Genomic DNA, 141,929 nt, shown 5'->3' on the forward strand with positions numbered 1-141,929 from the left:
TGGAGTTTATGAAGTTCAGAGAGCTACTTCATGCCCCAAACATTATGAAATGAAAGCAGTTTTACAGCCTTCTTCATAGAAAACAAACTGAGACATCCCTGGGGCAATTTCTAGGTCATTTTTTTAAACATATATGTCAACTTTTCAGTATGTATGTCCAAGAAATGTTTTAGAACATGCTTCCTTTCCATTCCTTTCACAGTCCACAAGATTTAGCTTTACTGACCAAGGTCAAAAAGGCCTTTCTGAACTCTCTCTGCCATGATATGTTGTTATCTCTCCTATCTGACAGAGCTAATGTGGAAACCTTTACAGTGTACAAATACTTGAAGTGCCTTCCTGCAATGAGTTTTATAAAGAAAATAGCACTGATTTTTTTTTTTGTTGCCATTTACCTGTCTGATTCTACAAGAAGTTGCTTTGAGTCTCCTTTCATCTCTACTGACTAAAGCTAAAGCTTTGCCATCAGTGTGTTGTTTGGTCTTCTTGTTCACTTGCTGTTTCTCCAAACAGAAAGAAATGTGGTTTGTTGGGGGCATATTTGGGGAGATGAAGGCTCCTGGCTTAGCTCAGGAAAACAGTTGTGTACATACCTCAAGAGAGCTGGAAACCTGCAATAAGCAGACAAGCACAGTGTTTGGGCAGAAAAAGGACAGACAGCCCAAGTGGGATAAACAGAAGCATCAAAAGTCCTGGAGAAACAAAACAGGGAGCAGACAGCAAACAGGACAAGGATGGAGAGTAAGTGTGGATGGAGAAGACATTAGCAAACCCAAGAATGAAATACAGCCAGGAGAGGTTGCTTGGATAGCAATTTAGCTGACAAGCAGAAGAAAATCCAGAACTAGGAAAAATTAACAACAGAGGGAAAAAACACCCAAAACTCAAAAAACCCAGTAAAAATCCAAGTATTGATGATTCAAACTCCTTTACTGACTCAGTTTTGCATATTTTTTCTCCTAAGACTGTAGTGTTTTCTCTCCAGAGTAAAAGTTGAAGAAAACCACATAAGAAGGAGGTAGCAATGAGCAAGGGGCCCTCAAAATCTACTGAATCATGACATTCATGTGTTGTGGCTTTGATTTCTCACAAGAATGCTCCAAGTCTGCCCAATTGTTAGTCTGAAGCTGTTAGCCATCATTTTAGGCAGTGAGCACAGGAATAGCTGTGGATAATTTGAAGATGGTGTTTGTGCATGGAATTAGTGATGAGTCCAGTTACATTGTGGTTTCCCCATTCAGGAAGCTCTCCTACAGATTGTCTCCCTCCCTATAAAAAGTAGGGCTCAGGAGGCCTTGTGATGCCCTCCCCTGGATGCCTTTATTGCTGCCTATTGAACCAAAGACATGTAAGAAAGACACAGACCATACTTCTGCTTCCTCCTTTCCCCAGCATTGGACAAGATCCAGAGAACAATATAGACTTCTACTTTCCACATGGCTCTTTGAATAATGTTTCTTTTGGGAGGAGGGAAAATCAACCCACATTTATTGTTTTTTTAAATTTTCCTCACATGAGATCATGGATTTCTGACCTATATTGTGCTTGAGCAAAGAGCTCATGGAAGGGGAATTTTGCCTAGAGTAAGGAGTTCCAGTTTAAGTCTATTAATTATGAATTTATCTATTTATTTATTCAAAAGCTCAGGTGAAATGGGAATATCAGCTATTTTCCTTCCTCATGAATGAATTCTTTTGCCTGGGCTCATCTGGCTTTGTATATGTTCTTTCCCAAATAAACATGTCAGAAACTGTGTGTTTGTGGAGGGAGAGTGTCCGACTTTTTGTGAGGCAGGTCAGGGCCCAGTCACATTTACTCTTCTCACACACTGCTTTGTAGAACAAGCTGACAGATAAAATGAAATATTAACTTAGGTTCCTGCAGATCCTTTTTTTTTTTAAGTTAAGGATGGAAGAGACTGAATTTAGAACAACAAACACCAAAGCTACAGAGATTCTGCCAGTCAAAGAAAATCTTTCACTGCAGTGATTTACTAATTTGGAAGATGCTATAGAAGATCCTCTTCCATCATGACAGTTCACCTCGAAGCCTGTTCGTTTGCCAAGGTTTGGAGGATGCATCTGTGCGAATCAGTGACAGTCTTGTGTCTTCCCAGCATATTCTGCCTCTCCTGTGCTTCCAGTTACTTGATAACCCAAACAAGCAGCAGCCCATAACCTTCCCTTTTGTGCTGTCCCTCACATCATCTGCAGCAGGCTGCTGTGTGTCCTACAGCCACTGCAGGGAGGCAAGGCTGGGGCTGGGAAAACAAGCCTGCTCTGTGCTGCAGAGAACAGCCACAGAGAAAGAGCTCAGGTGGGACAGGGAACTTGCACTGTGTGACACCTCTGTGAGCTCAGGGCTCCTGCAGAAAGAGCCTCTGCCGTGCCCCTTGCACTGAACAGAAGAAATGGCTGCTTCTGAGGCAGGGCTTCAGGGACTGTTCCAAGCACAGAAAATAAAATAACACCTGCCAAGCACTCAGGTGGGATGTTCAGATGGAACATATGAATGTTTGATAATTTAGACACTTGAGATCCACAGACATTTCCTGGGATATGAGTAAGTTGTATTCTTGTACTGCTTAGTGTTACCCACCAATGCAGGAAGAGTAAGGAAACCTGTATCTGCCTGAGTGTAACTTGGTTTATTTGTGAGTCAGAATACCCAGCTGCAGACTGCTGGCCTTCTGGGAATTATGAGGTTGCAGACATCAATGTAAATAACTTTCATCTCTTTCCTCCAAATCATTTCTGAAACATCATCTGGCATTTCAGCTCAGCATCACATATACTCTTTTTTTTTGTTCAGGAGGGAAAAATTTAGAGCATAGATTTTATTTAAGTGCACTTGTTTCCCTTCCTGTGAAGGTCTAGATATTGCTGCTGCATAAATACTGCCCCATGGGCTCTTTCTAGCAGCTTCTGGGATTAAGTTAGTTTCTTCTTCATGGGGGTTCCCATACTGAGGAAATAAATATGAGGTTTCTATCCAGAATCCTTTGCTTTTGAAGATGTTGCATTTTGTTCTTGCAGCTCTTAAGAGAGAAGACAAGAAAGTCTCTCTCTCACTGTGCTGCTGACAAAGCCAGCTCCTCTCTCTCCTCTCCCTGCAATGTCCTGCAATGTTCATTGACACCAAGCCCCACCAACTGCTCCATCAATAAGCTCAATGTGTCTCCATGCTAGAAGAAAAAGAAAGAAACACATTCCTACAGCAGGGGACAGTGGAGAGAGCAGCTACCCCCCAGAAAGCAACCTGGCAGCTCGGGCATCACCTCTGATGAGTCTTCTTAGAAAGGATGCAAAGCGTCCCACAAACCTTCCCCCAGTGAATTGGTCCGAACACTGCAGGGCTGGAGGTACAAATGCGGACGGGAAATGGAAAGAGAAATGCAAAGAGGAACAAAGGCTTTTGGAAAGGGAAATGGAATCTTGCGGAACAGAAACAAAAGGCTTACAAACACTCACAAAAGGAGATAGGATTAAAATGAAATACAATGGAAAAAAAAGCAAAAACCCAGAAAAATTGGCCCTTTTACTGACAACAGGAAAAGTCTCTTGGAGGAAATGAAGTGCAGTGCAAAGGACAAAAACAAGCCAAAACTCACCTCAAACGTGCTGTAAAATCACTGGAAAAAAATCAAGGAGGAAGACACAACTTTGATGGGGAAGATATGACTGAGATAGCATGGATGCTGAAGCACAAAAAATAAAACCAAAAAAACCCCCAAAAAAACCCAACCAAAAAAAAAAACCAAAACCAGAAAAAATTCTCCAGCAAACTGAAAGCAGTCAAAAGGCAGGCCATATGCCATCAGGTAATGGGACATGCACGAAAGGTTGCAAAAAAAAAACCAGCATTGCACCGCTGGAAAAAGGAAACATAAACTTACAAACACTCTGGAATGGAGATACCATCAAAGGAATTGCAATTGCAGGAGAAAAAAAAAAATTGGGAAATTAGGTGACTACAAGAAAATGGACCGTGATTATATCAGGTGCAGTGCAAAGGACAAAACAGGCCAAAACTAAGCTTACAGATGCTGAAAAAGCAAGGGCAAATGTCAAGGAGGAAGACACAACTTGGAGGGGAAGATATGAGGGACATGGCAGAGATACGTAAAAAAAAAAGTATTGAGTTTCCAAACTCAAAAATATCCAAAGGCATGGAATGCCATCAAGTGCAAGGACATGCAAGAAACCTTGCCCAAATTGATCCCCATGGAAGGCCAAAACAGAAAAGAAGGACTTACAAACACTCTGGAATGGAGACACCATCAAAGGAATGGCAATTGCAGGAGAAAAAATAATTTGGGAAATTTAGGGACTATAAGAAAATAGACCGAGATTGTATCAGGTGCACTCCAAATGACCAAAACAGGCCAAAACTAAGCTCACAGATGCTGCAAAAGCAAGGGAAAAAGTCAAGGAGAAAGACAAAACTTGGAGGGGAGGATATGAGGGACATGCCATGAATATGCAAAAAAAAAAAAAAAAAAGAAAGAAATCTTTCCCAAAATCTAGGACTTGCAAATCTGAAAAGAAAGGCTTACAAACACCCTGGAAAGGAGATAGGATCAAATGAAATGCAATTAAAAACCCCCAAAAAAACCAAGAAAATCAGGAGGTTTCATGTCTTCTAGAAATAGTCTCTGAGGAAATGAGCTGCATTGCAAAGGACCAAAACATGCCAAAACGAAGCTCACAGATGTTGCAAAAGCAGGGGAAAAAGTCAAGGAGGAAGACACAACTTGGAGGGGAAGATATGAGGGACATGGCAAGGATTTAAAAAAAAAAAAAGAAAAAGAAAAAATGTAATTTCCTTTTGGGAAGGGAAAAGGAATCTTGCGATTTCAAATGGGACCAATAGAGGAATCTTTGGTGCATGTCCCTGCCGTTGGTGGCATGCCATGCCTTTTGATGGCTTTGCCTTAGGGAAAAAGCTCACAGATGTTGCAAAAGTAGGGGAAAAAGTCAAGGAGGGAGACAAAACTTGGAGGGGAAGATATGAGGGACACAGCATGGATACTTAAAAAAAAAAAAGAGAAAAAAAAGAAAAAAATCTGTCCCAAAATCAAGGCCATCAAAAGGCAGGCCATATGCCATCAAGTGCAGGCACTTGCAGCAAAGCTTGCCAAAATTGATGCCCGCTGAAGTCCAAAACAGAAAAGGAGGACTTACAAACATGCTGGAATGGAGATACCATCAAAGGAATTTGAATTGGCGGAAAAAAAAATAAATTTGGGAAATTCAGTGAGTATTACAGCGGCCTGAGTGGGTCGCTGCTGGTGAGAGAGAGACAGTGAATCTTGTATCTTGATCAGAAGGCTGAATTTATTAATATATGATATAATACATTATAATTATACTAAAAAGAATATAGAGAGAGGTTTGCAGAGCTGCTAGCTAAGCTAAGAATAGATAGAAAAGAATCCACAACAAAGTTGTGTCCAGGGACTCAGTCCCCTGGCTTGCACTGATGATTGGCCCTTAATTATAAACATAGAAAATGAGCCAATCAAGGTGAATCCTATTGCATTCCACAGCAGCTGATAATAATTGTTTACCTTCTCTTCGGGGGCCTCTGGCTCCCGAAGACACAGAAATATGAAAGAAAAGGATTTCTGTGGAGAAATGTCTGCGACAAGTGAGTGCAAGAGAATGTACAAGGATTATATCAGGTGCAGTGGAAAGGACGACAAGAGGCCAAAACTAACACAGATGTTGCAAAAGCAAGGGAAAAAGTCAAGGAGGTAGACACAACTTGGAGGGGATGATATGAGGGACATTGAAGGATACTTAATAAAAGAAATAAAAGAAAAAATCTTTCCCAACGTCAACGCCATCCAAAGGCGTGGCATGCCATCAAGTGCACGGACATGCACCAAAAATTCCCCTATTCCCCATTGAATTTGCAAGATTCCATTTCCCTTCCTGAAAGGTACCATCAAGTAGCAGCAAACTCCACATGATCTCCCTTCCGTTTTGAAGAAAAGGTGACTTCCTCCAGGTCTGAGTGCTGCACCTTATGTCTCCTCATCTCAGCAGTCTCCCCATATCTGCCTCTGTAGCAAAATCTCTGACTCTCTGATGAAGCTCCTTCCCCTCCCACCCACCTCCTCCCCACCCCTCTATATCCATGCCTTCTTTCACATCTGCAAACTCAGTTTCTCTCTTGATCAGTGTGATATCTCCATCTACTCAGACATCCCCTTGGAACCCAGAATGCCGTAATCAATGTGATGGAGCCAGCTCCTACCCAGTCACAGAGCACATGGCCTGTAATAAACTGCAAACAGATAAGCACAAGCATGTCATCCATCTGAGTAGGCAAGCCCCCTAGTATCTGATGCAGGTCTGTGCTCCTGTGCTTTAACCCAAAGGCAGATGGCTAGAACATGTGAATACTGGAATGCAGCTCCAGTTCAGACCTATTCTCATTTCTGACACTAACAGCACTATATGTAAGTGTTTGGCTGAATAATTTTCAGCCCATCTTTTCTTTTCATTTTGTTTTTCTTCCACACACTGCTGTTTGTGACTGCAGATATGTAACTGGTCAATAGGCATTTTTTTCCTCTCACTAATTGTGGGCTTGAAATGTTTAAACTAAATAATAATGACAAACAGAAGATGAATATTAAATCTCTTGCCTCTGGTATCATCTTTCAGGCAAGAATTAACTCCTGCTAGATATATTCCCAGAGTTTTTGAATATTTTCACCACATTTTGCTCAAAGATAGTATTGCTTGGGCTTTGGGGATTTTGATGCAGTGTTTTAGTTGTTGGTTTGTTGGGTTTTATTCTGAAGGGTCCATATTTCATTCATTAGGATTTGGAGTGGAAAATGGGTTTGGAGTTTTCCTCACCACATCTAATGGATGCACATCTAATGGAAGGTGCATCCATCCACAAGGTTGAATGCACCTTCCACAAACTAAATATAGAAAGTTTCTGGATGAAAATAAATTTCTTTCATGGCATTTAAAAAACACATTTAAGAGCTGTTCTCCATGTGTATGCATGCTTGTGTGCAAAGAGGCAGGGCAGAGGCCAGCAGGCAGAGCTGTGGCCCATGTCTGCACGCCATGGTCCGTGTGTAACCATGCAGGAAAGCAGACATGGGAGGGCAAGGGAGATCAGTTTGCTGCACATCAAGGGTCATTCCTGGTGGACAGGGGTTTTCAGGATTCAGTGTCAGCTACAGGGAGGGGGTAGCCAAGGAGAGGGGTAGTCTGCCTCTGGAGAACATCAGCAGCCCATGGGAAACTGGGCCCTGACAGGGGCAGGGGGAGGTGCACCCTGGAGCAGAATGGGGCTTCCTCCCTCATGGCACTGGCTCCCAGCTTTGCTTCTGCAGCTTTGCCTTTAAGGAGAAGCTACAGGATTTCCCACAGCAACCTTTTTTAATAACAAGCAAAAAGAGCATCAGCTGCCCCTAAAGACACCAAAAGTAGGTCACATTGCAGGAAGTCTTCACATTTCACCAACGTCCCCTGTAACTTACTTGTGTTCTCACAACAACCATGGCTCAGTTCTGTCTCTTGTCCCAGCTCTCATTGCATCCCCTTACACCACACTCTGTCAGTGCTGCTGCGGGGGGAGTGAGGAGAGCCTCTCACAGCGACCTTGTGCAGCCCCAGCAGTGAGGAGAGCCTCTCACAGTGAACTTCTGCAGCCCCAGCAGTGAGGAGAGCCTCTCACAGTGATCTTCTGCAGCCCCAGCAGTGAGGAGAGCCTCTCACAGCGACCTTGTGCAGCCCCAGCAGTGAGGAGAGCCTCTCACAGTGAACTTCTGCAGCCCCAGCAGTGAGGAGAGCCTCTCACAGTGATCTTCTGCAGCCCCAGCAGTGAGGAGAGCCTCTCATAGTGACCTTGTGCAGCCCCAGCAGTGAGGAGAGCCTCTCACAGTGAACTTCTGCAGCCCCAGCAGTGAGGAGAGCCTCTCACAGCGACCTTGTGCAGCCCCAGCAGTGAGGAGAGCCTGTCACAGTGACCTTGTGCAGCCCCAGCAGTGAGGAGAGCCTCTCACAGTGACCTTGTGCAGCCCCAGCAGTGAGGAGAGCCTATTGCAGTGACCTTCTGCAGCAATGAAGAGGAGCAGCCCTACTGCACCATCACTGCCACACAACATTTATGAAGGCAAGTTTTATTGTCTCTGCCAAGAGGTGATGGCACTTGCCGAGGGAGGACAAATGGCAACCTGTAAGAAGGACAATTGCCCCAACCTCCATCTGCCACCCCCTCACATGTCCACTTCCTTTTCCCCAGGGAAACATTGTACCGACACTGAAAATGCCAGAGTGGATGCAAGACCACACAAACAAGAGGGAGCCTCGTGCAGGGAGGTGTTGTTAGACACAAAGAAGCTTCTTGTGGTGGCTTTAAGAGCTCTTAGATGAATATATAATCACAAGGCTGTCAGGGCTTGATTTATTTTGGTTATGTGCCCAATGCTAAAAACATATACATCTGTGCCTGAAATCTCCACATGGTAAGATGTGATTGCATTCACCTCTGATCTTACGGGAAAACGGATTGACTTCAAAAAAGAAACTCAAGGCAGAGCAGAGACTGTGTCTCACAAACTCCCTCCCTCTAAACTGCAGTGGGAGGCAAGGGACATAAGGGCACTGGCAGGCAGTCCCCTACATGTACCCTGGGCCAATGGGGTTGTCAGCGTGGGTTGGATGACACATTTTTTCCTCAAAGTCCTAGCCTGTGTGAGGCCCTCCTCTGCATTCAGCTCTTGATGGTAGGGCAGGGTAGGACCCCTGAGGTTTAGAGTCCATTATACATATTATATTTAGATCCATTATATTTTATGTGTCGACTGGGAATGGGAAAACCTCCATCTATATTCCCCAGAGGAAACCTATTGCATTGGCATAGAATCTCCTTATGTCAGGGGATGAAAATGAAACAGCCCTAGGAGGCTCCTTCTGGGCGATTTCCCTCAAAAGACAGAGGGAGATTCTTTCTTCCAGCTCTTTTTTTCTGACACTCTTTCAGTTATACTTGAAGTCTGACTTCCCACTTTATCCCTGTGATACCATCTCACAACCACACATCCAGCATCCATATGTTCCTCCCTAAATCTTCCCTGTATTCCCCTGCTTTAATGCTGTCATTCCCAGATGGAGGTTCCCATTCCATTCAGCTGGATGCTCTCCCTCCTCCTCAACCGTCCCATAAGCTGATGGATGCTATACTGGTGCTCAGACATAGCTCACACAAGCATTGTGACTTGGCTTCTCTTCATCTCACCTCATATGTCTGTAAGAGGGAAAGCTGGGAAAGAAATGCTTTGTGGACCAGAGGCTTCTCTCTTAGCCTGTGTGATCTGCTCAGTACCATGGGATCCTGCAGGCACACCACTTCTTGCTCATCACCTAATGCTCACAGCACACATATGCAGTTGCTGTTTTGGGCAGGAGCCCAGAGCCTCCCTGCACTTTGAGGAAAGTGTGTTTCTCCCCATGGGACATTGCCTCTTAATTACCTCTGTAAAAATGACTGAAATGAGCTCTGCAGCTTGTAGAGTCAAGAAGCTCCTAAGGATGCAGCGATGCAGATGTGGTCAGAGAAATATTAAGACAGCAGCAAGAAGAGATGGCACATACCTGCCTGGAAGGCAGAGAAGACGACAAGGAGACAGAGCCCCCAGAGGCAGCTGGGATGCAGAGAGGGCACCGACTGTGGGCACACAGCCACCACTGCAGGCAGGGTCCAGCACCCCTCTGAGGGCACAGCACCTTCAGTCCTGTCAGCCCTGCAGGGCCAGGCGGGGCACACCGACAGCCAGGCTGTCACCTGGCACACCTCCCCACCACTGGCCTCGCTGTCAGATGCTGCTGGGCACAGACTGGATGTGACTCACCGGCACAGGGAGGGAGGTGAAAATGCATCTTTGATGAGTTGGCCCCAAGCACAGCAAAGGGGATGGGGCAGGTACCGCTGCTAGCAGGGCTCCTCCCACAGCACCTACTCACGTGGGCTGCCCACATGGGTTTTTCCTTTTTTGGATGAAACAAGGCCTGAAAATTTCAAACCAGCTTGGGAATTGCAATTGTGTTTCATGCAGCAGGTTTAATGGTATCTGTGTGGATAAATCCCTTGGACCACTTCGAATATCATCAAAATGATCTTGAATAATAGTCAAAGGGCTTATTATATTTCCCACAAGAACTGATTGCCGGACAAGAAATCCAGATCAAGAAACCACGTTTTAATTTCATTTCTTGTATCAGCCACAGGCAAGATCTAACTCCTGCTCTGCTCTGAAGCTCTGTCGAGTATTGTTAGCCAGCCTCTATGATGTGCTCCAGCCACAGAGGATGAAACAATGCCAGTGCTTCTCCTGCTTTCCCTCTGGGACAGCAAGGCTTTGCTCTGGCATGCTTTCCCCGCCGGTGAGCAGACCACTGAAGTCCCTCCTGCCACCTGACTGTGGCAGGGATGCCCGTGAGGCTCAGACCAGCTCAGCAAATGGCTCTGATCCTCTTCAGGCCAAAAACTGTTCAGGAGGGGGTAAAGTGCCTTGCTGCAGGAATTTTTACCAGTTGCTTCCTGCTAGAGCCCCATTCCCCTCTATTAGTCTCCAGACCAATGTCAGCAATAGATGTCTTCCCTTTCTTCTACCTTCTGTAAGAATTTCCCCAGTAGGAGCCAGGTGAAAGTGCTTCTAAATCCCTTTAGTGATCATGAAAGTGGATCAGATCAAAGATAACCTTCCCCTCCATTCCTGAGAAGGAAATGGTATCACTCTGCAGACTGGCTTCTCCTTACAGTTCTTTAAATCCTCAAAGAATGGGCCATTTTGCAACGTTTTCCACACTGTGTTTTGCGCTTTTCCAGCAGTCTTCCAGCAGTCCTGATCTGTGGCCCCTAAATATCTTCAGTTGCTAGGGTGGAGAGTTACATAGAGAATTTAGGCACTTCCTTGGCAGAGTTTACCTTTGCTTTCTTGCAAGAGTCCTACAGGAGCAGACCATGGTTTTCCATATGCCTGCAGACAGAAGTCATTCCAGGGCATAAAAAATGCTCTTTTGTGTCATATATTAGCAAGCTCCTTCTCACAGTATATCCAAGCTTCCCTTTACAGGGAACTGTAAAGACAAAAATTTGTGTCCATTTTAATCCCAGAATATTTCCAGTAGAAAACTGTGGAGCAGAACAGAATGACTTGCTTTACATTAGAGAAAGCTGAATTATTCCAACATCTTCTTTAGGCCTCTTCATCTCTTCCCAAGGTAATAATCATCTGACATTTTTGCCTTACAACAAAATCAGCCACCCAGGACTTTATTGTATTCTCTAGGCTTGGTACTGACAGGAGGAAAAAGCACAGATCCTCTTGCCATTGGAGTGAAAAGAGAATTTTATTTAATTGCTGGAACCTGAGGCTTGTGATGCAGTTGTGCATTTCTGGCTGCCTTGGAGGATGGGCAGTGGCAGGTGCCCACACGTGCAGATATGTGCTCACCCATTAGGAAGGATATTTGTGCAGCCCAAGGCTGGGGACTCAGTTTGATGGGGAAAAAACTTGCTTCAGATTTCCTCTGTGGTTTTGGCCACATCACTTTGTCTGTGTGTGACTCATTCCCCCACCTGCAAAGAGCAGTATTCCATCTGATTAATGCATTACTCTACTCTGTTCTACATGAACAACAATAATTATTGAATATGCTTTACTAAAGAGAAATATTTTTATATCAAGACACCTAAATAGTATTCAAAAGGGTTAAAAAAAAAAAAAACTCTCTGAAGACCTCTCTAAACAGTTAATGTCAATTTTTAATAAATTTTGGGAAAACTGAGATTTGTCTGCAAAATGTAAGGGAGGCATAATTCCATTAGCACTTTTAAATTATAAAAGGGACACAAAGAAGAGAGGGAGATGGAGGAGAGAGAGGCAGAGGAAAGCTGTCTCCAGCTGAGCCCCATGGCCCCTGGCCCACTGTTGGGGAGAGGGGTACAAGGAAGAGGCATGTGAGGCTGGGTTGTTATTGCACAGAGCAGGGTACTTTGTGTCTGGAGACACTTGGATAAAGGAGAATCACAAATGTGCTTTTTTCCTGGGACAGTGCCTGTCACTAAACTGGCTAAATTATACCCATCACTTCTCGCATTGCAGCCCATCTAACTGATAGACTTCAAAGCCTTTTCACCAACCAGGAATGACCAATATGACATCCACTTTCTCAAGGTGCTTCAAGGGAGGTGTGCCCCTGACCTGCTGCTCTCCCATGCCCCAGCAGCAATCCAGAAAGTAATTTAGCATCTACAAAGTTCTCAGCTCTCACTGCCTGAAAGGATGGTAAATAATGATTTACACACATAAGTTCTGGTTAAATTGGCAGAGAAAAGACTGTACTCTGGAAAACAGCATTTGTGGACATCATGGTGAGAGCATGTACAGACACAGCAATGGGCTGCCAGAGCACTGCTATGACCAGCAGAAAGGCTTTGATATACAGGAATGATCCTGCCAAGAGGGTGCCCTTGCTGGGTCATCCTGCACGTGTTTGTGCAAGATAACAGCCAGACCTGCAATTACTGGAAAATGTGGGCTGCTGAAAAGATGGAATTTTTTTGTGCCTGAGCCACTCTTCAAAAGGCTCTCACTCTTTCGAGATGTTGCTGAAGTGAATTTGAAGAAGGCAGATTTCTTTAAGCATTTTATGATATGAGCCAGCAGAAGAAGCAGTCTGTGCCCATGCAAGGATATAGGCATGGTGGCAGCTTGGGATTTTGGGTTTCCATTACCAAGTAAAGCCTAAGTGGTCCATGTCAATGTGCACAGTCCCTGCTGGGAGAGCAGTTTGTGCACAAGCACCTCTGGGATCTGCCAGAAATTTGGTGTCTCATCTTCCTTCAGTATTAAGACTTGCTCTGGTTATTGAGGCTGGCAGTCTCTCAAGCCACTTAGGGGTCCTCGTGCTTCCCTATGATCTTTTTCTTCCAGTTACCTTTATCACACGTATCTGACTTAGCAGATTCCCTCATAAAGTGGAATGTCTGGACCTGGGTCAAGTGATTAAACCGAAGATAAATACAGCTGAACCTATCACCTTCAGTTTCACTGCCTAGCCTGCAGCTTCAGACAGGTGAGATTAACCCTTGCCTACCTCTACTCCACTGCTTGAGTTGAATCTGCACCGACCACCTCCTCTTCTTGCTCAAAGTTTCTGAGGTAGCATATGCCACAGAAAAGGCAGAGTTGTAGACTTAGACATGAAAAAGAAGATAGTCCTCTCCTCATTTTTCCATGATAACAGGAATGGCTACATATAGAGGTACATTAAAACACTTGCACAGAAAAGAGAAAACCTTAAATCTCCTAAGCATTGGGAATGGTGCAAGCAAATCATGTATGTGTGTGTGTGACTGCAAAAAGAAGAGGCATTGCTCTCTTTCATGTATGTGTACACTTACTGTTTCTTTTGATACTTGCTCTTGTCAAGCTCCAAATATAGTTTTTTCCCTTGAATGCAGTTTCCCTGCTCCATCCTAAGAGGAATGACTTATCTACCTGTTACATCAGCTTCTCCAGGTGGAGACATAAACATGAGCCTAGGGAAAAAGCTTTGTCAGCTTTTGACAGAAAGATTAATTGCAAGATGTTGCCGAACTAAAGATGGTGCCATCGCCCAACATATGAATCTCAGTAAACAACACAAATCTCTCCATTTCAGAGGCACCAGCAGCATGAGAAATGTGTCCCACTTAGCTGTGGCAATCGGTGTGATCCCAAAGCTCAGTCAGTCCCAGCACTTCTTACTATTGCCAGCAGTACTGTTTGCACAGTTCCTCCTCTCTCAGCAGTTGAGCAGCACCTCCCCCTTTTTGGGGCTACAGAAAAGCAAACAGTTGGTCAAAGCTATCTCACCCCATGGGGAAGAGCAGTACGAATTCAGAGAGGATTTATGCTGTCATTACAAAAGTTCCATGCCTTCTCAGTGATTTCTTATAGCAACTCCTCACAGCACTGACTCCTTCTGCATAGCCAACAAACTCCAACTCTCCCCTCACCCAGCTAACCCACTCTTTTGTAGCACTCATCTTCTTATTGGACACAGCTGTGGCCTATTAAGGGCAGGCCTGTTCCTAATCTTTGGTGATTGGTACAGCTGCAGCTCCTCAGGTGTGAGACTGCCTTCTGCACTATTTTCTTACGTTCTATCCCTCCACAAATTTACATCTTGCAAAGGGCAGGTTCAGCTTCTCCATCCAAGTTTGAATAGTTTTGATGAAAAAGCATCATAACAGAAAATTTCTCCCCATACGGGAAAAGGGATGGTGTGAAGTGATAACACAGTCAAAACTACAGACCTGTCAGCTCTGCCATTGGCTCAATCCTTCTGCTTTCCACTGCGCAGACTTACAGGGTAGCGTGGATCAGAATTTGTTTACATGTTTACAAACATGATTTGGATACCATAGCTGGGAGTAGAAATGCAGAAGTTTAACAGCCTGGTTCTGCCTTACTCATCAGGTTCTGGGTCAGCCCTCACTCAGCAACACTGCACCAGCAACTCACTATATGGCTTGAGGCTGTACCTTCCCTGCCACACATCCTGGTGCTTCTAACTGCTCAGCAGAAACATGCCTCACCCTTTCACAGTCCCCTTGTCACCCATCACCACTGCACCAGCATCCAGGTTTGAACTATACACCATAAAATCTGTTGTTGAGGGTGCCTCCAGTAAGCATGCCTGCATCCTTGGATTTGGTGATGATTTTTCCCAGCATATGTGTGTCACTGGAGCACTGGAAGGACACAAAGAAAGGAAAATCTGAAACAAACCTCCCATGACATGTTGATCAGAGCAGAAACATTCAGGGCTTTTGCTGTATTCACTGACATCACCCTGAGAAAGACTGAGGCTGCTTTGAGGCTACAAGTTTGCTGCTCGAATGTGAGAGGAAAGATGCCATCTTTCAGTTCCACTGTCTGTGAAATTGTGCTTTCAGATACACACTCACAAAATGGAATGTGTTGTATCCCCACAAGTATTGAGGAAGCCTCTAAATGCATCAACAAACATCAAAAGAAGAATATTTTATTTTCACACATCCTCCAAATCTGATGTTCTTTGACCCAAGAATCATGGGGATAGCATCAGAGAGCAGCCTGCCAGCAGACCTTGAGTATTCATTTCATTCAGTCTTTCTAGGTGGCTCAGGGATACACAGAAACATGCCATCTCTGGACTTGAAGAAATAGTTTTGCCAAGAACCTAGCAAGCCCCATTGAAGTAGCTTCAGGCTTCAGCTAAAGATCTTCCATGCCCCTTGCTGGAGAAACAGTGCCATAACAGAGCTTGGGACAACAAAGATTGAAACTGGTAAAGTGGAGAATTAAAGCCAAGTACATCATGAATCTCTATTTCCATGGATAAAGAAGTTTCCTAAAACTCATTTCCAGTAGTAAAAAGTTAACAAATAAACCATGCAACTCAAACTGCAAAATAGCACAGGCCTGGCATATACTGGCACTATTTGTCTGATGTAGTACAGTGCATGTTTCTAAAACCAGAATGACCACTTCAGAGGCTGTGGTATGTGAGAAAACATAACAAATTTTCATATGGCATAGAGGAAGATGGCATAGAAGTGACTATGTTGTAGAACAAAGGTACTGGAAATAACTAAAATAGTTAGCAAGTGTTAGTCCTGACAGTGGTGGACCGCCATGTAGTGTTCCACTCTGGGATCAGCATTGCCATGGGCTGTTTCCATTGCTCAAGTTAACCAGCTTCAGAACAGCTCAGGAGCCTCCACTTGGCAGCATCTGTAGTGCTATGACTGCATTGTGGAGAGCCCCAAACCTTCTGGGCAGTTCTTGCACACATCCAATTAAAAGCAGACGAAGAGCAGAGAACAAATCAAATGGAACAAAGACAAGTGTAAGGTCTTGCACCTGGGAAGAGATCATTCTGAAGGGCAGCACAGACTGACGTCCGCCTGAGGTCTGTGGGAAGGGACCTGGGTCCTGGTGGACAAGCTCAGTATGGGTGAACAGTGTGATGATGTAACACAGGATCCAATGGGATGCTGGGCTGCATCAACAAGGGCATCGCAAGCAGAGATAAAGAAATCATCCCACTCTACTCAGTCCTTGTGAGGCCACACCTGGAAAAATGGCTTCAGTTTTGGTCCCCGCTACAATAAAAAAAAATATGTGGAGATGCTGGAGAAGGTCCAGAAAAGGGCCATGAGGATGATCAAAGGACTGGGAAGCCTGCCATGAGAGGAAAGGCTGAGAGAATTGGGTTTGGTCAGCCCTGAGAATATAAGGCTTAGGGGAGAGTTTATCACCACATTCCAATATTTAAAGGGTGGGTACAAAAAGGATGGAGACTGCCTTTTTATGAGGAGTCACATTGCAAAGATATGGGGTAATGTGCACAAGTAACTCCTGAGAAAGTTCTGACTGGACACAAGAGGACAAATTTTTAACAATGAAAACAGTCAGCCATTGGAATAATCTCCCCAGGGAAGTGTTGCATTCCCCAATATTGAACAACTTAAAATTCTGGTAGAGCAGGATTCTGGACTGTCTTGTCTAGGTCATGCTTTTGCCAGATTATCTTGTATGATTCTATGATCCTCTGGACTTAAAAAGAGAAGTGATTTTGAATTGCTTCAATTATGTAGAAAAGGTTAATGCTGTATTAACAAGAGCTGTATGCCCATCTAGGCAGTTAAAGCCCTGAGACTGCCACCCAGAAGACTTTGAGGTTGTTTGAGAGATTGGCAGTGCTGGGTGCACAGGGGTTTCACAGCATTCAACATTACTGTGAGATGTGGTATCGGTATTTCCTCACCCCACAGCTTCCTGTCCGGACTTTGCTTTCCCCTCCCCTTCACTCCACATTGCTCTCTTTCTGATACAGGCTGTGCCATCCCAAAATACCTTCCCAACAATTCCATGTCCCTCTGGCTTGGTTTTGATCCTCAGGGAGCTATCTTCCTTAAAAATTATCTTTGGTATGAAAAATATGGAAAATTCCACATTTAGAGGCACAGCTTTATTCAGAAATCAATTTGCACTTACTGATTCATCAAAGGTAAAAGAAACAATGCTGTTCTTTTTGGGCAGAATACTACAATTTGCTTGCTTTACTTACAGATGAAGAAGGAGCTTCATGGAAAGACTTGTAACATTCCCTCTCTTAAGCTTCTGTTCTGCCTGCATAGTTTCCATGAAAGCTGAAGATCAGTTTCAGAAAACCTGAAGAAAATAGTTTTTTAAAAAATATTGGAGTTTTTAAATTATTTGGCAAACATTTAATGTGTTTCTAATGGAGCATAAAGTGAGTGGACTCATCTTCTAACACTTCATTACCTCCTTTATGCTTTGTTTATTGGTAGTGATGGCAACTGAGTGGCCTAGAGGGAATTGGCATTTAAATTTCTGTAGCAGCCCAAAACAAAATTGGTTTTAATCTCGGTCGTGTGCAAATGAATTGCTGATTTTCATAGAAACACGGAATCATAGAATGGCTTGGGTTGGAAGAGACCTTAAAGATCATTTAGTTCCAATACCATGGCCATGGGTGGGACACTTTCCCCTAGACCAGGTTGCTTAGAGTTATATCTAATCTGCCTTTGAACACTTCCAGGGATGGGCCATCCACAGCTTGTCTGAGCAACCTGTTCCAGTGTCTCATCTACCTCACAATGAAGAATTTCTTCCTAAGAACTAATCTAAAGCTGTTCTCTTTTCAGTTTAAAGTCATGCCCCCTCCCTCTGCCACTGCGGGTCCTTCTGAGCAGTCCATGTCCTTGCCCCCAGACATCCGGAGGTGGCGATGGGGCGGGAGCGTCTCTCGCGGCCCGAGGGCGGCCGGGTGGCGGTGTCCCCGCACAGCGCGGGGCCGCCCGGCAGAGGGCGGGGGGCGGCAGGACATCCATCCCACCGGGAAAGGCAGGCTGGGCTGGGGAACAGGCACCAGGGGCAAGGGCCCGGGCAGCCGGGGCGGGCTGCGGCGGAGCTGGAGCTGGAGCTGGAGCCGGAGCTGGAGCTGGAGCTGGAGCCGGAGCTGGAGCTGGAGCTGGAGCTGGAGCTGGAGCTGGAGCTGGAGCCGGAGCTGGAGCTGGAGCTGGAGCCGGAGCCGGAGCTGGAGTCGGAGCCGGAGCCGGAGCTGGAGCCGGAGCTGGAGCCGGAGCTGGAGCCGGAGCTGGAGCTGGAGCCGGAGCCAGAGCCGGAGCCAGAGCCGGAGCCGGAGCCGGAGCCGGAGCTGGAGCTGGAGCTGGAGCCGGAGCTGGAGCTGGAGCTGGAGCCGGAGCCAGAGCTGGAGCCGGAGCTGGAGCTGGAGCTGGAGCTGGAGCCGGAGCCGGAGCCGGAGCTGGAGTCGGAGCCGGAGCCGGAGCTGGAGTCGGAGCCGGAGCCGGAGCTGGAGCTGGAGCTGGAGCTGGAGCCGGAGCTGGAGCCGGAGCTGGAGCTGGAGCCGGAGCCGGAGCTGGAGCTGGAGCCGGAGCTGGAGCCGGAGCTGGAGCCGGAGCTGGAGCTGGAGCCGGAGCCAGAGCCGGAGCCAGAGCTGGAGCCGGAGCTGGAGCTGGAGCTGGAGCTGGAGCTGGAGCCGGAGCCGGAGCTGGAGCCGGAGCTGGAGCTGGAGCTGGAGCCGGAGCTGGAGCCGGAGCTGGAGTCGGAGCCGGAGCCGGAGCTGGAGTCGGAGCCGGAGCCAGAGCTGGAGCCGGAGCCGGAGCTGGAGCCGCACCGGGGCTGCCCCGCCGAGAGAGCGGCCCGGGCGGAGCCGGCCCAAAGCGGCTCCTGCGACGCCGCACGGCCCAAGGAGAGTGCTCCCATTCCTTCCCACCGGACAGCGGGAAAACCTGATCTGATGCCAACAGAGACTTCAAACCTGCTGGGTTTGCGGGGCGGCTTGGGCATTCTCTCAGTTCGCCTCTAAAGCCCCGCACTAACAGGTGAAGGTGCCCATAAAAGCCACCCAAGCAAAGGGAATACACACAATACACCAACTCAGTCACAAAGGAAATTGAGGGGAAAAAACATCCTCCAATTTACTTTTTCCTCCTACTGGAAGAGATCATGACACAAATGATATTCGGACAAGTCTGGAGGAGACTGTTAGTGAAAGTTTAAAATAAAACATTCTTAGTAGGAAAATACATGGAATCTATTCCATGTTTTAAGGTATTCCTTTGCCCCAAAAGTTCTTACAACTGATCAAGATGGGAAAATCCATTCTGGTAAAACTTTTGTGTTGGATCTGTTTTATTCTTCAGACAGTAGAAAAGAAAAATCCAGAGCTCTTACAGTTTCCTTTTCAGCTTGTATGTATTTTATTGAAATTATTCTCTAAAACAATTTTGACACTTTGTATTAACCAAACAGCCTTTTCTTTGATTAGCTTAAGTCATTAACGATGTTACTAAAGCAAAATCACATACAACCTTTGGGGGAAACTAAAGCTTCCACTGGGCAAACACATGATATTTTACCTTTCCTAAAAGATAAAGCTTTCATCATAAAAAGGAAAAGGCAAAGAAAATGAGAAAATAAACTTTTCTCATTAACAAACAAACAAAAAATTAGTTTTAAAATCTCTTACCAATGCAAGTTATACCCACAAAAACATTGTTTTCAGCACAGTGGGGCTTTTTTGATGCTTTTCTTCACTTTGAACACTTTTGGTGTTCATGCTTTTCATAAAGTAATTTGTCTGCTTTGAAACTACCCTGCATCATAGTCATTGTTGTCACTTGTATTAGTCCTTGGTATTAATGGAAGATGTAGAGACTGTTAGATTACCCAAGTGCTAATCAAATGCAGAAGTTTAAAAAAAAAAGTCATTCTTGACTTAAAAACACTGTGATTAGGCAGGAGATCTGGCAGACTGCAAAGTTCAGGAACAACAACAACAACATTAAAAAAAAAAGATAGCTAGCCACTGAACAGCCAGAATTAGCTTTACAATCATGACATTCAAAGCAATAATAAAAATGTGGCTGCCTTTTATTTACTTCTGTCTTAGGTATCTTCAAATATTTTGTCCAGAAGCCCAGGCTTTCTGCAGCCTCTTAGCCAGAGGACAAGAAAGCACTATTTTTAAAATGAAAGTCGAGAAACCCATGTAATCAGAAGCTTTAAAGAAAATACTAAATGTCATGAGAGTAGGCAACACTGTAGTTTCCTACCACAGTTTTCCTTCTGAATCTGTTTTTGATGTAAAACTTAAGGCTCTTCCCCTTTACATTCTTCAATGCTATGGTTAAGTGCAGTATGTTGCCCTTTAAGTGAATGGTCTTTTTATAAAGCAATTTGATTATCTTCAATTATGCTGTTATCAACAGCTGAGATTAAGGAAAAAAAATCAAAGATATACAACTATATCCAGTTTTCTTCTCCTAACAGACCAGAAAGTCTGGATAGTCGTTTTACTTTTTGTTTATTATTAGCTCCCATTCATGATAATTTTTAGACTCTGATGTGTTAGAACAACATGAAATAATTTGGACTGCAACAGAACAAGCAACAAGTTACTTGGTATAAAAATCTCTTTTTTTGCCCTTCAAGTCTTCAAAACCACATGGAAGCATTTATTTGATGTAGATTAATCAGTTACTTTAATTAAAATTTTGATTCAGAGTTAAATTTGATCTACATGTCTCTAATTTGGAAGAGAGAATCCTGAGATTTATAGATCATCTCCTCATGATGCAGAGCCCGTAACATAATATGCCAGTGCAGCAGTGAATGGCGGAGGCTCTGCCTGCGAAAATCTGCTGGAACTACGTGCTTTGGAGCTTCTCTGCTCTGGCTGAGCATTTGTGTTGACTTATTTTACAAAATAGCCTGCTAAGGATAACATCAGCTAGTGGGGAACTGTTGTACAGATTGTCTGTAGCATACCGTGTTAGTGTTTCTGGAAGAGCAACACTCTTGCCCTTCCAATGAAATGAAATAGTAACAAATGATGTGTGCAGGAGGCATTCCATATGGCTGTCCTAAAGTTGAACTGGAAGAGCTGCTTGACAAGGGCCACCCTCTTGCAATGCAGCAAGCATCATGAGAGCCTACCGCGGCCTTCCCAAGAGCAGCAGGGAGCAGCTCCCTGGTAAGAAGAGTGGGTGGAGAGACAATGTAGAGTCAGAGCCAGCTGCAAGGCTTGGGCTGAAGTGACAACAACCTCTCTCAAATAATGTCCCCTGCTCAGGAACTCGGCCTCCAGGTACTGCAATAGATAAACAACTGGCAATAAATGGGCTTTCTAAGTATTTACATCTCACCAATGCAGTATTAAACCAGAAGGTTAAATATAAAACTACAGATGATAAAATTCACAGGTGACATCAAGACTAGAAAATTAGGGAAGAGAAGGTGTTATTCTATCTGATCTGAGAGTGCTTGATGTCAGAAACATGGGTCCATTCCCAGAAATGCATGCATGCATGCCATGCATGGCACTGCGGGCACAGGCCATTCTCAAGGAGGGATGGAACACCCTCTGGGTAACAGCAGCTCTGGAAAGGGTAAAAGGGCAGTTTCATGGGCAACCTGTAGTGTCCTGACACAATGACATACCGTGGTGGTCCTGAAAGAACAGCTGTAAAGACAGTTGTGTATAAATACATACGTGTATTTTTTGGTTAAGTGAATCCTATATTGCCAGGGGCAGTTCAGACAACTGCATTGAAAAATTGAGTGGAGTTCACAGGAAAAACAGGAAAATAATATAGGAACTGAAAAAATATATTTTATTCAGAGACTTAAAGAGAAATTTCATTAACTAACTCAGAAGGAAATATTTTGAATTGACTAGATAACAGCATAGATAATATCTTCCCAGGAAGAAAATATCAAGAATGTATCTAAACAAAAAGAAAAGCATAAAAAGAACCAGTGGCTAGAAGGTAGATGCTACAGAGAATTCAAGCTCATGTTTATAATGTGGAGAGGACAAAGGGAAAGATAAAGTCTTTATCTCTTGATTTCTGAAGATCAGAACTCAGTGTCTTTCTTAAAGACAACTTTAGAGTTAAGTAAAAGTTATTTGGCTCAAGCCAGGGTAGCTGCTTGTGATATATAGAAGTGCACATTCCTATGGACTGCCAAAACATGTGACGGGTGCCTAGAAACAAACCACTGAGTTTTGAAGTGCTTGTGAGCAGAGACATTCCTTGCTTTCCAGTCTTTGGGCCAACTACAGAGAGACCATTTCATATGGAAAAGCAGTTCTGGTTATTCATTAAAAACATACCAGTGCAAATTCTCAGACCCTAGTGTTTGAAAAGGGCTTTGTATGTGCCTCCTATAGTCCAAAATATTTCAGGATTGGTCTTGGGCAAGTGATTTAATTTCTGTGTTTCTGGCTGCAGTTTGACTGCTCATTCCTGATGCCATCCCTGCAGCCCGAGGCATGGGCACCAATCTGGGTAGAAGGCTATCCACATGCATGGACTAATACTACAATAACTAAGCATCTTTCTTCTTTTTTTTGGTGGATTATTTTTAACCCAGTTCAGCTTTCTTCTTCAGCTCATGGCCTATGAACAGCCTTGTCAGCACAGCTAGGACTGGGTGGCCATGGCAGCACCCACTCACCACAGAACAGGAAATCCTAAAGACACCACTGCCTTGGAGGTGGAGATTGCCAAGGCTGATTCCCTGGCTCATTGCTGCCAAGGGAAAGGCCTGGCTTTCCTCCTCTCCTCTGACAGCATGGTCCCACCACCACCTCCTTTTGCTGATGTTGGCAATTGCAGGGTTAGGTAAGCACAAGGGACTGTGACTGCTGGAGCGGCTCTAGCTACCTGCAGAATCATGGCATCTCTACCATCAGACCGTACCCTTAATTGCCTGTACAGCTCTACAGCATTCCCAGGAAGGGCTCCATACACTATTCTAAACCCCAGACAGGATCATCCCTCCCTTCTCACTGTCCCTGACAGTGTTTTTGCCTGCTCTCTTGTTAGCACCAGAGCTGCTGTGGATACAGATGGGCAGGCTCAGCCCTCCAGGCAGTGGCACAACTACCAAGCCTGGAGAAGAGAGTAAAGGGTAGAAGGTTGCACCCAGAAGTTTCTTGCTTACCAGTTGAACTCAGCACTATTCATCAGCCTCCCTGGAGAGTTGTTCATGAGGCTTAACCCAGTGAAACCCATAACTTCAAGGAGAGCACTGCATTGCTAAAGGATTCATATTCTTCTGCCAATAACAGTGGAAGACCCATATAGCATGATGAGGAAAAACACCCAGCACTACAGGGTGAAGGTCATCACCACTTCTGTTGTACAGCAGAAATAAAAACACAAGCTGCAGCTCTGCACAGTTATATGCTCTTCAAAGAGCTCTTCCCCCGCCCCTCATTCAGGGCCTGTCCCACCCTGCTACAGTCATTTGTAACTATGGGCTCCTGGCCGAGTTTCCTTCTCAGTCATGTAATTTCCTTTTCTTTTGTGGGCCATTCCCAGATTTTCAAAGGGAAAAGTTTGTGTTCTGCTTCACTATCCAATAACCTAGGAATGTGGAAATGTCCCTGATTTTGGTGTGGCTTATTAACAGAATTTTTAATGCTAAAAGATGTTTATCAGCTAGCGACACGCTGACTGAGAGCATCAGCACTGTGGTCCTGTAAATTTGTGGTCCTAAAATTTCTGTGTGCTGGAGAAATGTGGCCTGGGTAATAGCAGTAGGATTTTCCTTTCTGCTGGCAACTGAGCGGCCTTTCCTGGAGGAAGATGAAGTTTGGCCCCAAGCAACTAGTTTCTCAGAGCTTGGGAAGCAGTTGCCTCTTGGTACTGATGTGGTTACATATGATGTTGACAATGAGAGAACACAGTAATGTCAAGGCTGCTGTGTGCTCAGCTTGCAGAAGAACCCAAACACTTTCCTACCTTTCCTTAGGCACCCTGTTGAAGACAGCCAGGCATCCCCCACCACTCCACCTCCAGCACAGGTCCTGACTTCCACCCTCTTTGCAGTGTTGTGCCTAAGACACTGGGTGTTTTTAGGTAAGCTCATTTCCACAAAATACATCCAGACTCTCTGGTGCAGGGATCAGATTTTGCAGTTGACAGATGTACCTGCCAACCCCCAGCACCTGGAGCTTTGAAGACCATTTAACTGAAGCTTGATTCAGTTTTACCCACTTTTGCAAGCATTATTTTTTATACCACTGGCTAAAAGTTCAGTGTCAGCAGAAGAAACTTTTTGTCTCTGCAGGAGAATATCCAGCATTTCATGGAGGAATGGATTTGACAGTATAATACTGGAAAGTCAACACCTAATTAGACAGTCATTCTGTCAACACCTAATCAGACAGTCCTTCTGAACTGATGTTGCCATTTGTAAAGTTTTATTCTGAGAGCCTGTTAGACAGAGGAGAATTGCTGTGGGTGGTGGAGTGGGGGCTGAATGTACTTATTAGAAAAAAAAATTAATCCTACGTCTTCTTAATAAGTGAGGAGGCAGCTTGTTGAAGAAGGGAAGCCTTTTCAAGCCCCAAAGGTAATATTTTTGCAGAGAGCACAAATTGCACTCTCTTCATTCCATAATTTGTTGTTATATAGAAAAGATACAAAATCTTCTTTATGGGGATTTTACCTCCTGATGGGATGGGCTGACCTTGGCTGGACACCAGTTGTCCACCAGAGCGGTCCCATCACTCCCCTCCTCAACCACAAAATGGAAAGAAAATAAAACAACTAAAAGCTCATAGGTTGAAATAAGACAAGGAAGGATGACTCACCAATTACCATCCTGGGAAAAACTGACCCAACTTGATAAAATGAGCTTATTACCAATCAAATCAGAGAAGGATAATGGGAAATTAAAACTAAATATTAAAACACCTTGCCTCACCCCTCCCTTCTGGGCTGAATTTTACTCCTGAGTTCTCTAACTTCTCCCCTCCAGCAGTTCAGGGGGACAGGGAAGGGGGGCTGCAGTCAGTTCATCACACATTTTCTCTTCTGCTCCTCCTTCTTAGGGGGAGTACTCCCCACTTTCTTCTCCTGCTGCTGTGTGGGGTCCCTCCCACAGGCTCCAGTTCTTCACAAACTGCTGTCATGCAGGTCTCCTGCAGGGTCTCAAGTCCTGCCCGCATGCCTGCTTCAGTGTGGATTCTTCTCTCCACAGGTCCACAGGTCTTGCCAGGAGCCTGTTTCCAGCATGGGCTTCCCAAAGGGTCACAGCCTGATTTGAGCATCCACCAACTCTGGTGTGGGGTCCTTCAGAGGGCAAAAGTAGACATCTGCTACACCATGGACCACCATGGGCTGAAGGGACACACCTTTGTCTCACCATAGTGTTCTCCTCAGGCTGCCAGGGAATCTCTGCTCTGGCACCTGGAGCACCTCCTCCCCTCCTTCTTCCACTGACTATGGTGTCTGGAGAGCTGTTTCTCCTTCCCTTTTAAATGTGTTATCACAGTGGTGCTTCCACAGTCTCTGATGGGCTTGGCCTTGGCCAGCAGTGAGTTTAGCTTGGATCTGGCTGGAGTTGGCCCTGTCAGACACAGGGGACATTTCTGGTAGCCTCTCACAGAAGACACCCCTGTAGCCTCCCCACTATCCACACCTTGCCACACAAACCCAACACACCTGACTATTAAACATATAAAGGCGACTGCACACATTAAAACAAGGCAACTTCTTCTCAATAAATTAGCATGCCTGTGTTAACAGGAAGACATAATAGCTGTTATTTATATTGCACTTGCATATTTAATTTTCTTTACAAATAAAAGCTTTATGCCTCCCTTTGAGCCTCCCCTTCAGCCTTTCACTACAATAGCTATAACTAAACTATTACTCCAAATTAGCCTGGCATTCAGCGTGCATTTGTATTACTCACATGATTTTTATTGGTTTTTTTAGTAATTATTTTTCCTCTTGGTTCATTCATCAATCATATTTACAAACCCATTGTTGCACTTAATGCCAGTTGAGTGTTCTCACACATTTCAGCACACAGACAGAAACTGCAAACTAGGGCAGCTCTACTAGGATCTCTAATATTTCTGAGGAGTCTGAAGGTGCTGACAGCTTATGGTCTTTCCAAGGCAAGTGCAAGTGCCTCAAAGTCCATCTATCTGCAGTTACTGGAAGGGGTAAAATGACACCGCACGCTTTTCCTCTGAGAATGAATCCTCTCCCCAGAGGTTAGAAATGGGGAACAAAAAGCAAATTAGAGTTGGATATCTGAGGACTGATGCTCATTTGAACTCCTGAATAATCATCTGTGCCACACTGGCTGCTTTTGCAAAGAGCTTATTTTGAAGCTGAGTTGATTACCTTCCTTGTTGTTTTGCCAATTTAAATTAAGTGGTACGTCAAGACCTAACCCTGAAGCTCTGCCACCCCGCAACACCCAGTGAGAGCAGTGGAAGCAGCTCCAGGATGGCAGAAGCAGGCCTCTATTTTGCTTGTGCTATAAACGTTTTTGGGTTTTGTCCTCACTCAATTTTTCTCTTCTTTACAGCAACTTAGTATAGTAGGCACTTCAGAGTGGAGAGTATCAAGAGAGAATTTATTTCTCAGGACCGCAGAAAACGGTGTTTCTCAGGGCTACAGAAAATGGGAAGTAGTTCCAAGAAACCAATCGGGCACATTGTCACCACAACCCTGTTTGCATACGAGTCCATTGTCAACTGAAGGAACTGGAAAATTATGGCTATTTATCCATTCCTCTTTTTACCCCCCGTTGTGCCTCTTTTGGCAAAGCAGCTGAAGAGTTTGCATTGTTTCAAATTTAATGCTTGCAGATGGTTTTTATTTAGATTTTGTTTTATTGGTGAGACACGCTTCCTCTGTTTATTAAATTGTGCCTACTTTTTGTCATCCGTCATGTTGCCCGCAATTTCTGCGCAGAGCTCGAGGATAGGGTTTGTTGTTACTGCTGCTGTTGGGTGGGTTACTTTTTTGGGGGGGTAATCTGAAATATGATCGAGCTCCGAGCGCCGGGGAAACAGCGCGTCTTCTCATTCACTTTTTCCCGCGGAGGCGCATGAGGCTCCCGCCGGGCGGGCAGGGGCGCGGGGTGCTGCCGGGGGAACGGGCGCCCGCCCCGGGGCACCTCCGCCTCCGGCCGCGGCCGGCGGGGGAGCCCCGGGGCACGGCCGCGGGCGGGGGTCACGTCTGGCCGCCGTGCCCCGGAGGTGGGCGGCCCCGAGGGCGCGGGCGGGCGGCCGGGTCCCCCTCCGCGGGGCGCCGCGGCGGCTGCCGGGCGGCGGCAGGTGGTGGCCGCGGCAGCGCCCGGGGGTAGCCCGGCGGCTCCGCCGGGACGGGCCCCCTCGGTCGGCGACTCCCCCCGCGCGGTGCCCGCGGGCCGACCGGGCGGGTTTTGTCCTCCAGAGCCCCCCCGAGCCCCCGGCCGGCCGCGGGCGCTGATCGCCGGCGGCTCCGCGCGGAACTCGCAGGCTCCAGAGCAGGAGGTGGGAACCGCGGGCGGTTTGGGCTTGCTCGGCTTCTTCTGCGTTTGTTTTTTGGTGCTTTTTCCCCCCCAAGCTGTATGCGGCTTTGGGGGTTTGTTTTTTGTTATTTTTTCCCCTCCTCTTTTCCCACCGCGGGTATTTGGAAGGAAAGCGGGAATGCCGCGGCCCCGGGAGAGCCTCGGCGGGCCGGGCCGGGCCGGGCCGGGCGGGCCGGCGGCGCCTCCCCCCGGTTCGGGGGGTCCCCGGGCTCGGCCCCCGAACGCCCCTCTCTTCCGTTCTCCATGTCATTTCCTGTGCTAATAAGATGGTGGTCACGGCCGGGAGGGAGGGAGCCGCCGCTGCCGCCTCCGCCGAGCCCGGCCCGGCCCCGGGACCCGTCCTCGCCTGGGACTAGCCAGCGGGGCCGGCGGGGTGGGAGGGCGCAGCCAGCCGGGCTCCCCCCGCCCCTCCCGGGCGGAGCGGGCCCCCCGACGCCGAGGCGGGCTCCCCGCGCCCGCAGTGCCGAGGTGAGTCAGCCTCGCTGGTAGCCAAGGTGGCCACGAAAATGGCTGCGGAGCGCGGGGGGAAACCCGTCCCAGCCCGGGGGGGGGGGGGGGGTGGAGGTCCGGCCGAGGTGGGGCGGCGGCGAAGACCCGCGGGCACAGGTATCGCCCCCCCCCTTCCCCGCCCGCCCCGCTTTTCCCCCCTCGGGGCGGGCTGCGCGGGGCCCGGCCCGTCCCCGCCGCTCCCGCCGCGCCGCTCCCGCCCGCGCCGCGGCTGCGCCCGCCCGGCCCCCCCGCCCCGCCCGCGGCCGCCAGCGGGGCCGCGACTGACGCAGCCGGCGGCCAATGGGCGGCGGGGGCGGGCGGGCGCGCGCCACATTGGAACGCGGGGGCGGGGCGCTCCCGGGCGGCGGCGGCGGCCGCGGGACACGGGCACCCCAACCCGCGGGGACACGGGCACCCCCACCCCGGGGACACGGGCACCCCAACCCCGGGGACACGGGCACCCCCACCCCGGGGACACGGGCACCCCAACCCCGGGGACACGGGCACCCCCACCCCCGGGGACACGGGCACCCCAACCCGCGGGGACACGGGCACCCCCACCCCCGGGGACACGGGCACCCCAACTCCCGGGGACACGGGCACCCCCACCCCCGGGGACACGGGCACCCCCCCTGCGGGACGCGGGCACACCCCGTGGGACACTGGCACGGCCCTTGTGGCATTGCTCGCGCCCCTTGCGCAGAGCTCGGGCAGAGCTGCCCTTGCACCTCTCAGCCGGGATGCTCTCTTAACTCGCGCTGAAAAACTCCAGATGCACCTTCTTGGGCCTTCTTCCCTCTGTGGGTTTGAGTTTTTTTTTAAAGTTACAGAATTTCTCAAGTTTCTTTGCAAATGGTGCTATAGCGCTTATATTTCAGAGGGAAATGGAAGATGCCTCCAGAGTCCCTTTTTCGGATCATTAAAAAAAAAAGAAAATCTGGCCTGTGGGCAAAACTGTTGGCTCACTGTTGCTTCCTCTTTTTCCTGTGATTAATGCCTCTCATTAGTGGGAGGAGAACTGGCAGAACCAGCTTAAAAAAACTCCAGCCTAACTGTAAGATAGGATTGTTTTCCAGCTCTGCAGGTGTGTGCAGCAGTTTGTTGAGCAGCAGAGGAGCCCCAGCCCGAAATATCCAGCAGCCCCTTGGATCCAGTCCTGCCAGCCTGGTTTAACTCCCTGTGAGACTGGCAGAGCATAGGGTCGCTGCCTGGGTTGGGCTTCACACCCCCTAAATTTCCGTTTGTGTAATGACCCAGATTATAAGCAGTGAAAGTGGAAAGGGAAATAAGTCTCCTGACTTTCTAATTAATTGTGTATAAACTGCTTTTGCTTTTCAAGTGCAAGCTGCAGTCAGAAACAAAAGTATTGAGATGATCGGTGTTTGCTTCTTGCAAGGGGTGCTTTTGGACCAAGGAAGGAATAGTTTAGCACAGAGCTGAGTGGCATGGAGCTCTTGAAATACATGCAGCCTGCAAAGAGCTCAAATGTTGATATGGCCAAGGACTGCCTTGGCAAAGGAGGGGTTGGCTGCTGGAACCACTCATGAGGGGCGATTTGAGGTAGCCATGGGAGATGCCAAAGTTTGGCTCTTGGCTAGATGCTGGATTGACTGATCTCACTGTGGCATGGAGCAGCAGTACTAGGACACGTTGTTTTTCTCTCCTGCCCAGGAGTCATGTCAAAGGCTGCTGCTCCTTCCAGCTGTTTGTGGAGCATGAAGGAGGTCCTGAGGCTCCTGACTCAGTGCTGGCTTTGGTGCAGACTTGGGTCTTGGGATACTGGGCTGTTGTTCCTCTGGCATATTTGTGGACCATGCATGAAGCATGGTGCATTCTAGTGCAGTTTGTGGGGGATTCTTACTGTGAGCCTTATTGCTCACTGATAGCAATTACTTCCATTTTTTTAACAAGTAAAGGTTATTGTGAGGATAGTACCTGATTTTAAATAATGAGGGCAAAAGCAAGGACTTCTTTAAAACCTGGTGTTTTATGAACTGATGCAAGGTCCATCTTACTGGGATGGGCTGGGGGCAGCTTTCTTCTCCTATTGCTTGCTGGAAAGTGATGGGACTGCTTGAAATTGGTAGGAGCGATGTAAAGGTTGTGAACACTGCATGAGGAGCCTGAAGCAGGAGGGCTCCTGCTCTGCAGCTGGCTGGCTTTGTGATCAGGGGGATACAGGCATTGTGGGGAGTGAAGTTGCCACTCTGAGTCAGGAATCAAAGTGTCTATATCAATGAGAAATACAACAAGCCCAGGCAAGAGAGGTGTTTGGTCGTTTTATGGATAGCGCCATGTACACTTTAAGTGTTTTTTTTTAAATATTCTTTTTTGTTTCTCATGCTGGTTAATTCCCAAATGGAGTGTGGGGTTTTAAGGTTGATTTTTTTTTCCCATGTCCATTTATGCAAGAGAAGTATATGCTTTTACCTAACTCTCTATTTTTAAAGTTGCTGTTAGCAGGGCCTGTCCCTTGGTGCTACTAAACCATTCCCAGAGTTCTTAAAATGCTGCCTAATATTTGTGACATTTTGGGGTAGCATATTTAAAATCATTACTGCCAATCCAGTGGTGTTGGGTGTGAAGATTTGCATGGAGAACATCCCAAAGAAAGAATGGTTTGCGTTTGTTTTTTTATTTGATAATGAAATAGTAATGGTATAGGTTAACTTGGGAACTTTCAGAACAAAGAGATAAGGTGCTAAAACTTGATCTGAAGACTGGACCAGTGAGAAGTAGTGACTGTTGTTTCCAGTAGAGTGAGTGCAGGTGGGAACTTCTGATGCTTCCTCTGCACTGGGAATATGTGTAACTGAGATCTGTGAGTTTCCTAAGTAAAGCAAAAACAAGAAAATACCACTTTTATTCTTCAGTTTGCATTGCAGCTTTCTGGCATTTTAAGAAATCTGGAGTCAGCTGGATATGCATCAGGGTTTGCTTGATTGCATCAGTGCTGAGTTGTCTGATCTGTTCTCTCACCTGAGCACAGAGCCTTCAGGCCCCGGGGCTGGGAGCTTGAGGCACAGGCATAGCCAATGAAGGGCAGTCAGCACATGCAGTATCCTCTGGCATTGATTTCCTGCTGGCCTGCAAGTGGGCAGCCCTGCTGTGGGATGCTGGCTTTACTGCTTCACGTTCACCCCTTGTCATGCTCGTGGCGTTTCCCATTGTAAGTGTGGCTGTACAGTGCTCCTGCCTGAGGCTTGCTCGCAGCGGGTGAAGTTTCTTGGAGCTGAGGCTTTAATTTCACAGGGTTTTCTGTTCTCCCTATGACCTCTTCTCTGCTACCAAAGGTGTTTTTAAATAAAGTCTCTAGAGAAATGTTCCTTCTAAACCTACACAGTAAAATGTGGCTTTTCAGGAATTCCTGCTAGTTAAACTTGTCTGTGCAAGTGGATTCCAGTAGCAAGTCCGACCACCCTAAGAAAAGCAGAGGACAAGGTGAGAGGTTCATGCAGTCCTGTATGGCATCTTAGGAAAGAAGATGAGGAAAAAGTGCTTTGGAAGGGGAAGACTTTTGCAGGTACAGGAGGCCAAAGAGCAATGGAAAATAGAGCAATCATGTGGCATATTTGAAAAGTAGAGGTAACCAAGGTGGATGGAAAGGAAACCTGGTGAGGGGAACAGGACAAGTATCCCATTCTGGAGAAGTTTTTCTTTTTAATGCCCACCACATGAGGGACAATACTGATCGAAAAGTCGGGGAGAATTGAGAGTAAAAAAGCAGAGATGAAGGGGAACATTTTGACTTGGCAACTAGAAAGACATTTTCCATTTGGTTTTTTAGATGTCTGGTCACTGTCCTCTGCACCTAGGCTTTGAAGTTCAGCTAGAATTGAAAGTGGTGGTACTAGCACAGGCATTTTTCCAACTTCCATCCCAAGCTCTTCACATAATTGCAAGAACATATGTTTTTGCAGAGACAGTCAAACAATTCAAAATATTGACACTTAAAGCTTTGGCTCCATTTGTGGGGGCAGGATAATTGTATCCTTCAGAGCTGTTGCTGAAAGGGCACTTCTCTCTGCAAGACTGGGAGGCAGTACTCAGGCTCAGGACAGTTCCTCTGCAGTCAGAAGGTAAAAGCATTATAGATATAATTTAGGGTTTAAACTGCAGAAACTGGCAGCCTCCAGCAGTCAATCAGTAATGTGTACTGCAGAACTGTTCAATGCAGTCCCTCGCTCATGGACAGCCATCAGTAAGGGGCCCATCAGAAGGGTCTGTCATAAGCCACGTTGTCCAAATTGAGCATGCTCTGATAAATGGATTCCTTTCTCTAGCCCCTTTCTTCTCCCTTCCTCAGACTTTGGCTTTTCAGCAAGGCTGGTTTTCCTTCGCCTGTAGTGACTTGTCCCAGAGGAGCGGCTGCTGTTCCAAAGCCTTGGCATCAAGCCCTGCTGGGGCTGCCACTCCCAGCACTTGCCTTGCTGCCTGTGCTGCTGTCAACTGGGGCTGGTTTCTGCCCGTGGAAACCTGGCTGTGGGTAGTGGGCGAGATGTATAAGGACAGAGTGGTAAAAGTTCACGGGAGGTGATGTGGGGGATTAACTCACGGAGCAGCTCTAGGGTTGCTGTAATTAGCTTCCCTGAGAGCCAGAAGTGCTCCTGCCTTGCGCAGTGGGAGCTGAAGCACTGAGCATCCTGTGCTGGTCCCCCAGCCAGGTCATCTCTGTGGGCTACAGGCACTGGTTCCAGGCTCCTGACTATGGATCAGGGCGTCTAGGACACACAACTCCAGTGGTCCTCCACTAACACCCTTTCAGAGTGTTTCAGAGTGTTGAAGGCTGCTGATTGGAGCTGGTATTCGTCAGGACGATCAGTCATTTGCAGGCTGATAATCAATATGAAATATTTTCTAGTGCTTTCCTCTTTTAGTACAATGAAGCTTTATTTTGAAAATGTATCATATAAACTGCATCATAGTATTCTGGGTGGAGTTAAATGTGTACCTTCAACTGCAGACTTGAAACTAAGTGTTCACAGCATCTTCCTTGAAAGACATCCTAAGTTTGACCCAGTATGTTCCTCTTTACACCTTTCATTTGTATAAACCTTGATTTCCTCATGTCTGTGTATATCAAGGGGATTTGCTGTTTGGGTTTTTTTAATTTGTTTTCTTCTGATGCTGCTGGAGTACTTCATGTGGTCTGCTCTTTCTTTGACTTGGAGATTCCTTGTTTGGAAATGCTAATGAGAACGCTAAATACACCACAGTTTGCAGAGTACAGTCCTCTTATCAATTCAGGGGAAATTATTGAAAACACTTGGAAAACTGACTGAGGAAAAAATCCATACTGATGACACAGAAGCATGCTTTTATGAGCAATAAAATATATTCTGTAGTTGTCATGTTTCACACCTAGGCTTGCCGATTATCTTTTCCAAGATCAAATTAGTTCAATCAGCTTTTGAAGACTAGAAGCTTTTAAATTACTACTTTTCTCTTCCCTTTGTGATTGTAAAGACAACATTATTATGAATGGTATGTTTGTAAGTTGCTTTTTTCCTAGAAAATTCTACCACATGTCACCAGCGGGGCCGGCTGCTGTGTGGGTGTAGAGGTGCCTGACCCTCACCGCAAAGTCCCAGCAGCTAATGCTGCATTGCTTTCTAAAGGTGGTAGCTCCAGAACAGAGACAGATGCCAGTGTGTCCTCTCTAGCTGTGGTGGAGTTAACTAGTGATTGGCTGGGTGTTTTTATTATCCAGCTCTCATTACTAGTCAGGTGTTGAGATGTTTCTTTTGAATTCTTCTAGGATAGTTGGTGAATGTTTGTAGTCCCTTAGTGACTTGCACATGGGAAGTCATTCTGACATGCTCCCTCTGCTTTTTGGACTGGATTTGAATGAGTTCTTGGGCTCTTTCTGTGCTTCTGCTGATCAGTGTTTTAAAAATGTCTGTAGTGTAAAGGACCAGATATTTCTGTGCAACCCAGTACCTTTATGTAGAAGACTGCACGTATAGACCAGAAGTGCTTGGCCCCTGCTGAAATGTTTTTCTGGTTAGCTGTGTTAGGATATACACGGTCTGAACACCCCTCTCTCTGTATGGAAGGGAATGTGCAGATCAAATTGTGGTGGTGGTGAATTCAGCACACGGATATCTGGTTTCTTGGCAGATCTGACACTGGGAGTATCTGGCCTGCTGCCTGCCCCAAGGAAAAGGGGGTCGGTGTGACCCATGCTCAACCACTGCTCATCCAAGCCATGTAACATGAGTCCCTAACCTGTAGACAGATTTACCAGCTCTGAATAATGTCTGTTGTGCTGTGAGATCTTATCTTCCTAATGGCCTGCAAGAGGGTACAAATGAGGAGAAATAAATACTGCTCTTGCTTTTGCTTCCTCTGCATTTTGTGGAACAGTTGATGTGTTCTCATTTTGCCTGCTGTGTTTGTTAGTGCTTTTAAAGGACTGAGCTAGTTGGTCAGAATTTTGGGAACGAGTGAAAGTAAGATCTCCTCCTACCTTTTCATTTTCTCCCACATACTCTTTCCCTGTTTGCTGAACAAGTAAAAAGAAAGGAGCTGCCTGTTGTGTCCTGAAGTCTAAATAGAGTGAAACCACTGTAACAAGCAGAGAGGAACTGTCCTGTAACATCCTTTCACAGAAACAGGCACCAACTAGACAAATGGTGCCAAAGCAGCATTTTAGCTTTATTTTACATCTGTACTCATAGGTCCCAATGGAATGGGGATTCCCCTGCACCTGAAGCTGCCTGCCTAGAGGTATTGGTGCTCCAGAAGCTTTACAATTTCACCTTTGATTCCTGAAGCTTTTGAGTTGGGTGGTGAGAGGGGGCATTGTCCAATAACCAGCTGCCTTCTGGAAGTCCAGATGTCTCTTGTAGGAGTGGAAGTTTCTCATCAGCCTTTGGGGTAAAGAGCTTTGTGTTGTGATTTGTAAGTAACAGTATGCTCAAGAAACTTTCTGTCATGTGACTGTATCAAGAGTGAAATCGTGTTTTGTGATTCCTGACAGAGTTTAGCAGCAGTCTTATAAAAAAACACTGGTGTATGTAAAGGCAGACCAGCACTTGGTTGTTGTTGCTGAGTGGGTTGTTGGTTTTGTGCAGGAAAAAGGAGCTCTGGCAAAATGCGCTGAATTTTCTGAGTTGCTGGGGCAGTTCGATTTTAGTGGATAGCTTGGCCATGGCTCATAGACGTGTGCACAAGCCTGTTCATCCATTTGGTCTTCTGACACCACTAAACATTCACCAGTGGAAGAAAGAGACAGCATACTGCAGGCAATCTTTCTTTCTAAAAGAAAGGAAAAGCTGGAACTTCTGGAAAAGTGTTGAGTGAAAGGCCATCTTGTTAGAAGATGGATGTGCTTTCAGAGGGGCTAATTTTGACACTAAGGAAATAGATGTAGAGCTGATTGCTGGCCAGGTGCCAGTGACTGAAGGGCAACAGAGGCTGAAATGCCAGGTAGTGCTGGCACTTCAGCCCATGACGGTTGGGTTGCATGAATTATCCCTCTGCCTTCCAGCTAATTTTATCCTGTTGATTTTTCATGAATCATTTCCCATCTCTGTGGGTTAGAAATTAAAGTGGAAGTTTGCTAGCCAGAATAGCCACATCTGCTATTTAGAAACAAATGTCTGGGGTTTGTTTCCTGCCCACCCCCACACCTTCCCTTTCCCTTTTTACCTCCATCATTGTTGAAATACATGAATCACTACTGTTGCTCATCTACAACAATTTTTAGGCTGACCAGCCTGCACAGGTGCAGGGGTCTTCTGGGTGCATGTAACCTCCCTGTGGGCGATGGGGTGGCAGGCTCAGTGCTATGTGGCAGGGTCCCAGGTGCACAGTGATGCTGGCTGGTCCTCACCAGGGCATTTTGAATTTCCTACATGTGCTTTATAAAACATTAAAGACACTCCAGTGTCTTTTCCTTCTCCCAGCACAGCAGAAGAGCAGGAGTGTGAGAGTGGCCCAGCCTGTTATGTCCCTACCAAACACTTCCTCTCTCCAGCTTTTCTGTCTGTCCGTGAATGGGCAGTAAATTCACATCTCTGCTTCCCTTTGTTGAACTGTGTGCCCTTGAGTGACAGCTGGGCCAGCAGCAAGGGAAGGATAAGTTCATTATTCAGAAGTTGAGGGCTACAAGTCAGAATCCAGGGACCCTCATGGGAGTTGCGTAGCATGGGGTCCTGTTGGTGAGCAGTTTTGCTGGCAGCTGTGCTAAGGATAAAAGCACATTCCCTTGAAGTATAGTGAGTACTAGATGAGTGAGAGGAGGTTTCTAGCTTGCTCATGTTCACTTCTAATCAGTCTTGGTGGATCGCAGCAAATACAGGAGACTGAATGAGTGATTGTGTTGGGACAGTTTTGAAAATTGCCAAGTGGATGGCCTGGGAAAATAAAAGCTGGGTAGCATGACACCAATCCTGGGAAAATATAAAGTTATTCATGCCTGAAAATTGTTGTCGGGGAAAGTGTTTTGTACTTCTTAAAACGGCTTGATTTTGTTCTTGGAGAAGTTTACTGTTGGTTTAAAGACATGTCTCTGTATGTGATATATATAATTACATGTAAAAGGCAGCTAATTCAGTGTGTGAGAACCCAATTAATATCCAATGCCAGAGAATATCAATAAAATATATGTGGCTTAGGAAGTGAAGTTAGTGACTGACAGAGAACCAGCATACAATAAATAAGCTAAAGTGGCAGTATAAAGAGTAAGGGGGATGAAGGATACTATAAGCTGAAGGACAGTACTAGCGCACTAATAAATCAACTGTTTGAGAATTGACTTTAAGATGAATGTAGAAAATACCTTCTCAACATCAAAAGATCGTGGTTCTGGCATTGCCAGCTTAGATGAGGGGAGCAAATAATCCAGCTATTTTAAGCTAGAGCTTGATCATTTTACAGAAGAGTCTCTGCAATATGATATGAGGAGGCTGTGTTTTCAAAGAAGTAGAGTTGATGACCGTTCTCTTCAGATAAGGGGAAGGGAGAAGCCAGTTCTGCCTGACACTTACTCAGTGATGCAGAAGACATGACTCATCACTGGCAAACTGGGTAGATGAAACATGTTTGGTGAATTGTAGCTGTTGATAGGGGCAGGACAGTGTAACACAGTTTGTTTGGTAAATGAGATTATTGAAACCAAGTCATTTTCACACAGACAAGTGGAGATTTATGAACCTGAAAAGGCATGTCCTGAACGTGATCTGTGAAGGGAGGCTGTGTCCTGAGCAGTCCCATGTGAGAGCGTGGGGATCAGAATGGGCAGGCAGCCCTGGGGAGCTTTCTGTGCCAGGTCCTAGCGGGAAAAGACAGCCATGATTTCAGACACAAGCAGGGTTTAAATGAATTAGGGCAAGGAGGTAGTTTTACATCTGTAAACTTTATATTTACTTCAGAATCAGTATTACATCAGCGTGGCTTTCTAGTGCCAGCATCTTGAAGTAATACAGAGAAAATTGGAAGAGTTACACAGAGGAATGATACAAATTGTTGGAAAGCTGAGAAGATACTGCATGGCTACATATCTAGGGCTCAGCTCTGTATGTGGTTTTATTCAGTCCTTATCACTATTGCTATCCAAACACCTTTCAGTAGTGCCTTAAGGAAGAAGGCTCACAGCTGCCACTTAGTTGTACTCTTATTCTGTCCTTAGGGAGAAAAATGGTAAAATAACATCTACTTTTAGTACTGGGGCTTTGTGTCTGTTTGTTTTAACTTTATAAATGTAGGTATATATTTATGTTGAAGCCAGAGGCAAAGAAGTGCGACTGGTGGTTCTGACCAAAGATGGTGAAGTTTATTACAGCCATTAACCTGGGAAGCAATTCTTTCCAGTTGCTCAAAGCAGTGTCCCAGCATGCTGGGTATTTCACCCTTTCCCATCAGGTTCCAGGGCCCTTTGGAAGAACTCTTGCCTGGTGCCCAGAACTAACAAGAATCACATATGACTTGTCTGTGATGAGGATTAAAAACTGAGATAAACTCATGGAACGTTGGCTTCTCTTCCTCTTGCTAGTCTCAGATGGAGATTTTGTCCTTTTTGAGGGCTAAAAGGAAAGGAGTGGGACATAAGGGGTGTCAGTCAGATTGTCGTAATTCTCATTTCTATCCTGAAACTGTGATTCTGTGAGATCCTGAGTACAGGAAAAATGAGGTGTTTCCATGTATTTTAAAAATGCAAGTCACTTATGTATTATTTCAACTGCAGTGACTACCTGCCTTGGTTCTGTGGCGTGTTGCACTGTTTCAGAGGCTTTTAGGCTTCATGGGGGCTTTACATTGTCAGCATCCTGCTTGTTTGAGTCTTTACTCAATACTTAACATGGAGAAGTTGCATCAAGTTATACCTGCTTTGCATAGGCTGTGCTGATCCATGGCAGTGCATGGACCAGCACATGAATCCTTTTCTTACTCTCTCTGAGATCAACAAAGGGCAAATGCTCTGAGACCACAACACAGAATTTTGTGACAAATCTTGTAAAGTATTTATCAGTATGTTCCATCTTCACTAGAAGCCATCATAAAACAAACTTAAGATTGGTTCAGAGGTTATTTCAGAGCTTTTCTGTCTTTTTCCCCCTCTGAAATACGTCTGTCATGAAGCAGATCATGGAAGGTTTTGATAACGTTTTGCCAATGAATCATGTAAGAGTGACAGTGTGAACTCATCTCACATCCATTAGAGACTACAGGAGGAGTTCCAGGTAGGCAAACCAGAATTTCCCTCTTCCCAACTTATCTGCAGCGAGGAGGGCTGTGGGAATTTGGTGTTGTGGCACCCCATTCTGTTTGTCATGTCAGTTGCTGGTCTTGGGCAAGTTAGAACCAGCGGAAACTCTCAGCCATCCCTGCTGTATAACAGGTTTAGGTTTCGTTGTTTTGAAGCTTACTCTCCAACCTTCTTCAGAAAGCTGTAGAAAAACTGGTGGCGTTTGCAGGTATCTATCTTGTAGTCCTGACCTCCTTCAAGTGTTTTCAGAATCTGAAACTCAAACAAAATATTTCATACTTCTGGTAAATTTATGGCTTCTGAGTGTAGTGGAGTAATTGACAATGAGTTAAACAAGTCCTGGTCACAGTCCATGGCTGCTCAAATCCTACATCATGTGTGACCTATAACTTTCACTAATTGGGTGTGAATTTGTGACTGCTTCAGCTTGTTGTCAGATGTGCTGGCTGCATTCAGTCTTGCTCTGTGGCCATCAGAGAAGAGCCCTGGCCTTGCAGCAGGCTGGCGGACAGGTCATGGGGTCTTGCCGTGCTGCCACAAACCTTTGCTGTGCCGGGGCACTGCTCCCCGGCACCCCCGGGTGGAGGACAGCCTCACCCACATAACTGTTATACTTTTGTGGGGAAAGTGCTGTGGCAACCATCTAGGCAAAACCAATTTTCCCAATAGAGCATTGGCTTTTATCTGTCTGTGGACAGTGGTCATCCTCTGAGCAAGCTGGTTGTCCCTCTTGCTTTGTGGGATCTTTGATCTTTCAGTTTGTGCTGGCTGTAAGCATGAACTGCATGGCCAACTGGTACTTCATAAAGTGACCTGAAGTGGTTGGCATGGCCGAGGACCTTGGTAAGGGCATTCACCTCCAGGAGAACGGTCAGCCTGGGTCTTCTGTGGCTGTGCGGGGGGCAGCTCAGAGCCTTGAATGCTGCGCTTTATTCCCTGTTCTCAGCTTGTCAGTAGCTGACTGTTCTGGTTTACTATTTCTGGTAATAATATGCAGCTGTAGAAAAAGCATACAAACTCATGTCCATTTTTCACCGTGGGCCTTTAAAATGTGGTATGAGCTATGCAAGATCTGCCTTAAAAGAAGAGGGGATGACCTCCAGAAGGTCAGCAGTGAGAAGCTGAGTGAAGGAGCTGTGTGCTGAGGAGGGGATGGATTCCTATATGGCTGTTTCACATGAAAGAATGTCCCAGTCTGGGAAACCTGCCAGTAAAATGTAAAATTAAAGCTCTGTTTTGGAGGCTGATCCATGCAGATAAGAGCCTGTGACTGTTAACTAATAACTACAAGAGTGGCAGTGATAAAGGCATCATACTTGAGGACAGGAATTCACAGATTTGTTCATGCTTAACCCCATTTAGAGGTTTTGTCCTGCATTGGAGATTAATAGCTCAGATGTTCTTGTGTTTTCTACTTCCCTGATTTTGAGCAATATGGCAGAGCCACTGGAGATCTTAATGTGTGTCATCCAGAAACGTGCCTGCTTTGTAAAGAAAACAGGAGGGGTTATGTGGCACTGCCTGTGAACCCAGGGATGATCCAGGGATGCCTCTTGGGATTTGTAGCAGTCACAATGGTGTCCTGAATTTGCCAAGAACCACTGTGCACAACTGCCTTTGCTATCCAAAGCACTTGATGTTGTGTGCAGACAGCACCTGGATCATCACAGCATCTCTCTGACCAGGGATTGGCCTTGCTGACGTGCTGCTAGGACGTTGCAGTAGGCTGTGTGCCCACTGAACATTGGCAAGGCTAAATGTCCTGGTAGGCACAGAGACATGCACAGGTGAGGCCAAGTACGCCCTGGGAATACCCTCAGCAGTAACCAAGGAGCTGCTGTTCTTATGCTTACATGGCGCTTCTCCTCATCATCTGAAATCTTCAGAGGCTCTTCATATTTAGGTGCTAGAACAAACACAGTTGTAAAAAATGCCAAGAAAACCGCAAAACAATGAAGTGGAGGGAGTGAAAACTGCAGAATGTGTACTAGACTCTTATAGCTGTAGAAAGCTAAAGGAGGTGGAGAAATGACAATAAAGAGAAACTAATGAGCAGTGAAATTGAGAAAAATTAAACACCACTTTGAATACATCAGAAGCTAAGAGTCCTAAAAGCACGGTCATTTGCTGAGGTCTGGAACTGGAGAAATGTCATATTTTTTTTCCTGGAAGAAAAGCTAGAAGGTGTTACCAGTTACAGCAGCAGTGTAATGCTCTGTGTTGTAGCAGTAGCTTGGGAAATTAGCAAATAGCAGCTACTACAGCAGTACATTTTAAAGTTTGCTATTCTGGCTTGCTTGCGTCCAGGGGTTTTAAAAGGCCTGGCTGAGCAGTGCTCTCTGAGCCATGAATGCTAATTTAAAAATAAATTTAAAAAATAAATAAAAGCATGTATAATGAGTTAGACTTAAAAAAAATGTTGTGTGTTACTCATAAGCAAGTAGGCCAATGTTAAGTTTAACTGGGCAAATTAAACTAGGCTACCTGCAGTCTGATGTTTGCTTCCAGAAAATAACATAACAGCTGATATAGATCAGATTGGTCGTGAGTTAAGGGGCATTAATTATAATAGTCAGTCTGTACAGGTTTTTTTTTTTTTAGTAGTTCTTTTCTAATGTAATATGATCTTCTGGTGTTGCTATAATTTTACTAAAGGTAAAACTGTTAGTAAGTCTGGCATGTTTAATGCACTGAATTGTGCAACAAGTCACGGGAATAAATAGGTGGGATGATTCATTGTGTCACACACGCACTGGAGTGAGTCCAGAGGAGGGAGGGCCATGAAGATGATCAGAGGGCTGGAGCACCTCTCCTGTGAAGACAGGCTTAGAGACGTAGGATTGTTCAGCCTGGAGCAGAGAAGGCTCCAGGGAGACCTGATTGCTGCCTTTCAGTACTTGAAGGAAACTTTTAAGAAAGCTAGGGACAGACTAACTGGGTTTGTGGCAGTAGTACAAGGGGGAATGGAATGGCTTTAAACTGAAAGAGGGTAGATTTAGATTAGATATTAGAAAAAATTTACTTACTGTCAGGGTGTTGTGGCACTGGAACGCAGAGGAGCTGTGGCTGGCCCATCCCTGGAAATGTTCAAGGCCAAATTGGATGATACTTTGAGCAGCTTGGTCTAATGGAGGCTGCCTCTGCAGTGGTATTGGAACTAGATGGTCTTTAAGGTCCCCTTCAACCCAAGCCATTCTGTGATTCAATACGTAAAAGGAAACCTGACTAAATAAAGGGTCACAGTGTGACAACAAAAGGAGCCCCATTGCTGTAGTGTGGTAGTCTCAGCTGAGAATTTTTGGGTTTTTGGCTCAATGCTAATCAAGAGGCAGCAATCAGTCTCTTCTCCCTATTAACAAGTGATAGGAAGAGAGGAGATGCCTCCAGGTTGCACCAGGGTAAGTTTAGATTGGAAATTACAAAAGAGTTATCAAGTGTTAAAACAAATTACCCAGAGAAGTAGTTGAGTCCCCAACTCTTGGAGTTATTTAAAAGACATGTAGCTATGGCACTTAGAGATATGGTTTAGTGGTGGACTTGGCAGTGCTAAGTTTATGGTTGGACTTTATGATTTTAAAGGTCGTTTTCAGCCTAAATGATTCTGTGATTTAGTGGTGGACTTGGCAGAGCTAGATTTATGTTGGACATGATGATCTTAAAGGTCACTTGCAGCCTAAATGATTCTCTTGATTCTAAGATCGTTGGTGTCCTGGGAAAAAAAGCACAAAGTTAATTTGGATTGTGTTTGTGGGCAACATAAAATCTGAGCAAGTTTCAAGTAATGAAAAGAGGTGAGTTAGTAGTGAACTTCGGTTGTGCATATGTGCTGGGTGGGACAACAAGGTGTGGTGTGACACTCTTAAAGCAGTCACCTACACTCAGAGCATGTGGGGGGGCTGGCAGGATGCATGGTGGCCTGGGAGCTCCTGCAGGAGCAAGGGCTCTTGCAGCAGCATGGTGGTTCGCTGAAAACAGAACCCCAGCTGGGCACGGTGACCAGAAAGTAAATGCAGCACTTGGACAAGAACACGGCAATCCTGAGCAGGGGCAGGGAGGGCGTTATCTCAGTGCAAGGTGCTGCTCCTGCCAGTGTGCTGCGCAGGAATGTTGCTGATAAGTAGGAGGGAGTCCAGGGAGGACCAGGAGAGGGGCAGGCTGCATAATGTGCTATACAGTAAAACACAGAGCTTCATGTGTGAAGTAAACACAGTGTTTCTTTCTTCTTTTTTCCCCTTTATTTGGAGCTATGCAGTATTTTAACCAGAGCTGAAGGAAGCAAGGTGACCTTCTTGGCAGGAGGTCAGACTGTATCATCACAGGGTTTTTCTCACTCTGTAAGACTCCATGGGGCAAGAGTGGGAAAGGAAAAGTCATTTTATCTTCAGAAACAAATATACACATCTCTTCCTACGGAATGATTGGGGGATATGGGTGTTTCAACTTGAGGTGTCCTGTCTGCCAGGCTTCCAACACAGGTGGTTGTTCTGACTGAGAGCATCTGCCCCACAGGCAGCATCCACCTTTCCTGTGACAGTGCCAGCCCCACAGCTAACCAGCTCTGAGGCAACACCTATCTCTTCTTGTCTTTTAACGTTTTCCTGCTCCCCAAGATTTCTTCCTCTTCAGCTGCCTTACTGCAGACTTTGCAGAAAAGACTTTTTCTTCTCTGAGAAGGCCAGGTAGGCCCTGATTGCAGCACTTGCTGGTAAATGGGTACAGGATTGCAGAGCTTTCCTCTTGCTCCAGAGAGCGCAGACAAGGGACTCAGCCTGCCAAAATAATGAGCCCTTCTTTGGCGTTACTATCGCTTTCCTTCTGAATGGCTGTGGTAATTCTGAAAGAAAATCTGTCTTGTTTTGGACGTCCTGTAAAGGCTTAAAAGTGCATGTGTTTGCCTGTGTCTAGTTGTACTTATGCTGGGGCTTTGCTTTCAGACCACTGTATGAGTATTAAGTAACACTCCTTGATAAAGGCTTGATAAATGTCTTTCAGGCTGCACATTGGCATGTGAGAAGTTTGATTGGAAAAATGAATCGTTTGTCCCTTGGCGCAAAGCAGAGCCAGAGAGGTTGGGAATGGCATTCCTTCTTGTGGTAAATAGGGCAGAAATGCAGACCAGACTTCTATGGTGTTCAGGCCCATACAAGCATGTGTGGAATAAGAAAAATTCCTGTCTTCAGGGGTTTGTGAACATGAATTTAGAAATTCCCTGAACCAAGCCATGATGGGGGTGGGCTCTTCCACCAGATTCCCTGACGGAAGTGATCTGATGAGCTGTGGAGGCCCCTCTGTCAGCACTGCAAGTATGCAGCATAACAGAGCATGTCATTGGGCAGTGGACATGGAAGGGGCCATCGCAGGGGATTTTTGGGGAGCAACTGTGAAATCTGTCCAATCTGGAGTGGTACCTGAGAGCAGACAGTTTGTGTGCCTTAGAGGAAGTCTTAAGATGAATGCAAATGAAGAGATGAGCAGCACGCTAATTTATTCCTTTTCTCAAACTGAGATGCTCTTATGCTTAGTGGCCCTTCCAAAAATCTAAATCTATTTCAAATTATTATCACTTGGCATATGTATATTTTCTCTTCAGCACCACCCCACAATGGGAGGGGGAGGGGGAGGGAAGTGTTATTGTTTTGGAGCTTGCTGTCCTTAAACATTGTTAAGTGATTGATGATTCTGTGAAGTGTCTCCTGGCTCTTGTGTTGAGCAGAGGGAGAGGCATTTTCACTATGGCAGCCTTGCATGCCAGAAGGGTAGTGGTGGCTCAGCTCTGGCTGTTGTAAAGGAACATCACAAGCATGATTTGTGTAGTCTTGGTGGAGTCCTGAAGGGTGCTGTAGGCACTCTACCTGTTCCTCAGAGGTGTCCCAAGCACATAGAAAGCTCTGTCTGCAGGTGTGTAGTACAGTACATTCTGTTCTCAGAGGGAGACTGGCATATGTCAGGCCTGTAAGCAGATCCTGGTTCAATGCCCCAATCTGCATTCCTCTTTCTTGTCCTTCTGCCCCCAAAGACTTGCTCTGAGGTAGTGGTGCTCCGTGTTCCCATAACATATCACACCCGTCACTCATAAATTCCATGTGTATTGGAAATCCCATGTGTGTTTTTAATGGGCTCTGTGAAGCATACTTCAGATTCTCCATGGCTCATGCTCTTCACCTGACCTGCAGGTGAACTGCTCTTCCCTCCCCAGTGCAGGAAGAGGTTTCCATGTGCATGTGTGGGTGCTGTGGTGTGTGATGGCAACTCTTGGTGCCAGGAGGGAGCCTGATCTACTGGCTGCATCCCGGCCTGGGGGAGAAGGCCGTGGTTCCTGGGGGAGCAAGGTTGTCATTTCTCAGCTGCTCATATTTCTACTCCCTTCCTTCATTCCTTTTCAGAACATGAGTGAGAACTTGAAGGACTGTTTGATCCAGACCCAGGCTTCCTTAGGGGAGATGGTGACGATAAAAACAGAGGCCTGCTCTCCACACCGGGACCAGGAATATGGACAGCCTTGGTATGTGGCCGAGCTTTGGTCTGATGTGCTCTAACCCCTTCTCTCCACCTTCCAGCTTAAAGGTGGTTTTGAGTAATAGACTTGAGCTGCTTGAAGTTATTAAAGCTCTTCCTTATGACGTCTGCCTTTGGGTGTTTGACAGGGGTGGTTGCCTACTCATGTGCACCTACTGTAGCTGAAGCCATTTCCTGCTGTGGGCTTTAGCCTTAAGGATCTGATACAGCAGCTTTTGGCAGATTGGGTGGCAAGTTTAGTTATTTCTTTGCTACAGTGGTGGGACTGAAGGAGTTGGTCAGGCCCCATTGCTTCAGCTTCTCTCTGTTTGCAGTCCCAGTATCTTGCTAGGTTAACATCATCTGTCATTCCCTCCTCAGCTCTGGAAGGCCTGACCCACAGTCCATGGAGATGGAGCCCAAGAAACTGAAAGGGAAACGGGATGTAATCATGACCAAGAGCTTTCAGCAAGTGGATTTCTGGTGTAAGTGTCTTATGAGTGAGGGAAAAGAACCACTGCTGCTTGTGTAGACTTTGGTCTTCCCGTCAGTTAGGGGCAGGAAGCAGGGGGGGAAAAAAGCCAAGGGCAAATTTGCATTCTTTTCTGAAAAGACTGGCATGGTTGGTAGGTAAATTGTTGCACAGAAGCAGCTTATCCCTGAAGGGGCTAGGCAGAAGTAGGGAGGTAGGAGGAAACATGAAAGTTGCAAATGAAAATGCACATTGGAAAACCCTGAGAGTCTGGAAAACACAATGACTTGAATTCAGAAACTTCAGAGGGAGCATTGGGCAGATGACAACTGTTTCCCTCCTATTCTGGAAAGAAAACTGGTACCATTTATGTTGGCATACCTACAGATTATCAACTGGCAGACCTGCGTCTCTGTCTGGGGACGGGACAGTGCCTGGGATGCTGTCTCTCTCCCAAGCGCAGAATGAACGCTATATGATGAGGGTATTTGTTTTCAGGGATGCTTGTTTTAGCTGCCCTCTGGTGTGTGGGGAATCAAACCTTTTGGCTAGAGGACTTGCTGCTAAGCAGGGATGTGCAGGGAGCCCTCAGCCTCTGTCTCTGCAGGTGGTGATGGGCCTTTCCACGTGTGTTCAGCCATCAGTGGCAAATGCATGCAGGGCACCAGGGCTCAGGCAGGTGCAGGTGTTGGTACGGGAGGTGTGGGTTGGGGCAGAGCCCATGTTGAGAGGTGTGGCAGAACAAGGGAGCAGCAGTGAAACATCTGTGTGTGTGTAGGCTGCAGTCTGGGGAGGGGGCTCAGCTGGGCCCAGGAGAGGACAGGGAGCTGTCCTGAGTGCTGTGCATCATGTCTGCCATACCTAACCCCTGTTTCCTTCACATCTGCAGTCTGTGAGTCCTGCCAGGAGTACTTTGTGGATGAATGTCCAAACCATGGCCCCCCGGTGTTCGTGTCTGACACGCCAGTGCCCGTTGGCATTCCGGACCGGGCAGCACTGACCATCCCGCCTGGAATGGAGGTGGTTAAAGAGCCCAGTGGGGAGAACGACGTGCGCTGTATGAACGAGGTGATCCCCAAAGGTCACATCTTTGGGCCCTATGAGGGACAGATCTCTAGCCAGGACAGGTCTGCAGGATTCTTCTCGTGGCTGGTGAGTGACAAGTTTCCCCAACTAAGTGACACCTCAGCCATGCAGTTCAGAGCTAGGGGAGTCACGGGCTTGTGGAGCCAAACCTTAGCTATCTTCCCCCTTCTCTGAAGGTCTTTCGCTGGCCACATGGGCACTACATCAGCATCGGCCTGCCATAAATATTAGCAGCTTAAGGGTATAGATAGATGATCTAGAGATGGCAGAGTTCTCTCATGGGCCCCTAGCACTCCCTCCCAGCCTGCCTGAGCTGAGGAGGTGTCCAAGAAGCCAGAAAAAAGATCCAGTCCATCAGGAACTGATCTACATGCAGATTCGAGCACCAAAACTCTTTTCCCCTCATACTACATGACTTGATTAGCATATGAGATAGAGAGATCACTGGATCAACTCATGTTAAATACGAGACTTGCAATGTAGGACTTAAGTTATTAATGGGAAAAATTGAGACCTGCTGATGTGAAATGCTCCTCACAATTTTCTGTCTGTAAAATAAATGTGTGTCTCAGCCCTGTCCCAAAAGGGAAGTTAGTATTTTTTATCCCAGGATTGTTAATGATTTTGTCAGCCACATCCATAGTTACAGATATTTGTACATAGAAAAATAGCTCTGTCAGTTCAGAGTAGCCTCTATGCACTCAGGTCAGCAGCCTGTAGTACTGGGATAGTGGAGATTCACATAATAAGAGTTTCACACCATGACGCAAGGCTAGAACTGAAGCAGTGATTTGAGATTCATAGACCTTCTCCTGCCTGGACCAGCTCATTGATGTGCTGCATCCATTCTCTTGTTCCACAGATCGTTGATAAGAACAACCACTACAAATCCATTGATGGGACAGATGAAACCAAAGCAAACTGGATGAGGTGAGTCCAGTTCTCTTCTGCGTTCCCTTTTGGGACTCTGTCTTCCAGAGAGAGGTCATCAAATACTCCTTACTGTTTTGTGTGTTGGAATACCAAACCAAAATGTCACCTCATTTTGCAAATGGTATGCTTGTACTGTTTCAGTATTTATTGTAATTAGTATCTTTGACATCAGATTCAAAGAAAGGGTGTGAAAAAAGACAAGAATGTGTATATGGAGGATTGCTATTTTCTGGAATGAGAATAAATGTTAAAGATGATCCTATTTATCCACTCTTACAAGCACTGATAGGTCTCACTCCATTTTTTTTACTCATTTTTTTCTGTTATGTTCAAGTATTTGCAAAATGCTTTGCATTGCCCCCGAGGTAACATTTGATTCTGTTTGGGTTTTTTTTCTTTTTGTCCCTACTCATTTGACAGATACTAAAAGAGGTGCTTTTTTTTTTTGCTTTCTTTCTGGGCCTCATTTGCAGCAGCTGTCGGTGCTGGCTGTGGGTTGGCAGTGCCAGCTGTCCTGTGCAAGGAGAAGGGCGAGCCGGGCGACTGGAGGCAGAGCTGAGGCGTGTGCTTGCGCTCCCTCTGCTGGCCCCGCGCCTCGGCAGAGCAGCCGGCAGCTGCAGCAGGGAGGGACCGTGTGAGGCCGTGGGGCAGCGTTTCTGGGGTCGGCACAAATCTGCACAACGTCGGTCACTGAGGCCTCGTACGTGTGGCGAGTCACCAGAACGGGGCATTGCTGTACGGTGAGGCCCGTCAGACCTGTGCTGCTTCTGTTGGGAGCTTTGGAAGCGGTTATTATCAGGAAGGCATTTCCTGCAAGAGTAAGGCAGCGTGGGATTACCTGGTTTGTTGGCCTGGGTGTCTAGGATGTTGAGTTGTCCCTCGTTTTGGGAATAAAAAGTGTGAAGTATAGGTAAATGCAAGATTGACCTGTCTGGTCCTATCTGGTTGCACCACTTTTGGCCATTTCAGTCTTCACATGGATAGCAGCTTTTCTGATATTTATCTTCATAAAGTTCAGCAAAGGATTTAATTTTTCTGTAAGGATTCTAGCTGTTACAGTTGTTCACTGCTGGGTGAGATAAAATACTAGACCAGGGCTGAGGGTGGAGTCATCACTTCAAAAAGAAGCAGTGATACACTGAAGAGATACATGTATGCAGACATATATCTCGAAGTAAAGTATGCAAAGTTCAAAAATCTGCATAGATTTGGATCTTTGTGATCTGCATGAGGGTGAAGCTGGGGAAAAACAGTCTTGGAAAGCAAAAATTCTATTATTCTATTATTCTTCTTCCTACTGCCATGAACATAAGTTTCATGTCTGGATTTAAATAGGCATTACTTGTGATGCTAACACCAAAGAGCAGGTTATTCTTGCCTAAACTTGTATTTGCTATGGTTCAGTCTCAGTATGAGTGTGGTCTGGGCCATTGTGTACGGCCTTGAAAGACATGGAGGTTATGGCTTTGTGGAAAGGGGATGTTTGTGACCCCTCATGGGAAGAGTGTATCAAAGGGTCTCTGCAGGCTATACCAGTCTTACTGACCTTCTAATTTTACTCTTGAAAGGTGCATATAACCAGTAGTATTATATAGTGTCTGACAGTTCAAGTGGCAATGGGAGTCCTCAAAAAGCCTTGATTTTGTTTGTTAGCACCTTTTAGACTAAGGTGTGCTCAATATTCTGTGCTAGAACATCACCTGACACTGAGATCACATACAGAAACCACACTTGACTTCCAGGACGCTGTAGACAGCGCTCTTTTTGTTTTTCAGATGGTGCTCTTTGCTATCACTCACAGATGGAGTGCTTTGCAAAGCTGATCTACTCACCTGCTGGGTAGGTGGGTATGGCATTGGGAGGGCAGCTTGGGCTGACTCCTCTCTCTTCTTGTAGATCTGGCTATTGTTTCTGTTGTTTGAATACCACACCTGAGTCCATTTTCGTGTTGCCTGAGGACAATATATACACTGCAGCACTTGCTGGTTTAATTTCAAGTGCCTGTTTACCCAAGGCAATGGATGACAGGTAGGAAGGAGTAACAAGTGCAGCAGATGGCATGGCAATGGTAACATCCTCTTGCCCTTTCCCTCATCAGTTAGTTAGTCAAGAGAAACTCCTGACGCTGGGAGTGTGTTCTCCTAAGCTGGCTGCTGGCACATGGCTAATGCACCCTTCATCTGTCCAGAGTAAATCCCTGCTGTTTGCAATACTTCAGGAACCTCCAACATATGCAAACATCTTCCTCTTTTTTTTTTCTGGTGGCTGTTGACTGTGGATTGCAGCAAACAAAATAAATGCTGTCTTGGACACAAACTGTAAATTGCTGCTGATGGCAGTTCTTGGGGATTCTGAAGGTCCTCTCCAGAGGACCATCCATTTTCCTGGTAGCTTCTGAGGAAATTCTCTTAGTTGCCAGTGTCCTCTAAAAATAATGGATCTGACAAAAAACCAGAAGTAATTCAGTGTATGTATCACTTGGCCCAGAGCCAGATGTAGGATAGAAACTGGCAGTGCCTGACTGAACTGTTGAAGTGTAGGACCTCATGTTTGAGGTTTCCAGGATATTTTGAATATTTATAGTCTGTAACCCTTCTTGCATGTGAGTTTGTGAGGTCTTTGGCTTTTGACACAATATAAATTCATCGCTTGCCTTAGCCAATGTGAAAAGGCTGAAGCAAGACTTTCTCGCTGCTTTCTCCTTTGCCTTCTTTTCTGCCCCCTTTCCTCTCCAAACATAGTGACAGAGATCATGGGGAGCCAGACTGTCCTGTAAATCTTCCTGTATTTCCTTATAATGGAGGCATCTCTGATTTGATTTTCATATAATAATATAGCTTGGAAGGGAGCTCTGGTCATGTGCTCCAGTAAACCTGCCCAAAGCAGGACCAGCTTTGACTAGTAGATCTATTTAGTACGGAGCTCCTGTTTCAACTTTGCAGGACCTTTTAAACATAAGCATTTAAAAAACAGGCAGGGTTACTGTGACTGCCCTTGTGTTCAGGGTGAGTAAAAGCCACCAGCCTATGAACATCATTTTGTTGAACATCATAAACTGATTTCTGCTACCTTGCAGCAAGTGGAGCAAATATTCTTACCTATTACAGAGTCAAATTTATGCAGAGTGAAGGAATCCTAAATTACTGTGGGGCTGTGATCCTCACAAAGCCCTGGGAAAAATTACGTGCTTGTTTCTTAGAGGCCAAGAAAAGTGGAGTTGATTGATATATTTGTGGGGTTATCATTAAGTGCCTACTGTTCAGTGTGTCTTGCACTTTCAGATTAACCTGGGCTGAGGTGTGAATTCACAACCTCGCAGCTGGGGCTGCTCTGGAGCTTGCTGAAACCCTCATGGCATCACCAGAGAGGTACTTGTAGATATCAGTGACTGCCTCTAGGGACATATGGCATGCTAGAGGAGAAAAGGATCCCTCTGACAGTAACTCTGTCTGCATTTTTATTAGGAGGAAGTTGATGTGCCTCTTAGGAACCTAAGGTTAATTGAATTTGTGATTAAAACTGGCCAGAGCTCATTACTCGATGTGTGGCAAGTTTGCTATTGGAATATGTAAGTAAGATTGTTTTGACCCAAGTTGTGCCAGAGCATATGAGTGGAAACACTAAATTCTGAATATCCAGGCCTACCATAAGCTGTGCTAAGTGCACTTGGTGAGATATCCTGTCTGGGGAGAGCAGACAGGGCTCTAATTCCCCATTGAGGCAGCTTTGCTGGTGACAGCAGCTGTGAGTTTGGCAGAGAAGAGGGGCTTCAGGTTTTGTGACCCTCGGTCTCCAAAGAGTGCTGTTCTGTTCTGCAAGCTCACCCCTACCCAGAGCACTTTGTAGAATACTCTTACACTTTTTCACCAGAGCAGCTTGTCAGTGGAGGTTTGTTGCCACCTCATGGAGGCACTGATGATACTGTGCAGTCATGCTTACCTGATGAGGGCATACACCAAGCCCAGTTTTGCTGAATGCCATAAAAGTCAAACTGTAAATATCCCCTTATTCAATGTTGCCATAAAAGTCAAACTGTAAATATCCCCTTATTCAATGTTTCATGTAGCCTTTTCCTTTTTTCTTGTGTTCAGCTGGGAGAACTCCTTTTTCCTTTTAAGTTTGGCAAGATTTCTGTTGGGGTTTTTTGAGATTCAGGGTTAACAAGTGCTTTGCTGGCTCTCCATCGTTTCATTACCATCTTCTCTAAACGCTCTTTCTTTCTCTCTATAAACGAAACTTCACCAAGAGAGTATCTCATGCATTCATTTACGTTTGTTACTGTGAAATGCCTCTGTGCACTTAGGTCCCGACTCTCTCCCTGATGTGGCCTGGATTTGAGCAGCTTCTCCCACTGGTTTTCCAGCTTAAACCAAACTGACACTTGCCCTGATGGCAGGCTGCAGTGTCAGTGAGATTGATTAAACAACAATTACGGGAATTAACGACACTAGGAAGGAACTAGAATGCCGTGGGTCAGCACCTTTCTGTAGGTTCAGACAGTCTGTTTTCTGTTTCCTTATTGAATAGATCTACTGCCTTCTTTTTTTTTTTCCCAATAACAAAACATATGTTTTGTTTATTTTGTAGTTTTCTTTGACTGTGGCTGGAGAAATTAACACAAATCTCCTTTGGATAAAACTGCTTGTTCTCAGGATAGCTACCTCTTTTTCTCAATGGGCTGAGGCTACAAGTTGTTCCTCTGAAGCATCAGAAACTGGATGCAGGCTCATGTTGGTGGCAGTGACAGAAAGCCTAGCCAGGAAAATCAAGTGGGTGGCCTCATTCCTTTTGAGAACAATGGGAAATGGCAGCCATTTCTGGGTGAAACAAAAGCTTGCTGTGAAACAGATAAATGCTGGATGTAGAGTACCCCAGTGCTGAAAAAACAGGTTTCTCCTTAGGGAAAGCAAGTTGCAGAAATTGCCCACCAGTCTAGTCAAAAGTCCTATGTACTGTAAAAAAAATCCAAATTTGCTATAGCCTTTTCATGATATCCTGCAAGTTGTAACAGAGAAGATGGTGTAAAAATTTCTATTGCATGTTATGCCAGTTAGAACAATAAGATATGTTTCAGGCCTCTAAATTTTCTCTAAGTTTCAAGCAGTGTCACATTAGAAGCTAATTCACTGCTCTGATTGCAAGTTCTCACATTTTTTTTCTGTGCACAAAATGTGGCAAGTGATGTGAGGCTGAACTGAAAATCTTATGCATAAGTCAGGGCATCAGATGATGTATAAAATTTGATTTTACCTTTAAAGCTGAGAAGGCTCCTTTACACTAGTGTTGCTTGGTATTTTTTTTCTTAAGCTTGAAAATTGCTTTCTAAAAACAAAACAGCTGCCTTTTCCTGGTGAGAGGTTGTTGTGGGTTGGGGGAGCTGGATCCCACCAAACTCCTCTGCCCCAGTACTGCACTGGCCAAGTGGTTGGATGCAGGGGGTTGCTTTGCGCTGATTTCCTTTTACCCAATTGTGCTTTGCGGGATGTTCAACCCAAGGAACATGGCTGAGCGAAAGAGGAAGCCCAAGTTTTCCAAGGAAGAACTGGACATTCTGGTCACTGAGGTGACCCGAAATGAAGCCATGCTGTTTGGGAGAGAGACAATGCGTCTATCCCATGCTGACAGGGACAAGATCTGGGAAGGCATAGCCAGGCAGATCACATCAGTCAGCCAGGTCCCCAGGTCTGTAAAAGACATTAAACACAGATGGGACGACATGAAGAGAAGGACCAAGGACAAACTGGCACTCATGCAGAGGTCCCTCTCCAGCCCCAGCAGTGCGGGGCAGCCCTCAGCCATCGTCCTGACCGCGCATGACAGAGCCATCCAGTCGGCGCTGCATTCCTCCCACCAGAGGCACGGCCGCAGGAAAGTGGATCTGGATGTGGTTGACAGCCTGACAACGAGCTGTAAGTATCACTGCCTTAACACCTCTTTGTCTCATGCTTGCATATCTCAGTTTGACACCAGAAGAGCACTGTGTGTTGTGTGAGATGGCTGGGTTGCCTGTCCTTCTGATGTGGTTGTTTTCTGCTCTGGTGATTGTGGAGTGTTGAGATGGATTGTTTCCAAGTTAAAGTCATCTTTATGTGTTTGTCTAGTTCTTTTCCATACTGTCATCTGAGAGTACATAATAGATTATAAGTATTAATTAATCCTGCAAGTGAGGGAGAATCTGTAGTTGGAGTATGACTGCCTCCAGTCTGCGGAAAAAGTACTTGTAAAGGATTGGAATATCTTCACCCTGATAAAACAGCAATGCTACCAAACTGAAAGACATCTGCCTGTTCCCAATGGATCACTTCCAAGAGAGCTTTGGGGGTCTCAGTGATCACTGGTGTTCATTGCTGAGGCTGGGCCACTAATGATTTCTCAGTAGTGGTCTGAAGGATCAGCATGAACACTGTGAAAAAGGTAGACAATAATGACTCCTTCTTCACTGGTTCTAAAGAAACTGCTGGCCCTGCTTTTGAAGTTAATCTTCTTACACCACAATTCTCAGACACCTTCCAGTGCTAAACCACAAGCTGCTTTGTGCAGGTCCTTTCCATAGTTTTGTACACAGTTTGCTTTTGTGGCGGTGCGGCTTCTTCTTTGTGAGCTTTTAGGGATACAAAGAAGAGAAGGAGATGATAGCTTCTTTGGAAGTGAGTCCACTGACACCTCATGGGTGGCGCTGTCCTACCACACTAGGTCTGATCCTATATCTGAAATTGTTAGTGGGAAAGCAAGAACAAAATCTTCCAGAACTGACAAGGTGGGACTTGGTCATTCTTTGCATCTATCTTGGAAGCCAGTTGCACTATTTCAGGGGTAAAAAGAATACAGGTTATACAAGGAAATAGTGGGCAGCTGCACCAGGTGAAACCTTGTCTCTTCTTACTCTTCACATGCCTGTACCTGTGAACTGGCACATCACTAGATATTTATCAGACTGATTATAGTTTTCCTGTGGCATTTTGCTTTAGTTTTGATTTTGTATCAAGTGTATTTGCCTGATAAACATAGAAAGTGCTTTGTCTGGTTGCCTCATTGTCTTAGTGATGCCAAGTCACGTAGTGGCTTTGCAGAACACGCTTTGAGAGAAGCAAATACAACATCTACAGTCTTCTTAGTGCATAGGATGTAAGAAGTGATGGGGGAGCAGGATTTTTACATGTGAAGTCTGTGTCCCTCCAGAATATTTGTGCTAGCTACCTATGGGTTTGGGGAAGAGAAATCATTGCTACTGTCTGAAATGGATTCATATTCTAGTAATGAACAGTGCGCTGTACAGAATACCACAATAGCTTGGGTTCACCTGCTCTCAGGTTTGTCATGGCTAAGCTTGTCAGATGCTAACATGGCATGTTGAGTTATGCATCAGAAGCTACAGGCTTGTCTGAACTGGCAGGCTGGGGGGAGGGGAAAGCCCTTTTTCCATGTTCATTGAGATATCTTGAAACAGAAGCCTGTGTTGAGAGGGATTTCACATTAATAATTCATGCTTCCTCTTCTGTTTAAGCTGATGAAGATGAAGGGATGCCAGGCACTTCTCAGGAACACCGCTTCTCTTCGCTGCCGAGGGCTGGTGCAGGTGTCAGTCTGTTCTCCAGGCCCTCCTTCCTTCGCTCCTCTTCCTCATCAGAGCCCTCGGAAGCTGCCAGCCAAAGGCAGGACCTGCGCTGTCCATCCCCACGCGCCACCTCGGCCTGCAGACCCCCACACCCCCACACAAGGAGCCCGCCCCTCGCCAGCTTCGACCGCCAGCTTCTCCATTCCCATGCACAGCAAACAGACCTGTTCAGGCAGTTCTGCCAGGAGCTGGTGGCCATTCACAGGGACATGGCACATAGCATGCATGCTGTCAGCCAGAGTGTGGCTGACCTCACCAGCCAGGTCGGCCAGATGTGTCAGACACTGACAGAAATACGTGATGGGGTCCGTGCTTTCCAGAGGATACGAGATCCTAGTGCCATGCCAGGGTCCTCTCTGCAAGCAGCTTGCTCTAAACAGCCCTCCAGGCCCAGTGCAGAGTCTAACCAAAACACTCTAAAACTCACTCCTGCACGGGCCACCAGGTCACGAAAAAGAAAACATCATTTTTAGTCTGTTTCACGTAAAGTAAAGAAGGATGCCCCTTCCTGAGCTGCCGCATGTTCACATGGCTTCCCATGTGTATCAGTATTCTGTGGAGAGGGTCAACAGCTGACCCGAGCCATCCATCCCCCCTGCTGGCTAACAGAGCAGTATGAATATGGCAGCTAATTGTAGGACTGGCCCTCTGCAATGGCAAAGAGGAATCTCAGGTACTATAGAGCTTGGAATGTAGGACATCTTTGGGTTCATAGAGATTAAGAGTTTTCACTGTCTTCCCCATGCTTTAAATGCTGTATAAACTAAGAGATGCAATAGAAGTCATTATCTGGATATCTTCCCATGCCTGTGAAATATTTTTTACTGAAACAGCATGCTACAGAGATCCCTTTGTAATCAACTCACAAATTTATCCTACTACTGCATTTCCATTATCTTCCTCAATATTAATATATGCAGTATGTGCAGAAATACAGACTTATGGCGATAAAAGCTCTTATTGATCATTGCTTTTGTCTTTCATTCAGCAATAGTGGGCTGTCTGGGGCTTACTGTGACTAATACACAGCTTTGGGAAGAGGAGTGTAAAAGCAGAGCTTGTGCAGGGAAGGGAAGAAGGCATGATTCTGAGGACAGATCTGAGCACCATGGGGTTTTAGACTGCTGAAAAGGGTTGCAAAGGCGTAGGCCTTTGCAAGGATCCTGCAGTGCCACATGCACTTGTGTTAAAGAGTTCAACTTTTGTTTGCTCCAGTCTGAAACCCCTACCTTTCACAATTGCAGTTAAAATACAATTATTTCATCATATGACAACATTTAAATATATTTTAAATATAATTGTATCATCTTATTTTCTTGAATGTTGTCAAATCTTCAGTTTTGAATGACCTCACCTCTTCAAAATGTGGGAGACTGAACAGAAACCAGAAAAGATGTAGGGCCTGCTACTTACATCAATGCAGTTTGATTTTGTTTTACTGTAATTCTGTCAGATTCAGTACAGCTACTTTGCAATTAGTTTTATTTAGGGTGGGGTCTGTACTGTGTTTTCCAGTCATGAAGAGTTTACAGTCTAAATTCACAGCTACATAGGTTAAAATCTTAAACATCTTGATTTTATACTGCTTTTTTTCCCATATGCATGCAAGAAAGAACTATGTTATTTGAATTGCTCTAGAGTTGTGTGAGGTTCCCATGTAAAACACTGATTCTGGAACTAGGCTTTAATAGTGTCACTTCAGGTGGTGATCATGTATGTGGCAGCTCTTTTATAATATGTCCGTTTTCTCCTTAATTTTCACCTCTGCATCTAGCATGCTGCCCCGATGTCTGGAAAAACCCAGACCATTATCCTGATAAGCTTCAGCAGGGAAAAGGGTCAAGGTGTTAAACACACAGCACACCGTGCTCTCCAGGCTCTTCTACTGTATTTGGAGGTTGGTTGCAGGACACTATTTCAGTTAAAATGAGTGTGCATCATCATGCCATGGGTGGGCTACAGACTTGGCAAAAAAGTTACGGAAACTTCTGTGGAATTCAACATAGGCAGCGCGGTGTAGCAGAAGGATGGCTCGTTTTGTGTGATCTTCAAGGGCCATCTTTAGCCTGTCTGGCCTCCTTTCAAAGTATAGTGCACTAGCTTCTTTCCTGAAATGTCCATTGTATGCTTTTCCTTTTTTGTTTTTTGGGGTTTTTTTAAGATGTTCCATAATTCTAATTCAAGTAATTTATTTTTAGTGGTGCAATAAAAGATTGCTCAAGGAAGTAGTGGTCTGGCAAGGAAAAAAACCTCATTCCTGAGGAATGACCCAACTGGTTTCATGCAGATGACATTCCCTTTAGTGCTGGTGCCAGACCAGGGCAGAACTTGCTCACCTTCCACTGAGGATGTCCTTTTACTTCTTTTGAAACATTCGTATTTTGCAAAAGTCACGGCCTCTCTTCCGATGAAGGGCAGGTTGGGAAATCTGACAGAAGTGGATCTAATTTATGAATCAGTGAGAGCTGAAAGGGTGATATGTTTTAAAGGCTTTCTGAGTCAATATAGTGCTGCTGCTATATATTAATATTAGTATTTTATATTTTTATAATATTTGGTCCCTACTGATGCTCTCCCATGGGTATAGCGGTAAGATTAGCTCCTTTGATGTTATCCAGGGGGATCACTTGTGGGAACCCTCAGGTCTGCAAAGGAGACTTCTGCAGGTGCTGGGCACTGGAGGGAGTTAACATTATTACTGCCATCAGTTTGACCACACAGATGTATTTAGAGAGAGCATCCTGGTGCAGGATGCACAGCCCTTAACGCAAATCCCCAAAGGCTGGGTACTGGTCAGGAGAAAGGACTTTTTACTATAAACTGCCTGATGTCTCCCCTAGTTTCCTCTGTGGACTATTACAGATTGGCCAGATCTGGGGACATGTCTCCTGCCCTGTGTACACCCCTCGGTGGAGTGGCTTTTCTGTACTGGCTCGCAAAGGATACTTCTTCCTGCACCTGTCATGTTAACTGGCTATTGAAGTAAGTGTCTGTGTCAAAGCAAACTACTGTGCTCAACCCTCGTATCTCCATGTCTTGTACATGCTGAAAAAATTCTCTCTTTAAAAGTATTTTTATTAAGAATGCAATAAATATATAACACTTTTAACACAGCTGCTGTTGAGTCGTTTGTTTCTCTCCACAATTTTTGCCTGAGCTGGTAACTAGCCTGTCACAGGTGTGGCTCTCCTGGAGACACTTGGCATCAGAGCACGGAGGCAGGGTTTACAGGTATGGCATCCCATGGCATCAGCTGGGCTGGTGGCTGCTGTCTTGCATGGGATCTCCTGCCCCGGCTCTGTGCCCAGAGTCGGTTTGGGAAAGGCCAGTGGCTATGGAGTGGCAGCAGAAAGCCATGAGGCAAGTCCAGGGCAATAGTGGTGAGGAAAAGGGGAGAAGCCTGAGCCTTCCTCCAGCTGCAGAGGTCTCCTCCATCCTCACCGTCTCTTTGGATCCTCACCAGAGGCTCTGTTCCCTCCTGGGGAGGAATGATCCCAGCTGCAGAAAAATTAACTTGACTTTTTTTCTGGGTGTGCTTACTTCCCATCCCAGAACTTGGGAATTTGGTGTCCTGAGTGGGCTGGGCCTTAGTAAAAATGAAACAATGATTTTTATTTGCTGCTATCTAGAGAGCCTGTGGGAAAGGTGGTCCTACAGAGCAAGGAGCTGTGCCTCTGACAGCTGTGGGGGTGATGCCAGCCCCAATAGCTGCAGGTGGGTCAGAAGTAGTCTCCATTGGTGCTATGTTTGGTCCTGAGTAGCCTGGTCAGGAACTGTGGTATTCTGGAGGCTGGCCTGTCCCAAGGACTAGCCAGGACATGAAATGATGGATTTGTGACTGGTGGCAATGCCTCTCTGCAGGACCAGGTGCAGCTGAGGATGTCTGGGTCTGCTGAAGGAGCAGTATGACTGCTCCTCCTCTCAGGATCACAGGATTCTCCCTTGGGAAACCTGCTCTGCAAGCAGGGCCTTGCCCATCAGTATGCAGTGCTTGGGTCAGCCTAACCATGCCTGTCCTGGCTGTCCAAACCAAGGTAGCCTCCTTGCTTCAATCCAAATGGAGTATTTGGCATTGGGAAGGGGACTGGACACTGTGCAGCCTTTGCAGGAAGGGCTGGGTTTTTCAGGGTGTGAGCACTTTGGCCTTGGGATGTATGTCAGTGAAGGCTGATCATGCAGTCTCTCCTCAGCAGGTGGTTTGTGCCCCTGGGTCACCAAGCTGGCTGCACTTTTGTGGAATGATTTTCTCCATCCATGGAAAGTATCTGCCTCTTAGCTGTGGTGTGCGGTGGTGGCACTAAGTGTCTCAGACCAACAGCTGGAATGTAGGGTTTATGCAGTCCTTTGTAACCTGTGTCTTTTGTGCCTCTGGAGAAACTGGAGCCTGGGGCTGGGCAGCACTGATTCAAAACTGTCTCTTCTGTGTGAATGATCTCATCCCATTTACCTTACCTCAGGGAAGTATCACAGATGGAAAGCTTCCTCACTAGGAGTGTAAACCACTTGCTAGCTGGGTGCAGTTGAGAAAAAACGTGTTTGTGACTGGATTATCCCAGAAATCTCTGTTGGGGGCTTCTGATGAGAGTGGCTGTGCCAGTGGCTGCAGGAGGCTGGATGAGCAGCCAGGCAGCACTTGCTGCAGTGTTGCAGCAGCGCTGCAGCTCATGCCCTCCTGCCTGCACTCTCCTCCCAGCCCCTTGTTGCTCCAGCAGGTGGCCAGAGCCACAGGATGCGGGCAGCAGAACTGAAGGATACTCCGGCAGAAACATGGAGGGCTGTAGAAGCAGAAGGAGAACAGTGAACAGAAAAGCTCATGCTTAACAAAATACTTCATAATAAAAATGAGCCCTGGTGGGAATAGTTAACTTCCCATTCAAAGTATTTTCTACATCTCACTGTCAAATACAGTTTACTGAAAATGCACTATACCATACTGCCACTGCTGCTTGAATTCCTTGGTGCCACTGGCTGTGGATGTAAAGGTCATGTATGTTATATTAAGGATCTCTGAGTGACTTCAGGTTAGTAAATCTTCACAGGGGCAGCCTGATGTGTTGTGGATGGTGGGATGCAAAGCAGGGTCTCTCCTTAGCTGGTGCTAGGAAGCATCCTAACATTTTGCTTGGACTGGAGAGAGCATCCTCTAGGATCTCCTGTGCTGCAAGGCATCAGCACACTGGTCAGTCTCAAGGGTTGTGGATCTCATGGCTGGCTGAAGGCATGCATACACCTTTTGAATAGTGATAGCTAACACACAAAAGCAATAGCCTGACAGCTGTGTGCTGTTGCAGGACCTCCTTCCCACCCCACTGGTCCAGGTCTCTCTTCCTTCTCAAATACACAAACAAGTTCCTTTGTTTTGTGATCAGAAGTAAATAAAGGTTAAGAAAAGCCAATGTTGGCAGTACCAGTCTGCTGTTTAAATAATTACTGAAGATGGCAAAGAATCCTGGGTAGCAGACATTAGGAAAAATACAACTGCTTGCAGGCACATGCACAGTTTCTTAACATTAAAACCAGAGCCTCGGGCAGTCTGAGACACTGCCACTGCAGACTTCTTTTCTGTGTTTTGTGGGAAGTTTCACCAAGTTTGTGACCTTATATGTGTGGGTTAGTGGGATCACGTGCAGGTGGACTTGTGTCTTTATCTATGCATTGACATGGCTAGAGAAGGTAGAATATTCAAAACATTTGACAGATTTCTTAAGCCAAAGAAATACCTGTATATACATTAGGGAACTTAGGCAAGGACTAATTGCAGCAGATGTCAGAGGAGCCATATGCTCCCCTGCAGGCTCCTTGCCTTTGGTGAGGTTGCTGCAGCAGGGTGTGCTGAGCAACAGAGGCAAATAGCATAAGAGAAAAATAAGTTTTAGCTATGAGCTGTTCATGTCTGATTTGGGGTCTACACATGCTGTGATGGGGCCTCTTTCCTGGGTAGCTGTTGTGAGCTCATGCTGGTGGCAACTGGAACCCGTATTACCAAGCCTTTTTCATGTCCTCTAGCAGGAATATGAGGAGTGTGAGAGCAAGTAATATGACCTTAGTGATAGATCGTTGTCTTAGCAAATTGCACAGAGGGCCAGTTGCTTGGAGTAGGAATAAATACATTTCTGCTGAGCTGACATGAAGCTGTTTTAAATCAGGAAAATAAATCCCATGCCCTGGAAGTGATCTTTTTGTTAGCACTGCCAGGAGATCCCCACAATGTGGTGTTGGGGTTTCCACTTGCAGAGCTGAATTGGTATTTTTTGTCGCACCCGGCTGAACTCTGAAGTGCAAAACCTTCCAATACTGGTATGTCCTTGGACAACCAGCACATACTCCCATGCCCATTAGGTATCCATGTTTCTGTCCTTAGAATCTTAATTCTGCTTGCCTGAAAGGACAGAAGCAAGCAAATCTGTTGCCAACCAAAAAAGGAAGGCAGTGTTTTTGGGAAGCAGGCAGGCAGAGGAACCCTTCTGTATTCCAGGTATTCCTGAGAACGAGGGAGGGAGCCCTGGGACGTGAAGTGATGATAGGAGTCCAGAAGTCCTTGTTTCCATCACTAGGCAAAGATATTTCTGACTGGTAGTCTGTCACCCTTGCTGGCAGACATCCCTTCAGACTGGATGTGCATTTGTGTCATCCCTTCCCCAGCAAAAAACAGCCCCACTGGCTTAGTGTTCCCTGGGTGTCCATGCTCGTTTGCACACCATTGCTTATAACTCCATGCTTTCCAGCCTGGCTGTGTTGATGTTCTCTCTCCAGAGGTCATTCTGGCTTCTTCATGGTTGTCATTCTGATGCAAGGGGGGGCACAGGAGAGAAGTTTGTGCTTCACACCTGCCTTGTCCCCTTGCCCTCAGGTACGTCATCATCTCCCGGGAGGAGAGGGAGCAGAACCTGATGGCCTTCCAGCACAGCGAGAGGATTTACTTCCGTGCCTGCCGTGACATCCACCCTGGGGAGAAGCTGCGGGTCTGGTACAGTGAGGATTACATGAAGCGGTTGCACAGTATGTCCCAGGAAACCATGAACAGAAATTGCACAAGTGGTGAGTCCCTTCCCTTTCCATCCTCTCTCCTGGTCCCCTCAGGCTGCCCCACAGCTGGGCCAAGTGTGGTGGGTGAAGTAGGTTTTGCAGAGGCTGTGTGAGGAGAACTGCATTTCTAGAAGCAGAGCACCTCCGGGTGAGAGCCCCCAGCTCTGTCTGGCACAGATGGATGGGTGTACAAGAAGAGTAAGATACCCACAGTCATGGAGATCATGAAAGAAAGATTTGTGCTGTGATGTGTCACGTCGTGTGTTGTGTTGTGCCATGCTGTGTGTGTGTGTGCTGGAAGGGCCTGATGCAATGCCCAGGGATCACAGAGCACCCCTGTCACAAGACTTTTTGGCCCGAAGATTGCCAAGCTGATGATCCTACAAGACAGAGTTAGGTTTTTCCTCTGAACATGCTGCTCTCTCTGGCTCCTGTGAGCAGCCCCTGTTTGAGGGAGCTGTGGCTGGTTTTCTGTCCATATGAATGAGATTTCCTTGGTGTGTTTGTATGTCCATTTTCCTCGTTTAATTTATCTCCTCTTTCTTCAGAAAGATAATTTGGGATCAGCGCGACATCAGCTCCTTAGTCTCACAACCTTAGAATGTGTGTACAACGTACAGGAGGCTTTGTACTTGTCAGACTGATTCTTCCTTGGATAAAAATTGTTATCTTGTCTAAAAAGTAGCAATGTTGAATCAAACCCAGCAGTTCTTTGGGCCCACGTATTGTCAGCAATACAGGAAGCTTTAGAGGAAAGCAAAAATTCTTAATGCATCTGTTCATCTGTACAGTGCTGATACCTGAAGTTAATTAGGAACATTTCTTTCCAGGCTAGATGCAGAATGGCAGGGCCTCAGAGGGGCAGCCACACTAAATATAATTTGTAATTATCATTCCTGAGTATATTATTACACAGCTGCTGTTGCTGCCTTGACTTGGTAAAAGGTGTCTCCTCTTCAGTCATGGGGTGGACAAGTTGTCCTGAAAAAGCTGGTTATCTCTATCACCTTAGGGTTGTTATGCACTTGCAGTGTTACATCGTGGTGGCTGTACTTGGGTAATTCCCACTTCTGAATTAACATTGGTATGAATTTGCTTTTTTATGTTAATGAACACCAGTGAGTGATTAGGTACAGGCTGCAGTGATTTTGCTGCTGTAACATGCACACATTAGTATCCAGATGGCCTAGTGCTTTCTGAAAGTACAGCAAGAGACAGTCTGTGCCCTTGAAGCAGCTGCTCTACAGGGCCACCAAGGCTACGAGCTATTGCCCTGTCATGCAGACATGCCTTTAGTCCTGGATTGTCATGGTGTCATGGTTTGTGGGAGCTGAAACAGTAACTCACAGCCTGCTCTGTGCTACAAGTGTGGTGAAGATCTGCCTCAGGACTCTCCAGAACCTGCCACAGCCTAATGCACCTTCAGGTAGAGACTCATGTGGCTACAGAGACCATTCCAGAAACCCCCTGACATCTTGGTGAGCTCATCCTGCTGCAAGCTGGGCTCAGCCTGCATTCACAGAAGGGGCACAGAGATGTTAAAATGGAGCATCACCTGGGCCATTGCTAGACTTGCAAGAGACATCAAAGCCTCCACTGGGAGGGCACTGGGAAGTGGTCAGAAAGCAGCACAAAAATCTGCTGAGTCACTTTCTATTTAAAAGATTTCAAATCCCTGCAGATGAGTCTGTCAAAGGAAGTGGCACACTTTACGAACTCACAGAAAAATAACATGGTTCCTGGGTTTTGCTTCTGCTGATTGTTTCTGAGCCGCCTCATCATTGGAGTTGAGACCAGTAATATGAGGGATCATCTTGTGATTTCTAGCTTTTCAATAGGGCTGGAGCACTCACCTGGCTGGGGGACAAAATCACCAAGAAAGAAGAACCGGTTCTCTAAATCACTACCTCTCACAATAGTTGCTGTGGTCCATAACAGGGGAAATACTAAGAGAGAGAGTAAAAGCTTTGTCCATAGAAATTCTCATCAATGTGTTGAAAATGAGATCTGTTGTTATGGATTCCCTAAAGAAGTGTCTGGGTTTCCCAGCCAGCATCCAAACCCAGTGCAAAATCCCATCCATTCAGGCCAGCCCTTTTTACAGTGCCTTACTCTGTTTCGAGTCTTGCATCTTTTCTGCATTCTTAGCATTGCTCTCCTTAGAGAGGGAATGGTAGCTTTTGCTCCATAACTCTTATGAAAGCATGAATACACTTTAAGCAAACAAAATCAAAAATCAGCATAAAGCAGCGTCTTGTTTGGGAAGCCATCAATGCTTGAAGTTATTTACAAGATAGAAGAGTGATGGAAATTGAGCCAAACGTATCGTCTTTTGAATTTCCAGGTAAGGAAATCTGGCTATTCCCTTTATTATAAGCAATTAATAATTTATATGAGGTTACTTTTGATATTTTTTTTTCAATTACTGAATGGTCATGCTCTCAGACTCCACCAGGACAAGCTAGATGTCCCATCCTTGGAGGGCATTCACCTGTTGTAGCTCAGTTGGCAATGTGTACCTTAGGTTTTAAGTGTGCAAGTTGTTTTTACTCCTTTACCTTTGCATTTCTGGAGCAGCCTCCAAACTGAACAAGAGTAAAGGGGCTTGCAAACTTTGTGCCATGGCGTGCACAGACACTGGGGTTGTCATGAAATGGTGTAAATCTCTCGCTGCACTGCTGTACGCTTGATACCTTTTACCAAGTCAAAACAGGCACAGGACTTCCAGCCAGCCAAAATAGCACTTAGGCTCTGGGTATAGTTTCCACTATGATCAGTCATTCACCTCATAGTCCTCTTCCAACGCAGGTTGGTTATACCTTTAGGTTAAACAAGCTGCCTGTAGTTTCTCTTCTTTGAAGTGTGTGGGTTCTACTCTGCTGTGGTTACCCAGGACTGTCTCTGTTTTTGCAGACATGCCCATTAGTGGGGCTTCTCCTCTTGCAAGCCTCAATTTCCACTGAGTTGTGTCAGTTCCCTGGCTTGTAACATAATATGCAGACCTGCAGGGATTCAGTCTGCCTTTTTGTTCTTTTTTGTTTGAGTTTTAGCTTGAGGGATGTTGCTCTGTTCCCAGTGATAATCCCCACCCCTCATTTTCCATTCTAGGAGACAAAATGTTACAGAATGAAAACTCAGAAAAGAATGTAGAAAACCAAGAGAATACAAGAGGAGCACTCCAGTTCACTACCTTAAAGCAGGGGAAGAGCCCCTACAAGCGCAGCTGTGACGAAGGGGAATCCCACTCCCAAACAAAGAAAAAAAAAATTGACCTCATCTTCAAAGATGTCTTGGAGGCTTCTTTGGAGTCTGCCAAGTTTGAAGACAACCAGTTAACAACAAGTACACCACTTCCCCTCAGAAGAGCATCTAAATACCAGGCTGAAGACATCTTTGAGCAGTGTGGCAGTGCCATGCAGCACGGCTCCCTGAGCCTCAGCAGAAACAAAAGGGAGAGCGAATGGAGGGTCCCTCACAGTTCCTCTTTTATCTCAGCCAAGGAGATGAGCATCCTTGAAGACGAGGAAGAAGAGCCCCTGTCACTTAAAGCAGACAGCCCCACTGAGCTGTCACTGGCCTCTGCACAAGGCAATTCCCATGAAATCCCCACCACGTCCTTCTGCCCCAACTGCATCCGGCTGAAGAAGAAAATCCGGGAGCTGCAGGCTGAGTTAGACATGCTGAGATCTGGGAAGTTACCCGAGGCACCCGTGTTACCGCCCCAGGTACCCGAGCTCCAAGAGTTCTCAGACCCCACAGGTAAGCCTTGCCGAGTTAGAGCATTCTCCAAACCCTGCCTAAGGAGAGTAGTGAGATGCCTGTGTGCTGTGTACCCATCTAAATCATTTTGCTCTGAGTATTCAGGTGAACTTGTGGTTCTATGGAAGGTTCTTTGTCAGGTTTTGTGACTGGGTGGGCCAGGAGCTGATGCTGTGGGTACAGTGGAAAACTGTTTGGGAAAGACTCTGTATGACAATTTGCTCTATTTGTTGCCATTGTAATTGATAATGCACTGCCAATAAAAAAGACATTCCATTGCAGACAGTTTGTTTGTATTTTTGATGCATTCTCTTTCAGCGGAAGACCTTCCACAATGCCTCATATGCTACCAAGAAAGTATGAATGACTCTGTTGTATTGCTGAAATGTGCTCTCTTTGTGTATGAAATTATGTCCTGCTGTGTCCCTTGTTGGAAATCATTCTTTGTTTCCTCCACTGCCTTAACACAACCACGTTTGCCTTTTTGAAGATACATTTAATTTCCTCCAGGAACATGCTGTCAAGCAGCCAGGAGCCTTCAGTAAAAGGAATATTTGGGTCACACAGTGTATTGTTCAAGTGGCCAGGATCTAGTGTCCTTTTTTGCTGTTCATTGTGGCATGTTGGAGACAAAGTTCTTATGCAGAGATATTGATTTCTTTTCCTTTCAAAGTCATTATTAAAATTCTATCTATAATGTATTGTGGGAAGGAGAAGAGACGTTGTGGCCAGCTCTTTGGGCAGTGCTCTTACTGTCACCAATAGGATGCTTCTCTAGCTCAGCAACTTTGTAAATACCATATTTTTTCCTTTTTTCCTTTTTTTGTTACAGCTTCAGAAAGTATCATCTCAGTTCCCACCATCATGGAGGATGATGACCAAGAGGTGGATTCTGCTGATGAATCAGTTTCCAATGATATGATTGCTGCTACAGATGAGCCTTCTAAGATGTCTTCTGCAACAGGACGGAGGATACGGCGGTTCAAGCAAGAGTGGCTTAAAAAGTTTTGGTTTCTGCGGTACTCCCCGACACTGAATGAGATGTGGTGCCATGTCTGTAGGCAGTACACAGTGCAATCTTCTCGGACTTCAGCCTTCATCATTGGCTCTAAGCAGTTCAAGATACACACGATAAAGCTTCACAGCCAGAGCAACCTCCACAAGAAGTGCCTGCAGCTTTACAAGCTCAGGATGCACCCAGAGAAGACAGAAGAGATGTGCCGAAATATGACCCTGCTCTTCAACACAGCCTACCACCTGGCCCTGGAGGGCAGGCCCTACTACGACTTTCGGCCTCTGGCAGAACTACTGAGAAAGTGTGAACTCAAGGTGGTGGATCAGTACATGAATGAGGGAGACTGCCAGATCTTAATTCACCATATTGCCCGCGCTCTCCGAGAGGACCTGGTTGAGCGCATCCGGCAGTCTCCCTTCCTCAGCATCATTCTGGATGGGCAGAGCGATGACTTGCTTGCAGATACAGTTGCAGTCTATGTGCAGTACACCAGCAGCGATGGGCCTCCAGCAACTGAATTCCTGTCTCTTCAGGAGCTCGGCTTTTCTACAACAGACAGTTACCTTCAAGCATTAGATCGGGCTTTTTCCAGCCTGGGAATACGATTGCAGGATGAGAAGCCAACTATCGGCTTGGGAGTTGATGGTGCTAACATTACCGCCAGCCTGAGAGCCAACTTGTTCATGACAATCAGAAAGACCTTGCCCTGGCTTCTCTGTCTTCCCTTTATGGTGCATAGGCCCCACTTGGAAATTTTGGATGCCATTAGTGGGAAGGAACTACCATGTCTGGAGGAGCTAGAAAACAATTTGAAGCAACTGCTCAGTTTCTATCGTTATTCTCCCCGACTCATGTGCGAGTTAAGGGTCACTGCTGCCACTCTGTGTGAGGAGACTGAGTTCCTGGGGGACATTCGAGCAGTGAAGTGGATCATTGGGGAGCAGAACGTGCTCAACGCTCTCATCAAGGATTACCTTGAGGTTGTGGCCCATCTCAAAGATGTCAGTGGCCAAACCCAAAGGGCAGATGCTTCTGCCATTGCCTTGGCCCTCCTGCAGTTCCTGATGGACTACCAGTCGATTAAGCTCATCTACTTCCTGCTGGATGTGATCGCTGTGCTTTCACGCCTTGCCTATGTCTTCCAAGGGGAGTACCTTCTTGTGTCACAGGTGGATGATAAAATAGAGGAGGCCATCCAGGAGATCAGCCGGCTAGCAGACTCCCCTGGGGAGTACTTGCAGGAGTTTGAGGAAAACTTCCGTGAAAGCTTTAATGGCATTGCTGTGAAAAATCTACGGGTGGCTGAAGCCAAATTCCAGTCGATCAGAGAAAAGATCTGCCAGAAGACCCAGGTGATCCTAGCCCAAAGGTTTGATTCCCGCAGCCGGACATTTGTGAAGGCCTGTCAGGTATTTGACCTTGCAGCTTGGCCCAGAAGCACTGATGAGCTCATGAGCTATGGGAAGGAGGATATGGTACAAATATTTGAACACCTGGAGACAGTCCCATCATTTTCCAGAGAAGTTTGCCGAGAAGGGATGGACACTCGAGGGAGTCTGCTGATGGAGTGGCGGGAACTCAAGGTGGATTATTATACCAAAAATGGTTTTAAAGATTTGCTCAGTCACATTTGTAAATACAAACAGAGATTTCCCCTCCTAAATAAAATAGTTCAGATCCTCAAAGTCCTTCCCACCTCTTCAGCCTGCTGTGAGAAGGGGCGCACCGCCCTGCAGAGAGTGCGCAAGAACAACCGCTCCCGGCTGACGCTGGAGCAGCTCAGTGACCTGTTGACGATTGCTGTTAACGGGCCGCCCATTGCCAACTTCGATTGCAAAAGGGCTCTCGATAGCTGGTTCGAGGAGAAGTCAGGCAACAGTTACGCGCTCTCGGCCGAAATGCTGAGCAGGATGTCATCTCTTGACCAGAAGCCGATGTTGCAGAGCATGGACCACGGCTCTGAGTTTTACCCTGATATTTAGGAAGGAATGCCTCAGATCAGATAATTTTTTTAATCTATACTCTAAACTTTGATATATTATATAAAATATATATATTATCTATATTAAGGAAAAACCCACACTGAAAATTTAAGACGATGTGCGTCTGATAGAAGCTAAGCAGAATTTTAAAGATTGAGACAATGTTTAGACATTTACTGGTGTCTCCAACCATGGCAGCTGCAATGTAGGTGGCAACATTTCATTCTTTAGAAGCATGTGCTGGGGCCATACTCTACATGTTCAAACCTAACAACCTATAAGCTAGACAACGGGTCTTTGTCAGCCTCATCCTCCCAGCAGTTTCCTTTGTATGTGTGTTGCCAGTTTGCTGGGTTGTTTTTTGTTTTGTTTTGTTTCATTTTGGGGTTGTTTGTTTGTTTGTTTGTTTTCCCCTTGGTTTCAATCTCTGCCTCTCTTTCCATTGTTCAGCCCAGTTATTGAGCCATTTGAGCCTTTTGTTGGCAACCATCAGATTTCTAATTTCTGACAGAGCAACCCGTGTGTTTTGTTGCCCCCAGTTCTCTTCAGCTGAGTGGAAGCTTTTTTCACTCAAAAAACTATTGACAGGAGAGGAGGGCTGGGGGCATTATTTTGGGTTTTTATTCTGATTTAGAAACAAATGCCTCCACTAAACTGTGATGCCCCTTTCTCAGTTCTCCCTACCTTTGGGCTGTAGAGTAATACTTGGCTTTCAGCTCCTTTTATGATAACCGTAGTACCAGTCTATCATACATATGTTATAACATGATGTCATGTGCAGACTATAAAATAGCAAAATAGAGAAGGCAGGGGGAAATTTTTGCATTTATATTTTTATATTGTATGAGATAAATATATATATATATATACAACTATTCATTCAAAACCAGGGCTGCTGTGGAAGCTAGACAGCCAATGAGTCGAGAGCCATCTCTGGGCGGAGATTCAAAGGCTGAAAAATTATATTCTAATTTACATTATTTATACCATGTCTTTATAATCCTAGATTGTTGTGGGGTTTTTGTTTTGTTTTGTTTTGTTTTGTTTGGAATGACTGAAAGAAAAACCTGCTGCAGTTTGGTGGCAGGAGCTATCAATGCAAGATTATCTTGGATTATAATCATGTGTGATGTCCTACAAAGGTTCACTTACTCTCTTGTGACCAAGGTAACATGTTCCACAGCACAGCAGACTGATGACAGCAGGAGGAAGGAATGCTCTGCTTCTTCCTGCAAAATACTTCTTCCTTTCTTGAAGGAATGCAGAGTCCAGCTGAAATGTGAATTGGGGGACTTGCACCTTCCATCACAAAGAGATTGTTCTGTGGGCTTGGGGCTCTTCTTTGTTTTGTTTTTTTGAAGTAAACAAGCTCCATCCACACAATATCACTTCAGGTTAGAAAAGAGAAAAAAAACCACAAAAAACACAAAAAAAACCCCAACCTACCAAAAAAACCCCACACAAACAAAAAAGGTGCAAAAACTCCACAGATGCTAGTGCCTTGCCCTGCTGATGTGGCATGGACAGCACCAACCTGACCAGACCATTGTGGGAGTGAGACGTGTTGTCCAAAAGGTGTCCAAGCCAACATGTTCTCACTTCCCAGAGGGATGAGCTTTGTGCCAAGCTGTGTTGTTTGGAAACATGATGGTGGTATCAGCAACACTGAACCTTTCCTTTCTCCTGTTACCCCCCTGCCCTTGGTCTTGGTGCTAAGATATCTCTAGAACCGTTGCTGCTAGTTAATAGCTTTTCATTTATATAAATATATATATATATATATATAATATTATTTTATTTTTTAAACTTTTTTGTTTGTTTTCAATGGAGATGTAGCATGTTTGGAACTGATCTCTCTCTGAGTCACTTTCACTGCCAGGGTTCACGCACTGTCTTCCCCAGGAAAACACACACTTCTACCTAGGTCTCACTCACCTCCTGCTAACCCCTTTGCCTTCATCAGAACTTCACAGCCAGCACTGGCAGAGGTGTGCAGCCAAGCCACTATGGACTGGTTCAACTTTCAGACCACACAGGAACAGCCAGGCTGGTGTTGGTCAGGGTTTTGGAAGTGTTTGCCTCTGTCCCTGTCGGACTGAGGAGGGACTGAGCCCACCCAAAACATGAGTGGTGGCCTGTCCTTGTGTCCTGACACTGCCCCTTCGCTGTAAAACAGGGCCTTCCAGTCAGATGGTCCGAGGGGAGCAGAGTGGACGCTGTGAATGTAGCAGTGAGGGCTGGTCAGCACCCTCTGTAGCACTTACCCCTTGCCTTACCTCTGACAGCACGTGCAGCCTGAGGCTGGCTCGGGCAGGAGAGGGCAGCTGCACCAGGGCCACCCAGCTGCTGCCAAACTGCCGCCAGGGGTGCAGGCGCTGGGTGCTCTTCCTTGTGGTCCTCATGGAAATGGCACAAGCTAGGTCAGGGCATCCCACAGTTGCAACACAGGGGCATTGATATGACACACCCAGGAAGCATGAAAAATGGCTTTGTTTTCATGTTTTCCTGCATTTTCTTACAAATTTTATGATCAAGTTGATCCATTCATCCAGAGCAGTGAAAATTAAACTGGAAACCCCCTGCTAGCTGTACAGCCTTGGGTGGTTGTTGGCCTGACCATGAAGTAGGGATCTCTCCACACAAGGGGCTCGTAACTCTCCAGGCATGGTTTGAATTGGCTCTGCTCAGGGTGCTGCCACAAAGCTCTGGAGCTGCTACCTACTAGGGAGGTGGCAGGTTCCCTTCCTTTTTAAACTTGAGGAGATGTAAAAAGATAGAAAAACTGCTGCTCCTTTAGTTTCTGACTGGAGATGGGCAAGGTGAGCATAGGTCACAGAATCCATAGAACTCCATAGCTCTTCGTGGGTAGAGAGGAAAAATTACCTGCCTTTCTGTTTGCAGCAGCAAAAGCTCCTTGGCATAGAGGCCCATCAAAGTGCCTGGCCCACATGGAGGGAAGGAACATTTGGGGACAGTCTCCAGTCTCCAGACACCTTTGGAGAGAGGAATGCTCCCCCAGGGCTTGTGTTGAGCAGCCCAAGAGGCCTGTTTACAACTCTCGATCCAAGCCTCCTAACTTTTGCTACTGGGGAGGAAATGGCAAGTTGAAAGTTGCCTGTTCAGAAATTATTCTTCCTATTTGTCACTCCTTCCCTTTGGTTCACTTGCAAATCCTGCTTTCATCAGTGACACCTTTCACTGGCAGCTTTTATTTCTAATGGTGCAGTGAAATGTGCAGCATGTGGTGATATTCTCTGGCATCCAGCTGACACAGGCAGAGCACTTGTTCCTTTAGCAAATAACTGCTTGCAAACAGTGATTTCCTGCCACTGGATGTTGTGGTTACCCATGATAGGAAAGGTCAGAGACCCTTTACCTTGGTCATGAGGATAGACAAGAGCTTGGTAGAGCAGCTGGCCCAACCCAGCCCAGCCCAGCCAGGCCAGGCCAGCCCAGCCCAGCTCCTCCAACACAATTCCCTGTTACCCACACATCAGAAAAAAAAACTGGCCTTTGTCCTAGGGTAATGCAGGTGCTTTGCAAGCTTTTTCTCCAGGTTAACCTGCCTATCTCAGATCTGTAGCTCTTACTTTCATGGATAGTCTGTGGATGGAAACATGACTACCAGCATAGACAAGATAGGGAGGAGGGAGGAATATCAATGCAGAACACCCCTGGCTTCCTAGGGCTCCCAAGCCTTTCCCAGGTGCAACTCTGTGCCTGTATTTCTGGGCCCAGCCTGGTGGCAGTGAGGCCAGGAGGCAGCAGCAGGAATGGGGAGGGCTTAGCAGGGTGCTGAGGGAGGCCTCCGTGGCTCCAAGTTTGCCATGCCTCGAGTTTAATCAATGCCTTTCCTGCTGTGCTGAGAGAGCGAGAGGAGCTGTTTTGAATGTGTTGCTCACAGTGTCTTGAACTGGTTAGGCTACAAAGACAGAGGATTCAGTTTTTCTTGAATGAGCTCTTTTTTGTCTCCTTTCCCTGCATCTTAGCTATGGCATCTGACTGTGAATAATGCACACTTCTCCAAACCCTCAGGTGTGTATTTCTAGCCCATGGGATTTTTGGTTGCCAATTTCCCTTCCCTACTTTTTGCTCAGGCTCCTTGCCTCTTTTACCCTGCTGTGAAGCAGAAATCTGTGAAGCACATTTAGACGTGTCCTTCTGCAGGGCTTACCTTGTGTCCACAGGGATCCAGGCCCTCCAGCCACGAGACCGACCTCAGCAGGGATAATCCTCACAGGAAACCAAAGCTCTTCCCATGCCAGCAAAAGCACACGGAAGTTACAGGGGCTGTGAGGGGACACAGTGGGCAGGGTCCTCGTGTGGTGTTTGCCTTGGGTCTTGAGCCAACTGCACCCATGTCCCCTGTACTGGTGACGCTCTTGCTGGTATGATTGTTCAGACGTGATTCAGGCTCAGTCCATCTCTTTCTCACAGCACAAACTCAACCAGATGGCCCCCAGGGTCTTTGGAGTTCCCCTCCTTTCTTAGGTCATGAGGATTGCTGTTTGTTTGACCAGTGCCTAGACAGCTGGCTTGCAAATAAGCAGCAACAGCCTCTGCTTTTGCAGATTCCCCTTTCACCCCTGTTAAAAGAGGTCTTAAAAGCAGAGAAATGGTACGTTAATCCCCCAGCCATTGTATCCAATGCAGTAATGCCTATGCAATTCCTGTCTCCCTTGGAGACACGTATGATGTGTGTGCATGTAAGCTAGTGTATGTATACAGTACATATGCATATGGTCTATATATTGTATATACGCACATCCCAGTACATATACACACAGTACAAAAGATTAAAATCACATGCTTATATATCTATAAATGAAATCCTATATATTTATATATTTCTATGTTTTCAATAGATATAAAAATATAATATAGAGATAGACTCAACCACCCTTGTGTAAGGCTGGCCCTGTGTTCTAGCACAAGGCACGTAACACTGAAGACTTTGGACTATGGAATGGTTTTAGCCATACACTGAGGCCTACACTTACATGTATAGTACTCTATGGAGAGGGGCTTGGCTGTGTTTAGGCCAAGGGGTTTCCTTGCTGGCATGTTAACCAAGTGATAAATAAGTTTTTTTTAATAATGGAATGTCTTGGTAGGGGAAAATGCTTGAGTGTCCTCCCAAGAAAGCCTCTTGCTGGGAGCCTGTGTGTTCACACTTAGACACATATCCACCCTCACATGCACTTTTGTCTCTCTGCATGGACACGGTTGGCAACTGCGGGCACTGGTGCTGAGGAAACGTGGCTTTTTGCAGTTCCTCCTGGCATTCTTCAGCAGTTGCCAGCACTCTGCCAGGGAGACCCTGCGCTGGCCAGCACTCATGCGGCCCCAGCGAGAGTGTGGGTGCACTTGCAGGCGACGGCCAGCGACACAGCTGTGGCGCTGGGATAAAGGCAGCAGGACAGCCGAGGCGGATTTGAGCAGAGGAAAGGTTACGGCCACACAGGTGGTGCTGGCAGGGATAGTGTATGGAGCTGGAACAGTGCAAACGAGAAGGAATCGTGAAGTCGGAGCAGAATAGGGATAAGAGTGCCCGATCCCAGTTGGGAAGGCACACCCAGCTCTGTTGGGTCAGGCTGGCTGCTGTTCTGCTGCTGGAGCCACTCTGCTCCCTCAGGTCTCACAGCTGCTCCTCAGCCTGTGAGCAGCCTGCCTGGCCAGGGGCCCAGGGAGGCTTTCTGGAGGAAGGGGAATGATGTGATTGTATGGAAGACATGGTCACTGTCACACGTGTGCCTTTGGGCCCCAGGACACAGCGTTCGGACCTTGCCAGGCTGAAGCACCAAAGGGCGCAGCCCTCTTACCCTGCCCCTGCAAAGAGACACCTGCTTTCCCATGACCAGCATTTCTGTGCTGGGGTGGGGGTGGATCAGCCCTCCCTGAGTATCTGCTGATGCCTGTGGGATGGGCAGCTCTCTCATCCCTCCATCCCTCCCTTCACTCATCCACACGTGGGACTCTGGCCCTGCTGCATCCTGAAGCCTTTGGCTGACACCTGAGAGGATCTGAGAGGTGCCTCTGGCCGGTCCAACAGCAGGTGGTCAGTCAGCGAGCTGTTTCCCCGCAAGGGTTGGAGGGAAAGCATGGAGGTTTGCCTTTGCAGCTCCACACCAGGCCTGGCAACCACTGCACTCCTTGCCGTTTGTTTTGTTTGTTGACTTTGGTTGGGAGGAGGGTGAGTTGTAATTCCGACATCCGAATGGTTCATTACACTGGTTTTGCATGAGCAGATGCTGTGCAAGCTGTCCCCAGGCCCTGTCACACACCTCAGTGCCCTCTCCCAGGCCTCTCTCCTTCACACAACTGGTAATCCACCTCAGCCGCCCCTGCCCGGCGGCGGCTCCCCGCTCTGCCGCAGCCCCTCAGCGGCGGGGAGCTCTCAGCACCTGTTCCTCATAAACCTCAGAGACAGTTTTCTCGCTCCAGCCCCCTCCTTCCGAAGCCACTGACACCCGCGCCAGCCCAGCCCGCGGCCTCGCCTCCCAGCCGCCCTGCTGGTGGTGCTGCCGCCCGGCGAGGGGCTCCCATGCACTGCACCTCATGTCGAATAAGCTCGCTGGGCTACGCGGGGAACCACGTCTCATATGCTGTAATGTCCCAAATGCTACGGGAGGGGTACGGAGTTTTCTGCCAGTCATGGCATCCTCATAGACTCACCCGACAGTTAGCAAAAATGCATTTCTACTTCCAGAAAATGAGGTTTTGTCTCAAACCTCTCCGTATCCACATCCAAGCACAGCCCTGCTGAACTGTTTCAAGCAATCTCTCACCCACCCACTCACCCACCACACACACATATGAAATGAGAGAAAAATATCTAGACGTCTATTACTATATATGTATTAATATGTTAATATCACTCTTTTGGAGATATTAAAATGTTATTACTTTACAGACTATGCTTTATAGTACCTGTGTGAAAGGACCTAGGACACTGGATACGAATAGAGCTATGTTGATATATCATGGTATGTACACAAGAACTTTCCTTTTGTCATATTATCCTTGTAATGTAAAATGATTGTTAATAAAAAGAAAAAAAGCATTTAAATTTATCAAGTTGGGTTGCCACTTCTTTGAATTGTTCTTGGAGGTTAATGTCATTTTGACAGATTAAGGGCATCTAAGCTGATGCACTCCAGTTTCCCTCAGCCCAGGGCTATAAAGAGCAGATCCAGTGCTGATTAATCCGGAAGGGTCAGTTGCAGCCCCCTGGGGTGCTGCTGGTAGTTCTCCCTCCTGAGTGACTGTCTCCTGACATGCTGAGTGCCACTGCGGCCCTTTGAAGTCCTCACCTTGGTGAGCAGGTCCAGCATGTCCTGTGATGGAGCTGCCTTGTTTCCCCATGGGCTGGGTTATCCCAGTGCTGTGCCAGGGCTGCAGCAGGCAGACCAGGAGCTGGCACCTCCCAGCAGCTCAGGGCTGCTCTGGGTCAGCCCTGGCAGCTACATCAGCACATGCTCTTTTTGGGTAGGGATGCAGAGTGGGTGCCCTTGAGGCTTCTCACACCCTTTCTAGTCAGGTACAGTGGTATTACCTTTAGCTTTGCTGTGGTGGGCTGGGCTTGTCAAGTGGATTGACAAAGCTGTATGTATGTGCCTGGTTTGGATTGAAGGATGGGGAGACTTTTCTTGATCTCTAAATGCTCTAAATCCAGGGGAAGCTAGGCTTTTTCTATCCTTAAAAGAGAGGGCTGACTTTGAATTTTTGGACACTGGGCTTTTAAAAGTGCAACTTTTAAAACAGTTCAATGTATTAAGAGTATTTTTGTACATGGAAGATCTGAACCCAAGATCTTCCATGTACAAAATGGGAAGAGAGCCAATATCTGAAATGAGTACATGGGTCCATGGGTTAGTCCTGGGCTGTGGATTGTGTTTGCTGTCCAAACAGCTGAAAACATTGCTTCCATGGGCTGAGTCTGGCTGCTGCTGTGGATACACCTCACAGCAAAGGATACACCTTGCAGCAAAGGCACCACAGGGACTATGGTTCAGATTTGCACGGCAGTACAAGCAGGGACAACCTTGCAAAGGTTTAGTCCGTCCCTGGGTGACAGGTATAGCTAGAGAGAAACATAGGCAGAAAACAAAGCCATCCCAGCACAAACAGTTGCTGGCTCAGCTGTAAATGTGTCCATGTGGCAGTGGAGGGAAGCAGAAAACAAGGAGCAAGCTGTGCAGCTGAGGGTGTAGATCCTGGGTGTGGCACTGCATACTGTGAGTGTTGATACTGATAGTATTGCTGAGCTTCAGTGTGTAGGGATGGAAGCATCAACAGGACTGGCTCTTTAATCCTGTCTGAAGGAATTCTGGTTTTCCAATTAGCACAGGGGAAGCGTGCATGTAGACCCATCAATCCCCACAAGTGAAGGGCTGTGCAGAAATTTTGGGTTCAGAGTGAATGCCTCCAAATTTTAATGGAGAGTAGACCTTGGGGCTGGAAGTGAGTGGCAGTTTCTCATCTGAGAAGTGAAAATAGCCCCAAATTAGTCATCCAATAGGTCTAATAGGAAAGGCTGTTTAGTGATTTCCTCAAAGTCCACTTCATTGAACAGACCACATGTTACACACAGTGTAATTACACACAGTTTGTAATTTTCTGGTAGCTTTCACTGTAGTGATTTGAAATTGCTTATTTTTGAGCAGTAAGCAAGCCCAGCAAAATCCTGGTGGTTGGTGGGGCTTAGCTTCAGTTGGGCACCTGGGCACCTGTCAGTCAGCAGTGAAAACCTCATCTCTGGGGCTTTTGCTTTTGCTAGTCAATTGACAGCATGAAGGCAGGACAATACTTCACTTTCAGCAGCTCAACCATGTGTAAAGAGTCAGAACTGCTTGTGAAATGCATTGCTGTATTGTAATTCATTTCCTACAGGCAATTTTGTGCTGTGGACTCTAGTTAGTCACCCTTGGCAGTGATCGGCCTCCTTGCTGGTAACTTCAAACCAATGACTTAAAAGCTAGATCCCTGCAAGCAAAGTGCACTATCTGAGCTTTTATCAGGAATGGAAGCTTGCACAAAATTCATCTGATCTAGGCCTAAAGGTGCCCTTCACTTTTAGGAGCAGTGATTCTCATGTCAATATGAGTGAAAAGGAAATTGAAAAATTCCTCAGTGATGGTTGTCATAGCACTAAAGCCTGCCACGCACTTCCCCAGCTCTGTTGGTGTCCTGGATATGCTCCATGGAGCTGACTGTTGTTAGCAGCTGGTGCTAGAAACATCATTTAGCAAAAAAAAACTGGACATGTTTCTTCCTGAAAGCAGGAGTTGTGGGGCCTATGATGCCAAGAGCAGGTTTGCAGCACTTCCAGGGGTCTATCTTCCCTATCTTACTCTCCTGAGGCAGAGGGAAAAGCACAGGCAGCGGAGCACATGGGTGGGTTTAAACAGGTGGCCCCCAAGATGTTTAAATCATAGGGCAGATATCTGGGCAGTGCCAGGTCCAGCTGTGCAGTGGCACAGAGGACCAGAGGCTGTTTCTGGCAGAGCTGTTGCCATACACCACACAAATGGAGCCACAGCTCATTTACAAAGGGCTCTAAAAATATCTGCTGGATAATCAGACTCCCACAGCACAGTATATGTGCTAGCTAGACTTTTTGGTTCTCTGAAGTCCTCTATTTGAAGTTGTTTTGATCAAGGAGAAAAACAAGTGTGCTGTCTGCAGAGCTGCCAGACACCCTGTTTCTGGGGACACTGGTGGTACCTCTGCAGACACAGAGGGGGGGAGTGCCTCGCAGAGGTGCCAGGGCTGGGATGAGGAGCCATGTGCAGCAGAGTGTCAGGAGTGGCAGAGCTGCTCTCCAGGCCACCACTGCACTTTGTTGGTGTCCAGGAGAGCTGTCTGGAGAACTGGGTAGTGTGTTGGATTTAGGTGTGACTTGTTTTCTCAGGGGCATCTCGGAGCTCTGTCCTCTCTGGGTTCATTCCACATTCAGTGATCACTAAGGGTTCAGGGAAGTGGAGGAGCCGACTGCAGACCTTCACTAGCACTGGCAATACTGTGATATAGATGCTGGATTAGGTGCTACTCTCTCTTGGCAGACAGAGGATTACAGGACAATCCCAGTTTAATTTTAAATACTGTAGGGGGAAAAAACGCTTCTAATAAATCTGAAGTGACAATGAACAGCAGGGTTAAGAGAAGAATGGTTCTGTGGCAGTTATTGCTGCTGTTCAATATGCTGAGCTGGGAATTACTGAGTAACCCTGTGCAAATCCCCCAGGTGGGAAGGATTGTCCCTGGCAGATGCACCACCCGTATTCAGTTCACTGTGCAGCAAAAATACAGCTTTTGCCTTCGTCTCTAGAGTAAATTCTTCAGTGCCATCTGCCTCGCTGTGCAGCTGACAGGCACCCCTCTTTGCAAAGCTAGCAACAGCCTGGGGCTCTGCATACTGGCTTTGTTTTCTCTCCTTGTGCTTTAACGCTGACTGTGATGGGTGAGAGTGCCCCCAAACTGTCAGTGAGGTAAATACTTCCTGCTCCTGCTCCAAAAATCTCTTTTCTTTTACTTTTATGTGCAGGTTTTGATCTGTGTGTCTTGTTAGGAACCAGCTAATTCTGGTGATGGTATTAGGTCAGCCAAGCATGTTTTCCGCCTAATGAATGCATGGTTTACAGAGTATCATCAATACCAATTTGAAAGTACTGAGACTGGCAAAAAACAAAATAATAATTTAAAAAAAAAACCTCTAAATTCACTTCTTAGTTTTGTTTCAGAGATGGAGCCAGTGTCTGGGAAGAAACTGGTTCCCAGATCCCATTCTCTAATCTTCTTGTAGCTCCTTTAGAGCTTTGCTTTGCTGCCACCTTGCTGAAAAGGCCAGTAGATTTCTTGTGCTTGCCCAGGACAGGACTCTATTGCTGACTCCTCCTCTTCTCTTCGTACACCCATCCTTTGATGACACCCTTCAGAGCATCTTCTGTAGACTCATGCCAGCACTCCGTGACCCTGACATGAGCTGCAAGCAGAGGGGACTTACTGTAGAGTAAACAATGCAGACACAGCACTGGTACAGCTTGGAATTATTTACTTGCAGTGTTTTACATGTTGTGCTGTAATATAAGACACAATGGCTCAGCATCATGCTCTGATTTTGTGCATTGGATTGTGAGAATAATATAAAGTCTTGACAAACAATATCTGGCCTTGTACAATAAACACACTGGGACACCAAAGGAACAAGTAAGCAGAAAAGCCCCCTCATGCTGGAAGGCCACAAATCACTATTTCACTTTGCTACTTTTCTTGTGCATATTGAAAACAGAAGAAATAATACTATGTGTTGAGTGTTACTATTTAGTCATCATGCTTATCTTTCAACAAATTAACCAAATACATTTTAATACCTAGTTAAATTCTGAAACACATAAAAATGCTGTCAAAGCTCTGTCCTTTAATTCAATCAGACTTCAAACTGACCTTCAAAAGAGTTCAAGAAGCATGGTCCAAGCCACTTAGCTTCCAGTTCTTAATAAATCTCATTGTAGTCAACTCACCTCAGACATTAGGAAAATTTGGGCAAACCTTGTGCTATAATTCTAGGGCCCAAATTACAACATACTTCATTCTGGGGGAAAAAAAAGAGTGGTTTTGAATGCTACTGCCAGATAATACTGACGACAGATGCTAGCAAAATACAAGGTACAGCCGTTCAAGGTATTGAAAGCCCATCAGTACCTGGCAGAAAATAATTGAGCCTGAAAATTTTCCCAGTCCTGCTGAAAGGAATTTTCCATTGCTTTCTGATGTATTACCTCTTTGAAAAGCAAACATGTTTCTTATTAGCATGCAAGGATATTTGGGACAACAATTGAGGAGAAAACCCTGCACGGAAAAAATATTACCCTTACAGGGCACCAGCTGTAACCACTCCCCTTACAACTGGGGAAGGGTGCTGAAGGTAGTAATGAGTCTAAAACATCCCAGATATTCTAGTGACTATTGATGATTTGTGCTTATTAATCCTTCTACTGTAGGACAAATTGCTTTAAATCAAACTAGATCGTTTTTAGGGAGGAAGATCTAGCTCTGAGGGCAGGTTGAGGCAAAACAGATGACTACAGTCTATATTGTAACAAAGGAACTCAACGTAGTCACAAGTCATTTCCTCTGGCCTCTTAGCCCTCTCCTCTGAGCAGAGGTCACCTTTCCCAGGCAAAGCTGGGTAATATACTGGGAGCTGCATTTCTCAGGCTTTTTTACAGTAATCTGGTTGTGCTTTGTCACTGGATGAGGGACTGTGAATCCCTGTCCTTAAACTCACAATTCTGACCTTTAGTGAAAAGGATAATTCATTCTAACCAGGTAGACTGCCTCCCACCATGGTTTTTTGTTTGTTTGTTTGTTTGTTTTCTCCTTCCCTATTCCCTATAGTCTCTTGGCTTCCAGCTTCATGTTAATTCTTATAACAGGCAAAATAATCAGTCCAGCCACTAACTAGCCACTGGGGACTCTTGTGGCTGCTTTTGGTCACACATATGTCTTAGGAACATTAATTGCCATAACTGGGGTTTTTTGCTTCTTCTCTTATGACACAATTTATAAGCAGCATCCTTTAATTTAATACACAGTGGTGCTTGCTGATGCTCCTGCATTTTCAGCTTCAGGAGCTGAAAACAGAGGGTCTATCTGGCTCTGTCCTTAGTGCACTTCAGTGATACTTTGACAGCTCAAATTGCTGAAGCTGCTTGATACAATGGCATTTCCAAATACCTCGGATTTATCTTCATGACTTTGTCAGCTACCACAACCATTCCAGCCCTTTGTCTGCTGGGACAGCGTCGCACCTCGGCCCTTGGGGTGCTGAGGCTCAGGCACAGCCAGGTACTGCTGCTCAGGCTGTTGTGAGGGATGAGGGCAGGGCGCGGGCAGACGCTGGAATGCGATGGGTGACACACAGCCCCCGTTAGCAGAGTTCAAAGGGCCGGGCTGGGCGCCCCTGCCCCTCGGGTACCACACGTACGCAGCATTCCCCGTCCCGTTACGTGCCCGCTGTCAGCCCCGGCGAGCGGCCGCCTCCTCCCAGGGGCTCCTGGCAGCCTTTGTTCGGGCTGTGCTGATGGCCAGGAGCATTCTTTGCAGGCTAAAATGCCAGACAAGAAGAATGATCCATCCGGGGCAGATGTATGCATTTTCACTCTTTCGCTCTTTCCCATTAAATCCCACTGCAGCAAAGGAGGAAACAATGCCGTTCATTAACGCTGATGGCACCGCTTGGCTCCTAAGACAGATTCGTGGTTAAGTAGTGTGTATACACAGTATTTGTCTGCTGTAAAAGAGGACATTGTTTTGCACAGCTAAGTCAGATTCTGAGGAGCTATTCTTTTAAATGCCATAGGATTGATTGATATCTATTACAGGGTGTGCCAGAATCACCAGGGCACAGGCAGATAATGCTGTTTACAATCAGTCATCAAGATGTTATAAAAGGCTCAGTGAAACAAGCAGGATGCAGAACTAGAGGAGTTGGCAGCAAGACAAATATTTGGCCCTTCAGGCTTTCCCTTGCCAGCCAAATAGCATCATTGTGTGAAGTTATCCTTCTTATCATTAGCCTTCAAAAATAACAGTGCTGCCTGGAACCTATACGTGAATTAGGCCAACATTCCAATAATTTCTGCACTTATATGGAAATGATTACTCCATACCTATAGGTACATCTACAGACAAATCAGGATCACAGTAAGCATTAAGAATTCACTATCAACTAGACCCCTGTTTACTCACAGTCCAGTTTACTCACAGTGTCCTACAGCTTTTTGTTCGTAAACAAAACCCTATACAAGAAGAGCAAAACCAGAAACCAATTTTCTTTTCATTTGCATGCCCTCTAGCCAACAGATCAATATCAGAGATTAAAATATTGGGTGCAAGACTCATGGGCATACTTAGCTTTTCTGTCTGTCTGGTTGCTCAAAGAAGATTTTATTGCTCTCTTCAAAATGATCCTGTAACTCCTGGCTACACCACCCACAAAAGAAATAGTAGTGTAAAGACAACAGTTTTAAGTGTGCATCAACCTTGTCAGTTTCTTCACAGAATCATAGCATTGCTGAGGATATAAAGGGCCTCTGGAGATCATATTGTCCAAACTCACCCCTTCTCAAAGTGGGATAGACTAAAGCAGGTTGTTCACGCTGTATCTCATCAAAATTTCACTGTCTCCAAGCATGGGGACCCCCAACAACCTCTTCTTGTTCCAGTATTTGATTATACTCACAGTAAAAAAGCGCGTTTATTTTTGGTATTTTTCAAGTGTTCAAATGGAATTACCTACATTGCAACTTGTGATCTTGACTCTTGTCCTGTCACTGGCCACCAGTGAAGAATCTCTCTCCGTCTTCTTTTGTCCTCTCCCAGATCAGGTATCTGTACTCATTGATCTAAACAGTTTCAGCTCTCTCAGACTCTTGTTGTATAGAAGATGATCCAGTCTCTTAAACATCTTCATGGCCATTTGCTGCACTCTTCCCAGAATCTCCGTACCTTTTTGCCCGGGGGAGTCCAGCAACAGACACAGCATTCCAGAAGTGCCCTCAATGGTGCTCACCCTCCTTTGACCTGCTGGCATTGCTTAATGCAGCACAAGGCACTGTTGTCCTTCTCTGCTGCAAGACCACACTGCTGGCTCATGTTCAACTTGGTGTCCACCAGGACACCCAGGTCCTTTTCTGGAAAGCTCCTTTGCAGATTGTCAGCCTTCACCCCTGCACTGTAAGGTTGTTCTTCCTCAGGTGCCACTTCTCCTTGTTGAATTTCAGGAGGTTCCTGTTAGCCCAGCATTTCTCCAGCATTTCTCTCAGCATCCCGCTGAATGTCAGCACAACTGCCTTGTGTATCAATCACTACTCAAGTTTTGCATCACGTACAAACCTGCTGAGGCCATGCTCTGCACCATTGTCTAGGTCATTTTTGAAGGTGCTAAACTCTGTCAGTCTCCTGACCAGTCCCAGTCACCCCTAGTTACTGACTTCCAGCTGAACTTCATTTCCCAGTTCATAACCCATTGTGCCTGGGCTTCAGCCAGTTTTAGACACTGGTTCTGTTGTTTTCTCTTTGCCAACAGGATGGCAGCCTTCCCTTGACAAGCTGCTAGACTTGTTAGACTGCACCATCAGAATGGGATGGATACTAGTTAAAGGTTAGCTTAATATTTTGATTTAAACAAGAAGCAATCTGACCCTGCAAATATGAAGCTCTCTGAGATTTTCAGGGCTACAAATTATATGGTTCTGTTTCCAGATTTTTGGATGCCTTGTCCCCATGGAAGTCCCCTATAGTTGTGTCTACTACTTGAAAAAAAGTAGTAAGACAAGCAGTGTGCTTATAGGGTCATGACATTATCACTGCCAATGCCAGACTTTCAGTCCATCTGGAAACACAAAAAAAAGGACAGTCAGAAGTAACATTTAAGCCACATCAAATCTTTAAACTGCACACAAAAAACAAGCCCTGGAGAGTCTGTCTGGTTGGTGAATTCCTTCTGTCTGGAAGTGATGAAATACATGGCAGTTAATAAGGGTTGTCTTTGAGTAATGCTGGTATGAGGATTTGAGTGCAATAGTTAACTGTCAAACCAAAACCATCTATCAGTTGCTAAGGTATGGAATGATCCCACTTCTTTTGCCCAATTTTAGATGTTGCTTGGAATATAAATAGCATATTTGAAATTTGGGATAAACCCAGACAGAAAATATGGCAGTAAACAGAAAGATTTGGTCCAAGTTTTAGGAGGTAACATCAACAATAACTTTTTGTCCGTATTTAGGATCTTCCTGGATGACACCATAGAAAGATAAATGGTGCAGGTATTCTGATAAGGGGTCCTGAAACACTCATATTTTCAGCAGTTTTCATGAATCTTAAATACAAGGTATCAAACTCTCCAGGAAACTAAAGTAAAGGAAGGTATTTGACTTCTTGCTCGGCAGTGTTTGCTTCAAAGGCTGCACAGGATGAGGGTGTTGACTGTCTCTCCCTTTCTTCTTCCTCTGTTCTCTCCCTTCATTCTGTGTATTTTTCTAGGAATTCATTTACTGCACTTTGGCTTCACTCTCTTTTTCATACTCATTCTTTGTGCCTGCCACGACAGTCAGTTCTCTGATCTTCATTTCTCAGTCTTGTGGAGCATTATGAAAAGCAGTGATTGATAAAACAGTTGTGTGTTTGTGATTATGGAGCCAACACTCATCAAGAGACTTGGGTGACAGCACTAGATGCCAATGAAGGGCTTACATTTCCATGATAACTTTGCTCTTCTTTCCTTCGCTCTGCTCCTCTACAGAAACAGCGACCTCTCAGAAGAGAAAGTGGGCAGGTAGATAAAACGAATTCAAATCATCCAGGCAGCCAGCCCATTGTTTGAGACAACCACTTGATTAGGTGAGACACTGTCCTTTAAATACATTTCCAGACAGTTTCCTGGGCTAGAATGGTCAGGAAGATCAGCAAAGGGTGGAATAGTAAGAATGCTGTGCTGAGCAATTTCATGGCGGTGAAGGTGGAAGAGGAAACCCAGCTTATTCTCCCAGGCTCTGTGGCCTGGTGGGAATCTTGTCAGAATCATGATGAGCCTACATGTGGAGCTGGTGCCACATGGCTATCTGTTTCCTGGGGTTCCTCAGCATTTCTTCCCAGTGGCTCCTCTCTGTGCCTGTGACATGTAAGCCCAGACTGCACTTGCCAAGCACATGGCTCTGGCCAGCTCCATCCTGGCTCAGCATTTCCAGCTCCACGCTGGAGGCACGCAGGAGCTCATGAGGCACCTCAAACATGATCATCTCGTTCCACACAGGGTTGATCTTGTGTTTTGCACGTTTGGTCTGCTTCTTCTTCAGCTTCAGTGACTGATGCCTCAGTGTCACTTTGACAGAAACATCTGTATAAGGAGGGGAGAGAGACCTCATGTTAATGAGCATGCAACAAATAGACTAGACTAGACTAGAAGAGGCTGAGTTGGAAGGGACCCATCAGGATCATGGAGTTCAACTCCAGACCCTGCACAGAACACCCCAAAAATCATGTGGTGTGCCCAAGAGTGTTGTCCAAATGCTTTTTGAACTCAATCAGTCAGGCTGGTGCTGTGACCAAGCTAAGTATCCCTTGACTCAGCTCCATGCTATGTCCTCAGGCCCTGTCCCTGTCCACAAGGGAGGAGATCAGTGCCTCCCCTTTCACTTCCCCTTTTGTGGATGTTGAAGACCATGAAGAGGGGCTCCCCTCCCTCTTCTCCCAACTGAACAGAGCAAGTGACCTCAGCCACTCTTCATAAGGCTTCCACTCCAGGCCCTTCACCATCCTTATGGCCCCCCTTTGGACACTCTAATATCTTAATATTTTTTTATATTGTGATGCCTGAATCTGCACCCAAAAATCAAAAAAATTGCAAGAGAATTTACACTGGTGACATCAGACAGCACAGTAGAAATATTGGTCAGGGGGCATTTGGTTTTCACTTTTTAGAAATTATTCAGATCTCTTTGGCTTTCTAAGCCAGACTTCTTTTTTTTCCTGCTAGACTTCACCCTTCCCACTTTCTTTCTAGATTTACCTAATAGCAGAATGAACAGTACCTGTTTCCTTGCTATAACACTCACCACTTCCAAGGAGATCTTTCAGCTGCTTGGAATGGAGGTTTTTAGCCTTAATAATCACCACCAGCAGGCGGTTAGCTGCTGGCAGGTAGCTAATAGAGAGCAGAACCTCCCCATGGCCTGTGGATGGCTCCTGGAAATGGAGACACAGAAAGGGTTAATTTTTATATAATCTTGGCCAGAACATTAGGAAAGCAACTGATGGGTAGAAGGTCATGGACCAACCAAGTTTTCTCTCTGTACAGGAGATCTTTCCAGTTACCCTGGATGAGAATAAACCTGGCGAAGATGCCTGCGGCTCATAAGGCTCCCATAATGTGAGTTACTGAATCCTTATGGCACCGGAAGTAACTGCTTCTGGACATCAACTTTTAGTGCAATATTTAATCAGAAGAAGATCTGGGGCTGGCATGCAGTGCAAATAGTCAGAAATTCCTATTTTGAGAGACCCCCTAACTGCTCTGTATTTATGTCTGACCTGGAGCTGGACTGCACCTTACCTGACACCCTATTTTGTATGAGAAAAAACCTAGCCCAGCTGTAATCCTCCACAAGCTGGGCACAGTACAAATCACGAACAGGACAGAACTGCTCAGAACGTGCCTTGAGCTGTTTTATTTTTCAGCATCAGTCTCATTACATGGTTATGACAATGGGAAGATGCCATCAGCTCACATCCCAGGCAGCAGACCAAGAACTTAATGCTACAACTTACTTTAAAAGTTTTTTGACCAATCACACAAAGCAAAAGCACATTGACAGTAGTTCTATCCAACCAATAAGCACACGTACCTTCAGTTAAAACACTGTTTGCTTATTTCAAATACAATACCTGCTTGTAAGCCTTAAAACGCAATGCACAGAGCTCCATTATTAAGCTTAAAACTTCCTAATATCTTGCTAGATAAACTTTTCTGTAGCTGAGGGAGTTGTTCTAGACAAGTGTTAATACACAGACCATTGTTCTATTTGTCCTTACTTTTCTATGTTTCACATAATTTTTCTGCTGACCTATCTCATGGCTATTGCTTAGCTCTAATCATAGTTCTACTGTCTCTGAGGCTTGCCTTTTGCAGCTTTCCCAAAACCCTCTGATTTTATGAATTCCCACACTCTTCCTTCCCACCTGCCTTCCATCAGGACTGTGAGCAGCTCTCCCTGCTTCCCCTGTGGGAGACTCTCCCTTTTTCCCTTTCCCTTTCCCTTTCCCCTTACTTCCATTTGCCCTGGATAAGCAGCCCTTGGGGGAAAAGCCTAGGGACACAGTCACACCACCGCTGCTCTCCTATAAGAGAGTAATGCCATTTCCTTCTCAGGAGCCAGCAGGGAAGGAGAAAAATCCCACACCATTGTGTGCAGAGCTGACAGCCCATGGCAAGGAACAAAAAGGGAGTAGTTATTCTCTCAGTGAGTGGGAGCTTGTGACAGAAATCTGGTTTAGTGTGAGGTTAATGACCCAGAAGAGTCCCAGAAAGCCAATGCCAATTCAACAGACTCATTCTGGGCTCCTTAGCGTGTTCTACATCCTCGAGGACAGACAGCCCTTCTCTCCAGGCTATTTCTGTGCTCTGCAGTGTCGCTACTAAGTGAGCCATAAATATTTCAAATTAAGTTTTCAACCAGTTTCTCGAAACAGGCAAGGACAGGCCCCTGTATGCTCTCCATGAGCTGATTGACTCTCCAGAAAACATGGCTGTCATCACTGTCTGGTTCGAATGACTAATTTGTCCTGCACAAATCAGTTGGAAGGGCATTAGCAAGGAAGCCTGAAATTCAATCCCAAGTCAGCCCAAGTAAATATGTTTTTCATGCACTCAGGTAGCAATGAAGGGCTTGTATGCATTTCACTTATATGAATCCTGTCTTAAACTGAAGTGGAACTTAGAAAAGCCCACACATAGAAAAAAGCAGTTTCAAATGCCTGTATGCCCACTACAAAAGAATTGTACACTCAGGGACAAACCCAAACACCAGCTCAATGCAAACCCAGCGTTTAGGCTTGTCACAAGCTGCTTTTGTTTATTTACCCCCACTACATCTCAGCAGGTCCCATTCTGTAGCTGTTGGCTAGAATTTGGTTCCTGTAGCTGCAGGCACAGATAGATGCAGTGGAGATTGGGAGGGGGTGGGGCTCTGTAGACGTGCACACACACACAAACACACGCATTGTACTCGGATCACATCTTGTACCTATGACTTTCTAGCTCCTAGTGTGCTGATCAAGTTTTTGGCCAGCCTGTATCCACATGAAAACAAAACCTGCAATGGTTGGTCTCTGCTGGAGTTTTGTTTGAACAGACCAAACCAGAGGTACTTCCCCTTCTGGGCTTTGTTTTCTTTCTTTCTTTTTTCCTATTAAATCCATAACCTATATTTTGTGCTGAAATCCTGAAAATTCATACAACCATCAGAGCTTCAGTCTTTCTTTCTATACAAAATGAATAAAAAGCAACAAGGGGTCATCAATGATTTACGTGCAGGGCACCACGAAATCACAAAAGGGAAGTTGCTATGCAAGGACACACTATCATCAAGCCACTATCATTACTGTCATTAGCAAAGCAGTGGGAGGGAAGGAAGACGAGATAAGGATATCAGTCTACAGTATCTACTCTTTGCATTGCTCACAGGACTCAATGAATTCCTGAATGCTAATTGCATTACCTGGTCAGCTGTAAGCTCCACTCTGGGCTCCTTCCCTTGTGTGTGGGAGAATTACTGGGAAGGTAAGAACAAAATTTCTGCCCTTCCCGGCATTTCAAGGAAATGTCACACTTTTGACAAAGCTCAGTAACTTTGTTCCTGGATGAATGCTGTCAAAAATAGCTCCTCTTTTTTGATCAGCTCTTCCTCCCTCCCTCCCTCCCTCCCTCTCCGGTTCTCAACGAATGATTCAGGATCTGTATACATAAGCTATCTGTGCAATGGTTGGCTCTCTCAGGTCCCAGATGACGCAAATTCAGCTTTCACTGCACATCCTCAGCTCAAACTGGGGCACTGTTCAGCAGTACTGCTGGTGTTAACCTTCTGCTGTCAGCCTGGAGAAGAAATGAATGCTGTACTGTTTCTGTGTGTGGTTGTGAAGCTGGACCAAGGCAGAATTCCCTGTATACCAGGACTCCATCAGGTGCACTGGAGTAACAACTTATCATTGCTGTGAACAGGCTGTTCCTTGTGTATTGCTAAATAAGCAAATACTTCAGTGTGGGGGGAGAGGGGGAGGGTTACAGCTATTAGACAAATAGTGAGTCCTGTGCTTGAAGTTTATTAAACTCATTCAGACCACCCGTTTGTTTCTGCTGCCTCTGTCCCTGACAGATGTTTTTTTAGAGTGGACAGTCCTGTTAATTTTCAAGTGGTTATCAGAGAGATCAGCCCTATTGGAAATCAGGAATGCTAACAGTGTCCTCTCTGTCTGTGGCCAGCTCACAGTGGAGAGCACTCACCCCTGATGGTGACAGGCAATAATTTGTTTCATCGTGCTTAGTGGTGGTGCTGGTGTTGTTTTGCATTGCTCAGCCGCACCACAGCAGACTACAAGAGGTACCACTTGTTGTGATGAGTGAGCAGCAGCAGTAGCAGCATCCTGCTGCCATGTCAAGTGAATTGCTGCTGCTAGAAGAGCAACCTAGCTCATGGCTGGGAAAAGGCTCCTGAGGAAACGTGCAAGAAATTATAATGTGCGCATGAAGCATCCCCTGTACCCGCTTCAAGAACTGTTGGAATTCTTCCCTCCATTTTTTCCCATCTGTGCAACTGGCAAAATGTGGGTAAGGGAAGAAAGGAAGGTTTTGATGTTTAAGGAAACCAACATAATACAATGAATGACATTTTGATATCTCCCAGAACAAATAGCACTGGATTGATTCTGGTAAGTGTCCTTCAATCCAGCATTCCAGTCCCAACAATGTATTTCACTCCTAGATTACGGCTCCGTGGGGTGCCACTAGGTGCCCTACCACACCCAGATTTGCAGAGTTCCTCTGCAGGCACTCTGATACTTCAGCTCTTGCCACTCTGGTCCTGTATCAGTAATTCTCAGCAGCTCACACACTTTTTCCTAGACATAGCATTACAAATGCCAATGTCAGATTGTCATGTACTTGGGGAGGAGTTGAGGGAGTTGTGACACATTAACAGCTGGGAGCATTAGAGAGAAGGGCTTCTGATATGATGAGCTACAGACCAGCACAGAGCTGTGCTGAGTGATCTCTGCAGTCACACATCACCCCTCTAAACCTGCTCCAAACAAATAAAGCCACCCACTCGCATGCAGCTCTCTAGAAAAAGGGTTTCTCTTGTCTAAACTCTTAATCATTAGGGTTTCTGAGCTACCGACAGATGGAGTCCATACCTTCTCTGGGCTCTTCAGCCTTTCCCACTGGGCCTTCCCAAAGGATTCCTCCATTTCAGCAAGGTTCAGTTTCAGTTCCCCCACAATGCTGTGCCTGGAGAACTTGTCACAGTTTCTCAGGGTAAGAGTCAGTGTTCCTCCTGGCATCTCCTCCTCTGTTAATGGGAATTGCAGCACCTCCTCCCAAAGGGTGTGAAGTACCTTCTTCTTCAGCTCTGTCTGGGCCTCAGCAATGCCAGACTTGCTCTCCAGGGTGCCCAGTATGTAGCAATGGCAGCCAGTGTCTTGGTCCCCGCTCATTCCGTCATGCATAGCTGGAAAAGATGGATAGTAAGAACCTGTCACAAAAGACAGTCCTGAAATATCTGTGGCTAAATTGCTTGTTTCACAATAGCCATAAAATAAAACAGCTGCATAGACATTGACCCCTGTTCCTGCCTGCGTGGGGGCAGATTAAGCTGTGAGTCCATGCTGTGGTGTTTTCCTCAGGCTGCACAATGTCCCTGTCCTAGTGCCAGTGCAGAAGGATGCTGCCAGTGTTTGGGACAGCAACAGCTGAGTTCAAGGAAACACATTTTGTTGAAAGATGCAGAACTGCACTGAAGCGAGGCAGCGTGAAACAGAGGTTGGCAGTTTGCATTTACTTTTACCTTGGCACACAAAAAAAGCTTCTTACAATGACTTTAAAAGCAGGAAGGTCAGTCACAGATATCAGAGATGGGATAGAGCTTCCCTTGGCACACATCCATCCCTCCAGGCCAATGTCTAAGGGTTATTGCATTCTGTTGGTCCAACCTCTGGTAAATGAATCCATCAGAAGCTACTCCACAGCCCAAAAGATCTGCATCAAGAGACATTCATCCCTAATTTTATATCCCCTTTATTTTGAAAAGTCTAGAGTGAGAATGGCATTTCACACTCCTCTTCAGTTGCAGCAACAGAGCTGCACTGCCTTCTCCAGCAGCAAGAGGAGCGCGCCCTCCTCCAAGGGGTCATTGAATATCACGGCTTTGAGGGAAAAAGTGTTGTCCTTGCTGCAGACAGTCCAAGGACAGCTGCTCCTGAGCTGCCAGGACCTGTGGGTCACAGGGCTCTCCTGGCTTCTCAGGGGAGCAGCACTGGCAAGCAGGTCCTGTGCACAGGGGGCAGCCAGGGTGGCAGCCAGCCAGCGTGGGTGTCCATCCTGAGGGGCAGCTGTGGGCTTGCTGCTGGCAGGAGGCCTGCAGCAGTGGCTGCCATTCAGCACCCTTTCAATTCGCGCCTCAGAGGGTGTGATTTGATTAGGTTTCCACAGAGATCTACACTGTGCATGAATTATTCAGTCAGCTTATTTTACCCTCCCAGAGGAACTGATGATGCTCCAGCCCTGAGTGGAGAAGCTGTTGCAGTTGTCAGAGAGAGACACAGAGCCTGGCTGCCTGACCAGGTGCTGCCACAGGGACTTAAAATAAGTCTGGTATCTCCAGCTCAGGCTTTGACTTGACTTGAGGAAAGGGCAGAAGGGAGTGGACCAGGTTGAAGAATGAAAGGTATGGAGAGGAAGGAGATAGTAACCCCGTTCCTCTTCCCCCAAAAGGAAAAAATAAAAAGAGGAGGTTGCTTTGTACCATGTCTTGGACTGGAGGAGCCCATCCTGTTTCCTGACAAAGCTGTGCGAACAACTCTCCCCAAGCTACACCCTCTCTTCAAGCAGTGACATTGACAGCTATTCCTGTTCTGCAAGCCCAGCACCAGTGAAACCTCCAGTGGTCCTGCGGGCACCAGTTGGCCTTCAGATAGGAGGGGAAGTGTCTCTAAGTGTCTCTAAGTGTAGTCACCGTGTGTGTTGGGCCATGGCCCTTACCTTGGAGGAGGGCCACGCGCAGCTGTGCGTGCTGGGGCTCGTAGAGCAGGGAGTAGTGCAGCTCGGGGGCCTGCTGCCCGCCGCCTGCCCGCTCGGGCCTCAGGGGCTCCGTGACGCACACGTCCTTCACCACACCTGGAACTGAAATAAACCCTTTAGCGAGCAGCTCTTCCCCTTCCCAAGACAGCAAACCCACTTTCTCTTGACTTGACTTTTCAAAATGTCACACTTTTTCTGCACTTTGTATGCAGGACTATAATTTATTTTCCTTCTTCGTCCATCATAATGCATCCTTTTTGTTCTGTTTTCTTGCACTTTCAGCTCTTTCTACCGCATTTGGACAAGACTTCTGCTCTCCACCACCTTGTGCTCTATGATGGTTCACATTCACACACTTGCTCTTTTACCTTATGACTAGGCCAAAGTGTCTGAACAACACCCATTACTTGTTATATTGTTTTATATTCTGTCAACTGGCATTATTAAATTAAATCTTATGTTCTCTGCAGTGGGACTGTGAGTCTGCTCTTGAACTGCTGTGCAACTCTGCATTAGGTCAGACTTCTCTAAACATTTTGTTTTGTTCCTCTTTTAATTTTAACAATGAAGTCTTTGTCATGCAAAAAACATCCATTTCCATAGCACCTGACCAGCTTAAAGGCAATGAACTTTGGAATCCATAAGGCAGTTTCTCCATGCATAAATTTGGAGCTGAGTATGTATTTCATACTGAAATAAAGCAAGTTGCAAGACTAAAAGAAAGCCAGAGATTTTTGTCATCCAAAGCTGTTATCTGCAAGGTCAGTTCCAATTCACACAGAAAACAATAGTGGGACCAGCCCACTTCCTCCTAAAAATCTCAGCCACAGTTCAGACCAGGTCACTGTGGCATTAAAAGGAGAACGCAACAATTCTTGTTTAATTTTAGCAACACTTGAGCTATATAATCAGGCAGAGCAGGAAGGAAACTTGCTTGTGCCATTAGCAGTGCAGAGAGGCTCTTACACCAACACTTATATAAAGCTTTAGCCTAAATGCAGCCATCATCTTTCATCCTTTCCACCCTTATAATCTTTTCCCTGACACCTAAGGATGTGGCTCAGACAGTCTCTTCCTCCAATGCATCTGCTTGCCATGGCACTTTCTTTTCTGTACTCACAAGCCTCAGGTTGGAGGGTTGAAGCTAGCAATTGTCATTCCTGAAGGGCAAAAATGTAATCTCAAAAAATTAAAAACAACTAAAAATAATACTCTGCAAAAATAATGGCAGATGGCATTGTCTCTCTGGCAAATCTTCAGGAAGGTTTTATTAAAGTGGTAACCATAAGAGTAAATTACCCTGTTAAAATATGGCTGTGAAGTTAAAAATCAGTATGGAAGAAACCCAAACATGTTGCCAGATGCATATAATTAAGATTGCATTTTCTTTCAGGCTCTAGAAATTTTATGTTTCAGGATTGGGAGTGTTACCCTTTGGGCTGGCTGGGAAACAGGAACTCTGTTTGGCAAAAGCCTTTGAGGTGTCAGCCTTCAGTTTCACTGCATATTACAATAAGCCAAGAACATCTTACCAAACCAAGGAAATAAAGGAGGAGAGAAAATCAGAAGCTTTGATCTCCACTATCCCTGACAAGGACAGTTGTTGGACAGCTAGCATTTGACCTGGAGGAGATACTCTGCCTAATTTTGTCCAGATATTTCACACATACTCTGGCTACTGCTCGCAGCACAACTACACTAAATGTGTTTTCTACAAAATGTCTGCTACCAGGGAGACAGATTTTTCAAAACAAAAAATGTTTAGGTAAAAAAGAAAAAAAAAAAGAATCGAAAATTGCAACAAGATACAGCTACAGCTTTGTTATCAGAATGTCCTTATGAGATCCATTACTACCTTCTACTAAATAAATGTGTTGAAAGCAAAACTCAAAATGCTCATGATAAGAAAGTGAAAAGCATCTGATAAATTCCACATTATTTATCTGACAATAATCACATTATGCTTAGAAGTATTACAGATCCATACCCACTAAAGCAATTGTTAGTTTGAAGACCAAAAGCTCCTACCGTTTTGAGGGAGAACAAACAGCTCTTCATTGACTTGTATCTTCATCCTATTCTCATCCAAAGCAGTATGTTTCCCAGGAGCTGGTTCTTCAGTTGTCTTCAGAGAGTACTGTGTGTAGTTAACAATTTCAGGTGAAGTTACTTCTGGTTTGGGGCCATAAATGTTGGGAAACTTCAGAAGTGCTCGAGGCTGGACTGGCTCTGCAGTTTTCTTAATGTTGAACTGAAAATTTAAACTTTGTTTATTACTTTGCACAAATTACATTAACTCCTCCAATTCTCTTAACGTTAGATGAGCTGAGACAGGAAAAAAGCAGGGCCTCTGGTCAGTCCTACCATCATTTTTTTCTTGGCTTGTAGAAACCACTGCCTGTATGTCTGGAGACTTTCTTGCCAACACTCATACCTTGTACTTGGTGTGTTTCTTTTCAGATTTATTCCTCTACAGATGTTTGATTACTATAAGAAAAAGATATGTTTCTTATAATTTGATTTTTCCTCTGTTCTGGTATCAGTTAATATTTTCGTAAGTTAATCCTTTCATTTTAGTAAAGAAATTGACCACAAAGTTAATTTTGCTTTGATTAAGATATGGCAGTTTTCACTTGATGTTTGAATTCAAATCCAAGAGCAAGAGGCTACAGACATCTCCCAGAATCCAGAATATTTTATGTGAATATATAGTAAGTATTAAGAGTGGAAAGATATAAATCAAACATGGAGCAAGTATGACCATGATGCAACAAGACTAAGGAGAGCTGTTGAACAAATGAGCCCTGGACAGGCAAACCAAGAGAAATTGATTCAGTGGTCATCTCAGGCTCTTGGTTCTGTGGACCAGAGCTCCATCTGACCATCAGACACACATTCCCCCTTTATTATACCAGCACTGAAATTTGGATTGATGTCTGATTTTGTTTTTAACACTTCAATTCCCTGCTGAATCATGAACATGGGATGAGCAGAAGAACCTGCAAGACGCTCGGGTAGTCCAAGCAAAGGCTGGCAGAAAAGGCATTACTGTTCTCCCAAAACAACAAAAAAATGTTAGTGGAATAGAACAATTCTCTTCTGCTTATGTCCCAAGAAAGGATCCCGCCTTTCTTAAAATTGAAATCATTCATGATTCATTTATAGTTGGATTCATTGATGGGGAAGAACAAAAGCTGACTAGCAAGTGACTCCAGCCCTTGCAACAGATGTTATTAATGTTTCCAAAACATGGAAGACAAAAACCACAAATATAATAGCCATTTTGGTTGATTACTGTGCAGTGGGATTATCTCTAACCTACTGCCTGCTAACCTATTTTTGCTGAAGATTGAGGGCAAGACAGAAAAGGTGCATAACTGTAATTAAAGTTTTTAATTAGTCTTATTGTTTCCTATTAATAATGAATGTAGATGGTGCCCTGAATCTCTTGTCTGTGTTGGGATTTCCTGGTCCCAGCTTGTATGTCCAGAGGAAGCACACCTACCTCTCAAGAAACAGAGCTGAAGAAAGAGGGCTGTCTGGCACGTTAGCCTAGTCATATCCTGCTTATGGAGATCCTGGTTGCATACACTCGGCAGTGGTAGGGAACTAATTAGGTCAGTGACTCCATCTTCTCGAGGCAGCCAGTGCACCAGTGTTTAGGAAGTCTACTGTGCAACATAGCATCTTGCCTTGTCTAATTTTAAGGGCTTTGAAAGAGAAGTGGGCTGAGAAAGAAAGACGTCATTGTGTGCCATCCTCACCTAGCATGCAGTTGAGTTTAGCTATTATGTAAATTACACGGTGTGGGGCTGTAAGTGAGAACCCTCTTATAGAGATGTGAGCCTCATCAGTCCTAAAATACCTAGGAAATGTGAAGTTACTCATCCAAACTTTAAATACAGTTTTCCATTCTTCTAAAATTAAAGCAAACCAACCAAGCAGAACACATGAGGAATCACTGACAGCAGCTAGAAAAGGCAGGTTGCTTTTGTTGTGCAGAAGCATTACAGCCAGCACACACACAGTGTGTGGAGTTGCTGTCCTACCACTCACTGGCCACACACTGGAGCTTCCTGTCTGTATTGCTCTGTGCTGACAGCACACAAAGCACTTCCAGATCCTTTGGGATGACAAACACCACACAAATTTGAGCTATTGTTAGTACAATCTCTTCTTCCTCTTGCTAAATACCTTGCCAGGTAAATCCGTCAGCACACAGCATCTAAGAACTCTGTTGGGTCTAAATATTCCTCTTGTCTGTCTGCTCTGCAGAATTAGAGACGAGAGACATATGCAAGCACAGTGGGACTAGCCCACCCCCTCTTCCAACTGCATCTGCCTCTGTTTATTATGTTGCTGCCAGCTCTTTTCCCAAGTGCTGTGTGCTAATCCAGTTACATAGCAGTGCCCTATGGAAGCTTCCTTTGCAACTCAGCAGTTGTGTCTTAAATAAAGACAAGTGCAGAGGAGTTCAGAGAGTTCTGCAAAAATGCATGAAAGCAAGTGAACCAAAAGGAGCAAGGAGGCTGCAAATGATCCTTCTGTGTCCCTGCCCAGTGTCACTCAAAGCACCAGACTGTTGCCATTGTTAGATGTGTTTAGGAATCTTCATTATGCAGGCTTTGCTGAGACTTTGCAAATTTACAGCAATTTCTCATTGTTTTGCAGAGTTTTGCAGATGGATGTTTGTGTTTGAACTTCTCCTCCTTATGTATGCAGGGCATGTCCATGGGGAGCCTCTGTCTATAGCAAATACAAGCATCACTGTCATGGGAGACATGCCAAGTGAATAAAATGCAGACTTGCTACATCTTTCTTTTGTCATCTGTGTTTATCAGAATCAGTGGCCCTGACAGGTTTCAATAATTAAATGTGTCCAACACTGACTGGGACATGCTGTGTACTAATGCAGTTAGAAAAAAAAAGTCCCTACAGAACAATTTATAAACATAGAGATAATAAAATTTCACAAGCTCAGAACTCAAATTGAAATTCATTTCTTGGAGATATAGAGACTGATTCTGATTCAGTGACAGCATAGGAGAATTCATGTTCCTGGCAAGAAAATTATTTTAATTGGAAAGAATTGCTAAACATATGGAATATGCAAACTAAGAACATTTTGCACTTTCTGTGAGAGAATGTTCACTCGGCTGCTATAATATGTCCAGATTTCTTTAAAAAAAACATAAAGCCAGTAACATTGGAAATAATACTTCAAATTAAACAGTCTACAATGCTGAAAGAATGCAATCATTCAGGTAATAGTAGGGCAAATTGAATAATTTTATCCCCTGTTGGTCAAATACTGGATTAAGTCATGGCAAAATTTATGAATGTAGACATATTTTGAGGACCATAACTGTAAGCTGCTGAGTACTGGAAGCTTAACTGAACAATATGGAGACACAGTGCTTATTTCAGTCCTGCAAACAGGATAGCACCCCCATGGACAAGATTCAGGATGGATTAACACTTTCCCAAGATGTTTCCCAAAAAGCTGTATAAAAGAAAAAAGCCCAGTTTAAGAATTGAGTTAAAAGGAGGATTTGAGATGTTTCTGGGCTTGGAGATTACAACATCAAACTCTCATAGAAAGAGCCTGATGGTAAAGTTATCTGTGGGTTGTGTTGCTGCAGACAACAGCTAGGAAAATTGCTTTGGAAAGTGATGTGGCTGTCAAAGTTACACATTTTTCATTAACATTAAACTTGGAAAAATCTCTGCATCATTGTACATTCTTGTATACAGGTGTTAGCAAATGCCCTGTATGGGGTAGAAAAGACAAGAAAGGAGCATGAAAGGGACATGACTAAGCTATCAAACAGAATAGCAGATGAAATTCATCCTAGGAAAATGCAAACAGGTACTAGGAGTTATTCACCATGCTCATGGAGGGAGGCTCAGAATTAGCAGCAATCTCTTGTCCTAAACTCCATGCAGAAGTTAATCCATGGTCAATGGAGCTATCGTCTCACAGCTCTCCTCCCCCCTCCAGCAACCACAAGGTCTGCTAATGCCATTCTCTGAATCTGCACCAGTTCTTACAATATTGTTTACAGATTTGGTCGTCTTTCCTCAGCATAAACTGCAACAAGAACATGAGGATGCCAAGGTTCTTTTGTGCTTTGAGGGTAAGAGTGGAAGCCAGAGAAAGACTGAATATTTAATTACAAACATTACAGAGGAGTTCAATTAGAACTCCAGCTACACTCTTTAAGAATCCAAAAATAACAGTCAGCTCAAATAATTAAAAGGCAAACAAAGACTGTTATACAATGGAGCATGGGTCTTTGGAATGGGCTACTATGGCACAATGCTTGGTTGAATGGCTAGGTCAAAGTGGAAAGGACACAGGCACAAACAAATATCAGGAGCAACAGCAAACAGGCAATACTTTCAGAGACACTGACCAGTGCTATAGCTTATTCTAAAGACCACATTGAACCGAGGAAATCATCAAACACTTCCCTTTGAAGAAGAGATTCCCATTAATAAGTATATTAAAAGTGTTCTATAATTCCCCTAACTCCCTCTTGCCCTGGGCTCAGGAGTAAATCAGTCTGTTTGGATTCTAACAAAAATGAAAGAGCACACAGGGATCCCTGACACTATCCATACTCCACATTGCTTTTACAATAACTGAAAAAGAAATTCACAATGTGATGAGACTGTCCATTCATCACAATCTAGATTCTCGTTTGCTTTTTATTATGATTTCAATGCCTTGTTTTAACTTCACACATAATTAATCCCCTCAGTTGGAAGGGCAGAAGGAGGAGGAGGGAAGGTTTTCACGAGAAACCAGCTGTTGACAGGGAACTATGAGATATTGTGAATAGAATAAAATAGCTGCTATATGAGATCTCAGCAGAAGCCATCTCCTCTTCACAATGCTGCGTGCCACCTGGTACAGTCCAGTCTTCTGTTCTTAGGAAATTATTTCTCTTTTGATCTATTTTAACAACTAAGCAGCATTTCCAGTCCTCATCCCCTGTTTCTGCCATTAGCAGCTTTCTCTCTGGCTCCGTGGCAGCTGCTCCAGTAATTCTCTGGTACCCAGCTCATCTCTGTTTTTCCTTCACTCCTCCTCCCACTGGCATGTTGTTATATCCCAAACACAGTAAGCAGATAAACAGGCAGCATAAATCACATGCTGAGTAGCCTAACAGGGAAGTTGCACTCCCACCCTCTGCCTTTAAAGAAAAATCACAGAGTAAATTAGAGACTGTGTCTTACTTGCTGGACTGGCTGAAGCACACTGGGCTTAGTATTTTCCGTCTCGTCCTCTTGGTCCTTTTCTGAGAGTCCTTTCCCAGGTTGCTTGCATTTGCAGAAGCAGGTGAGGCCGCAGAGGGCAAGGATGCTAGTTGCAGTCCCTAAGGTAGCCCCCAGGGCTATAACTGGAGCAGACAAAACCATTGTCCTGTGCTGTACAGGAACAGAAAGCACAGAGACCCCTGTGGCTCTTTCTACTCCCTGGGAGAGGAGCTCTCTCAAATCCACTCCGAATTCTAGCCTGGCTTCATTCTCCTTGGAAGTCTGAAAGCAATTCTCTTTGCAGCAAAGGGACCAATCTAGACACACAGATAAATCACCCCACCTTTGCTAGGCAACAAGGCTACCTTTCTATCCTGCTGATGGAGTTGCTGCTCCAGGTCAGGGAGAGGAAATAGTAATTGTGGTGCCTGCAATCTCCATATAGCTGCAAACAGGCAGTTTTCATTGAAGCCTGTTCTCCAGCTCCACTGGGAAAAGTCTGATGTGTGATAGAAAGGAAAGACGTCAGCAGAAGGGGCTGGCCTTGCTAGCTAACTCACAGAAAGTGCATCCAAGTGTTTGATCATCTCTCTAGCAATATTTCTCGGGGTTGGCTTGCTGATATGCTCAAGAGGTTGCATTTTTCTGTCTTAAGGCAAAGACAGTGACTGCCAAAAGCTGCTGGCCTGAGAAGCTGTGTTATGATAGCACTGCACGATAACTCTGTAGTCACAGTAAAGCCTCTGTACAAGTCAGGCAAAACTTTCTCATCCTTCAGAGGCTGCAGAACAAACACAGGCAAGAATTAAGCACTGTCCCATGCCTCACCACCTCAAAGCACAGGGTCTGAACCTTTTGGAGCTGCTTCTGCAGGATAAATGCAGAGCAGCACCTCTGTTTAAAAAGAGAGCAGAAAATCCTACCAAACAAGACGCACTAGTGCATATGCTGCTTCCTCTGGAGAAAATGAGAAAGCAAACAACATATGCTAGATATTAGTCATAGTGCTTACCACACTGGTGTCAGGCAGTGGGCTGCTGAGCACAGAAGAACCTGCATGAATAGACTTTAAGAGCTAGATGTCCGTCCCAGTTTTCTCTTGAGGTGATGGAGTGATTATCTTCCTCTGACTCATTTATTTTTGCCTTATTTCTCAGAATGCCCAGCTTGGGGAGGAGGATAGTAAATGCCACCATTTGATGTATTTCTCATGATATGTACTACCCTTTTCTGGGTACTTCACAGGGAGGATCTAGTGGCCAGAAGGTGATTATAATTCTGGTCACTATATCTCTCAGCCAGAGTGAAAATAGTCAGCAAAATGCAAAATATTCCAAAATATTCCAAAATATATTCTACTGATTCTACTAGGAGTTTGTAATTCTATTTTGGAATATAGTTGATGCCCATGGATCAGGAAAACAAATTACCTATGTACAGAGAATTGTCTAGAAATTCAGGTGTTTTGATCCTTCTGTAGATCAGGTTTTGCATAGATTGTTCTTAATTTTTTCTTTCTTTGATGCTTCGCATCTTATTCATGACAACTCACGCAGCCTTTGTTCCTTGACGACATGTTCACCTCCCTGGAACAAAACTTCCCTCGCACATCTTCCCTCACTTTAATTGTTAGATTCCTCTGTAGCACTGCAGCATGCTAATGGCTGCAGTGAACATTCCCCTTCTCCTCACCCTACCTGGCTTGTCAGGCATGTCTCACCCCTCGCTTCCAAGCCCCCTGACCCCCCATCAAGAATCAAATCCCAATGGACTCCTTAGGCAGAGGCAGTTCCCTAGCAAACTGCTGAGCCTGTGGAAACTGGTCTCTCAGCTCAGCCCACAGAGGGAAAACCTTGAGCTTTGTCCTCTAGCTACAAGAACAAAAGTTGTGTGCACCAGGCTGGACCACTGGCACACCTCTCCCTGTGCTCAGCAGTGGGAAGAACATCACACAGAGGAGGCTGAGAAATCTGACTAAACAATCCCCTTGCTTCTTGTTTTTGTATCTCAGGAGATTCCATAGCCTTGAGTAGCATCCTTGTGCTTACCTCTTCTGATGTGAATTTTCTCTGCCACAAGAAGACTGTTCCAACAATTTGCTGACTTATCTAACAGCTGTTTCATTTAGCCCACAGTGAACAGTTGACATTGTAATCATGGTGCCATGAGGTCTCATCTAGAGTTTAGAGATTGAACCAAGCTGTTATGGACTTCTACCACCACTCAACAGAAGCAAAAGTGAGAAGAGTCTGAAAGATGACAAAAAAGATGGACACACTCTTCAGATGCCTTTGATTTCCTCCACAGGACGGGTTCTTCCTAGAAATGCCGATGAAATCTCACACAGCTAGGTCAGAGACCCCAGAGATTTGGAAGCCACATGGAAAGGAAGAAGGTTCTGTTAAGGGTAGAATACAGTGAGAGAGATTTGGAGTGAAGAAGGCATTCAGTCTATTCATGAAATGCAATCTTGATGTGTTTCCCACAAGCTGTTCTGAGAATTATGCAAAGACTGCTTACAACATGTTGCAGAAGTAAGGTCACAGCAAAGTATCTCTGCAAGACAATAATTTAATAGCAAAATCTCTGAGATATTTTCTGCCTGCTTATATAGGCAGATTTAGTTTTCCTTCCCAGAAATTGTATTTGATGTGAAATGTAATAGATACAGAATCATTGTCAAATATCATTTTTTAATAGTAACAGACAGCCAACAGCCTTTTGCTGTTATTGCTAGGAAAACAAAGAAGCTCTCCCCAGACATTGAATATTATCAGTATTATCAGCTTCTACAAGTGACAGGCCAAAGATTTCAGATTTTTGTGTGTGCACTGATGCATGTACAGATACATAATTTAACTGTAGCTTTGGCATGTACTGCCACTGCATGGTTGCTTATTTTTAGCACATTCTGTTCTAAAAAAATGGGCCAGAAGTGTGTTTCAAAGTCATCTTTGCTTGTTTCAACAGTTAATAATTAAATTGCTTATTTTTCTTTAAAGCAGTAGTAGAATAAAATTGGAACCTTTCTCACTGGCCATTCACACTGATACTGTCCAGAATCACATAGCTTTTTTATCTGTCACATCTGCCATAAGAAAGAGACTTGCCAAGGCAGAAAGATGAGAGCTTGTTTCTGGAATCCAGGTTTTAGGGACAGGTTCAGGCCTGACAACATATTTCACAGTCATCCTATCCACATATTTTCTCTAGATTCTGATGTAAGGTATGTATAAGAATGACAAAAGCATATACATGGTTTTCAGCTTCTGGTATTTCAGACAGGAATACTCTGTGATGGCAAAACAGAAGGTATCAGTAAACCTTTGGTGCCTATAGAATCTTTGTTCCTGCTGTGAGCTCTTCTGCTGACATTTTGGGCCTTTCTGTTCATTGGCTGTATAAAAGAGGCTTACTCTGAATGAAGATTTGGTAGTACAGATCACATGAAGAATTACAAGAGCTTTTGCATTGCCTAGCTGTAGTTCATGCTTTAACAGAAAAAAAAAAGGAAAAAAAAGAAGCCCTTTAATATAACTGCCAACCACTTGAATAAGCAGGTGGGATTTTCAACCTTTATTTTGACAACTGAAGACACAAATTAAAGTGCCAGAATCCCGAAGGAAAAGCTGATATACATCTGAATGAAAGATGTTTGCACACTACTTTCCCTGACTCAGCCTACTCCACTCCATCAGGGGCTGGTACCAGAGATACTCTGTTTCTCACTGAGGCATTTCACCAAGCAGAAGTGTGAGCTAACAGATGGAAATGGGAAAGTTGTTCAGGCTTTTTTTTTTGGGGGGGGGAAACCCTTGTGACAGCCAGATTTAGCCTGAAGGTGTAAGCTCATGTTTTCACTTGTATTGACTTGTTAGGCGATTCTGTGCTTCAGAAATGGAACAGTTTGAACAGAACGGTGCTCTAAAATAACTTTCCAGATCATAGCAAGGTGTTTACATCATCCACTTTGGGCACTGAAATAGTCAGTTAGTAAGAGAAGACCACATAAGGTTGCCATGCGTTTTGTATAAGGAAATGAAATATTGTGAAAACAAAAGTGAAGGTAAAGGGCTTGTGCTTGCAGTGACTGCATCTGACTCCTTATGCTATTGTGTGCTATTACCCTAGGTTGTAAAATCTTTAAGAAAGAGATTCTGTCTTCCTCCAAGTGGTGAAGTGTTCCTCCCCCAGATGGTTAAGTATTAACAAACCGCTGAAATAATCCTTTGCAGCACTATTAAGACAAAGCAGCTGTCTCTGCATATTCATATGCAAAAAGAAAATAAAGAAAGAAGATCTGTGAGAGGAATGTGGGCTTGGTCCCTCCATCACTGTCACTGAAGCAGACCTATAGATATAAATCAAGTAAATTAAGTAAATAGGGAAGAACAAAGACTCAGTTTCTAAAAGGAAGCTATAAGACAATCAGCCTCAACAAAATGAGCTTCAGGGTGTGGTGCTTCATCTGATGTTAAGAGATGTAGAACTCCTGGAACCTCCAGACTTACAGGAGCACCTGTCTGTGTAGTCTTTTGGCACAGTTCTACCCTCAGGATGATGATAAGGATTTAGCACCGTGCAGGGTCCAGCTAGTGCAGTGTAGAGTTTGTGGTTAATGATTCTGTACTGGGACACCACACTGTCCTGAGATTAAAATCTGTGGAATCAGGAGATCTGTGGGAAAAATATGGCTGTCTACCTGTTTCAGGAGGCTGCCATGTACCTCCTGTCACCAACAACCACTGTAAACCTGACTGTTGTACGTCTCTTCCATCCCTTGCAGCAACATTGGATGAATACTGCCAGAGGGTGGAAGACTCAGTACTAGAAAGTAGAGGGAAAGGGCCAAAAAGCAAAAACTGGGGAGGAATAGGAAGGGTCTGTAGTATGAGAATTGGGCATTGGTGTGACTGCTGTAGCAGGATGCTATTAGATGCCACACTATAAGAAAAGTAGGAAAATTAGAGGGAGTTCAGGAAAGCACCACACGAATGAATTAAGGGGTGTGAGACAGTGGATCAAAGTGTGCCTCAAGAAGGAGAGTCTCTTTATTGATGAAAAGGCTAAGGGGTGTCTTGGTCAAAATCCTTAAGCATCCATTTGTGAAATAAACCTTTGATGATAGAGGTTCTCTCCTGCTGAGCAAACACTGTGTTACCAGGAGCTAATGCCCAGAAGCTGATGCAGATAAACTCAGAGTGGAAACGTTGCAGATTTCCAAAGGCCAGCATAATTTCTGTGGGAGCACTCTCTAGGGGATTGCGCAGGGTTGTCCATCACAGGTGGTTTTGAAATCAAGATTAGAGTTGTGCAGATTGTTTTTATTGGACTATTTTTGTTCAGTTGTGGTCTACACTGAAGTTCAGCCACCAGTTATACACCGATGTGCTATCCTGTGTTGTTCCATATGTATATGGGGGGCATGTGGGATGTGAAGAGAATATTATTGTATAAGGCAAGTTTTCAAAAAAATCACAATTCTTCTGAGAGCATCAAAGGGCCAGCTGCAAAGAGAAAAGTAGCTTTAGAAGGTCACATCATACCACATAGTCCAGCAAAAAAACAATGTCTCTGCCTTACCATGTGAATTGTTTTAGGTGAGGTCTCAGCACCTCAGTAATGCAGATTCAGAAAGAAAATGTCAGCTCCAGCTCAGGACAGACCCAAGTGAAAGAAAGAAAGAAAAATGTATCACTGGAAATGCAACTGAAAGGAGTGTTGTTTGGTAAAGTGGCAGACAGAAGGTTAAGTGTGAGCCCAGTTAGCAGGTGAAGTTAAGCAAATGAGTAAATGCTTTCCTATATGGGGAGGGTATCTTGCTGAGAGCAGATAACACACAGATAGATTTCCTGTTTCTCCATTGAACTCTGCTAATTTGCTATTGAAAATGCAGGAAAATAGAACTTGTTTTGTGTCTAACTCATTTTAATGTGAGAACTGGCTCTTGATTGACTGGAGAGGCAGAGCTTATTTCTGGGCAGATATTTCCACTGCAAATGTACGTTTATTTCCACTAGATTTTTTTTTATAACCACAGGAGATTTGAGAAACTTCAAAGCCTTCCGAAGTGCCAGACAGCAGAGTGCGCATTGTGTATTTGCAATATACGGCTGCCTCCTAGAGGTGACAATATTTTTCTTACAGTTTCTGTTTAGCGTTTATAACGTGCCAGAGTTTCAACCTTTTGCAACACCAATGCTGTAAAGGATACTTTGCAGAGAAAGTCTTTGGATCTTGTACCTTTAGTTAAAATTATATCTCCAGCTGTGTTAAGGCTGCAAAGCCAAAAAGTTCAAGAATTATGGTTACCTGTAAAGCCTTAGCTCTATCCACTTTAATCTCAGCCTTGTCTTTAAACCTTTAAGTACAGGATAACACCATTTTATTTGAAAATTAACTGAGAATAGTTTGCTGATAAGATGCACTCTGATAATGAATCAGGGTTATATACTGAGTGCATCTGGGTTTTATATGTGTCTCCCAAAGAAGGAGTAGATAAAGAAAAATATTATTCCAAATTACTGGCTGATATTACAGTTTAAGCAGCTAGCAATATGGACCATAATTACATGGGGGTTTTCTCATTTAATTTACACCCAACCTGGCACTTGTGGCAAGATCTGTGTGCTCATTTCCATGGCAAAATTATATGGAAGTTGCATTGGAACATGAGCAGCACTGTGTGGCATTAAGCTGAAAAAAAAGTCACCTACAACTGTTCTTTAGGAGGTACCACTGTGTGAGAAAGCCCAAGCAGGCAAGCAGCCCTTCAGGACTGGCAGCAGAGCCTGGAAGCTCTGCCTTCCACATCTGGCTCCTCATCCCACTGCCTCTCTGACTGCAGATTCCACTGTCACTGCAGAAATACTTCCAGGGAAAGATAGGGAAGACCCATCAAAAAATGCTGTCTTATCTTTCACTGCACTTCAAGAATCAAACTAGCAGCAAAATGGTCAAAGCAACATCTGCTTTTGTGTCAATTAATTCCAGTTCTAGAGCAGATTGCTTTTCCTTTAAGAGTTACATACATCTCTTGCCTTTCCAGTCTAAAATAGAGTGTCATCAAACAAAATCAAGCTTATAGATGGATCAGAACAGATGACTCAAGGTGTGGAACTGGTTGTGTAAAGGAATGAAAGAGCAAATTACAGCTCCTCAGCCTGGAAAAGAGATACTGCAAGGGAAGAGGACAGAGGTCTCTCAAATCCTGAGTGTAGGGGAGAAACTGGCTGGGGATCAGCTTCCCAATTCCAGTATAAGAACTACAGGGAAAATTAAAGTAGGACTCACATTCAAAACAAGGGGGAAGTATCCTACTTGTTTGCCCTTTTCTTATGTGCTTTTCTAGGCAGCCACTTTTGGCCCTTGCCAGACAGAGGCCACAGGGTCAGAGAGACCTGTGGTTATTCTAGCAGATGTTACATGCCATATAAATTTTATTTCCTACATCTTTTAGGAAAAACTCTGAGAATCAGCTTGGTTTTTGGAAGCATTTTGACTCACTGACTCATGTAAAGTTGGTCTCTTATTGTTTCTTTCCCTGTATCCTTTGAGTCTCGGTGAAAGTTTTCATGTATCCCCTCCATCTGCCAAAGAGGCGCAGGCAGGAGGGCACAGCAAACAGACTGGGAACTGAGCTGCTCCATGTAGTCACTCCATATGTTTACTGGGGTCTTTTGCTGGCTACCTCAATCAGTAGAAGCAGCAAGTACCTCTGCAGTGGTAATTCTTAACATCTAATGGTGAATCACTTTTAGTCCTTATAATATCAAGAACAGTACAGGAGTATTTTTCCCTAAGATGACGTTGTTTGATCCTGTTCCTTGACATAAGAGACAGAGAACAAAGAGGAGGAAATAAGTGAAGATAAGAAAGAATCACATCTTCTAGTTCTGAACTTGAGAAATTATATTCTGTTCACGTTCACCTCTAGCCATTCCTTGTGACCCATAAGATTTTGTCAGGCTTTGAAATATTTTCCATGACACTGCTATTATACAAATTTCAGCCAGTACTCTGATAAAATGAGTTGGCACAAAAGATCATGAAGCCAGACCTTCCAGTCAGAGAAAAACACCCTCTACAAAAACAGCCTTTTCAGAAAACAACCTCCAGCTATCAGGATAGATGCCTTTCACCCAGTAAACTGCAGGAGTGGCATGGATCTGTGCTTACAGTATCCTTACTCCTCTACTGCTCTGATCCCTCTGGCCTCCATGCCTTCTTCCTTTGAAAAGTTTAGGTAGGGAGTTGGTTTTGGTTTTTGCAGAAATATATGCTATGTTTAGCTTTTCAGATTGAGATCACAATGAGATCTGACTTCATCCTGGACAAGTTTGATAGGTGTTTGCTGCTCATAATTGATGTTGTCCAGAGAGGAACAGAGCCATAGGTCTCTTACATTTCACACTACTGCCAGCACATTTATTGACAGCTTTGCAGTCAGGCCTAATCTAAATGATTTTGAGATAGCCACCACCTTCAGGATTTAGGCACTTCCATGGTGGAAATCACAGGGGCATTGCCTGTGATTGCCCCAGAGGGCTGTACTTGCTTAGTACACATAATCTTCAAAGACATTGGGGCAAAACCTTCCCCTAACATAAGACTGAAAAAGTTACATCCAAATTTGAAAGGAGCCCTCCCATATATGCTCCTTTCAGTAGCTCTAGGAAATTGCTTCCTTAATTTTCTCAACTGCCCAAATTATGCTTCAGAAGACTGTCCTCTCCCCAGTGGGCTCACTGACTTGAAGCCCTGTGTCTTCAGCTGTTCCCTAGCTGCTGTCAAAACTCTGGAGTAAATAATCTGCAAGCTGCAAATCTGCAAAGTGGGTCAGAGGCTCTTCCCTGGGTCCGGTAGGAGGAAACCTGACACAACAATGAAGAGTAAAACTCTTAGTGCAAATTCCCTTACTTGACTCAGTTGTTTCCATGCTGTTTCCACAGTCTCCACTGCCGTGCTTACACTGGCCAGCTCACTGTCTTTTTTTCCTGAGCACAACTATGGCGTTCAAAACTCAGTTTCATCCTCCCTCTGCTTTTATAAACCTTTCCCCCCTCCTTCTCTTTTCCCTTTTATCTATTCATTTTGTAGGTCTTCCCTTTTCTTCACCATGTGAGAATCCACTATCTATTGAGAGGATAGATGATTCTTCTTTCTCTCTACCTTATCTCCACTTAGTCTTTTCCTGATCCATTCCCACTGTCATGTTTCATAAATAGATTACAGATCCCATACCAACATTTGGTTGATCTATTTTCTTACAATCTGAAATCTCAGGCTGATGCTGATGTCTTTTCCCAAGAGACTTCAAATGAGCTTAAGCCTAACATGGTCATATTAAAAATCACAATATTCCCACGCAAGTTGCCTTTACCATCCAACATCTTGTCTCACACCACTATGTATCAAAAGCCCTCATCACTCAAGCCCGTACATCTTGGATGTCCCCAACACGGCACACACTTGTCACATCAGCAGCAGTTTGCACTTTCTTCATCACTGTCAGGCTCTTGTCTGTACAGCCTAACTCCTCTGAAGTACCTCTGAAGTTCCACTGAAGGAGCTTCATGGCAATATCAGGCAAAAATAAAGTTGATAAAGCTTAAATCATGCTGAAGCTGTGCTTTAGAGGCTTTAGAAGAGAAAGAGGTTTTGTTCCAATAAGGTTTAAATTTTGCATTTCACCTAAATTGTGGCAAAATACATGAATCTTGTGTCAAAATTTCTGTTCAAAGTTGTGACACACTTGGTACCAGACCGTGGGAGGGAAAGGTCGGCCCCTGTCTGTGGAACAGGGACAGTTGTGTAATCTTCAGCAGTTGCATGGCAGGTGTGTAGGAGAGATGGCTGCCTACAACATCTTACCCAGTCTGGCTTTCTCTGCACAAATCAGGAAATGATGAGGGCATGGAAATCACACTATGAGTCATATCTAACCTTTTTTTTATAACAACCATGTAGATGGTATAAACATCCTGAAAATCTAGGTAACTTTGTTCCAGACACAGTGGAATGCACAGGGCCTACTGGGTCATACTAATGGCCCCATGAGGAAGCTCCCAAACCCACTTTGTGTCATGTCACAGCCAGAGAAAAGACAAGGCACATGACCCCAGTCCCTGCCAAATGTGGTGCCACAAACACACGCATTGCAATTTAGGAAATACTGCTTAATGAAAGGCTTCTTTAAATCACCCTAGGATAACCATGGGCTGCAGTAACCATACACTGGAGTATGGAAAAAATATCATTGTCTCCTAAGGGCTTGTAATTTAGGACAAGTGCCTTCAGTGACAGCAAAGAACATCCCCATTCATTTCAGTTTGTGAGTGCTTTAATCAAACACACCCATGAGGAGAGACGCATGTGGTCCTGCTCCTGTGAGGACCAGTAGGTCAGCTGCCCACTTAGTTTAATGACTGGGCAAAGAATGAGAGTTTTTCTCATTTATTGGGTTAAAAGGTTGACTTGACTATTTGATATATGTATTTCTTTTTCTATTTGCATTTTACTGTTCTTTTCAGTTATGTCATTGCACAAACCAGCACCTTAGTCCTTTTTCTTTCAACAGATCTTAAGATATCAGAATTACAATGGTACGAGGCTATAGCCATAATTCATTTAATGGCAGGCCACAGAGACTGCCTCTATGGCCCTCATAAATTCTTGGAGAGACGAGCTCTACATTCTCTTCTCCTTTTTATGATGGTCCAAAACAAGTATTACATGGGCCTCTCTCTCTTGAAGATCAAAAGAGATTATCAGAATAAAGAAAGTAATAAATACCCCAGCCTTCTCTCATTTGCAGAGACTAACCACTTTGAATATTTCACATCATTCACTACTTCAATTTCCTACAAAAAGAATTTATTTATTTAAAGGAGAAATACAAATATCCACACAGAACCTGTTTATGACATTCTTATCAGAGATAGAAGGCAAATACATGTGCAAAGGATGGAAGCAGACCTCTAAGTAGAAGATTTCTCAGAATGCCTTGACCTTGATTTGTTGTTGAACTCATACTGCATCATGTGCAGATTTACAACAGAACTATCCCTATAAGAAAAGAGCTGCAGTTCAAATCTTACAGTACAAATAAATGGTTTTCCTGCATACAAACCAGTGAACTGAGAGCCAAATCTGAGTTCACTGAGGAGAATTAAAAAGATTACTCTAAAGCCAAAAGGCTAGGCCCGAAGGCCCTAACATTAAAGTTTGGCCATGCATGTTTCTATCAGCTAGTTAGATAAATTTAAAATAAATGATATATGAAAATATAGTTAGGCTTTTCTCTTTAGTGGAAGATCTCAAGGCAGCCTCTCTAATTTGTTTCAACTGCACTTGCTCTGAGGAGAGGGATGTGTTCACTGAGCAACAAAGGGAACCCTGATAAGGACTTCAGAAATTGTAATTGTAGGTAATGTGTCAATGTGCCTTTAATGTGTTCAGTAACTAATGGGATAGTCGCTGCAGATGAGTGGAAAAGAAAGGCCCCTGTGGAAGCTTTTTCTTTAATGTAATGGCAGCTGTGAGCCAAGGTTAATGTAGCCACAGCTCCCTTGGGAAGCATCACGGATAGATAATTCATGGGCTGGGTAGCAGCCCCCTCTGTTCCCTGTTAGGTCCGCTCTTCCCTGAAGGAATGGTGAAAGCAACAGACTGGCACACTCATGCTCCAGGATCCTTTCAGACCCTATGGTAAAAATCCTGCAATTCCTGGAGACCCAAATAAAATCACTAGTGGAAGGGGGAGAGAGATGCAGACATAAATGTACACATTCAGCTCCTCCTGCTGCAAAATAGGGAAAAAAGTTATTTCCTTTCCAGATGGAATTGGTGGAAGGGTAAATCCATGATAGCACATTTTTTTTTATTTTGGATGTGCTTTTAACAGGAGCCCTAGCATGGCACAGAGAAAGAGGCAGAAATGGGTATCCCTCAGAAACTGAGAGGGGATTAAGGGTGGTTTTCAGATTAAATGGTTAAAGCATGAGTGGCAGTGGTAGATTGTTTTCCTTGTAAAAACTAAAGCCCAGCAATGAGAGGTGGCAGGGTGGTTAGCCCTGGCTGAGGCTCTGCTGTGCAAACCACCTAGTGAGTGTTTGTCAGCACAAAGCAGGAAAGCCTTCAGCCTCCCACCCTTCCTCCCTTCCTCCCTGCCCGCTGCAGCTCTGCTGGTGCTGGTCCAGCATCCCCTGCATCAAACCTGCTTGTCCAGTCACTCTCCCTGCTGTCCCCAGCTCTGCTGCTGTCCCCAGCTCTGCTGCTGTCCCACCTGGTGGGGTGGCAGACCCTGCTGGTCCAGTCTGGACCCTCGGCCCCCAGGCCAGATCATGCCCCTCAGTGTGGCTCTCTGAAGCCCACCAGGCTTTGGTAACATGCTCACAGCAGACATGGGACAAAGCACACTGCTGGCTGCCCTGCATGCCCAGGAATCCTCCACACTGCATCAATTGTTCTGGTCAGAGCTTCAGAGATCATTGGCTGCTTCTTTGGAGGCAAATGCTCTCTTTGGCAAAAGACTCCTGGAACATGCAAGTGGATTCTTTGTTTCAATAACTTTAAGGTTTATTATTAATCTTTCCAATGTTAATATTTAGCCACTAGTATCTGCCTGGATAGCAGCTCGCTTAAAAGAAGACAGGCTGGAAGAGCTGAGCTTTAACTTTTCCTGAAGTACTTCTCTGTGGATCCAGATAAAGTCAGAAGTAGCAGTGTCCAAACTCACCTGTTCAGGAGACATGAGAGGAGCTACAAATTATCCTCCCAGAAGAGGAAGCAAATCCATCAGCTAACCTGGTGCATCAGAAAAGAACAGCAAGAGTGAAACAGCCTTCTCAATACTCCCACTGAAATATTTAAAAATCCTGCTTAGAGACAGTTGGGAAGCAAATATGTGGATAACAAACAAAGGTATTGACACAAGTACTGAGACAAGCAGGAAAGTCAGAGAGCACAGCCTTTCTGATGAGGGACAAAGGAAACAGAAGTCAGTGCAGTGATATTTGAGTGAGGGACAATGCCCATTCCCTAATGGATTCTTTATCAGGCAGATCTGTGTACTGTAGAGGCAGAGATGTGCTTTCCACTTGCAGCATACACAGGCAGCTCCCATGCACTCATCTGAGAGGCAGACATGAGACATTTCCTCTGTCTTAGTTAAACTGCCAAACAAGCACTCACAAGGATAACTTTCATGGCATGGTTACTGTAAGCAAAATTTTCCCGGTAGGCAAAAGGACACTTCTGCTCCCAGGAGATCAAACCAAGCAGGGAAGCTGTCTGGCATTGCATAATCTGTCACAAGGAGATCTCCCCAGCTGGGGCAGCACTGGGTGTCTCCCTTCAGAGGGCAGAGGGACCAAAAATGACCCCAGGCACTGCTCAAACAGCTTGCACCTTACCCCATCACATGGATTCCTTTGTAATCAGCATAACATTGCTCTGCAGGCTGGAAACACAGGGTAAACCCTTTGATCCATTCCTTTCTTCACCTAAGGGCAGCAGACAAATCAGATGGCTTCTCCTGATAAAAGAAAGGAATTTGTTTTTTTCAAGGCAATCAGAAGTTCATTATTAGAATTGTCCAAATTAAAGTTCCAGTTTCCATTCTCCTTCCCTCAGCCCAAATAGCCATTGGATTACATATCATTAAAAATGCTAGTTTAATTGCTGAATTATGCTTTGCTAAATTTGGCCTTGAAATCTGATTTTGAAATTAAAATCAACATGTTTTCAACTTTCATTTTAGAAGTTACAATGTTTTTACTATTCCAACTTGTTTCTTTACTAATTTTTTTTTCTATCTCCATATTTTTCTTTTGAAAAGAGGAACCCGTCAAAAAAAATCTTTTTCTTCATTGTCCTTCTTCTGACAACAGACTAAAGTTCAAAGTTTCTAGGTTTGGCTCTTTGAATAGAGAAGTGACTAACCAATATCAAGCCAATGTTCAACATTTTAGGTTTGAATTCTTTCAATAAACAGTCAGGGCTAGGACTGCAGCTGGAGCTAGTCATTAATATCATGGAGGATGTGTCAGTGTTCTGCTAAAGAACCTGCAAATCATGTGGATTCATTGCTCCAGATGGTGTTGGCAATGACATGGAAACCCCCAAAAATGGAAAGCAAAACAGAAAGTGGAACAGGAACCCAAGCAACTCCAGGTCTTCTCTGGGAGGTAGGATCCAAAGTAGAAACGTGGAGAGGGACACGAAGGACAAGTAAATCTATGAATGCAGCAAGTATGGCTGTGAGCACTGGGAAACAGCTTCTAACTCCACTTTGACTTGTCTAGAGCTGTCTTTTGTAACACACGTCAGTCTCCAACGCAGGGACTTGAAGTCTGTGCTGGTTACTTGTGAAACCCTCAGGAGCTGCCAGCACTTCAGTAATACTCTCAACCAGCAAAGTGCAGTACTGACTGGCATTAATTCCTCTGAAATTGCCCACTCCTAATCACTGCACTCCAAAAAGGCACAGGCAACTTGGAAGGAATGAAAATATAATTGCAGAATCAAGAAGAGTGGAATCATTAGACTAAAGGGCTGAAAGTCCTTTAAGCCAGCACAGAGAAAGCTTGTGTGGGGACTGATTTATATCTGAAAAGTGTCAGATCATAAAGACAGCGCAGAAAAGGAAGTGATTTCTGTGTGATTAGGGAACTTGGAATTAGTGAGAGGAAGACAAAAAGCACTGAGCTGAAAGCACTGCACAGGAGCAGGTTTACTGGCCAGAGGATGGGAGTTCAGAATCCATGAACCAAGAGCTCAGTGGAAACAAGAATTCCTTTTCCAAATGAAAGTGAGCCAAAATATTGAAATGTTGCACAAAGCAGACATTCTTGGAAAATGATACTGAGCAATTGTACCTAAAATAATATATTCCTGGTTCAGATTTGTTATTAACCCCAGATTGCAGATGTAATTGTGTGGTGTTTATTCATGTGATGCCAATCCACAGCAATTTCAGTTATGTGTTGTGGTCTATACCATTGCTTCAATGGTTGGTTTTAGTAAAGCCAGATGATTTTAAACTTTCAAGATTAGTTAGTATATTACCACAAATCAGTTATGGTAGCTATCACATAACTTCCACATGCTGTTTGGCATAAAGGTTTCTATTAGTTCCTGGAATTATTTTTTCCCTGCATTTCATGGCACAGCAATTAGTAGCAATTAGTGCAATTTCTTTCCACAATTAAATCGTGATGGTTTATGTTATACTTTGGGAGCTGTTTACAGTGAAAGACTCCAAAGAGAATAACACATATGACTAAATGACATATGACTGAGCAAAATCTGAAAGATTTTTGCAGAGTTGTTGTATCTTTCATGCATCTGCTGTTTTGATTTTGACTATATATACTTGCAGTGAGTTCCCATATCAAAAGAGAAAACATTTTTTTTTAAATTGGTGTGTCTGTATATTATTTTCTTGGTTATGCCTACAGATTTCTGCAAACAAGTCTAACAGGCATAACTCCAAGTTTTGTGGTGTTCATTTAGGAGCAGTGCTATGTTTTGCTGAGAGACTTCTTGCGGACTATGACACTGTTCGAGTACTTCTTGAGATTGTGATGTTGGTTTTGGACATCTGCTAATAATTATTCACATGTTCAAAATCTGTGGAATCCCTACTGTCCACCAGAAACTAGGATATACTAAGAAGAGAACTTGGGTCTGACAAAACTTCCCACAGGCTTTTCTTGTATAAATTCAAAGACAGATTCTCTTTGGAAAGTCCTTGTTTGGCTCCTAAGGGTTCGAAACAATTTCTGTGGCATTTTCTTTACTAGAGATATCAGCTTCATTGAATCTAGTAAAACTGTGTCCTGTTAATGCAATATCTCAATAAATTAGTGTGTATTTTGATTAGTGAAAACAGGTCTGCTGACAATGCCTCCCCCATGAGTATTGGAAAATAACCAAATATTGAATCTAAATAAGAGGCACAAGGTGATAAGATCTTCAGAACTGGTAGGAACCATGAGTACCAGCGCTCCCTCTCGTCCCTCTCGCTCTCTTATGTGGTTTTTTGTTTTTTTTTTTTTTTTGCCAGCTGCAGCATTTACAGCCACATTCTTAAACCCAAAAAGCCACCTGCCCCCTCAGCACTATTTGTTAGGTTATGGAAAGCATGGCATGCAGCAATCTATTTCATGAGCTGTTTAGTTTGTCAGCATAGTAACACACCCAAGATAAAACATGCTGCATCCTTTTTGCCTCACTCTTTCCTGAGCAGGTAGGTAATCACACATTCAGGAGTAGTATCTTCCCAATAACATGCTACAAAGATGCTGAGGTTACCAACCTTCCTATCTTGCTTTTTAAGTTTGTTTAATCCCCTCACTACCTCTGATCCTTCCTTTTCCTCCTGGACTGGTTTTCCCACCTGAGAGTGGTCTGATTTTTCTTTTTTTCCTCCTAAATTCTAATGAAAGCAGATTATATTCAAGTTCCATGTTGCAGTGTGGTTTTGGTATGGTTTTGCATGCCAAAGTATTTGGAATCACGGACCTTTGTTTTGTCCTTACATTGAGTGAGAAACATGGAGAAACATTCTCCCACTGCAGACCAGAGCTGCACAGCTTTGCTTTAGCAAAAGGAAGATTTTCATCCCTCTGAAAGACAAATATTAAAAAAAGACACTTAGCATTGCATATTGAGAACATTTATGTGCACAAAGGACACACAACAGGATTAACGTGCTGACAATGGCTGATGTTGATGCTCTTTCATGGTCACAAGGGCCATGTGCCACCCTGCTGTTTATTAACCGGTGCCTGGGGCAGCCCTTCCTTCAGCCGGTGTGCAGACACAGAAAAGGAAAAGTAATATCCCCCTGTGCTGCCTTCCTGTGGGGGTGCTCAAAGTTTATCCCTGGACTTTGCCAATCCAGACTTTCTTAAAATAGTCAGCAGTGTGCACCACAACTTTACATCACTAAATTAAAGAGTAATGGACGCCTCAAACACAATTCAGATTTCATTTATATCTAATTCCTACTCTTGACTGGGTATGATTTGGAGAAAAATAGATGGAAAGCCTTCTTCTGCTTCTTGATTGACCAATATGGAGAATATCTAGAACCTCTTATTCAGCACAGAAATAAGGAATAAGTGGGTTTAAAACTTACTCTGAGGGAATCTGAGCACCAACATGGTCTAGAGACAGAATCAGTGCGTTTTATAATTCAGTTTCCTTTTCCATGCATGGAAAATGTGCTCTGACACAAACCAAAAGTGTGTCAGAGACCAGACGCTTTCCCAGCTACAGCAGCTTCAGCAAATGGTTCAGTAAGAGAGGTTTGCTGTGAGAAGAGGTTGCTGTGATAAGAGGCTCAGTGGTTGCTGGTTTTCCTCCTACAAGCATTTCTTGCTACATCTGCTCACTGCTTCCTCTAGACAACGGCACTCTGCTTCTGGACAAGTGCACTACAGCAAAGCAAATTCTGTTAATCATTCTCAAAATGAGTAAGTGCTGCTTATGCTGCTGTTCTCTTTTCCCCTTCTCTGATTGCTGGTCACAAAACTCATAAGTGCACCTATAATTGTCAGACTGCAGAAACAATGGAGCACAGGAAATGCTCCTGGTGTGATGAAACATCAAGAAACACACAGGAAAAACCAAAAATCTGTACGTATAGAACCATAAGCTGTCTCAGGGAAGACACATTGATAAGCTCACTGGGTAGACATGTTCTATGTTTCAAAGCAACACAATAGTGTCATGGCCTTCTGTAATCTCAGCCACATAAAGAAAAAAGTCACCTACCCTCTGAAATCCTAACAATCCAGTTCTCTGGAGAATTATCCAGGAACAAGGGTAGTAACAGTCAAGCCGAACATTTCAGGAAAGATCCTCTAAGAAGCAGAGGAAATGCGTGGCAGCCCAAGCATGAGGCTGAGCCAGCTCCGGAGAGCAGCACGAATGGCCCCGGGCGGCCCAGGGATGCTCACGGCGGCGGCGATAGCGCAGCACCGGGAGATGCCCAGGGGCTAAACCTGCTGTTGAGGCAGAAAAAGAAGTTTGATTCCTGCCGGGGTTCCCATTGGCTGGGGCAGGGCTCCCGGCCCGGGCCGAGCGGGCCGCGCCGCTATATCTGCCGGGCCGGGAGAAGGGCCCGCACACCGCTGCGCCATGCGGCTCCAGGGCTGCCTGCTCCTCGCCGCGCTCCTGCTGCCCGCCGCCCTGGCCTTCCCCATTCAGGTGAGAGCAGCTCTCTCGCTGGGATGTTCTTCCTGGAGTGAAGCTCTGGAGGCCCACTTTGATAAATTTTCTGCCAGAAAATATTAGTAATATCATAATAAATAAAGGCAATATAATGATTTGGCTCCTCCATTCATCCTGGTTTTGACACTATTGTCGCTGTATTTGTCAGCTATGGAAGAATAATGCCTTTTACCTGTTGGTTTTGCAGGACAACTATGAAAACAGCACAACAAGTAAGTAGGATTTATACTGTATTTTAAAAGCACCTGTTACTTCTTGACTGTTTATTACATTCTTGGTTTTGACTTGTTTTTAGAGCATGTGAAAGCACTGACAGGCCTTTTGAATAAGGCTATGTTTCATAACTTGTTATTGAGCTGAATACAGATGTGTTTTTACAAAGATGTGCTTTACACAGACTTTGGGGCATGGTTTATTAGGTTAATTTGGATGTGCTTTCACAGGCTTGAAAATAAAATTTTAATTAGACATCCTGATACCTTTTCATTAAGTTGAATGTTATAATAAGACTGCTAATCATTTGCCTCCTTTTCTACCTGGGTTCAGCTGTATGACAAAGATGTCAGGCATCAAAGAAAGATTTGCTTTGTTCTGGTTTGGAACAGGCTTAGCTGAACAGCTTTTGTTAACGTGCAAAATACAAGGAGATAATTGCAGGCCTTCAGAGATCAGTGGAAAGAAAACTGTAGGCAGACCAACTACAGCAAGACCAGGCTGAGTGTAATGTGTACAAAAAGAAGACACCTTGGAAAAATTTGCTTGACATAGAGCAAGTCAGTGACAAAAGAACATTGACAATTTCTGCTTTTGAATGTCATTTATGGCATGGGGAAAAAGGGATGTTGTAAAATTACTGCTCAGTATATTTAGAAGGGACCAAGGGACACTCTTGCTCAAGTTCAAGGCAGTCAGCTGCTCAGACTCAAAGTTGCAGGTTTATTGGGACAAATGCATGCAATGAATTTTAATTTATCATTGTTACTGCTTTTTGTGCCTTTTGAGACATCTTTCAGTATTTAGAGTGTAGGGAAAATGTGATCTGTATAATTTTGAGAGCCCTATCACACCAGATGTTCATTTCATCAAGGAGATGGCAGACGCCTTCTGTGGTGTCTCATTTGGGTTTTAAAAAGAAGTTGCAGGCTTTATGTGCCTAGGAAACTGGAGCCTAATTTCCACTGATTTTGACTACTCAATTAATCTAATGCCTCTTGGGTACATAAATTCTGGATCTGGTCAACCCATCTCAAAAATGTTCTTCCCTGCAGAATGTTTTTAGATGTCATGGATGTCTCTGATGCAGCTGGTGGGAACTGACCAAATTTTTCTATAAAAAACCACCATCATTGCAGTGGACTTCCATTGCCATATAACAGAAGTAACAGCCTGAAAACACAGACTTGAAATCTTTTTGGCTCAATAAAAGCGATTCTGTTGCGGGTGCTAGATGGAGTCTGAAAAGGAAGACATCTCCTCATTACCTTTGAGCAATAATTATGAAAAAGGAATGGTGCTGCAAGGGGTGATAGAGCTTAGTATATCTGTTACTGAGAAAAATTATAGTAAAATTTGGGGCACAGATGGGCTCAGAAATAATGACTGTTTACATGAGTGTTCTCTGTTTCAGTGTTAGCTAAGAAAAACAAAATTGTTTCATACTTTGACAAGGAAGACTGCAATTATTAGGAAACTGGAAGAGATTGCCAGATAGGCTTGCAACATATCCATCATACTTAAGAACAGGTCAAACAAACTGTGATCGGGAATAATACAGATAAAACTGTTTCTGCCTTAGGGAAAGCAGACAAACTGATGACCTTTGAAGGCCCTTCCAACTTTTAAACTTTTTTGATATTATAAAAATGAAGATAAAAATGTATACATCAGGTCAGATTTTCACTTCTGGTTTGTATCTAGAATCTCATATTTGGTAAAAATCAGAAAACATCACAGTAGAAAGGCACCTTAGAATTCAGAATGGTATCAAGCTGCTGTCAGGTGCATACTAAAGCTGAGATTATTTTTCCCATGCTAAATTATAGCCCCCATCACATGTTATAACCTTATTGTTTGACACTTTGAAACCAGGGGATATTGTTGAGCTGATTAGCCTGCACCTGTTGCAGAGAAAGCTTGGGACAAAGCATTTTTTTTGTCACTGGTTTCTTTTGCAATTTTCTACACTGAAACTGATAAAATGCTTTGCTGATTCTTAGATGGTAAATTCTTAGGATTCTGTTCCTCAGCACAACCTACTAGGAATTTTCATAGTTGTTTGATTAAATACCTTTTTAATTTCTGTGCCTATGCATTAGCTGGTGCTCTCCATTCTCCTGCACTCCTCCAAGGGATCTGCCAAAGGCATTCCCATGGCTGAGGAGGTGCATCCATGCTGTTACACACCGAGAAGTTGCATTCAGAGTCTGATGCTTGTCTTTTTGTCTTTTTGCAGCAACAGAGCCTACTGAGGTAAGGAAAGCTAACTCAGCCCTTCTGATCGTTTTGGGCTTCAATATTGTGGAAAGTAAGGCCAGGACTCTTGGACTCCCCTTTCATCTACATCTGTGTAGCAAAGTTTTCTCTGCTCAACCGTGCATCAGAGTGTATCTGAACCTTATTCCACACTTCATATTGCACTTGCCTTTATGATACCCCTAGTTGCCAGGGTACCAAAGAAGAGTATCTACCACCCCATGGTACTTCTTTGCACATGGCAAAGTACATGAAAGTTGTATTGATGAAAGATTACAATGGTAGCATGATGCTGTTGATAATTTATATGTTTTATTATTTAATTTAATGTTACATTATAAATTATGAGATAATATTAATGTATTGTCTTTGCAGGTTACTACACAGGAGAATACATATGGTATGTACTACTCCATCTACAAATACATATTTGAGGGGATGTACTGATTGTTATCCACTCAGTTACTTCAGAAAATAACATAGGCTTAATACAAATTAACCTTTATGAGGAATTTCAAATAAATGCAGTTGCCACAATGTTTCATGCAAAGCAAAGTCACTTGGCCTTGCTAGAAACCTCAACTGTTATATTGCTAAAATAGCTCTGCTTAATTCATGTCCTGAATTAAGCCACTTCTAAAGGTTAGAAGCAGAGGTCATGTGTTTCTGCTTTTTACTGATGTCAAGACTTGCTGCATAATGCACAGAGTTGGCTGATTTTGCTAGCAAGGCCTATGAGTCCCCAATGCTGGGCTTAGATGGGTACATCAGTCCGACGCATGGAACAGGAATGCAGTTCCAGTTTCATTGATTTTGAGGGTTTTTCAGGAGGTCATCATGTCCAGCAAGAAGTACCAGGACTGCTCTCCATCCATTTTTGTTTCTGGTATCTTCTGTTGGGGATCTGAGTGTGAGTTGTTCATAAAGAAGTAAAACTGTGCCATCTCAGACCTAAAAATATGATGGCTAGGAAAAGAAAAAAGGAGAGAATGAAATAATTGAAGGAGAATGGCTCTTGGGACTAGATTAATGCCAAAATAACCACAGCTAGGAAGTTCTCAAGGTTGTCAGTGAACAAACATCTACATGAGTGAACATCCCTCCAGTCCCTAAATAGACTCTGTAAGCCTTACATGCGTCACTGGAAAAATCATGCATCATCAGGGTAAAAAATCAGGATTCATATTTCCTCTGGGAATGAGAAAGTGATACTCTTGTGTTTCTGCACAGAATCTCCTTCACCTACAGAGACTGATGAGGAGGACGAAGATATTTTTAACAAAATTCTGAATGTTAACAAAGGTAATGCCACCAAATTCCTGTCTATAAGGGAGCTGTTCTTTTTGCTTTTTTAGGGTGATGTGGGAGGTACCATGTCTTACCACAATCTGTGCAAATGTTTTTCCCATCTTACACACAACCATGTAAGAGATACCGCTGGGATTATGGTGTGGTCTGCTGAAGCCCTATAGAATCTCAAACTATTGAGTCAGTACTGATGCTCCCAGGTGTGGAGGCAACTGAAAACTTCAGACAGTTTCTTCAGCTTTAGCTTTCAACATCTTTGTCATCTTTGACATAAAGAGAAAATGTGGGTATTTGTATTCTTATTTAACAGCCTTTTTTTGGAATGAAGAATGGCACTCAGCCATCGTATGGCTTTGCAGTGCAGTCTCCTAGATAAGCTGCAGTCAGTTCCATTCTCACTGCTCCCAACTTCCTCTTTCCTGATCCTTCCAAACATTCCCTGATCTATCAGCTTGTTTTCCTCACATTTTCTCCTCCAAGAGTCATTCAAGTGACTTTAAGTAGTCTGTAGAGAGAGACACCAAATATTCTTACAGTTTTCTCCTGACAACTCTCCTCTTCTTGGTTTGCCCATTTTTGGGTTTCCTTATTGGCACCTTCTGATTTTGCCCAGCACCTTCCTGGGGAGATATTTGATACCATTCACTCAGTGTCACATGATGGATAATTAAATAGTACCAGAATAAAACCTCCTTCTTACTATTGAGACTGCTTGTTTTTTCAAGTGTGCTTAGCAGGTGTCCAGCAATTTATGGCTGAAATGTTTCCACCCTTTCTCTGTCCCCAGACAGCTCCCAGTTCCTGCAGGAAGGTGACATAGTTCCACGAAGGAGTCGCAGTGCCATCAACTGTCGCCATTGCCACTGGCCCCAGTCCAGTGATGGGATTGTTCGTATTCCCTATGAACTGGATCCTGCTTACGGTGGGTTTGAATAGAAATTATTTTTTAAATGGGTTTTGTCCAATGTTCTTCCAAGAGAAACTTACATTGAGTGAGCACGAAAAAACAGCTGAATAGATCAGTTCTAAGGATTTACTTGTGCTGTGCAAGCACAGATAAATTTTAAGTTACAAGGGCCTGAACCAGAAATATTCATTGAGGCATTTTGCCTGCATCATGTTTTGGGACTGATCTCTTGGAGACAACAATAACCATTCCCTCTAATGTTGTCTTCCAGAATGCCTTCCTTTATAAGGTTCATGGCTATTACAGTAGAGCTTCAATGATATGCTTTTCAAAAGCAAAACAGCTTCCCTTAATTGTGTCCAAGTGTCCAATGAGATACATCAAAATGGCCACTATAATTAAGAACAAGTCATTGAAAAAAGAGGCACCTGAATACATTTGGACAAATATCCAGATAAAGAGGGTCTTGTGGCAGGCTGTTAAAATCTTAAACAAAATTCAGTACTGAGCAAAAAAGGAACCTAAGAACCTAGGCTAATGTTTCTGTCCCTCATTTATCCTGTTTTTGAAACTATGTGAGATTTTAATGGCATCTGCTAATCTGTGCTTGTGACCCCTAAATTAACCCTTTCTTCCCCAGAGGAGAGCCATGTAAAAGGGATTCATGATGCCATGGCAGAATTTGAAGCACTGACTTGTATTAATTTTGTGGAGCGCAAGGCAGAACGTGACTACCTCAGTATTAGATCTGTTGATGGGTGAGTTGAATGATAAATTAACAAGTTACTTCTACTCTATTTTTCAGTCCTTCCCTACACTGATTCTGTGTGACCTCAGAAAAAGCTTTTGTTTTATCGCAGTGCCAAGGTATCTTCCTTGGGTACCTTACTAGGGCAAGGGCTCATCAGGCACATCAGGAACTCACTACAGACACTGAAATAATACAAACCATGGAAAAGCACCATTAAGGGGGAAAGAATGTCTAAGCTCATGTTTTCTGTGTGGTACAGAGCACACTTCAGCACAACGTATATTGAATACTGTAGGTCCTATCTACAAAAGTAAACCAACATATGAAATAAACAGTTCTTTGAATCACACTATTGATCATCAAGCTCAGAATTAGAGCTTGTGAGAAAGTTGTTCAAAACTTAGCTTGGAAGTGTTATCTCCATCTTATCTCCAGCTCTGATACTGTCTTTAGTATTTTGAAAAAAAAAAAAAAAAGAATTGTTATTTCAAGAGAGTTAAAGTCACGGTGAAGTCAGAATTTAGGAGCCTCTGTGCTAACAAAAGTCTTCCATTTAGCAATGATCATACACTTTTTTCCTTTATATGCCATAGTCACTTTTGCACTCTGGCTATCACAGTGGAGAGAGGAATCATTCCACTCCCACAAGAGGTGTGTGAAGTGAGGTTCTCTGTTCTGCTTCTTTGCCTGCTTGCCAATAAAAATCCCATAAGTATTATTGTTCAATGCCTCTCTCAGCTGCTGGTCCAACTATGGGAGAGTAGGAGGTGGACAGACTGTCTCTGTGATGAAAGGAGGCTGCATGTGGAAAGGAGTAATTCAGCATGAACTGGAGCATGCTTTGGGCTTTTTGCACGAGCACTCTCGAAGTGACAGAGATGAACACGTAAAGATCATGTGGGAGTACATCAGTCCTCGTAAGTACTTTGAACTCCTCAATGTAGGAAGTGGTGTAGACACATCCTACTGCTCCCTGCTCTCCCTTTTCCCCTGAAGGGAGAAGGGAGGAAGCACACTCTAAATACATTATCATATATTGCAGCTGACAGACCAGACTTCAAGAAATTTGAAAACTCCAATAACCTGGATCTTCCGTATGACTATTCCTCAGTAATGCACTATGGCCCGTAAGTAGCAGCATGGCATTACTATTTCAGGAACTCAAATCTTATATCAGAATTAGTTTCTATCATAACTCTTTCCTATCAGTTTCCCCAATTGCCCTTCTGAGAAAAACAGTGTGAGTCAGTTCAGACCAGCTGCTCACTAGGGCTGGGATACACTGTCCCTTGGCTTTCCATCAGGGAGCCCTCCACTGCTGGGCTTGGGAGCAAAGGAGGCCATCTGGACATTGACTCTGCTTACTGGTGGACATCTCAGTGAGGCCTGTTTAAACAGCGCTATTAGTCACAGCAATAGCTTATGTACAATTCTTGTTCTCCCTCCAAAGCATCCCACTGAATCCTGAAAGAAGTTATGGTGCTTAGAGAGCATTGTTTCTCATGGGTTTTTTCAGATACACATTTAGCAATACCACTGGGAAAGCAACTATTGTACCAATTCCTGATAGATCAGTACATATTGGACAGAGACAAGGGATGAGCAACTTGGATGTGGCCAAAATCAACAGACTTTACAACTGCAGTAAGTATCTCCAGACTTCCCTGTTATCTTCAACTCAGATCTGGGCACGTGGCAGAGACAGCAGTTTTTCATCAGACTGTGAGACTATTCTCATGAATTCCTGGTACCCACTAGGGTTACTCTGGGAGGGAATGCAAAGGTAAAGCTGGAGCCACGTTGTGATTAGTGAGAAAATGGAAACTGCCTCTAAATTAAATCAAACACATTTGCTATTAGCATGAGTGGCTGCTGTGCAACTAGACTAACTGCATACCACATCTTAAACTTAAATAGAATAATTTGATTTCTTACAGTTCAGCAGACAACTATAAATCCCAAAAGAGCCAGATAACACCACTCCTCATGTCAGCTAGTATTTAAGACCTGATCCAAAACAAAACAGTTTTATGCTCCTTTTAACTTGAACAGTTTCATGTTACCTTGTCCAGTTTTCAAAAGTTTGTCATTCTAAGTTTGTATGTTTAAACTCTTTATGTGTAGCCTCTGCTAGAAGAATTTTTTATATACAATCACAGAAATTTATTCAATCAGAGGAAAAAAATTATTAAAGTATTACCTCTCGCACCCCAAGTGCTCCTCCTAGGCTTAGAATTTAAGCATTGTAGAAGCATCGTATTTGTGCTTGACTCTTCTGACATCACTTAACTTCTCCTTCTCAATGGAAAACAGTGGCACCATCTGCAGTGAATTGAAACCTCTCTTTACAGAGTTGCAGAAGGAGATCTCTTGCTAAATGACAGAGCTAATCAATAAACTGAATGATTTTCAGAGCACTATTTTACTTTCCTCTTTGATGCATTATGTGAAATTCGGACAACATGAATGCTCCTTTTAATCAAGATGTACCAGTACTCTGAAATGAATGGTGATAGACCAGAAAGAAGAGATTGTAGTTGTGAATGAACTACTATTATGAAATCTTCTGCAATCCTAAAGCAAGCATTTTTCCCTCAGGTCGCTGCAGCACTATTCTTGATGGACCTTCTGGGTCACTGAGATCAGCCAACTACCCAAGGAATTACTCCGATAACACCAACTGTGTCTGGCTCATCCGAACCCGATCCAGAAAGGTAAACACAGGTTAATAGTGGTCTGGAAAGATGGCTGAGCTTCTTTCAATGTTAAGCATCTTGTGCTCTGTACAGCAGTTACCAGATGAGAAAAATTTCAGAATAGTTTCTACTTCTAGAGAGGTACGTGCTAAAGCCAGGTATAGACAAAGACAATTCAAAGAGTTGTGATTTTGAAAAATCTCCACAAATTGGGCTTCAGGTTTGAAAAGTCAGGACAAAGCTCCTTGAGCATGGGAGCATTCAGTGATTAGATCTGAACCCTGCAACTTCAGGGAAAGAGAGACAAAGCTGGATAAGCAGCTCTGGTCTCTGAGTCTGTGCTTGGCTACAGTTTAGGTTCTGTCTGTTTTAAAGGACATTTCATGAAAGAAGTATACTTATATATTAAAAATTAATTTTCTCTTCCCTTCCAGGTTTCCCTGCACTTTCAAGCCTTTCAGCTGCAAATAACTAAAGGCTGTCAGGGTGATTATGTTAAGGTTTATGATGGATCCAGCAAGTCTTCTCCAGTTCTAATGGACAAGACCTGTGGATCAAAGATCCCCAATGGCATAGTTGCTTCCAGTAATCTTATGCTCGTAGAGTTCATCACAGATGGTGCCCAGACAGCTTCTGGTTTCCAAGCCACCTTTACTGCTGGTAAGTCTGAGAGCAAGGAGAATGGCAAGGAAAACAGTCAATGCCAAATCAACCTTTCTATTCACTCAGGAAAAACATTGAAGAACTGCTCTCCATGAGGGTCATCACTTCCTTCCTTGCTTTTTACATAAGAGATTACTTCTACACTGACCCCATTCATGCAGATGGGGCCACACTCAGGTTAAGTGGTGTTAGCCAGGTGATTCACTGTTCCCCTTCCCTCTCAGATATGTGCCATTCCAAAGCATGTGTCAATAAGGGCAATCAATTTAAGGGCAATCAATTTAATGACACTACAATTGTTACTAGCACAGTAGAAGGAGAAGAAATTGTAGTGCAGCACTTGAATATATCATTCCCCTGGAAAAGGTGCAGTTTTCAATCACACGGTTCAGGTGGTGAGACAGATCTACAGTGAATGAAGTCACCCAGGCCCTTGACAAGAAGAGAGGCAGCATTTCCATGGTCAGGATTCCTGGAACCTTTCCAGCTAGAACACATTTTCTTCAGTCCCATTTAATTAAGAACTAAGGGCGCAACTAAACAATTATGTGACCACAGGCTTTCTACTTAGCGTGTCCCAGCTGGAATAAAGGAATTCCTGTGTGTGTGACTGCAGCCTATGGCAACTGCACAGCAGTGCAGCTTGTGTTGGGGGGAAAGGAAGCTCAGCTGTGTCATGCAGCCTTGTATCTGCCATGGGATAAGAACAAGCATGCAGAGTTTGCATGAATCCACTGAAATGCACTAACTTGACCATATAGCCAAACCAAACCAGAAATTTTGCATTGTCTCTTTGTAATATCTATATCTGTCCACTGTTGCTATGGAAGGAAAGAAAAATTAAGAAACTGCATGTGCCACTTTGCTGTGTCCACAAATATAAAGCAATCTTAGCTGCCAGATAATATGTGATTTAGCATATATGTATTTCAGAGATGCTACAGTTTGTCCAGAGACTTCTGAAAGCTAAGTGTTCCCTCATTTCTTTTACAGTGAGGACCCAAAGAAGATCTAGCATCCACAACTGACTTAATGAAGAAGAACCTATTCTGTGAATATTGAAATTATGTGTTTCCTACTTCATTCCTGTCTTGGCTTGGTTCAGTATGAAATTTAATTCTATTAAGAATCAAAGTTTTCATCTTCCTGAAAACGTTTATTCACCAAGCCATACAAATGTACAAATTCTATACATCTGGTGTACTTCTCCTTTTGTCTGCACAGTTAAGTTATTAACTCTTTCTATTTAACAATTGAATAAAAAGCTTCATTAAAAAAGAAGTTTCCGCTTCTCTTTTCCAGTAGTCACTTCCAGCCAAACACACCATCAATGTGGTCTGACTTCTTAGCCCCTTTGTTCAGTCATAGGGATGTCTCTTAATTATACCACTGACATCATCACAGGTTTAGTTAGTTGGCTGAAGAGACCAGCTCCAAACTTTAAAAAATCATTTTATGGTATTCACAGTCTTGAGCATGAAAAGGTCTTAGACAGACAGAGTCCCACACCAGCCTAATATTTCCACTTCTCAAAATGACTTCTCTCTTCAAAATTCTGTTATACCCCTAAATCACAAGAAAGGTGGACAAGACAAATCTACTTCCAGGAAAGGACTGGTACTTCCTACTGCAGTTTTCCTTGTACAGTTCTGGCAGGCAGGGGACAGCAAAGGGTGCTCGTTTAGCCACAAGCCATTTTTGATCCCGCAGAGATGATTAAGCCTATCACAGGACAAGATAATGCTGCCAGACTTCATGCACATGTTCAGAGAAGAAATCTTTTGTCAAGAAAGTATCCAAGCTCTTCTCTTCTGATCTCATAAGCGATCTGCAAGAGTGTCACAACTCCTGGAGTGTTCATTTTATAGCCTTGCCTGCAATCACACTTTTAAAATTATATTCTCTTGACCAAGACAAGCCTGTAAGAGATCTGAGAAAAAAATAGACTGCTATTTTAATTTGTAGTATAGACAGATAGTTAAATATATTACTAACCTTAGTATTTAATGCTTGTATTTTTAAGGCTGAAAAAAAGGAAACACTTTTCCTATTCTTACTTTGTAACACTAGAAAACTTGAAATTCTTCTCAGAGAAATACATTTCTAGAAAAACAAATGGGAAATTAATTTGAATTTCAGAGTGAAATTTACATGGAAAATGAATTTTTAAAAAAATTCTTTTATTTTGTTAAAGAAGGCACCAAAAAGACTTAATCTGAAAGAATTTGCTCAAAGGCCTGTCTGTGTTTATACTGTAAGATGAAGAAACAGTCAGCTCTTGAGAGAAGCTTTAATTCCATTGAAGATTGTTTTCTTACCCACAGTGGCTGTGCAAATGCCTCTGAACACAGCAATCCTGAAACTGCTTTAGAAGAGGCATTTCTTCAGCTCTTCAGACACTGCAAGATGGGTTCAGCTTCTGATGTGTTGTTTGAGTTACTCTGAGCAATCAAGTGCTGCTATCAACACATCATTAAAGGAGTAGTCCTTCTAAAATGCTGTTAAAAATGCAGGTCTAGAAAACTTTTTTGCCAGTTTTGATTCCTAAGTTGCTGCAAAACAAAATAGAGGAAATAATACTGCAAAGCCAGAGGGTGAGGACTAACATCCTAGCATTACTTTTGAGAGGAATTTCGGTTGTGAATAATGTGTTCTACACAACGGTGAAAAGGCAGGCTCAGGTGATTCAGGTACTTACCCTTGAAGGGGGAATAATGATTTTGATAAGAGTTCGGAAATATTGTTGGCAATGGCTGAGAAATTAATGAAGTTGTGTTCATCTGTGTATTGCTGAAATTGCTACAATAGTTAAGAAGTTTTTTTTTAGGAAAACCAAGCAATCTGTGCCAAGAAAATATTAGACCCAGTTGATGTTAAGAGCCTGCAGTTTCTTCTTTTAATTCTGGGGGAAGAGGAGGCACTTCCCTGCCAAGATGCAAAGTCCAGGTCTGTGTGAAGTTGGTCTGATCCTTATTGTACAGGCTGAAAAAGGCTAAAGGTGGTCACAGGGACAGAGCGAGGTTCAACCCAAGGATGTGGCCACTCAGTTGTCCCAGGACAACTCCTGAAATACCATTAGCTCAGGGTGTGGTGAGCAGCCCAGGCAGTCACTTTTCAGACACTGTTTGTGTCTGAAAGCCATTTCTGTCCTGAGGACTTTAACATCCCCTTGCTGTGACCATAAATGCCCCTTGTCCCGATTCCAACTCGAGGATAGAAGCCGCCCTGTTTAGTAGGATCACATCTCTACTTACTGCCCTATAGCAAAGTGTAGCATTTCCCTCATACAAGTGGGGGTCTCTCTCCAGCTCTAGGGACATGCAGAACCCCACAGACAGGGCTGCAGGACACCTGAGTGTCAGCCTAGGCGTGGTTTCACAAGGCTACCACTGAACTGGCCCAGTTCACTCCAAACACTCATTGTCACACACTCACAAACATACAGTTATACCTGCATGCTCTTCCTCATCCTTGGCTATCTCCAGAAGAAATACCAGGTAGTGCAGCACCAACATCTTCAGAGACACCATCTTGCTGAAGAAAACACCTGCTGAGCAAGAGAATGTTTCAGCAGGAAGAGCAGCATCACAAATCATGATCAGAATTGTCCTGGACCCATACGCAGATATGTGCTCAGTTTGCTCTGGGACAGAAGTGGGCATCTCCCTCAGGCAGTCCTGGTCTGGAAGCTATCGTGGCAGGACAGGGCCCTAGGCACATTTTGAGGCTCCTCTACAAGTTTATGCTTCTGAGCTGCTACCCAGGAGATGTGAAGCTGAGACTTCTGAACCAAAACCACTTTGGGAATGTGGAAAACTTCATGTATGCAAAGCCTCCCAGGGATGCAGCAGAACATCTCTTTTAGGACTCTGTCTTTCCCCCCAAACTACATCCATAGCAATCCTGCCGGGCCAGTCTTTGTGGAATGACATACAAAGATTTCCAGGAATGCCGCAGGGATGGAAATGTGCACGTGTGGGAAATCACTGGAAGAAGCAGCCAAACAAGGGTTACAAGAACAGCCTGTATTGATAACAAAGGACATAATTCCCATGACACAGCACTCAGGAGGATCATGGAGGAATGTAGTGTTTATGGCACGACCACAGGGTCTATACCCCATTCAGCAGCAGCACAGAAGACCTGTCAGTGGAAAATCCCACACTCACGTGCCAGCAAGTTTGCAGCTACTGCGTGTGCCTTCCCTTTTTCCCATAACCACAGCAGGAAAAGAGATGTATCCTTTCAGCAATGACAAATAGGTTGTTTGAACCTGAGAGGTTTTTCTATGAGGAGGCAGAAGGCTCTAATTCCCATGCATATTTTAGTATGTCTCCCCCTCATGGTCTGAATTCTTTATTACTAGGCACTGCACAGACTCAGGCAATTATGTGAGGGATAACATTTTTTTTTGTTTTAAAGAAAAGTAGTAACTTGTAGTCTGACTTTTCGACTACTTTGACTTGTTAAAAAAAAGTACCAAAACCCCCAACATTCCCTTTTCCCCTTCAATTGTAGCACATACAGTCATTCATAACAACTCTTCTGAATCTCATTCAAGGTTCAAAGCTGTTGGCATCATCCTTCACCAGGAGAATCCAAGAAAGTAGTTACAACTCAAAGCAGAATCAGAAGTTCATTAAACAGTAATATCACTCTCCATCTTCAGTGAATGCTTGTCCTTTTACACGAAGTGATGGATATAAGAGTGAGAGACCAAACAATGGAAATTAAAAGAAAGCATTTTTATTTGTCATTAATGGGCAAAATAGGTGTTGCCTGAATTTTTCTGTTTCATATCTCTTTCAGAAAAATTGTAAAGCCAGTATCAGAAGGAATAGGCAGATACAGCCCAGTGATCATCAGGGGAAGTTCACAGTGACAAAGGAGATCCAAGGTCAAAGGGTTTCTTCCATGATCTTGCTGCTGCCTTGTCCTGCTGGCAGTTTGTGTCCCAATCAATCTTATCTGTTTTGACTTTTATTTCAAGGCACTTGATGGAAGAATCTTTTGCTTTTCTTTCCAGTCCTTTGTCTTGGTGCAGGATATGTACTTCCATTACATAGTTGTCTTGTAGAACATCTTTGTGGATGTTTTTAATATATAGCTATTACCTTTTATTTCACAGTGTTACGAGATTGTAATGATTGAATTCAGTTTTATTGTCTGTGCATAATCAATTTAAATTGAAAGAAACTCAGAGAGAATATTCACACAAGGAGATATATGTTTATAATTATTTTTGGTTTACTTTTAAGCTTTCACTTGCTATATCTTTTATTGTTGTTCTTGTCCATGGCAAACTTGGAGAAAAATTTCTATTGGATTTAGCCACAGGGAGTTAAGAATCTTCTGGGTTTTAGGAAGATGCATGATCACTTTAACATAAAGATTCAAAAGTAATTTGATTTTTAGCAGTAAGCAGTCCAAAACTGGCAGAAAGGCCTCAGCTTCTAAACATCAATGGTTCTTCATTGTCTTAAACTTTGCCTTCACTAACTTGTATAGATCCACCTCTCAAATTCATGTATAAGTGTTGGTAATTAGATTTCCTAATATATTTAGATGTAATTTACCACATTTTTAAACTACCACTTGAAGTGAAATGGCATGAGGACATAGGACTGTGGAGTAGAAGTTAGGGTAGTATTGAGTTAGGGGTAACTGATGGACCTGGCTTGTGGAAACCCACCATCAACTCCACATTAAACTGCAATCTCAGGGTTATATCACATGAGAGGAGTAAAAGATGAGAGAAGCTGCTTACAGGAACACGAAAAGCTGTATGAAACCCCAAAACCTGACTCAAGTAAGGTGCTACTGGTTAGACTGGAGATCTACTATTAGAACCTGAAGCATGACTCACTCACAGGAGGGCAGCACTGAATGCCCCAAAGGGAGAAACAAATGGATGCTGCAGTTACACTTAAACTCCCAAATGTACTCCTTTTAATCTCCTGGAATTAAAACAGATGTTCACAGGAATGAAGCTGTGCAACAGAGCTTAAAATATTCATTTCTGAATGAAACCTAGTTGTAATTTTTATAGACAGTAAAGTCACTGGTCTTTTTACAAACAGAATAAATAGTCCATTAAATCTGCTCTAGTTTTGATCCTGCCTCTTTCCATGGTATTTAGCAAGATATTTTTACAGTTATAACTCAAAGTGTGTTTGATACACTAGGATTCAGACTCCTCTTTGCATTGGTTCAAGAAGACATTGTTTTTAACCAAATATATACCATTTCTAACAGCAGTCTAGAGTTGTTTTTTGTACCTAAGGAATACTAATATCTCAGCTGATGGACAGCACTCCAGTTTAAAGTGTTCCAGAGTCTATCAGCTAGTAATATTTATTTTTACCATCTGTATGTGCTGGATATGTGCGTGTTACACCAGATATATGGGAAACAGATTTCTAGCATTGTTTGGTTTGAGAATAAATATTTATAAAATAATGTAAATGAAAGAAAAGTAACAGTCTACTTATACTCAGCCCTCAAATCTTTTGGTATTACCCCAAAACTTTTTAAGTTATGCTTTGCATAATAAAACGGAGCTGCCAGTAAATATCTTTGCAAAATGAAATGCATTAGTCCGCTTTTGTCTGAACTCTGCTATCTGGTTCTGTTTCTACCAGTTTCTGATAGGGTGACCTACATTTAGATTTCACACAATATATTACCTCAACTGACATGTGAGAAAATCTATTGCAATATTGATAAGAGCATTCAAGTAGTTTTTGAAACATAAAAAACACCCCCTTTTTTAGAGGATATACAGTTCTTCTCTCCCTAGAACATTATTTGTGACAAGGCTATCCCAGTGTAGTAATAATATGACCAAATCAACTATGTAAAATGAGATAGGCTTGCAAGTTATAGCAATTAAAAAATCCTTAAATTCTCCCACTTAAATAAATTGTACAATAATGTAAATACTCAGTTTCATTAAAGTTTTTGTTACTTTTGCCAATCTACACAGTAATCACAAAATAAGAGGCTATTTCTGGAGGATAATTTATTCAATACATTAATTTCTTTCTTCTGTTGATAAAATGCTCAGAAAAATCCTCACAATATTGCCTGAGTTTGTAAATTTATTTGGTAAACGTTTTTCCTTGAATATTTTATGAACAGTTTGTTGTGGATATTCATGATTCAAATTATAACATTAATTCAGTGCCTAAGTAGTATGGTTTCTGCATTGTAATTGTCACTTCTGCAGCTTACCCACACATTTCCCATTTAGAATTTAAAGTGTGAATAATCACATTCAAACATATATTTTGTGACTATTTAAGCTTTCAAATTTAAATTTATTTTTGAAAGTTTAAGTAACCCCTATTTTCTTCTAATGAATATTAATGTGGTTTTTTTCAATTGCTTACACAACTCTTGTAATTGAATTTTGCTGACCTAGATTTCCCCTGTAGTTTCAGCAGTTTCAGTTGAGTAGAGCCTTTTCCCTTCACTTCATTTTCTAGTCTTCTATGGTGTCCAGTAACTGAAAATAAGTTTTCTTTCTGTATAATATGATTTGGAGAGACTGATTACTTGATTTAGTTATTGATTACTTCACTTTGGAAATTTTGGCAACAAAACCATCTGAGAGTCCTACCGGCACTGTTGTAGAGTAGATGAATGGGGTTTTTTAATCCTTGATCAAAATCTCTTCTTGTGACATCTCAATTGACATATTAACTGTCTCTTCTTGTAATTTGGGGGGATAATGTCAGTTTGATGAAAGAGCTGTTTATGAATCTCACATCTATACAGCAGAGATGGGCATGTTGCCAAGCTCCACACAAATACATAATTTCACTTATTTTAATTGGCTTATTATTTATTCCATTACTGTGGGAGCAATTTCTCTCTGCAACATTTTCTGTAAGTACAGAAGTTGTGTATTCTTCTCCTGAACACGTAGAAATACACTGGTTTTTGTTGATGAGATCCACCTTCTTTTTCCAGAGACAGAGCTAATCTTACTGCAGAGGTTCTACAATGTCTGAAAAGGATCAATTTTTTGAGGAAGAACAAGTATCTCACACTCCCGTTGGGCAAAACCAAAGTGACACTATCCAATACCCATTTTCTCGAGGGAGCACTTTCTTTTTCTCTTAATCTAAAAACCTAGACTCTGAGAATTGCTTCACAAAACAGCCAGCTTTAATGGGCAGAATACTGGGATATTGACTGAATTCCAAAATTCATCATAGGTTTGCCATCTGTATCCAGAATAGTAAACAGGTAAGCCACCACAGAAAATTATGTGCTCATAGAGAGAAGGGGGTTTTTTGGTGATGATCTCCATAGCCCTTTTAGGAAACTATTTAGCTGTATTTAGAGAATTATATCACTCAATTTTTTAATGCCATTTTTAGGAGTTAGGATTTTAATTATGAGCCATTCTGTAACAATCATTTACACACAACTTCTTCTCAGATATTTGTTGAAATCCCTAAATTTCATGCTCTTTATAGGAGTACTATAATGAAATTGAAACAACAGTGTATGAAGAACTGACGTACAAGAACTGATTCTCCTGGTTCTAGAGACAAATCCAGTACATTCACTACGTCTGTTACTCATTTATTCAGCATTGGATATACCTCTTTATACCATAGCTGGTGCAATATTGGCCCCAGGTTAGTGTTCTCCAGCACTGGCTCAAATGTGGTTTCCTGGGTCTTGTTGTCCAGAGCAATTCCATCCAAATAGTGATGTCACTGGGCAGTTTAGTTTGCCATTTGGGAGAGCAGTTCTTACATTTCTTCAGGGGATGAGAAAATATTCCAGACATTTTCATCACCCTTTATATTGAGAGAAAAACTGAGGTCAGAGAGAGAGAAGCTGACAGCTGTATTAGAATGTGTCATATTAATGGTTATGCTATTGGAATTGGTAAGTGCCATCTGATGAATGAAGACAATATACCTAATAAGTCAAATTTACAAGTGAACAGAACTAAAAGATAAGGAGGTATTTAATTAGTTATATTTAACCTCTTAAATCTGCTATTTCTTATTTTAGTTCACTGCAGTCTGAAAAATGTTCTGCAGTTGATTCAATCAATTGTTTTGTTTTGTTTTGATTTTTCTATTGGTTGAACTGATTATTAAGTCAAGATAAGGATTATTGATATTACCAGAAGCATTGAAGGATTGGAAGTAGCAGAAGCAATACATACAGTGAAAGTGGAAGTAACCTAAAAAAAAAGTGAAAATTAGAATAGGATATGCATTCTACTTACTGTTTTGCATTTGTATTGTATAACTTTCACTGTTCTTGCATTTTCATGTGGTCTGTCTGGCAGAGCTATTTCTCTTTTAGTGACTGATGTTATGTGCCTTTAAAAAGGCACTCCAAAAAAAGTAGTATTTTTAAAAGCTTGAGACAGCTCTTTTTTTCTCAACTTACAGCTTAAAATCTATACATTTTTACTAAAATCCATGTAGGTTATTTTACAGTGTTTTACTGCCCATAACTCTTTTTCAAATAACAGCTTATGGTTATTGGTGCTTGTCATGGCATGATCTTTAAAGAATTCATGGGAATTTTGCTTGTTTATGGAGAAAAGTATAGAACAACAACTGACAGAAGTGAAACAAAACCAAAAATTTCTTCACAGGTTATTGACTTGACAGCTGGCATGCATTTTCTTGCTGTACCTTAATTCTACCTCCAGGGCCCGTAGCAGCACATACCCAGCAAAAGGCAAACCCACCCATCATATTTCATCCTCTGGAAGTTGCATAGCTCAGTGCTCCACAGAAGGAGAAGTAAATACTATATTTAGGTATGCACTGGTGCTGCACAGCCAAAGAAAGCTGCTGTATCAATGAGGAGGTGAGTCAGCAAAGCATCTGCAGAGGGAAAAGTAGGCGTGACTGTTGCTGAGACACCACACCTGCTACACAAAAAGGAGCACAAATTGAGTTTCTTAATGAATTTACTGCAGTACACTTACAGTAATCCTGGCATGTAGAACAAATAATGAACATTCTACATGTACAGCAAGTTAAGCTACACAGTGACAAGAAGCTGTGAAGCAGGCCCACCCTGATGGAAAAAACAGGCAGCAGGGAGGGATTAGTAAAGTGCTGCCATGTGTTCATTTGGGTTTTGCTGTGAATGTGGCTGGTGAAATTAGCTTGACACTTGCTGAAAAATTATGGCTTGTAGCATGTATGTGTAAGGAGGATAGAACATAAGTAAATACAGGTATAATAGAAATTAATCTTACCCTCTAAAGGGTTGCAGCTGAGCCAATTATTAAGGATTAGGAGCAGGCCTGATTTTAACAGGCCACACCTGTAGCCAATAAGAAGAGTGTTATAAAAGAGTGGATTGATTTGTTGAGGGGAACTGGAGTCAGTTGGCTGCTGTGAGGATGAGTCAGAGCCTGTGCTGAGAGGAGGTGCCTACAAGAAACATCAAGGAGGTAGGAAACTAGCAATGTAGAACCCTCGCACTATAATGGCAACATGTATGAGTATCTGAGTGTTAGTATCTGGGAATGGGAAACTGTCCTGAAATCATTAATCCAGACCTAGATTTCAATGAGCAACTGAGTTTCCTGAAAAGCATGCTTGTTTTAGTTGATTGAAAATGGTGAGTGATTTCAGATTTGGAATCAATTTTCAGCAAGAGGCATTGTCATTTGTGTTTGAAAGTAACTTAAATAACACGGCACTTTTTATCACCTATTGAGCCGATAGGTGATACTATTTCAGAAATTGAAAATTTGGGAAATTGGCCTATGGGAATAAATCACACTGGACTCCATTTTCTTGGGTAGAAAAAGCCCATTCTTTATTCATGTAACTCCTTTTTATAGGGTTTTACAGACCTCATGTGTAACTCCAATTGGTTAGCAGGTTTCTTGCCAACTACTTTATTGGCTAGTAGCAAGTTGCCACCCTATATTGGTCACTCAAGCCCCCAGTGTGTATGTGCAGGAAAAGTTCTTTGAGTGATAGTTTTCATTTTTCTATCCAACGGTGTAAAAACAGTTTATACAGGTGCTAGTTGTTTTTCACCCAGGAATAGATTGTTATGTTAACCAACTGCTCATGCCAGAATTGCTTTCAAATGGGAACTTGCCAAGTGCTAGCTTGACAAGGCCAGTCACTGATTCCAGGAGAGCAGTCTTGATTTTATGAAGCCTTTCTTTATGATTTTTCTACCTTACTGCAACATCTGCCTAACATTCTCAAGGTACTCCTGCTTAAAATAGACAGGGTTTGTTCCAGTTGCAGAGATTGGTGAGTGATCTATTTTTTGTTGGATTGCTAGTGTAGAATATATGGATAGTAAAAATATTATTTACTCTTTAGAAGAGAATTATTATTAAATAGTCTGAACTCTTGAAAAGCAGAACTAAATTCTTCAGTTGTTTAAGTTCTCTGACCTGATTTGCATTGTGCTCCTATTGATTTTGGTATAAGGCATTAAACTCAAGCATAGAACAAGTGCTTTAATTTAAACAAATCATTTAACATTTTGAAGATGTCCTGGCTACTGACTTGCAAAATGGAAAATGCTTTAATAGCATTACAGCTTTTAAAGAACACAATGGAAAACTTAAGCAAATTCTCCAGAGTAAGAGTGAGAAAAATCTCACCTACTAAATCTTGAATTTTAAATGCTCAGTCTTGTCCAAGAGAAGATGTGCATAAGGTTGGACAAGTACCTTTTAGTTGCCAATTTGTATATGGTAGTAGAAAATGTAGTCTCAAGTTGGGGCATGAAGGGGAGAGTGTGTATATATTTTGTGCAGCAGAGAGAGTGTAGAAAAATCAGGGAAAAGGGACCTGGATATGGAAACAAATTGAGCCTCCTTGGATGTGGAGTTGTTAATGATGTATGGATGATTTATCTGGGTTGCAAATTAATGATGCTGAGGAAGCAGAGACACTAGTTCAGAGATTGTGAAAGGTCAGCTCAGGTATGGAGTCTGTCATCTTTGATGCAGTGTGGTGCAGAGCTGTGGAGGGGCCAGCTTGGCAGTGTGTACATTTTTAGTCCGTGGTTAAAACTCCAGCTGGACCTCAGCTAGCAATTGTCTGATTTCACCCTCTTTAAGTCCTCTCAGGATTATGCGATGCTCCTCATTCTGTCTTGTTACATCTAGAATACCTGGCTTATTCTAGGTATCTGCCTCTGTGTCTGAAGATCTGTTTTGTACTCATTCAGTTAATTTGTTAGCTGCAAGTCAGTGTTGGAGGAAAAAATCTCTCTCTGCCTTAGCGAACTTGGTCATTGTTGTTTTAAAGAACTGCTAAGTACTGTTTTGTAATTTTATGGAAAACATTGGGATGAAATCTTTCTCCAGAGAGTTTTACTGCAGTTTTACTGCTGTGGTGGTGTAACACACCCCACTCTTCTCCTCAGGCCACACCATGAGCTCAGAAATGCTCCTTAGCCTTGATGAGCAGCACCTGTGCTCAACTCATCTGTGCTTATCAGAAACACCACCTGCTCCCAGGAACTTGGGAGCTACAGAGCTTGGTCTTAACAAACAGCCTTGGGAACTTAGTTTTCCTGCCTGAATAACAACCTGAGTGGAATAACATTTCTGTTGTCAAACCTTCAAAGAATATTTCCAGCATGAATTGCGGTCAGGATGGAAGATCACTGTTTCTAAAGCTGTTTGTAATGGGACCTATAAGCAGTGGTCTTGAGGGTGCGACCCTTTGGGCTCTCCTCAGCAATCCTCCCCTCACTGGGACAGCTCTTAGAGCTAGCAAACTCTCAAATTTGCTCTACTTAGAGTGCTGCCACTGAGCACCTGTGATGGAGCCTGAGCTGAAACCCCCCACTCCCAGAGGCTCAACCCTTTGTCCATGGAGAAGGTGCAAAGGCATCTGACGGGAGTATTGTGCTGAATTTGAGGGGAAGTTTCACTGGTCTCTGCCTGTGTGCAGGTGTGAATACGCTGTAGCAAATGTACTGTGAATGTTGCTTTCTCAGCTTCTTTACAACTTTAGATCTGTAAGTAACTGTAAGAGAGTTACTGTTGTGCTATAGTAATTTTTTATATTAGTATTTTCTTAAATTGTTTAAATTGAGCTGTTGAGAGAGTGCTGTTAAAACCTTTAGGCCTAAACCACTGGCCAAGTTCAGGGTGAGGTTTAGCAAGGAGTCTATCCTGAACATTGTGACTCAATGGGAGGGTCTCCTTGTTCCTTTTCATCCTTCAGCATTTCTATCCTTACACTTTTCCATGTGCTGACTCCTCATAGACAACTTTTGGTTGATTTTAGCTTTAGATTGATTGATTTTTTTTTTTTTTTTTTTAAGATTTCAGTCCAATTTTCCTCTGTCCTTTAACTACCTACTGACTAGTAGAGTGGGCCTTGCCACAATGAACCTTGTTGTACTTTCATTTTAACATGAAGCCTGCTTTTGCTGACACTTTGCTGGTGATTCTTGGAACAACCTAAACCACTAATTTATGTCAATTGCACAAATAATGAGACTTTTTCTTCAGCCTATTTCCAGCACTATTTGTTTGCCATTTTCTGTAGCAAGTGTCACACAATGCCCCTCTTGCCGTCGTTCCTCCACTGCATAACCTTAGCCTGTCTCTAGAGAGAAGGGACCAGGAACAAAAAAGTACATGAGCGAATTTTATGTCATTTATAATGTCACTTTACGCTGTGTGTGGGTGGCAAGGTTTTGGTAGCAGTGCAGAGAGGCTGCAGGTGTGGCCCCGGTGGGAAGAGGTCAGGGGCTGCCCCATGCTGGGCACAGCCAGATGGAGAAAATGGTGTCCTGGTGGGATCTGTGTGTAGCTGAGCCAGCAGCCAAGCTGGTGGCACCTCTGTGGAAATGTATTTTAGAAAGAGTATAAGATGTTAAAGGGAGAGACGAGAAGGAAACAACAAGAGTGAGGAACAAGACGGGACACCAAGATCAGAGGAGATGCTCTATGAAGAATAGTCACTGCTGTGCTTGGAAGACCCACAGCAGAACAGCTGGATGTTCCTGAAGGAACTGCAGGTTGTGGTGATCACGTGTCAGAACACATGCTCACTTTTAACCAGAGTACCAGGTAACAGTTTACAGAGAAACTTGTGCATTCTTAGGGTTGAGGGCTTCAGAGCCAAACAATGACACCTTGAGACTCAACTCAGTCACTCAGGAGCTCTATAGCCCATGTTACCAGTACACTGGAGACATTATGAGGTTTACTATGATTCTCTTTTTTTGACAGCAGGTTCAAGGCTGCGGTGTCTAATGATTGTATCACAAAAAAACAAATCTGGAAATAAAATATCAGTGCTAGTTTCTAGCTCTTTTAAACCTCAAATGCTTTCAAGACTGACATTTATCAGCTACAAGCTGCTGTTGCTGCTGTTCATGAAATCGGTCATTTTAGAATCAAAGCAGTTTCCAAACAAAACAAATTTGAAGGTGAGGACTACTTAATCTTACCTTTAGTTCACATAAGGAAAAATCTTGTCTGGCTATCCTAAATATTTAATTATTTCTGTTATCAAAGTGATCTCATGCTGAATGTAGTACAGAAAACCCTGCCAAAAAAAAAATTAGGAGGCATCAGAAAATGACCTGAAACTGAACTCTCCAAATTAGAAACAAATCAATCTCTTAGATGCCAAAGGTAAGTCAGAAGTTTGATGGAATCAGCACTAAATCTATTTGTCTCCTTTGGTAAAAGGGTACCTCAAGAGCCAGCATTTTCAGGTGAAAAGAAAGGAAGAATTTTCCTA

General features: G+C 44.2%; 5 protein-coding genes across 9 annotated transcripts; 4 read left to right on the forward strand and 1 right to left on the reverse strand.

The window, feature by feature from the left end:
* The first annotated feature begins 17,822 nt into the window (after positions 1–17,822).
* On the forward strand, positions 17,823–29,201 carry LOC131559327 (collagen alpha-1(I) chain-like). Its single transcript, XM_058807656.1, has 8 exons — positions 17,823–17,912; positions 18,342–18,882; positions 21,036–21,092; positions 22,951–23,035; positions 27,008–27,410; positions 27,805–27,916; positions 28,024–28,591; positions 29,195–29,201. Exons 1-8 carry the CDS (start codon positions 17,823–17,825, stop codon positions 29,199–29,201), a joined length of 1,863 nt encoding a protein of 620 aa, XP_058663639.1.
* PRDM11 (PR/SET domain 11) lies at positions 27,177–69,031 on the forward strand. Of its 2 annotated transcripts, none has more exons than XM_058806784.1 (8): positions 27,177–27,410; positions 45,032–45,150; positions 45,525–45,628; positions 46,505–46,767; positions 47,564–47,631; positions 62,100–62,287; positions 65,384–66,034; positions 66,867–69,031. In XM_058806784.1, exons 2-8 carry the CDS (start codon positions 45,035–45,037, stop codon positions 69,029–69,031), a joined length of 3,555 nt encoding a protein of 1,184 aa, XP_058662767.1. In that variant the 5' UTR covers positions 27,177–27,410; positions 45,032–45,034. The 2 variants fall into 2 exon arrangements, with proteins under 2 accessions (XP_058662767.1, XP_058662766.1); XM_058806783.1 differs by lacking the exon at positions 27,177–27,410 and adding an exon at positions 27,720–27,916.
* On the forward strand, positions 50,432–58,297 carry LOC131559424 (myb-related transcription factor, partner of profilin-like). The gene is made up of 2 exons (XM_058807773.1): positions 50,432–53,543; positions 55,139–58,297. Exons 1-2 carry the CDS (start codon positions 53,117–53,119, stop codon positions 55,720–55,722), a joined length of 1,011 nt encoding a protein of 336 aa, XP_058663756.1. The 5' UTR covers positions 50,432–53,116; the 3' UTR covers positions 55,723–58,297.
* An 11,036-nt stretch (positions 69,032–80,067) lies between the features above and the next one.
* SYT13 (synaptotagmin 13) lies at positions 80,068–100,607 on the reverse strand. Of its 4 annotated transcripts, none has more exons than XR_009274853.1 (7): positions 100,128–100,607; positions 94,914–95,136; positions 92,847–92,987; positions 91,004–91,317; positions 86,653–86,782; positions 83,334–85,934; positions 80,068–82,221 (listed from the first exon to the last, which is right to left on the reverse strand). XR_009274853.1 is itself a non-coding variant. In XM_058807593.1 (6 exons), exons 1-6 carry the CDS (start codon positions 100,308–100,310, stop codon positions 85,630–85,632), a joined length of 1,290 nt encoding a protein of 429 aa, XP_058663576.1. In that variant the 5' UTR covers positions 100,311–100,607; the 3' UTR covers positions 80,068–85,629. The 4 variants fall into 4 exon arrangements, 2 of the variants coding, with proteins under 2 accessions (XP_058663576.1, XP_058663574.1); XR_009274852.1 differs by having other exon boundaries at positions 80,068–82,277; XM_058807593.1 differs by having other exon boundaries at positions 80,068–85,934; positions 92,847–92,981.
* A 17,691-nt stretch (positions 100,608–118,298) lies between these two features.
* On the forward strand, positions 118,299–128,405 carry LOC131559300 (astacin-like metalloendopeptidase). The gene is made up of 13 exons (XM_058807631.1): positions 118,299–118,367; positions 118,579–118,603; positions 120,844–120,860; positions 121,239–121,263; positions 122,094–122,165; positions 122,959–123,093; positions 123,719–123,836; positions 124,568–124,746; positions 124,872–124,956; positions 125,346–125,473; positions 126,428–126,543; positions 126,960–127,185; positions 128,182–128,405. The coding sequence occupies exons 1-13, from the start codon at positions 118,299–118,301 to the stop codon at positions 128,214–128,216; spliced, it is 1,230 nt and encodes a 409-aa protein (XP_058663614.1). The 3' UTR covers positions 128,217–128,405.
* Positions 128,406–141,929: the final 13,524 nt, after the last annotated feature.

The sequence above is a fragment of the Ammospiza caudacuta genome, chromosome 6, assembly GCF_027887145.1.
Source record: "Ammospiza caudacuta isolate bAmmCau1 chromosome 6, bAmmCau1.pri, whole genome shotgun sequence".
Classification (NCBI taxonomy): domain Eukaryota; kingdom Metazoa; phylum Chordata; class Aves; order Passeriformes; family Passerellidae; genus Ammospiza; species Ammospiza caudacuta.

What these genes read in the sequence shown, in the direction of transcription:
- LOC131559327 (XM_058807656.1), top strand. Translation starts at nt 17,823, where the DNA reads ATGGGGCGGGAGCGTCTCTCGCGGCCCGAGGGCGGCCGGGTGGCGGTG. An exon ending in CCGGCAGAGGGCGGGGGGCG is followed by an intron (nt 17,913 to 18,341) that starts GCAGGACATCCA and finishes CTGGAGCTGGAG; the next exon opens with CCGGAGCCGGAGCCGGAGCT. An exon ending in CGCAGGCTCCAGAGCAGGAG is followed by an intron (nt 27,411 to 27,804) that starts GTGGGAACCGCG and finishes GCCTGGGACTAG; the next exon opens with CCAGCGGGGCCGGCGGGGTG.
- PRDM11 (XM_058806784.1), top strand. Translation starts at nt 45,035, where the DNA reads ATGAGTGAGAACTTGAAGGACTGTTTGATCCAGACCCAGGCTTCCTTA. An exon ending in CAGGATTCTTCTCGTGGCTG is followed by an intron (nt 46,768 to 47,563) that starts GTGAGTGACAAG and finishes CTTGTTCCACAG; the next exon opens with ATCGTTGATAAGAACAACCA. An exon ending in GAACAGAAATTGCACAAGTG is followed by an intron (nt 62,288 to 65,383) that starts GTGAGTCCCTTC and finishes TTTCCATTCTAG; the next exon opens with GAGACAAAATGTTACAGAAT.
- LOC131559424 (XM_058807773.1), top strand. Translation starts at nt 53,117, where the DNA reads ATGTTCAACCCAAGGAACATGGCTGAGCGAAAGAGGAAGCCCAAGTTT. An exon ending in TGACAGCCTGACAACGAGCT is followed by an intron (nt 53,544 to 55,138) that starts GTAAGTATCACT and finishes CTTCTGTTTAAG; the next exon opens with CTGATGAAGATGAAGGGATG.
- SYT13 (XM_058807591.1), bottom strand. Translation starts at nt 100,310, where the DNA reads ATGGTTTTGTCTGCTCCAGTTATAGCCCTGGGGGCTACCTTAGGGACT. An exon ending in GGCTGAAGAGCCCAGAGAAG is followed by an intron (nt 86,783 to 91,003) that starts GTATGGACTCCA and finishes CTCCATTTCCAG; the next exon opens with GAGCCATCCACAGGCCATGG. An exon ending in GAAAGATCTCCTTGGAAGTG is followed by an intron (nt 85,935 to 86,652) that starts GTGAGTGTTATA and finishes CTCCTTATACAG; the next exon opens with ATGTTTCTGTCAAAGTGACA.
- LOC131559300 (XM_058807631.1), top strand. Translation starts at nt 118,299, where the DNA reads ATGCGGCTCCAGGGCTGCCTGCTCCTCGCCGCGCTCCTGCTGCCCGCC. An exon ending in AATTCTGAATGTTAACAAAG is followed by an intron (nt 122,166 to 122,958) that starts GTAATGCCACCA and finishes CTCTGTCCCCAG; the next exon opens with ACAGCTCCCAGTTCCTGCAG. An exon ending in CAACAGACTTTACAACTGCA is followed by an intron (nt 125,474 to 126,427) that starts GTAAGTATCTCC and finishes TTTTTCCCTCAG; the next exon opens with GTCGCTGCAGCACTATTCTT.